The 144179-nt window shown below is 40.0% G+C and overlaps 1 protein-coding gene across 2 annotated transcripts; it reads right to left on the reverse strand.

Moving 5' to 3' along the window:
- Positions 1–17494: 17494 nt before the first annotated feature.
- On the reverse strand, positions 17495–113160 carry LOC133454930 (potassium/sodium hyperpolarization-activated cyclic nucleotide-gated channel 1). Of its 2 annotated transcripts, XM_061733670.1 has the most exons (9): positions 112579–113160; positions 105261–105684; positions 74611–74772; positions 48910–49128; positions 42276–42422; positions 37184–37424; positions 29829–29993; positions 20305–20335; positions 18588–18907 (listed from the first exon to the last, which is right to left on the reverse strand). In XM_061733670.1, the coding sequence occupies exons 1-9, from the start codon at positions 112926–112928 to the stop codon at positions 18721–18723; spliced, it is 1926 nt and encodes a 641-aa protein (XP_061589654.1). In that variant the 5' UTR covers positions 112929–113160; the 3' UTR covers positions 18588–18720. The 2 variants fall into 2 exon arrangements, with proteins under 2 accessions (XP_061589653.1, XP_061589654.1); XM_061733669.1 differs by lacking the exon at positions 20305–20335 and having other exon boundaries at positions 17495–18907.
- Positions 113161–144179: the final 31019 nt, after the last annotated feature.

Below are 144179 nucleotides of genomic sequence, written 5' to 3' on the forward strand. Positions count from 1 at the left end.
TCGCAGCATATCCGATAATATATTTATTCTACAAATCCATCGTTATTCCACAAATAGAGCAGTTTTTGACATTTTTTTAGTTTTCTAGAATGCATTTGCTGATTTTATTTCTTTGTAGACAGTCGTTTATTTTTATTAACTGACTACTATTATATATTTTCGCAGGAAAAAGATGATAGAAGATATTTATTCGGAGAATTTCAGTTTTGAATACGAGGATAGTGACAAAGTAAAACAGTTAAAGGAGAAGTGCTGACTTTTTTGGCACACTGGCGTAAATATCCGTGCCAATTTTTAAAAATAAATACACTTAATTTTACTGGAAAAATCTCTAAATCACAAAGAAACACTCTCGGATGTAATAAGAAAGATTTTGCTTTTAATTCAATTTCCTATGAAAAAGCGAAATATAAAAAAACATACTTGTTTCTGTTTATCTTTGTAAAATGATATTAAAAGTTTCTTACATAATTTGAAAAAAAACGAGAAATTTCAAGAAAAGATCCTTAAGAAATATATTTTACATAATTAGAGTGTAAACAAAGTGCATATTTCCTTTAAAATTAACTAAACTGATATTAAATTAGATAACAATAGTAAAAAGAAAAGAATTGGAGAAAAACATTTCTGCACCGTTTTTGTTATTTTGAGCGTGCAAGAAAAAAATTGGTCAAATTGGCCCGCCAAGCAAAATGAGTTTGACACCCCTGGCTTAAAGGGTTCATCTCCTGGACTCTTCCATAGCAACACAGAGCTTGTGTTTCTCTTTTACTACAATTTTAGCCTCCATCAAAAGTCCTTGGTTATGAACACAAAAGCAGCACAAAACAAAACTCTTCTCTCTCTTTGACACATCTAACTCTTCTTTCTCAAACTCTTCTCTTTCAAATATTTGCTGGACTGTGTGATCTTATTTATATTTATGCATCTTTGTCATTCTGCAATACTTGTACGCATTGATGCAGTCAACCAAGCACCACTGCGGTTCCCCACAAACTTTAATATCCTTACATGGTATTGCTCCGTCTATGCTCAGCTTGGGTGGTCTGCTTTGTTCTCTCTAGACCCAAACACTGATTATCCTCATCTATAAAACTATTTTTACTGTGTTCCCATCTCATTTACAGATTGCATTATTCCAGAAAGTACAGGAAGTTATTGTCATCTTCCCACAGAATTATTTCTTTGATCTTTCCCTTTTTGATTTTTTATCATTTTCAGATGCATTTGATCCAAATACAAGTGCACACAAAAACAGGAAGAGGCCAAACAGCAGTAGGAACGTGCTTATATTTAAAGCCATCGTGCTGGGATGTTGTACATCTCTGTGCTTGTGGAGACACTGAAACACAAATATTCACCAGTCAAACTGATGTAACCAGATGAATCAGATGTAAAATGAATGCTGTTTTGACTGAATACCTAGCCAAATTCATAGAAATCACAATACTGTATGTAATACTTTTTTTTCTAACCAGATTTTCAAGATAAGATTCTTGGTGAGCAAAGATATAAATATTGATTTCAATCTATAGGGCAGGGGTCAACTATATTTGTCAGAGGGCCAGAATTTTACTGAACAGTCACCTTGGGGGCCGGACCCTAAAAAAAAATCAAATTTTGCCATAACATTATTATTTGATGTTTAATGTTTATATTTTTTTCCATTTCATTACAAAACTGAAGGCATTTTTAGCCAATTGATGATCACTGGTATACTGTAAATATAATAATGACGAGATTGCCTCATCTAGGGATAATGGGAGACAATGACAAGTGTGTTGCTTGTGTCCATTCTACTCTGTAGTTTAGTTTTGGTTGTCATCACTGCAGAAAACCTCGCTTCACACAGATAGGATGTCAGAAATGGCAACAGGGTTTTCAGTGCTGTTGTGGCCATATTTATGATAACGGACATAAGCTGAATGGAGATTGGGGTTTAAGGCTAGACTGACCAGGAGGGACCATCAGCAACCGATTTCATCGCAAAGAGGGCAAAGTACCAACCTTTTCTGTTTTCACTAACTACAAAATGCAGAGATGCAAAGTAAAAATAAACAGTATTTGTAGCTCTCACTGATTTTGTTATAGAGACGACTTCCCGAGATGAGACTATCAGATGTTAAAGAGAATCATCAATGATCATTATATAGAGAGGCGACACGAGTGATTGTTTGCATTTCAAACGTTTTTCAAAATTCAGCCTGTTATTTACATAAGATATGTAAGATGTGCTTCTAGCAGATTTCCCTCCAGATGCAGCAGCTGCTTGGGGCGACTTTCCATTCAGACTCTTGAAGTCCCGTCAAAATCAAATTCAACTGGGATGCAAGTCACTGGACAGCAGAGCAGATTTCCTCGTTTGGTAAACTGAATGATGGTGAAGCAGAATGACTGGTATCAAAATACTCCATGTTGTAAATAATAATGTAAATGTATGAAAAATAGCCTGGAAATAAAATGTCACCAAAAAATTGCAAGTGCAAGTGCATTAGAAACCAAATATATTGTTGACATATATTGTACAGTATATATGTCTATGATTGTGGTGATCTCAGGGTATTCTGCCCTGACTTTAATCCAGAACACCAGCAGAGTTGTTGCCTCGAACATACTTTTAAGTCCGTCGTCATTTACAATCTCCAGCAGTTGATCTTCTTCTTGCACTGATATGCTGGATTCACCTGGTTTGTTGACAAATGGGTTGCGGATTCATTCCTTGGCAGTTCGGGGGTCTTTTAATGCAAGTGCTTGGTCTCCAAGTGACAAAGCAATTTTGAAGGCTTCATTGCCTCATTAGAGAGCCCGTTGCCGCATATTATGCAGAGTGGTCTTGGTGCGTGTGAATCACCTGTCGCCATAAATCCATATTTTAAGTAGAACTCGTGGTATTGTCTGTTAAATTTAGCTTTCTTTTTCTTTGAAGTCATTGGCTCTTCTTCTGTGTCATCACCGAAAGAAACTTTCCATAGTGAAGTAATCACACGCTTATCAGCTCACAGTTGTTATTAACGCTTTGTCGAGTGTTGTCTTGAGAGTTCTCAGGAGTTGCACAGGAGTTGAGAGCAGGAGGTACGGTGTTTGGACCGAGAGAGGAAGCTCCTGACCAGTCTGAGGAGGGAGGAGAGCATGCAGAAGAGGAGGCAGCTGGAGGTGAGACCCATGGAGAGCCTTGCAAATGTGGGATATTTATAATTACCTTTTACTTTTAGAATTTCCAACACAGCGTCGGTGCCCAATGCCCTTCTTCCTCTCCTTAGAAGAGAGCGCCCGCAGTGTTTACATTTGAAAATGTTTACCTCCAGGTCATAAAAAGTAACTTGAAAGGACTAGTTCTGATGTTATTAGATCTTCAAATGTAAAAGTTTAGCTGTCAGCCCCGGAGCCCCTGCCAGCTGGCTTGTACCCGTGCCCTCACCAGCGGTAACGGATTCCCCCGCAGCATCCCGACTCAGAGACCGGGACCCGGCCGGAAAGAGAAGCCGTGAGAGTTCGTCTGCGCCGGTAAACGGGAGTTCGCCCCCGGTCCTGCAACGCCGCCTGTGTTCTCTTTTTTTTCCCCCAGAGTCGGACGGTGAAGAAAGAGAAGACTGGAAGAACCAGTCCTGACTGATTTCTACTAACCCCTTTTACAGTGGCGGTCATCCCATTTTTAACACATCTAGCGTATTTCCTGTCCTTTTTGTGGTGCAGGGTGGCGTGTCCAGCTGGCCCCTCCGAGGTTACACTTAATCACATAGAATCACTCTGTGGTTCAAAAATGCGCATATATAATGACCAATTTGAGATTTATATTTAATTTATATTTAGATTTAACATAAATCAAGAAGCTTAAGTGCTTAAAATATGTGAAACTGTTGTGTAAAAGAGCAGAAAGAAAGAAACAGCCTGTGGGTTCTGTGTTGTTGTGTTGACAGTAAACTGCCCAGAGAAAGTCTCCCAGCCCTGCCAGAAGAATACTTTTATAGTTGTAAATCTGTTGATCCACTTGGGCTCCTGCCGAAAAAAACCTTACCAGGCAGAAAGCCAAAAGTGGCTCATCCCAGCGTCTATAAGATAAGTTAGACAAAATTGGATCTGAAAGAAGACGGGATGGATGGAAAATAGGAAACCCCTACAGACAAGACCAAACTGAATATCGGGTCAGAAAATACCTTGTGATTACTGCGATTGTAAGTGGTGGATATGACTTGAAAAGGCAAAACAAGGCGGGGGGGTTTCTATTAAACTGTCCATCCATCCATCGTCCGCCGCTTATCCGTTCCCGGGTCGCGGGGGCGGCAGTCTCAACAGAGATGCCCAGATTTCCTTCACCCCAGACACTTCCTCCAGCTCTTCCTCCAGCTCTTACGAGGGGAGTCCGAGACGTTCCCAGGCGGGCCGAGAGACATAGTCTCTCCAGCGTGTCCTGGGTCTTCCCCGGGGTCTCCTCCCGGAGGGACATGCCTGGAACACCTCCCTAGGGTGGCGTCCAGGAGGCATCCGGTACAGATGCCCAAGCCACCTCAGCTGACTCCTCTCAATGTGAAGGAACAGCGGCTCGACTCCGAGCTCCTCCCGGGTGACCGAACTCCTCACCCTATCTCTAAGGGAGCGTCCAGCCACCCTGCGGAGGAAACTCATCTCTAAGGGAGTGTCCAGCCACCCTGCGGAGGAAACTCATCTCTAAGGGAGCGTCCAGCCACCCTGTGGTGGAAACTCATCTCGGCCGCTTGTATCCGCGATCTTGTCCTTTCGGTCACTACCCAAAGTTCATGACCATAGGTGAGGGTAGGTGCGTAGATTCACCAGTAAATCGAGAGCTTTGCCTTTCGACTCAGCTCCTTCTTCACCACGGCGGTCCGGTACATCGACCGCATAACTGCGGACGCTGCACCGATCCGTCTGTCAATCTCACGCTCCATCGTTCCCTCACTCGTGAACAAGACCCCGAGATACTTGAACTCCTCCACCTGAGGCAGGACTTCTCCAGCCACCCGGAGAAGGCACGCCACCCTTTCCCGGTGGAGAACCATGGCCTGGGTTTTGGAGGTGCTGGTTCTCATCCCTGCCGCGTCACACTCGGCCGCAAACCGCCCCAGCACATGTTGAAGGTCCCGGTCCGATGAAGCCAACAGGACAACGTCATCCGCAAAAAGCAGAGAGGAAATCCTGTGGTTCGGTCCGTCTTATCGCCGAGGCGCGGGGCGTCACGGATCCAGGTGGATGAAGCTTCTGAAGCGGCTGAGGTTGGACACGCCGATCGGTCGTCCTCGAAACGCCATGGTTGATTATGCAAACAAAGAAAGCTCGAAGTGGGAGGAGGAGTTAGGGAGGCAGCACTCCGTGGTAACAGATCTTACGCCCGGTGGGTAATTCCTGGTCCAGGCGCCCCCCCCCCCCACCTCAGAATTAAAACGGAGAGACGTGGGTCCAAACGCGCTTGGAGGCAGAGAACGGTTTATCCAAGCGAGCTCGGGGCAAGAGAAGAGCAGAAGAGGGCGATTTTCAGGGTCCCATCGCTTTTATCCGCCGGGGCTGCGGTGACGTCATCGGCACCCGGCCAGTCACAGATCAGTGACTGTGAAGCGCCGCCTCAGGCACCGCCTTTTGTTCACCCCTCCTGGACTACAAACCCGCTGGCTTTGTAGTCTTTCCGTTCATTCCCCAAACAAAGCGGCCATTAGGTGAAACTCGACGCTGGTTTCAGACTGAGGGTTCAGACAGCTTTAAAGTCGAATTTCACATAATCACAAATGTTCACAAAAGTTTCATAATCACATGGCGGTGGCCCAACAACGCGCTGGGCTTCCTGCATGTGGGCCAGCGGTGAGATGTAAACACCGACCAGGATGAATGAGGTGAACTCACGGGGAGAGTAGAAGGGTTTACAGTTTATAATAAAAAATTCCAGATTGGGAGTGCTTGTTCTCCGTATCTCTTCCTGTGAAACGTCTCTGCGAAACAAAGAAGGATAAGACGATGATCTCAAAGAGGACGGACGAAAAACTCTTTAGTTTTGGACAAATTATTGCGATTGTCGCTACTGCTGTTGCGAAAATAGTCAACAGAAGAGGAAGGTGGATGATGTAATGCAATAATGCATAATGATTAAGTAGTGTCACAGCACAAACACATCGTATTAACAAGGCCAAAAACAGCTGGAAACTACCTGTTGATTATTTTGGATCTGCTGGATGCTGGAGACGTATGAATACGAAAAAAAGTATTTACATTACACGTTGTGCTATAAACTGGATGAGCGACACGTCTGGAAAAAACACCTGATGAAAGCATAAAAAAGGTTTTCGTCATATTTTTCGCTTTTTTTTCCAAATACAGGCCTTTCCATTACAGGTTTTTATTTGCAATATATAGGTTTTGTGCAGATCTGGGGATAATAGAAACACATCTATTTCTTAGAAAGTTAAGCTCAGACTAATTTGAAAATCAATCACAGAGACACACAAACTGAAAGTGACCTATTAGAAAACTTGAAGATTGGGGGGCCATTGCTAGGGGGGCATTGTATTTATATATATTAAAAAAAATGTTATATATTAAATTGATTATGTATTAAACCACATATATATGCTTTAGGTTTTTACCAACTTGGTATTAACCATTAAATTTATTCTATGCAACTTCTGAGAGCTAGCAAGATTTGAAAGTGGCGCCTCCTCTAAGCCCCGCCCAGGAAGACCCGTGGGAAGTGGACACGGGGGCTGGAAGCGAGTGCGCGCATGGGACAGGGTGGGGGGGGCGTGGTTTAAAATGAAGGCATCTGATTGGTTCTTTCCCTTCCTGGACCTGGACCAATCTGTTTCATTCGGACCGAATGGGCGGGGCTTAGAGGTGCCTCTTTCAAAATTCTTGCTAGCTCTTCCACATCAGGGAGAATACCTTTAATATGTATGCAGACAAAAAATAAATTAAAAAAATAAACTAAAAATAAAAAAAGAAAGCATGAAGACTGCAAGATGAGCAGGTATTGGCTGTAATAGGATATTAGCTATACTGTTAACAGGCTGCAGCTGCCCAGTTCAACGCAGGGATAGAGAATGGATGGATGATATGAAAATAATCTGGCATTACATAGCAGACTGTGCTTTAGAGATGAAGAAAACAGAAGACAGTGGCCTAAGTTGCAAGCAAGACCACATTATTTAAGATATCGCACAATCTGAAAAACAATTATGTTTCCTGAAAGATCACACACACTTTAAGACTATAATAATATCTAACATCTTTTTCCAAATATTATTCAATTGAAAGTGATTTTCTATATGACTGTCAGGTTTATTCTCAGTCATATACATGTTGTATACAGTTGTCATAAAGTCAGTTTTCACTGGTTCTGGATTTTTAGGAATAGTGGTTTATTATTTATTTTGCGTCTTTAATGTCACGTCTTTCCCTGTTGACCGGGTTTTGCCTCGGCTTTTTCAAAAGTTCAAACTAAAAGATTTCTCAAATCTGGTCTCATGAGGCCTTTGGTGTCTCTTAAGTCTGAGTATCAGTCTTTATAGTCTTTGTGTTTACTCTGTACTATCTCGTACTGCCCTTGGCAGTTTTTGTGCACGCAAGTGCTGCAGGCTAAATAAAACTATTTAATGGATTATAATAAATTAAACCATAAGATAGCATCACTGTTAAGAGACAAATATATTCAGTTTTAGGTTGCATGTAATTTGATGGTCATATCAAGGACCTTCAGTGTAGTATTGAAAATGGAAGATCGTATGATTGCACCACACAAATGTATAATGCAGAGACCTCAAACACGACCTGAATAAATTCCAGATGTCAATTTAGAAAAAAAAAGAAAACATAAGTATTTTTGATGATTGAACAGATCTAAATACTCAATACTTCAGATAAGGATTTTTGTATTAGAGGAAAAATTGGCTAGTAAACACTGGTCAACTTTGACTCACAACTGGTTTAGGTAACTGAGTTTTGGATTAATCTATTTTTATTTTAAGGGAGGTAATGCCCACTAATCTTATTATAAACAGGCAGGTAGCACCCTATAATGTAATAATTTCCTGAAAATGTAATAACGCCTGAAAATGTAATAAAATTTGCACTTAACTCAATCGAAAATGTAATAAAACCCAATAATGTAATAACTTGACCAATAATGTAATAAAATATCCTGACTGATATTGTAATAACATTTTTACCGATAATGTAATATCTTATTACATTATTGGGAATTTATTACATTTTCAGGAGGGTCTTTTTTTTTCTTTCCAAAACTGATAATGTAATACTTGACAAATAATGTAATATATAAGTTCATTTTCAGTCCAGAGTTCTACATTTTGTGTTTTAAGTATCTAAGAATGTTTTATACGCTGGATTTGAAACACCAGAATGACTATTGGGTTAAATTGCAGACTTTGAGTACCATGTAATAAATTTCCAATAATGTAATAAGGTATTACATTATTGGTAAAAATGTTATTACAATATCCGTCAGGATATTTTATTACATTATTGGTCAAGTTATTACATTATTGGGTTTTATTACATTTTCGATTGAGTTAAGTGCAAATTTTATTACATTTTCAGGCGTTATTACATTTTCAGGGAATTATTACATTATAGGGTGCTACAAGGCATGCTCGGCAAAAAAAAGGTGAAAGATTGGCAAAAGGAGTCTCGTCTGGATGTTTTTTTTTGTTTTTTAGTCTCTGGCTGAAGGTGTAGTTTGACATCAATTTCCTATAAGGAACCTGAGACCCTTAGTGACTGCAAAGGTTGCAGAATTTACTTGAATTAAAAATGTAATCATGCAGAAAGCTTTTTCTTTTTCTTCGCTCTCTCCCGAACTCTCCCTCTGTGTGTGTGTGTGTGTGTGTGTGTGTGTGTGTATTTCAGTTTTAAAATGAAGGGCAGATCACCGAAGAATCATCCGTCAGTGACATAGACGTCCCGCCCTGGCAAGTTCCCATCTCACTTCCTCCTCTCCTTGAATTGGTTTGACAAGCTCATGTTGTTCATGAATCATACGGAGGAGCTGCTGACTCTCCACACTGCCTACATTTCAGAATGAGCAGGCTTTCTTGGAAATTGTATCACTTACAATGTCAGCAGTCAAGCAGCTCAAAATTTGTGGTTCTTTCAATGCATCATAAATAGTGTCTGTGTGTGTGTGTGTGTGTGTGTGTGTGTGTGTGTGTGTGTGTGTGTGTGTGTGTGTGTGTGTGTGTGTGTGTGTGTGTGTGTGTGTGTGTGTTTGCCTGCGTTCTAACACACCAAGAGTGTTAGGGTGCGTCCCAATACTCCCCCTCGCCCTCCTTTTCTTCCCTAACCCTAACTTTTGCGCGTTCCCGTGAAGGTAGTGGTGTCCCAATTCCTCTTTTCACCTAGGGGGAGGGGGCATAACGAGGGCTAGGGGCTGAGAATAGCCCCTTCAAATCGAGGGATTTCAGATGCTGACTTGGCGAGCGAGGGGGTATGAAAAAAAGAGGCTCTGCGTCGATTTGACTCGCCGACCGAAGGCAAACAGGCAGACTGGTCTCAGAGAAATAGAGAGAAATAATCCTGTGACTCGTCAGATTTGTTTTGGATGTTTCTGATATAATAGTCTTCAGAAACCACAAAGTAATCCAGCTGTTATCTGGGTAATTTACACACTTTCAGATAAAGTTGCGGATGATCACGCCAGAATAAAGGGATTTATGGTTCCGCGTTACACCAACGCAGATCCTACGGCGGAGGTTACGCAACCTACGCCGTAGGCTCTGCGTCGATTTAACGCGGACCCAAGCTCCGGACCTGGCAGACAGAAATCTAAATTTCGGAGCAAATTTTTTAACAGGCGTAGCTACAACTGTTAGATTTCATCTATTAAACCAACATATTCCTAAATGATTTATTTCAGCCGGCGTGATTCTCAACAGAGCTGCGTCCCGGGAGAGAGTGTCTCTCCCGGGGCTGACGGAGCAGCCTGACCCAGCGATCACGTCTGTTCTCGGGCTGTGAGCTGCTGCTGCTCCCCGGGGCCGGCGGCTCTTCTCATCTCCGAAAACATCGGGTCAAATTTCTTAACAGGCGTTATTTGGATAAACTGAGCCCCGGTTGGGGATCTTAAGGTTACCATTATACCTGAAAAAATATTAAAACTTAATAAAGTGCCATATTAACAGCGCTACAGCTGAAATTAAAACAGCTTTTGGCTCTCAGCTTCCTGATCAGGGTAGGGATGAAAACAAGGGGTAGGGGGAGAATTGGGACAGGCCCCTGGGCCAAGTGCCCTAGATCTCAAGTGCCCTAAAATCTCCCCCTTCTTTTTTAGGGCTTAGGGAAGAAAAGAAGTGCGAGTGGAGAAAAGAAGGGCGAGTGAAGGAGAATTGGGATTGGGCCTTAGACTACAAGAGAGCAGTCTGAGCCTTCAGTAATATAAATGTGATGTAACGGTAAAGGTTTAAAACAGGCGACGTTGTTTTTTATTGAAGCTGAAATTTCCTCTGATGTTGTGAATCTATATCTCAAATGATGCATTCTGCCTTTCATGATTTCTGATTAGAGGTGGGAGAGGTGGGAGGAATGTGCCTTTGTTGTTGTACAGGACTGTCTCAGAAAATGTGAATATTGTGATTTTCTGTAATGCAATTACAAAAACCAAAATGTCATACATTCTGGATTCATTACAAATCAACAGAAATATTGCAAGCCTTTTATTATTTGAATATTGCTGATCATGGCTTACAGCTTAAGAAAACTCAAATATCCTATCTAAAAAAATTAGAATATTCTGGGAATCTTAATCTTAAACTGTAAGCCATAATCAGCAATATTCAAATAATAAAAGGCTTGCAATATTTCAGTTGATTTGTAATTAATTCAGAATGTATGACATTTTTTATTTTTTTAATTGCATTACAGAAAATAAAGAACTTCATCACAATATTCTAATTTTCTGAGAGAGTCCTGTATGTGGACGTATGGAGGCAGGTTAGAGGGTTAAAGTTCCCCTCAGTGCCATGCACAAAAACTGCTCAATGATGGGTGGGTACCTGATGTTGGGAACCATTGTAAGAGCTGGCCAATATCATATGTGCCATTGGCCGGCCACTGAACTTACTTTTGTAAACTCAAACTATCTTTAACAAGGAAAGTGAGCCAACCGATTTCAGTTCAGCATTGCAATTCAGCTACCCCATTCAACGTTAATGGAAGGGGTAATGGTTGTGAATGTTGAGACCTGAAACACTTCGATGAAACCTCCCACACTTTGTGACACCGTTTTGATACGGGATACACTAATGCAGTGCTGTTTAATCAGTATGGCTTAATGAAGATGTATTTGTATAGCTCTTTGAATCGATGTGTGAAAATGGATATTGATTACCTGAACAGCTAATAATTTGATGAACTAGCTCCACCCAGGTCCTTGAAAGTATGAAAAGGATAATGGCAAAAATAACAGAAAAAACATACTTTTATCCTCCTGAGACCCTGCATTCTCATATGAGGACATTACATTTCTGCTCTTCTGCGCCATGATACTTCATTTGAACGAACATTGACCCATTGTCCTCATCCGGGACTCCCGCCTGCACCATCTAGTGGTCTCATAATGAAATTACACTAATTTGGGAAAAATCAAGATGGCTGGGATCTCAATGAAAGTCTTCTATGGCAGCTCCCGACAGAAATATGGACAAGCTAACCTGATTTTATGATTGAAACTAGTATATGTATGCACAATAACGTCTGCAGCTTCACATGGCATGCTTTTTTGATATATTTGAGTAATATTAGCAAGCTACAACGTCTGTAAACATGAAGTACTTGTTTGAGGACATCAGGTCTATCTTCACTGCATACACGTAAATTATTTCCAAGAACATTTGTCTTTATTTCTTGCCCAAATGTCCAATTTCTAGTCAAAATAAGTCTCATTACACTTAAAATACTTGTTTTTAGATTTCCATTTGTTTAACGCACATTTTCACTAGAAATAAGTAGAATAATCTGCCAGTGGAGCAAGTTTTTACTTCCTTGTAATAGGAAAGAAAACAATTGAAAATGATATATAAATATAAATGATATAGAGGTATAACCTAATACCCATGTTTTTACTCTGTAGCACTTTATTTCATTCAAAATGCTGAGTATATTGCAAATAAAATGTATCATATTTTTATTATTAGAACCTGACCAGGATGTGCAAGGATGCAGGGCAGGACCAAGAAAGGGAAATAGAGAGAAAATAAACCCATTGTCCTCATTTGAGGCCATTGGATTTGACATAGTTCAACAGCACATAGAAAGCAAAAATTTAATTTCAACAAAAATTAGGTCCTACTGATCCCAAATAGTAAGGAGACATAAACAATGCACATCAAACAAAAGCCCGGGTCTCAGGAGGCTAAATATCAAATATCTGGCTTTCCATCCACAGGGGATATTATAGCAGAGACAAAGAGCATCGTGGTCCTTTTGTTAGTTTTTGCTTATACTGTGCTCTTTAAAAAGAAGGAAATAAATAGCTGCTTTCAGGCTCTGCCTTCAGCCCATTAAGCGATAATTAAAGAGAGTTTGAACAAAGTTGCTGGCAGAATGGAAGATGAATAGATCGTCTTTGCTCTTGTTGGGTTTCAGAAAGACCCGTCATGTTTTATTGTACACCTGTCTGTGTACGTGTTCTCTGCCACTACTCCGGCAAACTGACAGATTTGACGTAAATTTGGTACTTGATTATTATAATTTGGCTTTAACTTGGCTAGAGACTTATGAGAGCAGTTACGAATAAAAGCAGCAAAAACAGGCTACTGTGATTGTTCTTCATCAATACTCATTGCATGGTTCACTTTTATGTGTAACAATACCAGGACACAGCTGTGTAAAAAATGTAGGAATTGTGGAGAGACATGCTTTACTGTGGTTTACTGTATTTACTGTAGTTATCTCAGCATGATATTGTCAGTCCTGAATGACTCAAAACAGTGCAACTTCATAGACAAAGAGTGAGTTCCAATCCGTCTCCAACTGATAATAAATGATTCGTTATATAGTTAATAAATACGGGCATACAAGTGGAGCAACACAAATCTTTTACTTGGTAAAAATGAACACAGCTTCATCTTGCAAAGCTGCAAAAAATGAAAACCTCATTCCTTGTTCAATTAAAAAGTACAATTCAAAGGAAGGATTATGTAACACAATGTCTCCCATCTCTCTAGATTTGTATTTACTAAATACAGTGAAATTAATCAGCACAGAACCAGAATATAATTTACTTTTGTACTTGTAACTGTTTTAGAAAAACTGACAACTTTTCTGAAAGTCCTCTTTATATGTCTCGACATACATCAGCAGCACTGTAAATAAATGTAATGTAAAAAATAGATCCTTTAAAAAAATGTGATGTTTGTTTTTAAAGGAGCATGAGGCTCCTTTAAGAAATGAGACTCTCTAGCGCCGCCCTTCACCACGACGGCCGTCGGGGGTACTGCAGCCAACAGTGAAGCCGGCACGGGAGAACGGGGAGAACGTGCATGCAGCGTCATGTGACGTCACATCCACAGCCCAGCGCGGGAAATTCGGAGTCCGAATTGCAGCACATTTTGCAGCACACAGCCTGTTCAAGGCAACAGAGAGATACACTAGAGGGCTCATTCGTTTTGGTTTGGAACGCTTCATCTGACATTATTACTAGAAAACTTAAAACGTATACTAATTTTTTTCATAAATCCTGCCTCAAGCTCCTTAAAGTTTTGCTTGAATAAATAAGCAAAACTTAAAAATACCAATGCCCTTTAAAATACCAATTACCGGTAGATCAAAAGAGTGGAATCACTTTGTTGAAAACACTTTTGTATACCAATAAAAGGCTATAATATTATTCAATTTCTTTCTTACCTCCAATGAATAAATACTGTCCAGTTCAAATTGAACTGGACAGTATTTAGACTTGGACAGACACCAGTAATCTTCATTTCACAGCTTCATCTCTGAAAATGAGTTTGAATTTCCCTCGCTCTTTGTTTAAACCAGTGAACAATTTGTCTCCGTTGAAATGAACTGTTTGAGAACAGAATGACACACTGCTGTTTTAAATGACAATGCCTTTTATTTTGTATGTTTTCAAGGTTTATTATTTACAAAGTAAACAAAAAAAAATCAAAAAGAGTTTATGACAAACATTGTTTGTCTGCATATTATTGTAAGAAAGTTAACATTTATCTTTCTTTCGTCCACATTAAGTAACCAACCGTTCATTTTGTCTGAGCCTTGGATAATGTGAATGAGCTGAACTATGACGGTGAGAGTGGGGTTTAGAGGACACAGCAGTCCCTCCCTCCACATCGCACATTACCAGTAAATATATGAAACCTTTGACCATCAAAACCAAATAGACATTTGGCTTGTCCTCTCTGGGCATAATCAATTCTTTTTGCACCCCCTCCCAAAAAAAAAAAAAAAAAAAAAAACGGACAAAACAAAACTGAAAACAAACTAAAAATATTCATGTGCTGGTTTGTGGACGGTGTCTAAACTGCTAATGTGTAAGCTCATTAATTTGTGTTATACATCACTGTTAATGCCCATTCCAGTGTGTTATAGTCGCAATTGGGATAGTGAAAAAAAAGCACGTAGTTGGGAAGCTCTCCCTCCAAAGGCAAGTATCAAAAACAGCACAAACCAACAGTGCTGCAACCCATCTAGACTGTGTACTAGTTCTTATAGACTATGGCATATTCACAATTAAGCGCTCTCTGTTTTAAGTGCAACATCTCCTCATTATTTAGAACCTTACACAAGCTCAGGGTAGCAGAAGCTCTCAGCGATGTTGCTCCCTTTCCAGTTCTTCCAACCTTTAATCTCGCTAAAGGAATATACCTTTTCATTAGTGAGTCAGAAAGTGCAAATTTAAAACAAAGACAATGACTTAAAGTGTTTTGCTTTGGCCAGTTTCGTTCCACACATCAGTATTCAACCTTCACTTAGCTACAAAGAAAGGTATAAAAGTGCTCCAAATTTGTACAATGTCTCATTCACTGTGATATTACTGCAAGTCTATTTTTTTCTTTCTTTTTTTTTTTTTTTTTTTTAAATCTACAAGACCTCATGACAAATTGTAAATAGCTCATCTGAGTGTTTGAAACAAAACTGCCGCTAGGTGTTTACATTGTGAGTGACGATACCAATTTAATAAACCAAGATATTTGGCCATGATCGTTGCTAACTCCTGTTCTGTCTAAAAACACTGAGACATAGAACACGTAGAGTATATTAAGGATGAATAAATGAGCATTTGTGTGCAGAAGTGACCCTCGTGTGCAGGAGCTCACGCTCATAACTAATGGTGAAAATGGCGGTTGTTTAGGCACAAATACTTCAGAATGTTCATGTGAAACGTCAATGCTTCTGTTTACACACAGATAACATCTAAGCAGACAGACGATGAACAAAACATAATCTAACATTACATTAAACGTCAACATTTTTTGAGATAGTAGCTTAAGTATTTGTGACGGCGCATGCTTTCATGACTTTGGTGGGTTGACTGTACTGATTCACTATGGACACAATCTGTGGTGAAGAGTTCTAATATTTTTCAACGGTTTTCAAAGGGCTTAGTCACTGTGAACTGATGGGATATTTGGTGCAATGTAAAGTGTGACTCCAAATAGAAATTCTGCATGACTGACAATTTGTCACATTTGATCAAGAAGTCAGCTGCAAGGCCATGAGCACAATGTCCTGTACGTACACGGAGAGAACCCGTAAGCCATGACATCCGGCTCTTGTTTCAGTTGAGTCATCAGATAATATTTTAAGATTAAAAAATCAAAATCCCTCTTATCCTTTTTTTATAGTCACTATATTCTTGCTTGACCTTATACTTGCATGCCTCAATGTCCTGTTCAGTTTAAAGTACCTAAGCCAACATGATGGAGTTACATGAGACGAAAACCTTAATGCAAACCAGCATTTCTTTTCCCTCACTTGGAGCAGCACAAAAACAGTGCTTGTTGTTGAACATGTCCGCCTGCAAACATGGGAGACTGGACACACCGACATCTTGATGTGAAAAACATACAATGGAAATGCTTTGCTAGCTCTTCAGCTACTTTACAAATGATTACGGCACACAGCACAGTTTTAAACATGGGGTAGTTGAGTAAGCATTGTGGTTAAATTGAGACTTTTAAAAATAATCTACCATCAACATGAATGGAAATGTCATTTCTACCCCTAAAGGTAAGCAGTACCATTCACAAAAATCATTCATGAAGTGATTACAGTTTTTGGAAGTGAGGTAATAGAAAAGGCTCATGCTGTGGTTTGTAGGTACATACCAGATACTACGTATTCAGTTGATGTGGAATTAGAAAGTATACCAGAAAAAAACAGTAGCATAGAGACAGAAAGGAGAAAAGGAATTTTAAATGTCTTTCAATCATATTTCTCAGCATTGGGTAGTGCTAGCTATTGCATTAAGGTTTATTAATCTCTTATGAAACACACGCATTTTGTCACTTAACCTTTGTAGCATATAGATGATATCCAGGTTCCTGATAAGAAGTAAGACATTGTTATGATAGAATGCACAACACAGTATCTGTAAATTCTAGATCTACAAAACTATTTACAGCACACATATAGGTAATCTTTATGTCACAGTCTATTGCATAATGGTGGTAATCTTTAGTTTATAAATATTATAAATATACACATGATTTTTAAGCAACATTACTTAACATTTCAGCCATCTGAAATCAGAAAATGGGAAGACAACAGCATCCATCCCAACAATTTTCATGAAAAATAAACAAAGACAGCAGCGTTTCCATTATCTATTCCCTTTGGACCTATAACACTGTCGTGGTTTGAATGTGAGCCTCCGTGTGGATACAGAGGCTCAGCAGACGGTACTCTCACTGACGCTACTTACTGTAACACTTGTTGTTTAAAGTATTCATGTTGATTCATCAATCAAGTTTCCAGCGAATTATTACAAGATCTGTTATGTGCACATGTGCTTTTTGAATATCTTTGTCTGAGTTGCTTGCATCTAGGATTCCACAGTGGTGCCTAAAGCTGCTTAGTGGGAGAAGGACGTTTCCCCCTTCTTTCGGGTAAAAAAGAAATGAAAAAACAAACAAACAAACAAACAAAAATCCACAATGCATTCCAGTTAAAAAAGAAATCAAAAAGGAGAAAATGATAAAAAAAAATTCATACATGATATATATTTCCTTATATTTGTCAGAAAGGAAGACTCATGTTTATACTACAGCTTTAAATTGCCATTGTCAATATTGTAGTTGAATTGAATATTTCTCATGTGGTCATGCACACACGCAGCCACACACACTCACACACACATTTGCACATCCATATACCCATATTATATATATATATATATATATATATATATATATATATATATATATATATATATATATATATATATATATATATATATATATATATACACACACACACATACATACACACACACACACACACACACACACACACACACACACACACACACACACACACACACACACACACACACACACACACGCACGCACACACACACATATATACTGTACACGTATATATCTGCAGGAAAGGAGATGTATCTGTATAATATACATTCTTAAGTTTAGGGAGACAAAATTGTCTAAAATATAATACAAGGGCTTATATGTACAGGATTTCTATGAGGTTAGTTTAGAGGAAAATTGGAGAGAGAAAACTGCTGAAATTCCTCATTTTTACCTCTTTTGTTCTTTCTCAATCTTTAAAAATGAATTGAAACACATTTACGTTTAAAAAAAGAAAGGGTTATGGGATATATGGGATCATAAATTTGATGCAAAACGCATTTTGTCTTGCTCAGTCTCTGCGCTGCTCCGGACAGAATCTCTTCTAGATCCAGGGGATTCCCTGTGCTGGATTGAAGATGATGACGCTGCCGCCGCCGCCGCTGCAGCCGCCGCCGCCGCAGCCGCAGCCGAGCGGACTGGGGGCAAAGCTCCTGACGACATCTGGCGGAACAAATTGACCCGCTGGGGCACTGTAGTGCGGATGCCGCTCTGTAGGTTGATTCCCTGGAGGGTCACCGCTGTCGGTGGTACTATGGAAGCCAGAGAGTCTCCCGAGGCCGGATGAGCTCTGGGCCCCAGAGATGTGTCATGTGGCAGTGACGGTTGGGAGGCCGATAAGTGTCGGACATCTCGACTCAAGCTGCCAGACTGCAGAGCCTGTGTGCTCTTGTGGATGTCTCCCCGCTGAGGTGAAGGGACCTGCTGCTGCTGCTGATGTGCCGGCTGCTGCTGCGTTGTTGCCAAGGCTGCAGAGACACCTGACGCAGGGGGCTGCTGACCGAGTTGCTGTGTGGGTAGAGATGGCTGGGCAATGGGCTGCTGGATAAGTGACAGCTGGGAGGCAGTGGGTGAGCCGTACTGGAAGCTTCGGCTTGCCAAGGGGGTCTGCACTGGTGGACTGCACATGGCAGCTGTAAAGGAGCAGGGTGACATGACTGCTCCCTGTTGTTGCAGAGGAGTCTGAGGGTTCGGTGAGGAAGAATTAAGGACATTGGGAGCTGGGTAAACCCCCTGCACTGCGGCGGCGGCGGCGGCAGCTGGCAGCATGCGGGCCACAGAAGCATTGGCAATAGCCGAAGCACTGTAAGTCATAGGTATGGAGGACTGCTGCAGCTGAGTGGTACCAAAGGCAGTGGAATACGGCGGCTGGGCTGGCGAGTTAATGATTGAGTTTCCAGACATTGGTGTGGAGTTCATCCCGGTGACCGACTGCTTGCGGTCCACCATCATCACCATCTCCCTGTCCTGACGAATTATCTGCTTCAATATCTCGTTCTCCTGCGTGTTGAAAACGCCGGCGTTCAGGTCCTTCTGGAACTTCTGCAGCAGCAAGGAGTTCTTCTTCCCTGTTGGGGCGCAATCAGAAGAGGTGAACACAGCCCTGCAGTGGCAAAGTTTGGTGACACTACACAAGAGGACAGGATTCGGGGTGACAAAGATGCAGCTTGTATGTCTAGACGGGTCTGATGCACAGGTGAGTTTTAGTTCATGTGCCAAGGTCCTTTCGCTTGTTTTGCATACCCTTAACTCTACAACATATTCAAATGAGTTCAACTGATTTTTATTCCTGCAAGCTGCATCTTTTTAGACCCACTAAGAACTCTTATGTTGACTAAAAAGTGTAAAGGACAGTTAATGGTTGTGACTATGAGCAATGAGTGTCGTGAGGAGTGAAGGACACAAAGAGACACTGGAGGTGTAACATGATCGCACAGATTCTGAAGGTGCTAATGTACTGTAGAAACACAGAGGAATACTGATGAGTTTTACCCACACACTAAAACACTGAGGACTATGTTTAAAGAACAAAGAACATGTAAGCTCTACGACTTAAATGAAAGTCATCTTATTTTATCACATTTACAACTCAGCTATGTAACAAATCACCAGCACATCTAGAAGGACCTTTTTTTGAAAAAAAAGATTTCCATAAAAAATAGAAATACACTAAAATACCTTACCTTAAAATATGTTTATTTATAGATGAGGTTATTGTAAATACATAATATAACTAAGATAAGCTAGATAAGTTAGGTAAACGTATCTTATCAGATAATTGTTATACTTGTTTTTCTCTGCAAAATGTCAATGATTCTGAAATTTTACAGTAAATATAATATTGCAGCTGTTTTTAAAAATAACTTTTTTTTTCTTAGTCCAAAAGAAAATCTCTTGCACCATTTTAGACAAAAAAGCATGTAAAATTGTCTTTTACACCTTTGTGGGTTTGCTAGGAAGCCTGCATTACTCAAGGCATAAAAATGTGTTTGCCAGGGGTATTTATAGCACATTTAACAGTAATAAAGATCTATTTCACATATTTTCTTTGAGTGACTATGTTGACTGCCTTTAGAGGATGTGTTTCCTGTAATCACTGTCGTGTATTGACAAGCCGTGAAGCGTTGTTGGTAAAGAAGACAGAGTGGACGTTTAGTGCGCTGAAGGCCTTAGCCACAGTCGATCAATCATTAACTCCTGTCCTTGAGGGCGAGACAATTCTCCACAGTTTACCATTTAGCAACCCTTGCTGCTATCAGGGCTACCACTAAACCATGCATTCAACCCTCAGAAAGGACTTTGCTGCTACAGCTTCTGTAAATGGATTGAACCCAAAGGCAGCATTATATCAGAATAAAAGTGGCTGTTTGACGTAAATCACTGACTGCAACATTAACTACAGGGTTGGGTATTAAAGAACTAAAACGAGCACCATGGGCTGAGTACTAGCCTACTATTAACTTACACTGCAGTTACCCAGGTGTTTTGATCAAACTCTGTAGGTGGGCAGGAAAGCACATATTCATTCTTGCAGAAATAAACATTTGAAAAAACTGAACAAAAAACATGGTGGAAAGAAGTCAACAGATTGTTAAATAGAAAAACCGTCTCAACTTAAATTGCTGTGTAATGTTTAAATCACTGGTTTTCAGATGTATAATACAATGTGCCATCTCTGCCTTATCCATTTACACCTGTACTTTTTGGACTCGAGTCATAGTTTAATAACTGGTCATCTTTATTATTCAATTATGAGTGCATAAAACAAACAATGGAAAGATTATTTCAAAAATGACATACTGTAGAATGCATTGTCTGTACTTTTAAATTATTTGAAGAAGTTGACAGAAGCTGCACTTTCATTTTCACACGACTGTTATTTAATTCTAATTAGCCCTTGAAATGAAATGCTACCGTGTAGCATCACAAGTTTCTGTACATGAACTTCTGTGGAGGTCTTCCATTTACTATAACTGTCAGCCCACATGTACAGTTTGATGGATATATTACAGGAACTGTGTCGTTAAAGTCCCCATATCATCACAACTAAAAAACTATGGAGCCAAATCAAGGCCAAAAGTTTTGCTAATTTGAAAATAAAATTTGAACCTGAATATTCTTTTTTACAGTTTCAAATTTTTTTTTCGGTTTCAGAACTTTTTATTTCAGTTTCAAATCTTTTTTTCAGTTTCAGATCTTTTTTTTTTTCAGTTTCACATCTTTTTTTTTCAGTTTCAAATCTTTTTTTTTCAGTTTCAGACTTTTGGCCCCGATGTGGCGTAGGGGGCGTGGCATCAACTGAGAGGGGCGTGGCATCATGAGTGACAGCAGAACAGAGAAGGCGGGGGACGTTCCTCAGTCATGTTGCCTTCAGGAAACGTAGGTTGCAGAAGTTATCAGTAGAAGTATGATTCAACACTGTATATACACTATATTCACGTGATTGGCAGTGGAGAAAACGGATACTAGTGACACATTTCTGTTTAAAAAGCTGTTTTAGACCGTACTTGGCACCAATCGCAGTATAAAAGCAATAAACTATGCCAGACTGTACAGTTCAACAGCCACACTTTAAAGTTTGACATTTCCCACTTCCACATACTACCAAGTACGGTCTAAAACAGCTTTTTAAACAGAAATGTGTCACTAATATCAGTTTTTTCCACTGCCAATCACGTGAATATGGTGTATATACAGTGTTGAATCATACTTCTACTGATAACTTCTGCAACCTACGTTTCCTGAAGGCAACATGACTGAGAAACGTCCCCCGTCTTCTCTGTTATGCTGTCACTCATGATGCCACGCCCCTCTCAGTTGATGCCACGCCCTCCATGCCAGATCGGGGCCAAAAGTCTGAAACTGTAAAAAAAATTTTAAACTGAAAAAAAAGAAGTGAAACTGAGAAAAAAAGATTTGAAACTGAAATAAAAAGTTCTGAAACTGAAAAAAAGATCTGATACCGAAAAAAAAAAATTGAAACTCTAAAAAAGAATTTTCAGGTTAAAATTTTATTTTCAAATTAGCAAAACTTTTGGCCTTGATTTGGCTCCATAAAAAACTCTCTAGGTTGTACAGCCCAAATGTTCTATTTTCTCTGTGATCCAGTAAGCAGCCGGTTTAGTGTCTCTCTCCATCTGCATCCCGCACAGTCTACTATTATTGGTTACCTCTGAAACCAGTAAGGCACGTTACTGCCAGTAATGTTCCACAGCCCTGGAGACAATTGGAGGATGGTTGTTTGAGTTGAATTGCTTCAAACGGGGGTAGGGCTCGCCACACAGATAAATGCATGAGCTGGGTATATCTATTCATGGAGTTAAGAAAGCCGCTCTGCAGATACAATTAATGCTTGTGCAAGCAGAAAGTCATTTTGAGACAACAAACATCTGGAAGGTCCTGGTATGAACACTCTTTCAAAACTTGTATTTATTGCTTAACCAGTCACTTAAACAACCTGAAAACTGGATATACAGCAGTTAAAGACAAATGTGAAGCTTTTAAGTCAGGACAACTATAATATGTCTCTTTTAAAACTAAATAAAACTATGTAGGAACAAATCATAACACTTGAAAGCCATCCAGGATTCCAACCCCGCAAATAAACATCTGAAACACATGATCTTTACAAGCTACGTTTAAATAATGAAAGGTCGTATCCTCAAATTCTGAAAGACAAGGGCAGATGCGTCCATGGCTTTGGAGAGAAATGACTCATTCTCCATTATATAACTCATAACAACAAATAATCTAATCCCTAAATAGTATAAATCCAACATGACTCGTAGCTGTAAGATTGTGTTGAATATTGACAATTATGCTCATTTCAAGAGGCAACATAGACACATAACAGAAATCAGGACAGAGGGGTTAAATTATGTGACAATTTAATAACAATATTTCCATATATTCAGTAAAAAAAAAGTAAATCTTTTCAGTGTTTCAAATTAAAAGTGAAAGGTTTTTTTAAATCAGGAGAAATCCCTGTGCGTCTGGGGAAAGGGTAAAGACAAATTTTGAATGGCTGTGATGTTGTAGTCTTAAAGGGAAAGTTCTGTTTTTTACAACCTGGACCTTATTTCTGGCATTTTTTATGGTCGTATACTCACCCAGAAAAGTTTGGTGTCATTTGGAGTCCTTCGGAAAATATTAGGAGTTTTGTGCGAGCCACTTCTCCATATAATGGCAGCGAATGGGGGCACAGCGGGACACAGACGATGCAGCGTTTAAATAACACATTATTGCTGCGAAACTCGTTCATTTCTTTTATGAATCACTAGATCTGCTTCTGTGCATCTTCCAGGACCTGTTGTCTACATCCGGGGCTGTCTGTGTAACAAATAAATCAGTTTGTAAACAAGACATCTGAACTCATGACGTCATCTCTGTGCGCGCATCCCAGACACAGCTCTGTGTACAGCTGGAGTTCGCTACTGTTAGTTTACTGTTAGTTATTTGAAACATGTCTGAATATTTGTCAAATTCTGAGGTTGTGGACGACGACTTTGAATATGATGGACGTCCTTACCGTTTTGAGCCAGAGTATACGTTAGCTAGGCCCTCCAGAAAAACGCGGGCAAAAATCCTTGATTTTGCGGGCTAAAATAATTGATTATGCAGGCTAAAATCATTGTTTATGCGATTAAATGTGCGGGTTTTTTATGTGCTTTCATGCGGTGAAATTGCGGAATATGCTGGAAGTTGCGGAATATGCGGAAAATTGCAAAATATGCAAAATATGCAGGAAGTTGTGGATTCGGCGCTGAGCTCTTCCCTCTTCGCTCGTCGCTACTCATCATCATCATCATCATCGTTTATTAGTCAGACTCGAGGTCCATGATAAAAACATACAACACTCAATACATAAGAACACAGATTAAAAGAATGCTGATTGTACTGAGAGAATCCTTGTTAGTTTCTTTTCCTCCGTTTAGTAACATGCTTAATCAGTGGGCTGTCTCGTCTTATCTGAGGTCGTAGACCAAAAAAAAAAGGAGAGCGCAGGTGGAGAGGAGAGGGGCCGAGGCGGCTCGGAGGCCGGTCCCCGCCTGGTCTCTCCCCTCCAGCCCGCGGCTCGGTGCTCGGGTGATTGCCGGGCGCACCAACGCGCTGAGGGGACGAGCCAGAGCTTCGTCACCCCACGCCTCCGCCGCCAAGGTCCCCAAGTGAATGAGAGCGTGCGCAGCGGGCGCAGCGGGCGCAGTGGTGCGCGGTCAGCGCGGATCCTGAGTCCACCGGCAGCCGCGCCCTCCGCGCAAGCGGGGGGCTGGACGGAGACGGCACTCCCTGTACCTCTCACCCCCGCGGGTGAAAGCTGCTGTTTGGGGAGGTGGCGGCTTCTGCGAGGGGTGCGGAGGTCCCCAGGCGGGTCCCGCACGTCGCGACCGGGCGTCCCGACATGTCACTGACTCACAACACTTCCCCCTTTTTCCAAACTTTATGCGAAAATGTGCGGCGATGATGCGGTGAAATCAAGCGAGCCCCGCATAATCCCCGCATAATCGCATATTTAGCGCGGACATATGCAATTATCGCGGGAAATATGCGCCCTTTTAGGAATAAATCCCTGCGTAATCTGCGCCATTTGGCTGATTATGCAATGAATTATGCGATCGCGTAATCGCGTTTTTCTGGAGGGCCTAGTTAGCAAAGTCTAGCTTTACCTGTCCGGGATGCGCGCACAGAGATGACGTCATGCAGGTCAGAGGTCTTGTTTACAAACTGATTTATTTGTTACATACACAGCCCCGGATGTAGACAACAGGTCCTGGAAGATGCACAGAAGCAGATCTAGTGATTCATAAAAGAAATGAACGAGTTTCGCGGCAATCATGTGTTATTTAGACGCTGCATCGTCTGTGTCCCGCTGTGCCCCCATTCGCTGCCATTATATGGAGAAGCGGCTCGCACAAAACTCCTAATATTGTCCGAAGGACTCCAAATGACACCAAACTTTTCTGGGTGAGTATACGACCATAAAAAATGCCAGAAATAAGGTCCAGGTTGTAAAAAACTGAACTTTCCCTTTAAGGCAGCACTGCAATAAATCCCTGCAGAAAAAAAACATCTTTATTTAAGAATCTTTAGCACAACCTGTGATCCCAAGCTCATTTAAGATGGAGCAGGCAAAGTGGGAAACTGTCTTAAAAAAAAACCCATATGGTTTTTTTATTTTGCCTTTTCTAAAATCCAAAATCATAGACATTGTGTCGATCAGGCTCCAGAGGAGAGAAACACAGTTAAAAGACAACATTTGTGAGAAGACTGTGTTTATGCACATGTCGTGGATTTGTGAACGCATCATCTGTGTTGAATGAAACGTAGACAGATGCCAGAGCAACACATCCTGCCATACAGATGATGCATTTGCATGACGCCTTGCTCACCTCAGCAAGACAATGACGTTTCACATTCTGCAGCAGCAAGAGTCCACAATAGAAGAACTTGTGTGCTAAACTTTTGTAAATAAGGTCCTCACAGTGATTGAAATTTAGTAAAGTTTAACCATCGCCAAGTGTTTATATCTTAAATTTTATTATTTCAGTTTTACTCAGATACTATAGCCACCTGGTGGTTGAAATAGATGCAGAGGTATTTTAGCTATTTATTCCACAACGATGCCTATCCACTATTTATGATTTGCATGGAATTATGTTTCATTCACTGTTTATAAAGAAACCAGTTTCTTTTTGGAACACATTTGTTTTCACCTAGTGATTTATATTAATAAAACTACTATAACTGAAAATGTTAAAAATTAAATGTAAAAGTCAAAGTTTGAACCAAACATTTAGGCTGGTGTTCTTAATTATTTTCTTTCTTTCTTTTTTCTTGAATTCTTTACACAAGACAAACTTCATAGTTAAAGACAGGTAAAGCAACTTGCGGATGATGTCATATTTGTGGATATTTGAACAGAACATCAACTAAAGACAGGGATCAGCTTCATTTAACACACCCCATCACCGCTTATCCTTCCTTTTAAATCAGACAACAGAAACAAACGTCTTTTTTTTACAAGTGAAAACATGAATAGATAATGTAATGGGATCTGCACGAAAACTATATGTGACATTGCAAATTAGTAAGGGTATTACTAATTTGCAGATGTGATTTTATTTTGTAAACAGACTTTCAGCAAAGAATTCATAGATCAAATAAAATGTTACACAAGTAGGACTGAGTATTTGTTCATAACCCGTCTGATTATTCAGTGAAGATTATGCTGTTAATACAAAAAAATGGCAGGTTATAGTAAATGAGATTTCTTTGTTTTCTTGATTGCCAGTAGTTGGATTATTAAGTATAATCAAATTATCTGGAGGCCGAATGTGGGTGACTTGAGTTATGTCATATGTAGAAATTAAACAGGTAATGTAACCTTCAGCAACAATTCAAACTACTAGGGATGAATTTGAGACTGGATCCATTTTGCAAGCCTCAAAAGGGCAGTTTGCCCCCTTTCGGATATCAGAATTGGAATAAAGTGTTTACCTGGTGCCTACTCGTCGGCCAGGACACTCTTGAAAACGAGATGTGCTCGTCTCAAGACGGACTCCTGGTCAAATAATTTTTAGATAGATAAAAAATAATGTCAAATGTGATACATGTTATTCTTTCTCAAGCACGGTTACTTTCTTCTTTCCTTTTTAGAGCAAGACAAGCATGTAACCAAATGCAGTCCATATGTAGAAACGATACAACCAGCACGGACCATGACAAAATATCTTCCATCGTATGAGACAAAACCCCTTTCATGTTTAGAGTGAAAGGATGGATCTAATCTGGAAAGATAATCTAATCTTAGAATATGCAACTTTTACTTTATCAATAATTAGTTCAACGCTAACTGAGCTGGCAGTTCTTATAAAAAAGGGCAAATGTAAATCAGAACAATTGAAAAAGAGATTTCGATTTGTTGTGAAGGGCACGGTGTAAAATAACCCTCTTAAGGAAATGTATATATTTTTGTTGTTGTTACTCAAAATAAAATGCAGCTTTTTCTCCTTTGAATTATGTTCATATACAACGACATTAGAATTGTCTGTTAGTGTTGCAATGCTATAAATAGAGTAACATGAAGGAGTGCATGTTGATGTCTGGGGAGATTAAAGTCAAAGATGACAGTTTTGTACATTACTTTATAAATGTGTTTTGTTAATTTTACATAACTACCACTTCTTCATAAGCTTTTCCTAACTCATACAGATGCAATGTTTTTTTGAGAATAGAACCACTGAATAATACTACGACCAAGACTAATACTGATACAAAATGTATTTAAATTTAGCAATATTGCTTATCATTAACTCCTGTGCAGATTGTTGGTATCAACATTTTCCAGATGAGTATTGATTTTTCTCTGTTGTTTCTGTATGACCCAGCCATCAAGACAACATTGTGTCATTCAAAGTTGTATATGAACATAATTCACTGGGGAACTTTTTAACAAGTCTGCTTTTACTTTTTTTCTTTTTTTTTTGCTGCACGGGTTGTATGCAAACACTTAAACCACCATGTGCAGATGTTAGTACCCCCCTCCTTTAATCATTGGTTCATTTGTGTAAAAAAAATATCATAAAAATCCTCTGAGCGTAGTGGGTCTTAGCACTAGGTAAACGATACCTTAGACCATCAATTATATCTGTTTTTTGTTTTGTTTTTCCTCCACTCCATAACTAATTTAACTAAAAAGAAGAAACCAAAAAGAAAATTTGGGAAATCTGAAGCAGCCCCACTATTCAGTAATTTGTAGATCCATCTTCAGCATCAATTTGAAGGCCCATTTCTTTTTTTATCAAATTAATTCATTTCATTGAGGTTTTGGGGCACTGGTTGGTGCGCAGCTCTATCGAGGTACCGGTACAACATTTCAGTCGGGTTCAGTCAGGTCTGGACTAGGTGAATTTCAAATACTTGATTTGTTTATTTTTCAGCCATTTTTTCTGGTGTGCTCCAGACCACTGCTCTGTAAAGCCAGTTTTGACAAAGCTTTGGCAGTCAGTTTGAAGGCCTTTCATCTGCCTCTAAAATACTGTGATACCCAGGCCCTGTGGCTGCAGAACAACACCACATCACCCCCTCCTATATATGTATATATATATGTATATATATATATATATATATATATATATATATATATATATATATATATATATATATTTCTTGTATCTTTCTTGTTGATATTTTGAAACGTCTTTTCTACCGGGACCTCAGAAACTCTTTTTTTCTTGTGCTTGTATAGATTTATATTAAAGTCTTCTTAACCCTTAATCTTTGATTTGTAGTCGGAGTCTGATTGATTGATATGAACTCTACAGGAGGTCAGCTTTAATTCAACTTTGCTTTGATACGAACACTGATGCGCCTATCTCTGGCAAAATAATTCCCATTTACCAAACTACAACAAAGTAAGGCCCCGTTTACGCGGAGCAAAAACGGAGGCGTTTTCATGCGTTTTGGCCGTTGGTTTACACGAAAACGGAGCTCAAAGTCACCAAAAACGATCATTTCTGAAAACTCCAGCCAAAGTGGAGATTTTCAAAAACTCAGTTTTCACGTTTGCGTCTAAACAGAGGAAAACGGAGGAAAACGGAGGAAAACAGAGATTTAAGCTTCAGAACGTCACATTATGCACCAGAAACTCACCAGCGTCATGTGTGCGACCTGTGTTTACAATTAGTTTGGCCACCGTCAATATTTTCTTGTATTTTACCTGTTTTATATTCTAAAGTCACACTTAAAAGTAACTCCACTTCTCTGTCACTCCAAACGAAAGACTCTCGTAGCGTCTTGGAAGTAAAGCCTGAATTATGGTCCCGCGTTAAATCAACGCAGAGCCTACGGCGTAGGGTACGCGGCGATGCGCGCCGTACGGTGTGCGTCGCCGCGTACCCTACGCCGTAGGCTCTGCGTTGGTGTAACACGGAACCACAAATCAGCCTTAACTGGAAGTTACACGTGTCATTTGTTGATGTTTTTTCCAGGATTCTGATTGGCTGGCATGACGTTAACAGCGTTTTCATGCGGGTCCGTGTAAACAAGGATATTTTTGAAAACGTATAGGGGAAAATATCAGTTTTTGTAAATACCCGGCTACGTGTAAACGTGGCCTAAAACAACCAGAACTGATGGAGAATACAACTCTTTAAAGTCTTCATTACAACATTCATGAAGAATTGTCAGTAAATGTTTCAGAACTTAAATCGGACTTGCCTGGAAAGTATTTATGCTAAACTTTCCTGAAGAAACTGAGCAGATTGATCCATTTACAAAAAGGAGCGGGTTAATGTGCGACATTATAGGAACGAAGGGAACCAATTATTGCCCTGTTTGTGTTATATACATGTGCCCCTTTTTTTAACTGTAAAAACTTTGTGTGGGTCATTATGATCACTTAACCCAACTATAATCTGTCATGGCCAAGTTCCTCCTCTGTAAACGTTTCTCTGGTAGGCAGTAAAAATAACATTTTTAATCATGGGATAATTGCTGAGTGAAACTGATCAGGGCCTGATCAGTTCATTATTTGTCTTTGTGCGGCCTGTGACGGCTTGATTTCGCGGGGTGCTGCTCATACCCAGGAGTGCAGATGAGAGAGGGTCAGACACACATGCATATGAGGTTAGCTTCCATCCACTCGTTGGCTTCCAGCGGGGGGGTCAACACCAAACCAACGAGGGGGCGACCTGACTCCCTCCCGGACAGCGACATGCACTGCCTTCCAATTAATCCAACCACAAAAACGCCACTTTGGTTTAGACGGATTAATGCCGATCTCCAACAACATTATCTTTAGTTATTTAAGACAAAAGACATAAGAAAAAGAAAAACACAAGGTAGCATACCCGTCATGCAGCACAAGATGGCACACACAATGCTTCTATGAGGAAAGTGGGCAAACAAACGCTGATAAAGACAAGACAACAAGGCACAATGACAGGCAAGAGATTCGACCAGTCAGACAGGACAGGTGGTTGTAGCTCTTACCAATGCGGTCCAATCGGTCAATAGCCACAGTTTCAAAAGCACGTCGCATCATGGGGTACTCTTCCAGCACCTCATTAAAGTGGTCAACAGAGAGGGAGAAGAGTCGACAGTAGGTGTCGGCGCGCACACTTGCCGTTCGCCTGCCCTTGGTGAGCAGACAGATCTCTGCAGGGCAGGAACACAAAGAGACAAAAGGAAAACACATCAAGAAACAGTATCAGCAGTGGAGTCCATAAAGGCAATCATCCTAGTAATTACCCGCCGTATTATCATAAACATGAACTGAGAGCAGAGAAGGATTCTGGAGAAGTTGAGTTAATGTGAATGTAAATAAAATGAGAAGCCCATAATCAGTGCTGCTGCTCACATTATGATGAAAGAAATCATCATCCTGCAGAGGGGCTAACAGTCACCCATTATGATACAGTAAATGGTTTCATCGGCAGGCATCAGTGCATCTCTGCATTCATGCACTGCATCAGGTCTAAAGTATAATGCGTAAGCAAACAGAGGTATTGTTTCACAGTTTCCCTGTTTTCCTGTTGTGACATGATGAGATGTGAAGCTGGCGGCAGAACAATGCATCAGCAAAAGCATCTAAACAGACGCTCTGCTGCCTATTCACATCTGCCAAGACACAATGCACTGTTATCTCCGCATTTACATCTGAAATGAGATGCACACAAAAATACGTTGTCAGCTGTTTGATAGGTCTTGACTGCAAATAACACGAAGTAAATCATAGCTTTAACAAAAAAGTAAATAAAAACATGTATTTGGAGGTCCACTTTTATATCTAGCCTCAGCAGTGAAAGGAGTCGGTTGCATTATATCTGACTGCTCCTGACTTTCTGAAGGCTTTCTGCCAGTTTCATCTTTGGCTTCAAGCCCTGAAGGCATTTTTCTTCTCTTCAAATATTTTCTGACTTGATAATAGCGTGTCACATTCATGATTTTATTTTTCTAATCCACCTGTTTTTATATATCGATTCACTTAACGGTCTCTTTATTTGGAATAGCATTGTTTTGGATATGTTTTATGCAATTATTTCATAAATAAAATTAAATTAAAAATGCATTTAATCAAGGACCTAGTTTTGATGAATATATTTAAACTATTACATTATTTATAAATCACATGAACAAATAATCTTTTTAAGGGAATGTAATTTAAAATTGAATTTAACCTCAGTCCTGCATCTAAAATATCAGGATAATTGCTCTAAAGGCCTGAAAAAAGCTCTGTTTGAGCTGCAGGGTGTCGTATACAGTAACATGGACAATGATTGTTCATAGGTCTCCCAGTTCCATCTGCCCTCCTGCTCATTTTATCCCTCCTCCAGTGTTTCTCCTCGTTATCTTAACACTGCTTAACCTCCCTCCATGTCTGCAGTTGCATTCACCCTACTGCCCGATGTCCCCCTGCATGGTTAAATGTCAACTTGTTATGGTGCCATCTTAACTCGGCTCTGCCGCGAGCGCGGCATCTGCAAGACGTGCGAGCGTTGCTCTTAAGCTGTGGGTGTGAAGAAGGTGTTAGTGCTGCTGTAACGGAAAAGCAACCGCTATACAGGGCATGCAGTACCTCTGTTAACAAAGAAGGACAAACAAGGGGGAAAAAAAAGACGACGGAGACGGAAAAAAAGTGTGACACATCGCAGGTCACTTGAGAAATGAGGGGAAGAGGCAAGGGCCAATAGAAAGACGGAGAGGGAGTGGTTGGTCTGTATTAATATCAACACACTGTTGTGCCGAGAAGCTTGTATGACACACCCTGTGGCAACGTCCTCAGGTAAATGTGTTACTTGACACTGAGGAGCCAGCTCAGGTCTAGAGAGGTGGTGTAAGCAGCAGTGCTAAGCTGAAAATACTTCATATGATCTGACGTTGCACTCATTTGGACAATATCATAAATTGCGCTGCTTTAAATATATATATATATATATATATATATATATATACATATAATATATGTATATACATGTATATATTAAGAAAATAATATATATAACTTAAGAAAATGTTTAAAAAAGAAAAGATAAGTGCCTACAAAAAAAAGAAGGAGAAAGAGAAAAAAATAGATAGAAGAGTGGTATTTTTGTTTGTTTTCTTGTTATAAATATATGTATAGATAGATTGGTGTTCAGTAAGTCAATGTAATTGTATTAACAGAGGTAGCATAAGTTATCATAAGCAGGTATCATAAGTTTTCTTCTTCCTGCTCCTTTTCTTTCATGGTGATAATGTGTACTTTATGGAATTTTTTACAACATTATTAAGAAGATATACCATGGATGGAATAAATGAAATGAAATGAAATGAAATCATTATATATGTATTTACATGTATATAAGTATATAAGTTCATTTTTGTACATTCATCTGGCCTACATTCATCTGGCTAATAACAAATACATCTAATACATGTTAAACCAAATACAAACATTTAAATATCTACATGTAAGTATCTAACAAACTTTAGTGGATTTTTCTGCAGTTTTCAACCACAGGGATTTTATTCTCACAGAGACTGGATAGGAACGATTGCTCCAGAATGTGAGTGTTAAAATGTCTTTTGTCACATATCTTTAAAGACAATACGCGTGTGACAGAATTAATAAATGCAACTACACTCAGATAAAATAATCTGGTAGGTACAGTAAATATAAATAATCTGGAAGCTGCAGACATACTGTTTTACATCTGCAGCTTCAAGGTTTTTTCTTCTTATTTTGCAAAAATGAATGATTTAAATGCTACATTTCACATAAATTTTGGTCATCAACAGTCTTCTTAAGATATATGAAAGTTGCTGTGTAAAAAAGGAGGAAAGATAATGAGGTGAAACTCTCCCCAGCTGATACTTTTGGATCATAAGTGTTCTGACATTTCTGATATGCAAATTGATCATTATCCAAACATGTCTGCGCAGATGTTTAAAGTCCAGGGATTTTGATTTTGGGTTTATTTGATTCTCTTTTGTGTTTCTGCTGCTTTTCTTTTGCTATGTTGGACTTATGTTTTGTATCTTCATTTCAACTTTTATCTTGTGTTAGTGCTTCTAGGTGAGGATCTTTTACATGCTACATCATGCAGCTGGGCTGGTTTATGTGCACCGTTCTAACACTAAAAACTATCTTCAGATGCTTGTTTTTCTTTATTAGCCTGACTTGGAGGTTAAGATGCAGGAGAAACTTCATACTCAACCAACTCAAGGTTAAAGCTAAGAAATGAATGTATATTTTAACAGTTAAAACACTTGAGAAAGCTCAGTCACCTGGAAAACCTGTGTGTATTTTAAGGTGTTTTTGTGCATGAGAAAGTCAGTATGCTGTTATCACTCCCCATGATGCAGTTTGACACGTGTCTGTTGCCTTGTCACAAAGCATCACTGTTGACCCCCAGAGCACTGAGAATAATCTGCCATCACGTCATGTGTCACGTACTCTCGTGGCAACTAGCTCCCTTTCCTCCTGCCTCCTCTTGAATGGGTTTGAGAGGAGTTGGTCGCTATGACTAAGAGATTCAAGTCCAAAAGGGATTCTCATCTGCAGTCAGTCATCGTCCAAGCATTGCTGCAAACTCTTTTAGTCCTGAAGCCTCATGGTGACTTCACAAGGCTGTGTGATATTAATATGTAATCCCATCCAATCATCCAATTTTAGCATGCAGGTGTTGTACGGACTGTGGCTAAAGGTGCTTTGTGACCTACTGTCCTCACAGATGTCCTGCTCATTATGCTAATAGTTTGCTATGGCTTGACTCAGTGTCGTAGCTCCCCTCCCTCCTTCTGTTTCTGTATGTGTGCCTCTCGCTGATTTTGTATTCTAGCCACGCTTTGGCTCGGTTGTAAGGGGAGAGTGAATCTTCTGAGGGGGGAGAAAGACTGATCATCGACTAATGTCATGCGAAAGGGTAAGAATATCAGCAGGGCAGAAGGCAAACAGCAGGTACACGCACGGACAGAATGTACAATCATGAGCTCTGCACTTTTTAATTGTTTTCGCTGATAAAGTGCATGGGAACTTTTCTTTTTTTTAAAGATTTCTTTGTGTTCTTCAATTTATTTACACATTTTTACCTTTTTCTGTGAATTAATTTTTTTCATTGCTGCTGATTGCAAAATATCCATCTTACACTTCTAATTTCACTTACGAGCTCCTTAAGGCATTTCAGAAGGACTACAGACTGAATCGACTGTTAATCTCTGCACAGACTGAGAGCATTAGCAAGATAAAAAATGTAAAGGATGTGACATAACTATGGAGGTGTTTCAGATGACTACTGAAAAGATTAGGTCTTTAATTCATTTCCTGGATTAATGAAATAGTCCACTTTTCTGGGGACTAGTAACGATCAGAAATGAGTGAGTGGGCTGCAGAGCATCTTATTTATCTGTTTTTAATGACACACTTTTAAAAAAAAAAATGTTGTGGCTCTAGTGGACTTTATTCAAGTTTTAGACATTAAGGGGGTAGAGAGAGAGACCGACGACATGGAGCAAAGGTCCACAGGCTGGGACTCAAACCTGCGACCGCTGCACGACTGTAGCCTCAGTAAATGGGCCACTTGCTTTAACCACTGGGCCACCCAGCGGCTCAATGACATGCTTTTTAAGCAAAAATGATTTATCAATTAAATGGTTACTTCTTAATCAGTTCAACTAGGGCTGGGCAATATGGACCAAAAGTCATATCTGGATATTTTCTAGCTGAATGGCGATACTCGATATATATCGATATTTTTTCTGTGCCATAATTGGGGTTTCCCCCAAAGCATTATAGCATAGCATCTCTGTTAGTCTCATTTTTTTCTGAGGCAAACCCTTAAAAAAACAATCAGTTTTAATACAAAGCCTCGTGCCAAATGTCACACAGGTACCTTTATTAACAGAGGTCTGCACAATATCAAAATGTATAAAACAAATGAAATAAAATAAACTGCCTGCATATATAGAATAAAAATGCTTCTTGAATACAATAAAACAAATATCCCTTTCCTGCATAACAATTAAATTAAAATACACTGTGCAATTAATACAATGTAGACAGTAACAGGCAGACTTTTCCACTGAGGTTGACAGTTGTGCAAATAACAAAACATTTGTGCAAATCTCAAATAAAACATTCAAGTCAATTCGTCAAAAAAAAGCTATATAAAAATCATAATTATTTTTTTTTAATTGATATAAACAATATTGTCTCGTACCATATCGCGTTTGAAAATATATCGATATATATTAAAATCTCGATATATCGCCCAGCCCTAAGTTCAACCCATTTTCCAGCATGTATTTCCAGAACTTTAACTGTGACAATTAGTTCAGCCTGCTCATTTATAACTTACCCGTTTACAAGCATGGATTAGTAATCAACAGTATAGTAATGTTTTCAAATAGCTTGCAAATAGTTTTTTTTACATTTATAATGATGACAAACTCAAAGTATATTTCTCCTGTCATTATTCTGCTGACTAAATCAAGAACAATCTAAATATTTAGCAACTGTTCACCATGTTTGTTTCTTTTCAACAGCTGCCCACTGAGGTGACCGCTATTCATGAAAGGATTACATTCCGACCAGGGCTCCCGAAGCATTGGCAGAGTGTGTTTGACACAAGTCGTGTGGTTTGAAGGTGCAGGAGAGAAGACGCCACTTCTTTTTTGATTCACTGCCTTCTATAGCTCGCCTGCGAGACGCGCACTGCAGTCAGAAGACACACCAAAGCGAAGGTATTCTTAGACTCCTTCAGTCTCCTCCCATAGTGAGGAGGAACTCAAAAGATAAAATATGCAAGAAGCCCAAAAATAGGAAACTTCACTCTCTAACAGACAACATTGTCTGCCCGTGGATTTTTTGCAGGAGTAAACAACGTGCAATGAAATTACATTTGACATATAAAACATTCATGGCATCTGTGACGTCTCAGAGAGGGAACGTGAAGCGAGAGAGAGAGAGAGAGAGAGAGAGCGAAAGTTCAGCAAAGAACAGAACGAGGGAATCGCTCCTGACTTCACACAGCAGATAAATCCACAGAGGCTGTTCATGATGAGTGCCAAGTAAGCTCCAGCAGAAACGTATGGACGGAGCGGAGAATTCATGCATCTGCATGTGTTCAAGGGGGAGAGTGGAAGTGAAAGTGGGGGAGGGACTTGTGTGTGTCCTAAGGGATGCCTGATCCGTGCCTTGGCCCACTCCAGCTACCAGATGAGAGGTTACGTAACAACGGAAGCTGACTAACGTCCAACGCTGGTTAATGAGAATCTACAATAACTTCCAACAGCATCAAACGCAGGGCGCCAGCCCTGGAATATTACTGTGTAAGCATATCCACATGACTGCCAGGAGCATGTTCTCCGTGGCCTGAAAGTTTTTTTTATAGGGCCTGATTTACTAAAGGTTTGCGTGCGTAAAAACGTGTGCAAACTTGACATCACCCGCAAACCAATGTGCAAGCTGATCTACTAACAGCGTGCAAAGAGGACTGCGCCTCTCAAATGAGCAAAATAGCACACGCTGTTCATTTAGTACTTTTGCCCTGATGAATAATCAATATGGGGCGTACCCGCCAGAAAGCGCTAAATACTGGGAGGGGAAAATGCAAATAGGTTCATTTACCACACGCAATGAGATTTACCAAGCCCGAAAGTAATTGCGGGGATTGTGATTGCGTCTGTATTTAATACGTTCGAAAGGAAGGTGCTAATCTGCCCGGCATTACGCACCGATGGCTGCTGTTATTGTGGCAAGGAGGCGACATCGCCAAAATCAAAGAATACGCAGAGAGAGAGTCTTTATTCTGCTGCATGCTATTTTAAAAATGGTTGCACAAGTTTTATTAAAGGCCACTTTTTCTTTAGTTCTTCGCCTTATATCTTGCCACCTTCTTTTAACCTCATCTGCCGTTCTTTTTGTCTTACCAACTGCATTTATTCTATCGCAGATTTTCTCCCATATTGCGTTTCTTTTGGTAATGTTTAAATTTCTTTGCTGTAGTTCATGAATGTGTTTATTTGCCTCTTCCACTAATATTTCTAACTCCAACTCGTCAAATTTCATTTTGCGCTTGCGACTATCCTGCTTTCCATCCAGACTCTCCATGGCGCAAACCGTAAGACACGCAACACCTCATTTAAATACTGAGGTTTGCACCTGTTATCAATTGCGCAAGCATTCTTAGTTGATCACCCGCAAAACACACAACAGCACGTGCAAACTTTTTCAGTGCACACGCAATTTAGTACTCTTTATTTAGGATCTTAGTAAATCAGGCCCATAATCTGCTCTTGAATTTTTTGCATGAAAGATATGAAAGGTAAGTCAAATCTGCAGGTTAAAGATGTGCTCAGGATCTTACCTCCAAAGTACGACCCATCAGTCAACTTCATCTCCTTGTTGAACTTGGTGATGACGCTTGCAACGCCGTGCTGAATGAAGTACATCTTCTTCCCGACGGTGCCTTCCCTGATGATGTAGTCGTTGGGCTGAAAGACCTCAAACTTCAACTTGCTCAGCATCCCCGTCACGAAGTTGGGGTCAGCATTGGCAAATAGAGGCATGGTGGCGACGAGCTTACGGCAGTTGAAGTTGACGATTTCCTGGTGTTGGATGAAATGGATTACACCATGCCAAACATTATTCAATTATTTCCATCAAAAATCTGGAAAAACAAGCAGATGGTAGGCGGTCTGACACTAAATGCCCTCTCATATATTTTTTTCTCTGCTGCTGATATCTGAAAGCATAAATGAACATGGTGCTGATTTAGTCCTAATGCTTCTAAAGCACTTCCCACGTCTTTCCTGACAGGAAACTTTTTGGCACACGAATCACACCCTGATGAGTTTGCCCCCTGGTGCCGGCTGCAGGCCATCTTTCTTGTCTCATCCTGTCCCCTCAGCCTCAGCAGGAGATTAGGAGCTTGTTGTCTGTTTGTCCAGCATCTCTGTTGCTGTGCAGATGGGAAAGCCGGGGCACTTGGCATCTGCAGTGGCGTGTTGTTGACCCCACATGAGAGATAATTCTCCTCCAGTGACAACAGGACATTAACAGAAAGGATAACCAATCTCTGCGATGTTTGCTGTCTACATGAGGGCAACGCAAGGAATTTTATCTCAACCTCAGATGCGTTTGTCAGCTCATGCCATGGGGCTCTGACCTCAATCACGCACCGGAAATAATGAATTAGATGCTGAGCAGTTTTTCTAGCCAACTAGAATTCCTCATGGGGAAACAATCTTAGGCTATGCACATTTAAACATTTGTCATATGGTTGAGAATAAGGAACATTGAGACAAAGACAAGCAAAGGGGAAGAGAGAGCAGCAAATCTGTCCTGCTTTTAGGTTATATGGAGTCGACTGGTTGCATATTTGATCTTAACTGCAAACCTCATAAACTATTCCAACTCTATCTATATTTTAGATGTGTGATTCATTACAAAGACACAAGATTCAACACAGAGATGCAACCCATCACAGTGTTTCAAATTATTTGCTATTTTTGTCACTTTGCTGTGATAAACTTGTAAGCAGGTGCAGCTTAGAGAGTTCTCTGTTTTGGTGCATTTACCCACGAAGGCCGAAGGCCCCATTTAAGGAAAAGATGTAAAAACCTTAACAGAGTCTCGTCCAGAATTTTAAGGATTCATATTTCGAAACCTTTAGTTTTCATTGTAAATTATTGCCTTTCCCCTTCTTTTTACAATGTCTAAAACTTTTTTTATGCACTCAAATAGGGCTGGCCAATATATTGAGATTTTAATATGTATCGATATATTGTCAAACGCGATATGGTACGAGACAATATCGTTTATATCGATTATTTAATTTTTTTTTTTTTTTTTTTAGGATTTTGATATAGCTTATTTTGTGACAAATTGAATGTTTTATTTGAGATTTGCACAAAAGTTTTGTTATTTGCACAACTGTCAACCTCAGTGGAAAAGTCTGCCTGTTACTGTCTACATTGTATTAATTGCACAGTGTATTTTAATGTAATTGTTATGCAGGAAAGGGATATTTGTTTTATTTTATTCAAGAAGCATTTTTATTCTATATATGCAGGCAGTTTATTTTTATTTCATTTGTTTTATACATTTTGATATTGTGCAGACCTCTGTTAATAAAGGAACCTGTGTGACATTTGGCACGAGGCTTTGTATTAAAACTGACTGTTTTTTTAATGGTTTGCCTCAGAAAAAAATGAAGCTAACAGAGATGCTATGCTATAATGCTTTGGGGGAAACCCCAATTATGTCACAGAAAAAATATCGATATATACCGAGTATCGCCATTCAGCTAGAAAATATCGAGATATGACTTTTGGTCCATATCGCCCAGCCGTACACTCAAATAACTCAAAGTATTTTATTTCAGTGCTAAAATGATTTGGCTTTAGTATAAATTATCAGCATGTGAACATACTAAAGGGTAACTCGTTGTTTTTGTTGTTTTTCCCTTTTCGGAAGCCTCAAGAATGTCATGGCCTCTATCGACTAACAATCAACTGCTGTATGTTGTGTTGTCGTGTCCTTGAATTTAACAGCAAAGGTGAGTTTTTTTAAATTATGTTGTGCCAACAGCTGCATCGAAGTGTTTAATGTGATGGATCACCTGTCTGAGAGAAGTTGACTTTCAAAATGCACCTCTGAAACGTCTGAAGAGTTTACAAGTACATAAAATGTTTATTTTTTTTTTTCTTTTACTGAGAAAATACTGTAATTGTCATATAACATCACAGTTTGATATTGGGCATTTGTTTGAACATTATTCTGCCTTTATAATCTGGATAGTTAATAAAGGAGCACCCCACCAAATCTAAAGCTCTTTTATGCCCAGAGAGAGAGGGTTTTTATGTAAATCGCGGGTGGTCTTGTAAGCTTATGGCAGCACCAGCCCAATGTGTGTATCTGTATGAGGAAAGTCTACAAGAGCTTTAATAAAAGAAATGCCAGAATGCATTATAAGTATGATTGTACTGGCTCGGCCTGGTTGTTGTAAAGGAAAGCCGATTAAACCGATCCCGGGCTGCACCTACTGCACGTATCGGAACAAGTCAACTCTTAACGACAACAGATATTAGATTTCCTTTAGTGCACATTCATCTAATTTAGCTGTTTTGGATGATCTTTTTCGTTCTCTGTTCAAGTTAAAATTTACGACTACTTTACAGTAGAGCTTAAGCGTAACCAAGCCTCACAAAGCAATGTTTACGATGCATAAAATACGTACTCTGATTCCATGGAAGAAGCCATTAGCGGCAACATGCTTGCAAATCAAGTTGTGTCTAGTTGATTAAAGTGGAATTTATTACTGTTTATGAAGTGCACGGTTGCTTTTAGTCTAATAAGATTCAAATAAAGGTTGACGATGGGAAGTTTTTTAAGAAAGCTGTTACATGAAGCCTGGTACCAGTTGTGTTGCTTTTTGAAGAGGATTTCTGAAGGAGAGGAGAAGACGCGAGGGAGAAGTTAAAACTATTCAGGGACACGGGGGTCTGCTGGAGCCAGCACATACTCTTTGGCCCAAAGGCCTTTTGTTTTACACATCGCTCCATTTAGAGTGCATCCTACTGTGGCCAAAAAATTGTTTTTGTTATACTGCTAGTTGCAAACACATTTGTCCCTGATGTGACTGGAAAGGAGCTTGAACGAGGAGCACAGACCCGAAAGTGAAGTCATTTAGTCTGTCAAGGATAGAGTGGGCAATGAGTTTACGTAAACAAAACAATTCTTCTGTTAGCATGCACAGATGAAAATACTAGAGGTGGGTGCAATTCATCGATGTGTTGATGCATCGCGATGCGTCACGTGGCGATTTGGAATCGATTAATTAAAAAAAATAAATAAATAAAAAATCTTTTTTTTTTTTTTAACTTATCCTATCCAGATTCCAGACTGAATAAGCTGAATCATTTCATTTCCAAGAATGCACATTTCTTATTGTTCACTTGAAATATGGCAGATATGTTTACACTAAATAAATTTGATGGAAGTAAATATCTTGTTTATTTGAATTAATGAACTCATTAAATCCAGGGCTTGACCGTTTTCAGTGTTTTCCGCCAATAGAGGGCGCTCTCATGCAAGTGCAGCTTTCCCTGGTCAAAGTTAAGTAAGTCAAAGAGCAAATGTTTACATAGTCATAAAATAAATTATTTTGTGTCTTTGAAAAATACATGTCAAATGTTCAAAAAACCTTGTTATTTACTTAATGAGTGTTGTTAGAGGAACTGAGTTAATTGATTGGCTATTTATTTACAAATGTAGCCACAGATGAAGACAAAATCAATCTTGTATGGAAAAAAGCATTAAATTTCACAATAATCGAAGAATCGTGGCACCAACAATCGAATCGAATCGACAATCGTTATAATCGAAGAATCGCAGAATCGAAGAATCGAAGAATCGAAGCTCCAATAATCAAAATCGAATCGAATCGTGAGGTACCCTTGTTTGCACACCCCTAGAAAATACAGTCCCGAATTTTTGATGTTCAACTTGCATTATTAAAGTCTCAAATTAATTTCCTTTAAAGATTTGAAAGAAATCTTTGTATTTAAATCATTTATTTATCCCCTTTTGGTGTTGCGGTCATTCCTTTGTGAACGCAGCTTGGTCTTAATGCAGATTTGAATGCTGCTTTCTACACACAGTGAGCCTGTAAAGGCTCACTGTTTTAAACCTTAAAATCAATTTTCTTTGCTTGTGAGTGTCACACACCCACTGTAGCATTGCACTCTGCAAGGTGAATGAATGGGGCTACATAAAAGATGGTTGTGAGCCTTTATGCTTGCTTATTTCGCTCCTTTAAGGTAGCCCTTTGCATAATTACCCGTGCAATGTGCTGATACGAAGAACTCATCTGTGAACTGATCCCTCACCTGCAAAAAACACTTCAATATTCCGATTCATTGCTTCTCTTTGTGAAATGTATAGTGCACGGAGTCGATCCTGAGCCCGTATCTCCTTGTTTGTGTGTAACGCTTTGGTCTAGTTGGTATTACAAAATAAAACAACACTTGTGAAGCAGCTCTGGAGCTCAAAGTGTTTACCACGCATAAAAGTGAGACACAGGTAATGTTTCTCTGGAGAATCTCTACTTATCTTGACAGCCGACTGGCGCGGGTTCTACCCCGACGCTGAGGATCTGAATCTGCGTTTCTGCTTTTCTACTCGACCTCCCAAGACGGAATGACAGGTGTTGGTATTCCAGTTTCATGTATTTCACTTTCAATCTTGCCAAACATAGAGTCACCCCTCATCCTCACGGGGAGAAAAACAAACCCGATTCATGCTTTAAAGCTAAAGCCGTCCGACACCGCTCGTTCAGGAACCTTTTTGGTGTGTATTTTTTCCTTTTACCAGTTCTAAAAATAACGCTAGAGCCTTCAAAATGAAAAATGAGAGGAGCTGATGTTTGATGTTGAAGAAAGGAGCTGTCTGTCTACCTCTTTGAGAGGGTCGTTGAGTTCGCTCAGGATGTTGTCCTCATCGAAGATCTTGCCTTGGTAGCGGTGCTCGTAGTAGTCGTGGATTTTCTGCCGCAAGTCTGCAGGAAGTTTGTGGAAGGACATGTATTGCTCCACTTGTTTGTACTGGAAAAGACACAAGAACAGATTTGTCATTACTTCTATAATTTTGCATTAAAATGTAGACAGGTATTTCACAGGAGACCCACGTGTAGGAAAATACTGTTCTCAAGATACACATTAAACTAACTGCAAAACAGAACACAGTATTTATTTATTTATTTATTTCGATCTTGTGCTCAGTATGGTACACTCATTCATAACATGTCGTGTAATCATTTAGATCGAAAAGGAATAGGCTGAAGCTCTGAGCTTATAAACGCCTACCCTTTAACATTCACATTATTATTATTTACACTTTCTATAACAAATGCTTTCTAGCTTTTCCACCCAAAAAAGAAGCAAACACAAAACACAAAATATATATATATATATATATATATATATATATATATATATATATATATATATATATATATACATATATGTAACAACAAAGAACCAGTAAGAAAAGAAAAAAAGGAAAAAAAATAATAAATAGTCCTGATTAAAACAAGGACATAAATATCAGTAATTATTACCTGCATAATTCCATAATTCTCTCCCTTGCGTCTTATCCTTCAATCTTGTTGGTATTTACTAATCATGATCTGTTTTAAACTATTTTTAAACTGTATGATGTTTTTACTTTGTTTAAGATTATCTGGCAAGCTATTCCACAACTTAACCCCAGTAACTGAAATACACATACTTCTAAGTGTTGTTTTAACTGTTGGTTGTTTGAGATTATGTTCCCCCCTTAACTCATATTCATCTCTATCCTTAAACAGTTTTTGTATGTTGCAGGGGAGTGAATTATTCTTTGCTTTGTATATTATCTGTGCCGTTTTAAATTCAACTAAGTCAGTCAATTTTAGTGCGTTTAATTTCCAGAACAAAACATTTGTGTGATGATAAAATCCTACATTATTTACGATTCTTATTGCTTTTTTTTGCATTAGATAAATGGGTTGAAGATTGGTTTTTAAAGTATTTCCCCAAATCTCCACACAGTACGTCAGATACCGTAAAATTAATGAATTATAAAGTATGTATAATGTTTTTAGGTTTGATATGTGTCTAGTTTTTCCTAGAATGCCGATACTTTTAGCCAACTTTGATCTAATATATTTCATGTGCATTGAGGACAAGTCATGCTCTCACAGTCAAATCTCCATGTCCTGGTTCTGTGCACAGAGAGGGGAGAGGCGGGTGGTGAAGGAAAGTTAGAGCAGAACCAGGATCAGGACTATGTCAGACCAAGGTACCTGTTGTGGTTATCCCACCCATGCAGGGAGTCCAACCATAACGCAAAGTAGCAAGGCTTACCCAGCACATTAAAAAAGTGATGAAGATCATTCGGTAATTGCCCAGTTGGCATCGACCGCAACCTCCAGTGATAACCTCTGGTAATGAATTCAAGCTGTTCAGGAATGTAAAAATCTGGGCACATTAAGCTGAAGGCAAGTATTGACCCAAAAGAGAAGGAAAGAGAGAATAACAAAAGGCTTTTAAAGATACTCCATCTTGATCAGTCTCTGATTCCTCATGGGTTTGCCACAGACAAGGAGGTGCATACAATCTTCTCAATGCTTCCCGGAGCTTGACATCTGAAAGATAAACACTTTCTCTCAAGCTCTCTCTGGTAATCATAGTCCCCCAGCAGGGACACTGTGAGGTTGGTATCTCAGGCCGGTGGCGAGTTATTTGACCAGTGAGATGCAACCGGCCCCACAGAATGAAATTTGTCAGTGAAAGAGAAAGAGAAGACGCTGGAGTCCTTGATTCCCCTCCCGGCTGCAGCAAGGTGATAAGGGACCGGAGTTTTGTTTGTGGCAAATTGATTAATTTGGAGTTCGCACAGCTCAAGCCGGGCTGTCCACATTGGCCCAGCCAGGCCGTTATGACTCAGGTGGTCAAGGCAGGGCACAGAGTCAGGCAAATGCGTCACATTTGGATATCAAACTCAAATGTGACGCCTCGAGTTCCAGTAAGCTTCCATAATGACTTATTTCCATTCTAGCATAATCCCTAAATTGCATAAATTCTCACATAAATCCCAATTTGTATTTTTTCTTGGTTGATTAATTACATTCTAATGGAGTCATTTAAATCACTGCTGACTACCCTTCTCATTTCCCTACCTCATCCATTTTTCCATATGTCCATCTCTATCTCAGTCTAAAAATAGTCGCGGCCAAGTCAGACCTCCCTTTGTGCTTGCCAGCTGGAGATTTTTCAATATTTCTTTAGTGACTTTCTATATTTCCGCTCAAACATGACTTAAAACATCCTCATATTTTTATGCAAAAGATAAAAATATAAATCAAAAATGATATTTGTGCAGAAATATAGAAAGCAGCCACAGGCAGTAGCTCTTCCCCTGCTGAATGACAAACAGCTGTCCCCTGGTTTGCAGTAGTTCAGCACCATGGCATCACAGCAGGGGTGTCTTAATATCATGCATACTTTAGTCCCTCATTTCCTTTTCTCCCCTTCAATTATTTCTCTGATTCTGCTCTTTAGAAGCTTCATTTTTGTTTTTCCTTTCTACCTTTTAACATGGTGATTTTTCTGTCTTTAATCATAGCTTTATCTTACAATTTCTGCTTTCTATTAAAGCAAACATGAAAATTATATTCAAACAAGTAAGATAAAAGTTTGCAACGTGACTCAGAACTATTGACAGAATCAGTTACCTGCGTCATATTTTCTCATCACCAGCACCCTCCTTCCTCAAATAGCTTGCAAGCACACTCCCACATCCATCTTTCCATCCATGTTTCTAACCCCCCCAGCTGTGGCAGAGATAGATGTAATGACTGGAGGCTCAGCACCCTGAACTCATCCCTGCTGCTCCTCAGCCTGCTCCAGTCATATGCACAGCCATGCAGCAAATCAGCCCTGGATGAACCTGGCTACACACTGGGGCACTTTTCCCACGAACACGGCATCGGGGGCCTCAAAGCTGTCAGTTCGATGCCTGCAGGGCCCGTTGAAGGGGTGGGGGAAATAGTTGATGTAGATTGAGCATATTTTCTGTGAAGCAGATGTAGATCACATACTGAGCAAGAGACATGTCACTAATTCAGACTGCAATTTCAAACTGCTCACTTGTTTGTTTTGGGCAACCGGCTGTCATTAACTTTTTTGGAATATGCTAGAAAGTGCCTGAAGGTTATGATATAGATATATGTACATATATCATGAATCTGAACTGATCATAGTGAGTATTAGTATAAGACAACATTTATTTACCGAAAATTAAGCCGATACATTTTGTTATGTTTTTAAACAAAAGCACCGGGTTAGAGGAGAGGTTACAAACTTTTTCAAATGAGTTTAACCAATGGCTATCTTTCTATCTAGTTCAATCTTTATCCAGTATGCTCTCAGATTAGTGTGAACCAACACATGAACTAATGAGCTGACCTGCCCCTGATTAATGTGGGGATGAAAAAAGATCAAATTTAATGATTATCATCATAGGAATCACCATGAAATGAATTTCTTTAGTCGTCTTTTTACATTTGCATTTTACCACAATCAAAACAGCCTTTTTTAAAGGTTGTAAATTGGGTGGCTTTGTATAATCATGCTTTCTTTTTTCATTAAATAGCTTACAATAATGACAAGTTTTAAGTGCATATTAAACAGCCCTGCAAAGCTATGGCTAAAACATGGAGGAAGTGGTTTTTCTAGATGGTCATGACCATGAGCAGAGGGCAAGGTCAGGCCATAGTACTTGAATAAATTGAATCCATCTCCGTGCTTTTATAAGTAGGGTGTAAACTAATGAACTGATATCTTAACATGTCCTGTTTGCATCGGCCAAGGTGACTCTGCTGATTCCTTGAAAAGAATTATGGCAACAAGCTCCCAGAGGATAATATGTCCTTTGTATATTTGTTATGCTTCTGTGCACGTGCTCAGTTTGTGTATCTACATGAATGCACACAACCAGACTGCAACTGATTGTGTTCTAATTTGCTAATTGCTGTTTGCTGACAGCAAAGTAATAAACACAGTCAACATGCTCTTGTCCCAGCTACTCAAATATTAGCATTTATTATGGGCATGTAGTGCAAGTAGTGGCATGACCATATTGCAATCGTCCAGAATGGCCCAAAGGGCAATGTTGCTAGCATTTTGCTAACAAGCTAAAGTCGCAAAAGTCCCACTGTGCACCAGCGGGATGTGGAAAAAAAAATCCCCAAAAAATAAAACATGCCCGAAAAAACGAGAAAAAAACATGAAAATGAAGGCGATATAATAGTATACAGAAACGGTTTCCCTTTTCTTATTATTCTTATTCTGTACGCTGTTTTCCTCCGTTAATGCGGCCCGAACCACAATGTTCACCCATGCATGGCATACATCGGTAGACGCGTCTCCATCGTGCCTCGATGGGCATTACTTTTCTCAGTCAAAAGTGTTACCGTGGCAACGCTAGATGCCAAAAAGCAAAAAAAAAAAAAAGGCGAAAATTCGGACGCTTATTGCTCGGCCGAACTTTATCGTAGAGACATAGTTCAAATTTACAAACACTCAGCCCGATTGGCACTAAAGGACCGTACAACCTCATCATGCTAATTATTACGGTTTTTGCGATATTTAACTTTCAATTAAAAAAAAAAATCAATTTAATTTGGGACGCTTGTTGCTAGGCACATTGAGATAAGACATTGTCTCGCTATTAGCTTCAGAGTTCAGAATCTCACTGGACAAAACCCCTACATACGTGGGAAATAAACCGCAATTATTTTCATGCAACTCTTTCAAACAAAACTGAGATGCTTTAATGGTGATATTTGAATTTTCTTATTTTCATTTAATTTAAGGGGACATATTATTAAAACTCTGACAGATCCCATAATAAGCAAGACTCAAAGGTTCAAATAGCCTAAACTTTAAATCTTTAACTGATTATAAACTTATAGGTTCACTTTCTGTATTTCACTCATTTTTGTTGCCATATTTTGGTTTGCTATCATATTCGGCTAAGAAACAAATGCACAAAGCAGTAATCAGAAAATAATTTTAGTTTTGTTTTAGTTGAGTACACATTTTCAGAGGTTACAAAGCTTAACACGTACAGGGGAGAGAGGTGACTACGTGTTACTACTCATGAAATGGTTCAGGCCTTGGTGCAACATATTACATAGAGATGGAGTTGGAACTCTTAAACCTTCTTAACAAGATTTAAAAGTTTTGATCAGGTGTAATTGAAAAATACCTTTTGAGTTTTCCAAACCTTAATGGTCTTGAGCCTTCTTATTTGTCTGCACTACTTTTACCCTATCGAACCTCGCGGACCCCGAGGTCCTCCGGTGCCTTTTAACCATACCAAGAGTCAGAACCAGGACACACGGGGAGGCGGCATTCAGTTATTATGGTCCCCGATTGTGGAACAGCCTCCCGGAGAACCTCAGGCTGCAGAGACTGTTGATGTTTTTAAAAAGAAGCTCAAGACCCATCTCTTTAATCAGGCTTTTAACTGACTCATTTAACTCTTTTAAATTTTTTATGCTCACCCTTATTTTTATTGGATCTTACTACTCTGTTTTATATTAATCTTTAGTTTATCCTGTTTTATCATTTTATTTTCATTGTCTTATCTCAATGTTTTATGTTTATTTGTTTTATAGTAAAGCACTTTGTGTTGCATTTTATGTATGAAAGGTGGTTTATAAATAAAGTTTGATTTGATTTGATTTGATTTGATATGAACCTTCAGAAAACTTCTAATAATTCACAATTTTCACCATTGTTAATATCCATCTACTGTAAGTCAAGGCTACACAGTTTTAGAAAATACCTGTATTTTTGGTAAATCAGCCAATCACCTTTAGTTAAATTTCAGCTCTTTTTTTTTTTTTTTTAAATCACAGGGATGTTCGTGTATGACATGTCAGTGATGGTTTGAATTCCCTGTACTACAGTGTTTTCCGTATGGCACAAGGAATGGTGCAACATAAAGTAAATAAAGTTTGGGAGTTGAACTTGGCTTCATGTGTGCAAAATGCACAGCACATTACTCATGGCTGGCTGTTCTGGCAAATGCCCAGGCCTGTCAGCGGGATCACAGATGGTGGCCAAGTGAAATGCTGGATAATCACTCTCCATGTAAAAAAAAAAAAATGCAATTATGTAATCGGAAATAAAATGAATAGAAGAAAAAAAAAATCCATCCACTGGAGGCACATTGACAGGGAAGCGCATGGTCATGTCACAAGACCTCTTCACCCTCATCCTGATGTGATCCGCTTGGAAGAAGGAGAAAATCCTCTTTTCAACTCATACGTCTGTGATTTTATGATCTCTTGCAACTCAAATCATTGGTACACAAAGCAACCAAGAGATGAGCTAATTTAAGTCTTCCTCCAGTGATGGGTGTCAATGATCATGGCATTGTACCATCTAGTTCATTTTCTAAAAACAGCATCCACGATCAAGTAAATCATGCAAAAAATAAATAAATTAGATTTTCTGAATCCTGTTGCATGATTCTTACCTTCTCTTGGTATTGCCTGCGCGAGGAGTCCAGTGACTGGATTAGAGCAGTAGCGTGGCCCACAAACATAGCATAGCACGTGGCACCTACGATCATACTGAGCATGGTGATCCACAGGTCAGACATGCTGACAGGTGCCCGTGCACCATACCCGATGCACAGCATGTGGCTCATGGCTTTGAAGAGGGCATAAGAGTACTGCTTACCCCAGGAAACGTTCTGCAAGGACACAAAGAAAAAGAAAGGAAGAGAGAGAGAACCATAAAGAGTGGTTGGCAGGAGTTACTGCGACACAGTGAGGAATGACGGGCTTCCCTTTGATGGATCACTGAACCTCCACTAAACATCCAGCCAATAGAAGTCTTCATGACTCAGAGCTTAATGCCCTTATTCTTATCTGTTTACTTTCCTTCACAACTCTCACTTTGCTGGAACTACCTGGCCTTATTTATTTGCAGTTTACTACTGAAAATTCGCTGACATGATGGGTTTGTCTTCTGCACCTGTCCTTAAAAACCCAATAACATCTGGAGCTGGGTTCTCTCAGTTTCTATTATTTATCCAGCTGGGTTTTAGAGCAACTATATCATTGTCATGTATTATGCTGGTGTGAAATAGCACAGCCAATTGCTTTTATAAATGTACAACACTGACCAGATGTTTCTAAAGTTAGCTGCGCACTAATGTGGCCACTGAGGGGCCACAATCTGGCGATCTAATACTGTTGGAAATTAAAACTCATATCAAATCAATAAATGGAACATGACGTTCTGCTGTGGTGAACCGTAGATTAGGAAAGCTGAAATGAGAAGCATGCAGCTGCCAGCCAGGCCTGTAGTCCTTGTGGTCTTCTTTCTCTTACTCTAATAATGTCAAAAAACAGCAGCGTGGAAAGTGGAACAAATGCTATCTTGTTAAAATGTGCAGTTTGACAATATTTTGATTGCAAAAAAAAGAAGAATTAAACCTTGAAGCAGTGATGAACGGGCCTTTGCGCGTGCAATTTCCACCAATAAAGGTCAAGGACTCAAAACAAAGTCCGATGACACCACCCATGACTCTTTATGTGAAACCATTTAAAAGTTATGGCAGAAAATAGGAATTATCACATATTGACCAATCAGAAGAAGGGGCGGGGCTACTTTTTTCACCAATTATGTTCAAAGACTCAAACCGAGTCCGATGACACCACCCACGACTCTTTATGCCAAACCATTCAAAAGTTATGGCAGAAAATAGGAACTATCAAATATCAGATGAAGGGGGGGCAAACTTTTTGGCGTTTTTTTGTCGCCATGGTAACGCTTTTGACTGAGAAAAGTAATGCCCATCGTCGCAGGATCGAGACGCACATTTTGATGTATAACACTGGGTGCACGTTACGGTAAAGGCCGAAGAAATGGCATAAATTGCGCCAAAATTACACGATTAATTCAAAATGGCCGACTTCCTGTTCGGTTTCGGCTATGGCGCCAAGAGACTTTTCTTTAAGTTGCGACATGATACAAGTATATACTGAATTTCGTGCATGTACGTCAAACTGTATTGTGGGGCTTGAGGCACAAAGTTTTCTAGGGGGCGCTTTTGAGCCATTAATGCAAACCATTAAATATCAAATTTTTCGCCAGCCTGGCTTGCGTGCAAAATTTGGTGACTTTTGGGGCACGTTTAGGGGGGCAAAAAGGCCCTCATTTCGTCGGAAGAAAAACGAGGATAAAAACAAAAACAATTCCTACAGATACAATAGGGCCTTCGCACTGTCAGTGCTCGGGCCCTTATAAAACAAGGCTATGTGTTTGCTACAGTAGAGTACACTGGCTTAAGCCCCGCCAAACAAGGGGAATGCACAGCACATACTAATCTGCACTGACCCACAGACCTTCATACTGCTAGTTTACATATACGTTTCTCCATATTTGAGGAATTAACACTTAGTTAAATTTGGCTACATTCACCAGCATTGTATATTTGCACATATTGTATCCAGTGCGCTCAAATGTGCCACTAAAAGGAGCTCAAATCTCTGGTCACTCACAGTTCTTCCTGATTGCAGACGAGACAGGAGTCATGTCACTTTGGAGGTTGATAAGGCCCTTGTGTGATTTGTCATATTCTAATGAGATGACACCCACTCTGACCTCTCTGGACTGTGATTGACTGTCTGGGAAGTTAAGGAGCTGGACCTGGCAACCATTCGAAGGCCTCTGCTTTTTGTTGAAATGCCGGTAAGTTACAGGTTTCCGTCATCTTGGAGGAAGTCTGAACATTTGGGCCTTATCATATCATATACTATTGGAACTCACCTTCCTTGTTTAATTAGCTGCTGATGTTAATTTGTGTAAATTTAAATACGGCCAGTTACTTAACGTTCGCAGCTGGTAGCACATTCCACCATCGTGACAACAGGGATGTGAACAGTGTGGATTGCATCGTATGTAGGGATGCCAGCGCCAGATGGCATGCCATAGAGGGACATAATATCCGGACAGCAGTAAAAGCCTTTAAGGACAGAGCTGGGTGAAGACCCAGAAGTCACTTACAGCTTAAGTACTTACAGTTTAAGTACTTAAGCTGAAAGTATTTAAGTGTCTAATTTAACGAACTTTAACATCTATAAGGTTTTGAATGCAAGACTTTTACTCATAGTGAAGTATTATTACATTGTTTTATTGGCATGGAAAGAGACCACTGGTTTACAAGTGTAGATAAGAAGTATTAATCTGTGTTAAAATAAAACTAACAACTAACTTCTTTCACTTCAGAAGTGTTCATGTTAATCACAGTGTTTGGTTTGATCATTTGTGTGCATTAAAGATATCTATATCTATCTATGCTTATTATGAATTAAACATTAACCCTGTCGTTCAAATTAAGCTCAACATTTCCGAAAAAAAAATGTAGTCTGGCACAGTTTAAGTATTTATTTTTCTCCATCAGATAGGTATGGTGCTATAGTGAAGTTGGTGGTGTGTTATGCTGCCAGAAAACCTTGACCTCTCAAGGTGAAACCACAAAGATTTCGTCATTTTATCGACCTCAAAGTTTTTACTCAGGGCTAAAATAGCAGAAGCTGGGCGAGATCCCTCAGGCCAGATTTGAACATAATCCATTTAACTGGAAGTGCATTCGAGGTTTCGGGTAGTTTCCGTTTGAAAACCATGTGTTCCACCACTCAATCTTAAAAGTGTTTTTTTTTCTTCCATAAAGCTGACTCCAACTGTGCCGTAACTGTAAAGACAGTTCTGTACTTAATGCATTTGTGATTTGGAGTCACATCTTATGTTGTCATTTTAATAAAGTCAAAAGTCTTTAACTGGTGGAAATAATTTTTGAAGTGACTTGTGTCTTTTTACTTAAAGAACTGGCCCCTGATGGGATCTTATTTGCTTTTTAACGTTTATATTAAACTGGATGATTTTATTTTATGTTTTATAGAAGCAGAGCAGAAGGCTGCAGTTTCACAGAAGAAAATGTGGAGTCCACCGTGGAAGAGGTTCGGTTACTGGCATCCGTCTCAGATACTATTATTACAGCAATTCATGTGTAGAAAGAAAGATGTCTTTTTTTCTCCCTTTCCCCTCTTTTGTGCAGGTAATCCGACAATCTTCTGGTAATCCGGCTGCATTCTTCATGATTTTAAAGAAGGACAAAAGTAGTTGAAACAAAAATCTAATTTGTTTCCAGCACAGGTAGAACCTCCCTCAACATTGACAAACTGGAGCACAATCCCAGTGCGATCCAATTACAGTTGGCCCACACCTCACCTGTGCCGAGGAGCTTTAAGGCCAATAATGACAACACTGAACCCTCTGGAAGGGGTTACCTACCCCTCTCTGAACAGATAACAATGCTAGTGTCTTTTTTCATGAAAAAATAAATAATTCATTATTTACTGTGTATTGAATGACAAGAATTTTTGGGAAAGACGAGAATACATGTTTAAACATTTGGTGCTTAAACCTTTTTTCTAAATGTATATTGTTTTGATGCAATTATTTGCTGTATTTAATAATAACAATAACAATAACAATTAAAGCTGCAAGCAGCGATGAACGGGCCCTCGTGCGTGCAATTTTCACCAATAAAAGTCAAGGACTCAAAACTAACTCTGATGATACCACCCACGAGACTTTATGTCAAACCATTCAAAAGTTATTGCAGAAAATAGGAACTATCACATATCGACCAATCAGAAGAAGGGGCGGGGATAATTTGCACCAATTAAGGTGAAGGAGCCAAAACCAAGTCCGATGACACCACCCACGAGCCTCTATGTCATACCATTCAAAAGTTATGGCAGAAAATGCGATCTATAAAATATCGACCAATCAGAAGAAGGGGCGGGGCTAATTCATGCCAATTATGTTCAAGGACTCAAAACCGAGTCCGATGACACCACCGACGACTCTTTATGTCAAACCATTCAAAAGTTATAGCAGAAAGTAGGAACTATCAAATATGGGAAGATGAAGATGAAGGGGGGGGGGGGCGCGCTTTTTGGCGTCTATCGTCGCCACGCTAACGCTTTTGACTGAAAAAAGTAATGCCCATCTTCGCAGGATCGAGACGCACATTTTGATGTATAACCCACCTGGGTGCACATTACGGTTTGGGCGAAGAAGCGGCCGAAGAAATGGCATAAATTGCGCCAAAATTACACGATTAATTCAAAATGGCCAACTTCCTGTTCGGTTTTGGCCATTGCGCCGAGAGACTTTTCTTTAAGTTGCGACATGATACAGGTTTGTACCGATTTTCGTGCATGTACGTCAAACCGTATTGTGAGGCTTGAGGCACAAAGTTTTCTAGGGGGCGCTGTTGAGCCATTAGGCCACGCCCATTATGTTTGTTCACGGGGGCAAAAAGGCCCCTAGAAAATTTCAGGAAATTTTTATATGGGCATGCCCTACTGCCCATTCGTCCCCTCTCGCTGCTTTGGTTTGGGGCTGTAGTGGTTGAGTTTAAGGTTGTGTCGGAGGTGGTTCTTGCCATGTTTAGGGTTATTAATAATGGCCAATAAACCAAACCAAGGCCGTTAGCTTGAAAATTAGAATAGTTAAATATCTCAAAAGCGTAATAGCTAGCATGATGAGACTAAAATATGTTGCAGTACAACGCGTCCCGGGTTTTTCATTGTTGTAATGTTGTCTGTACGATAAACCGTTGCCTAGCAACAAGCCAACATAAAATGGAATTTTTTTTTAAATTGAAAGTTAAAGGAGCTTGAGGCAGGATTGAGGCAGGATTTATGAAAAAAATTCGTAAACGTTTTAAGTTTTCTAGTAATAAGGTCAGATGAAGCATTCCAAACCAAAACGAATGAGCCCTCTAGCGTATCTCTCCGTTGCCTTGAACAGGCTGTGTGCTGCAAAATGTGCTGCAATTCCGGGCCGGAATTTCCCGCGCTGTCCTGCGGATGTGACGTCACATGACGCTGCATGCGCGTTCTCCCCGTTCTCCCGTGCCGGCTTCGCTGTTGGCTGCAGTGCCCCCGACGGCCGTCGTGGTGAAAGGTGGCGCTATAGAGTCTCATTTCTTAAAGAGAGCCTCATGCTCCTTTAAATATCGCAAAAATCGCAATAATTAGCATGATGAGGTTGTACGGTCGTTTAGTGCCCATTGGGCCGAGTGTTTGTAAATTTGAACGATGTCTCTATGATAAAGTTCGGCCGAGCAATAAGCGTCCAAATTTTCGCCTATTTTTTTGCTTTTTGGCATCTAGCGTTGCCACGGTAACACTTTTGACTGAGAAAAGTAATGCCCATCGAGGCATTACTTGGCATGGAGACGCATCTAACGATGTATGCCATGCATGGGTGCACGTTGTGGTTCGTGCCGTATTAACAGAGCGGGGTCATGCTGTACACCCGCTGATGTGCGGTGGGACTTTTGCAACTTTAGCTTGTTAGCAAAATGCTAGCAACATTGCCCTTTGGGCCATTCAGGACAATTGCAATATGCTCATGCCACTACTTTGCATGCCCATAATAATACATTTTATTTATAGAGCGCTTTTAAAAGATCTAAAAGACGTTTTAAACAAAAAAAAATTTATATCACACATATAAGGTGAATTTGTTTTGTGGAGGTTGCACGTTATGGCAGTGAATGGAATGGCTACCAACCGTTTCAGACAAAGATGTGTTTTGAAAGCTTTGTGGGTCGCTGAGAGTTAATACAGTTCAGTGAAACAGATTCATAGTGAACACTGCAGAAATATCCTTCAACCAAACTTAAGAGAAGAACAAATTGTATTTGTTTTTTTGGCATAGCTCAAAGGAAAATTTTTATGGGTAGTAATGCTTCAGAAAAAATTGAGGACTATCATCGGAAACTGATATAATTCTCTCGACTGCAATCAGAATCTGGTCAGTTTCGCTTGGCCGAAAAACCTTCAGGATTTGAACCTCTTTCAGAAACACTAGTTTTATTTATCACATTTATGTGCACAAATGAGTACAGAACTAACCCCAGGGAGAAACAGTCAAATGTGCATCATTTTGAGCTCTATTTACATGATTATTGCTTTACACCCCTCTCTATGATATCAGGCATTCCTTTCTGTCCTGAATGTTCCTGCAAGGTCAGCGTCATACCTCGGCCGGTAGGCAACTTTCTATTTTGAAAAAACAAAACAAAGCATTTGACCCTTTTACCATGACAAATTTCATTACAACTGACTCCCTGTAGAGACTAATTTAGAGTCCATTCAAATTCATTAATGCAGCCTATCCACAACATTATCGTGACACTCTGCAGTTGGAAGGTTTTCCAGTTGCATTTCAGAGTTCAGAAATCTTTTTTCACTCTTTTTTGTCAGCCTCAGCTCTAAAAGTGATGTCTGGAAGTAAGTGCTGCAGAATTCAGTCTCCTTATTGCTACAGCACATGTCAAACCTGAAAGTGTGGTTTTTCCCAAAGGACATACGAAACCTTCAGAGGGCAACTGAACAAGCCCTTGAACGCTCTGAAACCCAGCAAGTCACTATATGGAAACACCTTCCCAGTCAAAGCCAAACTGCTCACCCCTCCGGAAGAGAGAAGATGCTGAGGATGAGCCCCACCCTATCTCTCCCACAATTGTGTAAAACGTACATAAAGCTGAGTACTGAAGTCACGGTTCTTGACAGTTTTGGTATGGCAAACAAGAAACACAGGAAACCTATTTGGAAAACACATAGAAAGAAATCAGCTTGGCAGCCATCTGGTATTTTAACATTATTGTATACAAAGGCTTTATCGTGACTTGAAAGCTGCTTCTCTCCTTGACTGTGATCAGTAACCATGACTGTTACATAAAAGGGACTGAGCAAACACAACAAGACAGCTCTGGATAAAGAATTAAGTGAAGAGACTTGGATTTGGACTTGGATCACCTATATCGCCGTGAAGACTAAGATAAAGACCCATACCTCACCGTATGATTCGTTAGAGACGTTAAACCCACATCTTATTACTTTTGAAACAAGCTTTCACATTACTAGTATTCCGGTTCTCGTGGCATAACACTAGTATCTTGACCGGCCGCTCTAATCATTTTCCTCTGCTTTACAAAGAATTTCTCTAGTTAACCAGGATTTGACTTTAATTTTCAGGAGGCAGTACGAATGGATGCAGAAGAAACAGCCTCTGAATTGCTTGGCGGGATGGGTCTTGGATGTTTTTGTTTTGTGGCTCTCGGAGGCTCTTGTCTGAATCATTGGATAAACCTCAACCCTGCACAGTTGTGATGGGTTAGATACAGTCCGTACTGTGGGAAATGACTGTTAATGGACACAAGAGAAGTGAACAGGTTTGGCGGCTGAGGCTAATTCACTACAACCACGCGTGCCACATTATCATACAAAAGTGTCTTATTTTAGAAGGTAAAAAAGATATATAATAGATGATGAATGAGGTGCACTCAACATTGCCTTTTTAACCTTGCCTTGGTTCCACAAATTGATTTACAAAGTGCATTCACATTACGATGGCACTTCGACGAGCATAATGCGTTTTATGTCTTGCCCAAAGACACTTTTACACATGCTGTGAAAGGAGAATGATCCCCCGACTATTCAGTTGGAGGATTTCTCAATGACTCTACTCATGGGGCCGCCATGGATTGCAGTCATTTTACTGAGATTAGTCAGTAAAATAGTCCACAGCACAAACCATGTAGGTTTAACACTAACTTCTAAACCCATTAATAAATAGTGAAGTGCCAACAATTTTCAGACCCCAAAAGTAATGAACATAATAACAATGGTAAAAACTAGTGATGCACCGATTGTTCGGTAACCGAAATTGTTCGGTAACCGAAATTGTTCGGCCAAAAATGGCAAAAAAACACTTTCGGTGTTCGGTGGAATAAGTGGGGAAAAAAAACGAACAATTAATAACGGCGTTGTAAAATAAGGAAATAGACCGCTCCGTCCCGTAACGTTGCGCACTACATAAATCGTTGGCCAACCAAAAACTAACCCCATAAGAATTTTACCTAACATTCACCAACATTACCTTGTAATTTTGAAAAAGACTTTTTTCTTTGAACAGCATGCCATCAAATTTATTTGATTTATGCAATGGTGAAAAAATTGGCAAAATAAATGAAAAACTGCTGAAGAACCATGTTCGGTATTGTTCGGTATTCGGCCAAGTGTTTATTATTATTTTCGGTTTCGGTTTCGGCCACAAATTTTCATTTCGGTGCATCACTAGTAAAAACATATTTTGTTTGCTTTTGATTGTAAATAGCTGATGTATAAAATTAAATTTTTCCACTTTGACGTCAGCAAAGACACTTGTAAGGTGGAAGAGGGGATGGGTGGTGTTAATTTGTTAAATCGTCACACAGATCAAGCTCGATGTGTCCCAACATGTTAACAAATTGTTTCATTGTTCAGCTTCCTTGTCTCCCGTGATTGCTTATCATTATAAATCTATGGTTAAAAATGCAAAATACATTCTTAGGGTTAGGCATTCGACATCAGTACATAAACTGGTTTGTAAATGAAACCATGCAATACTTGAATGAAAATATGGTTGAGATTGAGTCACATGTCTGCAGCTCTATAAAAACACCAGGCAACATCTCACACTTTGTAAGATTTTATTGTGGCACCATGGCATTTTTGCGTGGAGACAAGCCGGCAACTGTCTCTGTTTGCTCTGCTTGACTCCACACTTTTTAATCAAGTAAAATTTAGTAATTGAATAAATTACCAAGCTAATCTCTCTCCCGAATGCCTCGCCAGCTTTAATCTCCATGCTGATTAATTATTCCTTCCACAAACTGAAAAGATTCCTGATGATTCCAGTTCAATAACAAGTGAGGCCCAGTTTTTCATGTAATTCTCTTTAAAAAGTAAATATTTCAGGTTCAAATAAACACCTTTTTTTGTTACCTTTTCTGCGGAAATTGCATTGTACCTAATGTACGCTGGGAATGGTGTTTTCTCCAACATGGTTTAAGGAGAGAAGGCAAGATTTGAACCAGAAACCTGGCTGTGAGGCAACACAGCTAACCACCACATGTACTGTATCTGGAGTATTCTCAATAACATGTTTACATAATATACTATTCAAAAGTCATAAAGTTATCTTGTTGCATTGTTGGTTCAAGTAATGATGACAAACAGAGGGTAGTCCCATTTTAAAAGGGGTTTAGTGTTACAACGTTTACAAGCTTTTTTTATTAAAGCTTTCTGTTTTGTGCAGCTCACATACTTACATATTCCAAAATTTTAGGATTACGGTCTTTAGGACTTTTTTAAGCCCCTGAGGTGAGTGACCCTCTATAGATTTTCAGCTTTTTTTTAATCTTAATGACTCTAATAGTATTTGTTCAACTGCGAGCAACATCAATGTTTTTGCTTTTATGACAAGACAGAAAAGCTGCCCTGGTAAAAGGTTAATGCAGCTTTAATTGAGAATTATATATTAATTCTCTATAAGGTTTTAAACACTGGAGAACTGAATTACATAACAGAAAAAACTTGTATCACTTCCAGCAGCCCAGTAAAGAGGAAGCAGCTGCTTGTTTGACTTCACATCAGACACAACTGATACTTTAATTTTCTCAAGAAATGGAGCAATTCATTTTGTTGTTTTTATTGTTACATTACTGTTCTTCAATTGGTGTTGTTGAAAGTGTTGTTAAGATGTCTTTAAAATGCTCTTTATGGGAGAATCAGCTACTGATGTTAAGACAATAGATTTTTGTCATGATTGCGACACCAAAACTACTCTCTCAGAAAGGCAAGGTGAAGATTAAAGCAATCCTGATTACCTGTGAGGTGGGACTACATTTGCATGTTGAGTGAGGAAGCAATGAAATGAACAGAAGACAGGCCTGACATGCTCTGTTTATGACTGTGATAGCACAAAATCAACTTCTGTATGCGTTTATGTCTGACCTAAAGATGTTCAACTGTGACAGCAGTTGATTTAGTCTATCAGGCTACATCACAGCATGAAATTAGATCATTTTATTTTGAAACACATTGGGATTTTTTGAAAGACATGAAGCAGCATCAAGAATAGGGGTGGGTTAAAAATATCAATATATAGATATTTTATCGATATGCATGTGTAGGAACGATTATCGATACATAAATCCAAGTATCGATTTGAAAAAAAAAAAAATCATTTTTTTTTTTTTTATCCCGATTTTTTCCCCCCTCCTACCTAAGTCAGTCCTGGGCATTGCTCCATCTACCAACCCTGGGAGGCCCTGCACTGAGCTCCAGTCTCCTCCTTACTTGAGGAGTGAGCAGGCTGCTTCTTTTCACCAGGCAGGGTGGGGTTTCTCTGGCCGGACGTGGCGCATGGAAGGATCATGTTATTCCCTTATTGTAACCAGAATATCGATATCGAATCATATCGTATCGGAAATCGTATCGTCTTGGGACCTAGTGTATCGGAATCGTATCGTATCGGGAGGTCAGTGATGATACCCAGCTCTAATCAAGAAGCTAACTTTCCGACCGACAGTGGTCACAACATCCCATCATTCCGTGGTTAAAATGTACCTGAACAAATAACGAAAGCTTAATTTTATTTTTAATGAAATAAAATGATAACAGCGCATGCTAAACTTTAACAAAACACACTACAAAAAACAAACATGTTTAATTTTAAATACCTATGTTTCTGAGAGCTTAAACATGAAAAATAAAAAAATAAAAAATTGGTTTATTAATTAAGCTGCTGTGTTTTGACTCTAAATGCCTCTTAAGTTTTATTGGCTTCAAGTTCTCGTGTGCCAGCATCTAGGAGCAAATGACACATTGTGGGTAGTCAACACTGTTTTTTGTTGTGCAGGAAAAAAACATATTTCCGCTTGTCGTCCTTCTAACGTTCAGTCGAAAGCTACATTATTTTGTGCATTTATATTTTCCAAACTGATTTGGCGACCACCAGAAATCATCTCGTGACCCCAAGTTTGAGAACGGCTGCTTTATAGGATACTGTAGCAACTCATAATGTAATAACGGCTCATAATGTAATAACAGCTCATAATGTAATAACTTAAATGTAATAAAAGTAAATAATGTAATAATCGGCTCATAATGTAATAAAATCACGAGTGCATAACGTCATAACGGCTTTGCGCATAATGTAATAATGTAATAACTTACTACATTATGAGCCTTACTGGCGCCACTCATAATGTAATAACAGGTCATAAAGTAATAATGGCTCATATTGTGAGAAAAGTGATGCATTATCATCATTTTTACCTCTGCCATTCCTGCAGGGGTGGAAGGAAATGCTTTCACCTCTGTGTGTGTCTTTCTGTCTGTCAGCAGGATCACACAATTTCTGCGACACGTGGTGGCGTACTGGCCAAATTAAATGCCATATAACTCCACCCCCAATACGCGGCCACATTAACAGGAAGAGAAGACTTATTGTTTAACACATCATCCCCTATAGGTCAAGTCCATGGAATAAAGGTCACAATATAGCACACACTGACAACAAGAATGGACTAATGGGCAGAAGGAAAAGAATTGTCACGCAACTATTATTACCCATTTTAGATTATGCTGATGTTGTTTAACAGAACACTTATGAATCACATCTTCAACCTCTCAATGTCATTTACAAAAGTCTCTGTAGATTTGTGTTAAGGTGCCCATATCGAACTCACCACTGCTCCATGTATCATTCATTAAACTGGTCACCCCTCAGCTCAAGAAGACAATACCACTGGCTCCAACTCATATTCAAATGTATCCACTTTAGTTATCCTTCTTACTTAAAACAATATCTGATTCCATATACATCCTCATATTCTCTCAGAAACACTCAGCAACCCTTCTTTTGCGTTCCTTTCCTTTTGGAGTTCACAAATAGCACTGCTTACCTGCAACAATCAGACAGTGGAAGTTAGCGTGGCATTCGCAAAAGGACCAAAATAACTAACATGGGTCCCACCTAGTGGCTCAACTTTATACATCTTACATAATAAAATGTGAGAATGCAATTACTATTAAATAATACTTGGTTTCATTAATTTAGTTTACTAATGCGCTGAAACCCATGCTGTTTGCTTTATTTGCACCTTTAAGAGGTAATAATTATGATAATGCAGCTGTTTTCTCACAATATGAGCCATTATTACATTATGAGCTGTTATTACTTTATGAGCGGCGCCAGTAAGGCTCATAATGTAATAAGTTATTACATTATTACATTATATGCAAAGCCGTTATTACGTTATGCGCTCATGAATTTATTACATTATGAGCCGATTATTACATTATTAACTTTTATTACATTTAAGTTATTACATTATGATCCGTTATTACATTATGAGTTGCTACAGATACTCTTCCCAACAAATTAATTAGAATTACCATTTGATGCTGTTCCAACCATTAACATCAGACACTCTTTCAGCACCTTTGCAGAAGCTGTAGAGGTTTCTTTACAAAAATCATATATAGTTTCACACTATAACTCAAATATTACCTATTAATTCGATGGAGAAAGTATTTAGAGCTGTGCTTGGATACCAAAACTAACAGAATTTCAAATAATTATTCTCGTATCTGACTGTTTCCTCACACATCGTGTTGCTGGTTACATTGCTATAAGCATGTCGCTGATTCACCATTGTCCGAGTGTCCAGTGTCACCCAGAGGCAATGCTTGTTGTTCTATTCACGAACGAATATGAGCCTAAGAGAATGTAAAGCACTGCTGTGGAGAACATGGTTCGACCTCTCAACAACATTGTGCTCAGAGCGAAAATAACTTTTAAGTCTCACTGCAACATACACTTTTTAATGTGTAGGTGTTTGAGTAAGTCTTGGATTAAATCCTTCGTGTTTGCTTTTTGATCAGTCATGTAACTCTCCGAAATCTGAAAAGCTGTCCATATTTTTTTTTTAAATGATGCGATGCATGCCTTCACTGCCATGGAAAATACTCACAATATATGTAGCTGTGAAGTTTGTGGTTCTTATTAGATCATCATCATAATAATAATAATAATAATAATAATAATGACTTGGATTTATATAGCGCCCTTCAAGGCACCCAGAGCGCTTTACAGAGATCATTATTCATTCATACACATTCTCTCCGGTGGTGGTAGCTACATTTTGTAGCCACAGCTGCCCTGGGGCAGACTGACAGAAGCGTGGCTGCCATATCGCGCCAAACGGCCCCTCCGACCACCACCAACATTCATACACATTCATACACATTCACACGGGGCAAGGTGGGTAAGGTGTCTTGCCCAAGGACACTACGACAGCAAACTGGGACAGAGCGGGATTCGAACCGCCGACCTTCCGATCATTGGACGACCCGCTCTGCCACCTGAGCTACTGCCGCCCCAATCATCATCATCATCATCATCATCATCATTATTATTAGGGCCCGAGCACTTGCAGTGCGAAGGCCCTATTGTATTTGCAGGAATTCTTCTTCTTCTTCTTCTTCTTCTTCTTCTTCTTCTTCTTCTTATTGTTCTGACAAAAGGAAGGCCTTTTTGCCTCCCTAAACGTGCCTAAAAAGTCACCAAATTTGGCATGCAAGCCAGGCCTGGCGAAAAATTTGATATTTAATGGTTTGCATTAATGGGCGTGGTAAAATGGCTCAACAGCGCCCCCTTGAAAACTTTGTGCCTCAAGCCCCACGATACGGTTTGACGTACATGCACGAAAATCGGTACACACCTGTATCATGTCACAACTTAAAGAAAAGTCTCTTGGCGTCATGCCCGAAACCGAACAGGAAGTCGGCCATTTTGAATTAATTGTGTAATTTTGGCGCAATTTATGCCATTCCTTCGGCAGTTAATACGGCCCGAACTGTAACGTACACCCAGGTGTGTTATACATCAAAATATGCGTCTCCATCCTCCGACACCACGCATTACTTTTCTCTTTCAAAAGCGTTACCGTGGCGATGCTAGACGCCAAAAAGCGCGCCCACCCTTCATCTGATTGGTACAGACCGAAAAAACTTTGCGCCTCAAGCCCCATAATACGGTTTGACGTACATGAACGAAAATCGGTAGACACCTGTATCATGTCGCAACTTAAAGAAAAGTCTCTTGGCGCCATGGCCGAAACCGAACAGGAAGTCGGCCATTTTGAACATTCTGAATTAATCGCGTAATTTTGGAGCAATATATGCCATTCCTTCGAGAATTAATACGGCCCGAACCGTATCGTGAACCCAGATGTGTTATACATCAAAATGTGGGTCTCCATCCTGCGACTACACGCATTACTTTTCTCTTTCAAAAGTGTTACCGTGGCGACGCTAGACGCCAACAAGCGCACCCCCCCTTCATCTGATTGGTCCATATTTGATAGTTCCCCAAAAGGCACCAAATTTGGCATGCAAGCCAGGCCTGGCGATAAATTTGATATTTCATGGTTTGCATTAATGGGCGTGGCCTAATGGCTCAACAGCGCCCCCCGGAAAACTTTGTGCCTCAAGCCCCACAATACGGTTTGACGTACATGCACGAAAATCGCTACACACCTGTATCATGGCACAACTTAAAGAAAAGTCTCTTGGTGCCATGGCCGAAACCGAACAGGAAGTCGGCCATTTTGAATTAATTGTTAAATTTTGGCGCAATTTATGCCATTCCTTCGGCAATTAATACGGCCCGAACTGTAACGTGCACCCAGGTGTGTTATACATCAAAATGTGCATCTCCATCCTGGGACTATGCGCATTACTTTTCTCTTTCAAAAGTGTTTCCGTGGCGACGCTAGACGCCAAAAGGCGCGCCCCCCCTTCATGTGATTGGTCCATATTTGATAGTTCTCCAAAAGTCACCAAATTTTGCATGCAAGCCAGACTTGGTGATAAATTTGATATTTCATGGCTTTCATTAATGGGCGTGGCCTAACGGCTCAACAGCGCCCCCTAGAATACTTTTATCTGCCATAACTTTTGAATGGTTTGACATAGAGAGTCGTGGGTGGTGTCATGGGACTCTGTAATGAGTCCTCAAGCTTCGTTGGCCTTAATTAGCCCCGCCCCTTCTTCTGATTGGTTGTCCCGATTTTCTGCTATAACTTTGGAATGGTTTGACATAGAGAGTCGTGGGTGGTGTCATCAGATTCTGTATGGAGTCCTTGACCTTCATTGGCCTTAATTAGCCCCGCCCCTTCTTCTGATTGGTTGTCCCTTTTTTCTGCTATAACTTTTGAATGGTTTGACATAGGAAGTCGTGGGTGGTGTCATTTCTGATATGCTTATGGGGGGCGGTGGGCGTGAGTGCGAGGGCCCGTTCATCGCTGCTTGCAGCTTTAATTATTATTATTATTATTAATAATAATAATATTAATATTATGGTTGTTGTTGTTATTGTTATTATTACATAATTTCCTGCAGTTTAAATTAAACATTTTCTGCCCCTTCAAGGTCCCCTTGCTTTCATTGAAACAATTTGTTCATACTATTTTAAGTATTTCAAGAGTCAATATTTCAACAATGGGTTACACAAAAGGTTCAAAAAGTTGCATTGTTTGAAAATGAATGTTTTTGCCTAACAATACCAAAGATACTCTATACAGAAGATAGCGCATTACCGTTACTGCCAATGGTATGAAATGGTATACACTTCCGGTCTCCTAAGTGGGCGTGGGCGCCCCTCTGACCTCACTTCCTGTCTCCTAATTGAGCGTGGTCGCCCCTCTCCCCACGTCGTTTTGGAACATACAACACTAGATAAAGTATACTTTCTTCCAAAAAGACTTAAATAATAAAAATAACAGTATTATTAAGCAAAGAAGCAAGTTTTAATTTCGTTTTAAACTTCATTTTATCCGATGGGAAAACGATGAGAGCCAAATCTGGCGAGAGTGTGTTGCTCAGACAGAGTCAGGTCTCAAACAAAGTTCATTTTCTCCTAATCTGTCGGTCTGAAAATTGCCATTTTGGTGTCAGAATGTTCAGAAGGTTTGTGGCTTTTGAAAAATGGGTGCCATATTTACTTAGGTTACTATGGGGCGAAGGAATTGGTAATAATCTGTGCTCACGTTCACTTTTCCCATAGGACTCAATAGACTCAGGACCTACTTCCTGTCTCCTAAAGGGGCAGGGCAGTCACGTGAAACAGATACAGGAAACCGAACCGTAGTGGGCTGTCTCGTTTATTGAACGTCTCTGATAATACCGAAGCCAAAAGTAGGTATCTGGAATATGTGACTAGTTGAGTATTTGAACTTAAAAATTAAGAAAAAATTAAGTGTTCATACACTTTTCCCATGGTAAATCGCAAATTCCTTGAGCTTTAATCAATACCAACAACATACCGGTATGTGGTGAAGTCACTTTTTTAAAGCACCCTGTTTATGTTTGGAAATGGGACTCTGCTCGCTATAAGTTCTCGTTATAGTTCTCAAGATTATAACGGCCACCATGTATATCAAAGGTCTAAAAGGTGACGCCAGTTTGTGTTCTTGTCAAAGGAAGAGAAAAAATGGTGGGAAGAGAAGTCTGATTACTTCATAAGCTCTAGACTGAGATTGGGTGCTGGAAGTGACTCATTCAGGGGGTTTGGAAGAAAAGGAAGGATCTCTAGTGGGTGGTCTAGGAATAAAAGAAGCCAGGAGAGGTGACTGACGGACGGTTATGCATGGGTAGCCAAGCTTTTCTGGGCTTGCGTGTGCACGTCTGCCCACTGTGTCTGTCTGTTTGTCTGTCTCTGACTCTCTAATATCCCTTCTACACAAACACTATATTAGCAAATACAGTTATATGATGTTGCACCCTCCTTTAATACAAAGGTATTAAGATCGGGACATGATAGACAATCGTTGGATCCTAAAATGGTTTCAAAATTAGCTAATTACAAATTCAACAGAACAACCGCACATTATATGTTACTCCGTGGCATTATTTCGTTAAAACTGAGCAAAATGCAGAACAATGCTCCAGAAATGCCAACTAATGCAACAGCCCATCATCCTCCAACCAGAGCCAACACAGTGACAGCAGCATTATCTTGTCTGGTGATTAAGTAAATGCAGCCTCTAAAGAGTAAGAAGCTACTCTCGGGCCATTAGTCAAGAAGATAACAGGCCTACACGCTGTACTGCACCACTCAGCAGTATCTGCAGACCACAGCTTCACTCTTCTAGCAGGAAACAAAATGCAAGCCAGGGCCCGGATTAAAACTAATATCCTGAATTTAAAGTCATCAGTTTTGAGCAGATTCTGCTCAAAGATACAGTGTTAATATTGGGTTTATATAGTGAGAAAGTATTGAATAATATTCATAAGAAAATGCTAAAGTGGCTGTAAGAGAATCACATTAAATATCTAAGTCTGTGGGGCGGGGCTTATCATTTTGGATTTGCTGGTAACAGTCAACAGTTAAAAATGGATTTTGAAAGAAGTCCTCTTCACATTAAAAAGATTTTTTGGTGTTCAGTCTTTCAACTTTTTACATCCTCCACTGAAACAAACATATGTTGTGTTTCCGGTAATTTCAGATTTTTTTACTGCCATTTAGATTAAAATCATTTTATAATTGTTTGTATGTCTACAAAGGCTTGGGCATACCTGGTTAAATGTTCCAGCAAACCCCTGTGACCCTGCAAAGGATGAAACAGGTATAGAAAATGGATGGATGGATGGATAGTTCAATATTATGGTACTGTGAGTGGATAAGTGACTAGAAGAACTAATTATATCCAATTCAAAAAAAACGTCATAACATTAAACATTAAACTTAGTCTTTTAAACATATATTTTTATTCTTTTCTGTTTTGCACAATTTTTAAGGGAAGATTCTAAAGTCTCTTAATTAGCTCTTTTTAAAAAAAAAAAACATGGTCAGTAAAGGCCACGTCATGTAAATTCTGACTTTACAGTGTTCCAGTAATGGCAGCTATTGTCTACCTCCAGATGATGCCGACTACAACTGAAATAGTTTTCATCAGGTTTCCTCTATTGGGAATGTAATTTAAAAACAAAATGGCACTGAAAAGAAATGGTGGTAGTCAAGTTAAAGGTATAGTCTGTAATCGTATTCAAAAACATTTATTGTTATACTGGGTGAAATGGTCCTTCCATCCTGAGAGTAGCCAGTGAATAATGTGTTCAGAAAAAGGACAGAAAAAAATCCGACCTCTCTGACAGCTTTAATCTTGTAAAAACTCTGACCAATCTGTTTTTTGCGCACCGAGTGGCACGGATTGGTCAGAGGACCAGAGGATTGGCAGGGGGGAAGAACCAATCAGATGCCTTCATTTTAAGTCCCGCCCATGCCCCCCTCTGTCCAATGTGCGCACTCGTCACGTCGAAAATCATGCCGGAAAACTTCACACACTCGAGTCACGTTTGCTGAAGAATGGCGCAGAAAACGAGAAAACAAAGCCAAAAATACCACCTCACCAGTATGGGGGTCTGTGGGGATGGAGGCGTCTCCATCCCGGCGAGGGCGGAGAGCACCGGTGCGGGTGGCGGTGCGCTGCGGTGCCGTGCAGGCTCTGTTGCCATGGCTACGCCGTAGGGTGCACCGTAGCCTACGGTGTAGGGTACGCGGCGACACGCACCATTCTGCGTTGGTGTAACACGGAACCATAAATCAGCCTTCAGTGTGTGCTCTGTGTGCTGTTCTAAACACTTCTCTGTTCTGAACTCATTTTGCTGGGACGTCGGGTCCCTCCGCCGAGACACAACTTTTGCGGTATGCGTTTATTGTTGTGTCTAAAAATGATGCGCAGTGCCCACCCAATCAGAAACGGTACAGATATTCTGTGATTTTTTTATATTTATAAAAAAATTATATTATAAAAAAATAAAGGATCCCCATAACTTTGATTGGGTGGGCAGGACGCATGTTTGGGTGGGCACAGCCCCCCCCCTGCCCCCCACTAAAACCGGCCTTGCTTACAGGTGAATGAGACATGGGGTAGTTTTGTTGAAAATGTGCTGTCCAAAATGTCCTGGAAAACTCGACTCCTGCAAATGCGCGTTCCCCAAAGTTTGTGGGGGCGTGGCTTTGGACGGAGCGCTGACGGGAGGGGGAGGAGATGGTGGGGCTTAGAGGAGGTGCCACTTTCAAATCTTGCTAGCTCTCCAACATTACTGACTATACCTTTAAGGTCTGGAGGAAATTGCTAATTTTCTACATCCAGAGTAGTTGGAATAGCTGAACGACACCTTCAAGAAGAATAGTGACAGCACATCATCCACTGCGCAGCGAAACTTGCACAAAGGTGACTTTCATGGAAGAATAATACTGAGGGAGTTGAAATAGGACAACCTCTCCAAATGTTATATGTCTTCTATATATACACACGTAGTCAAAGTTAGCGATGAAAAATATTTGCTGGCTCCAGGCAACTAGACGCCAATAGCATTTAATTTACAGTGAGATTTTTACCTTTAAAGTAATTGGCTTATGCTGAACCAAAAAAAAATCTAAAATACTGTTCAGATTTATAAAATCTTTTTCATGCAAATACTAACCCAGTATTAAACGAGTTTGTAAGGCTGCTGTGATTCAAGATCCCTTAACATTCTATACAAACAAACAATGTTTTTGTTTGTCAGCTGCGTGCGAGTCTGCAGACAAGCAGCAAAACCAAAACGTGTCCTTGGAAACCTGATATGCATGTAGTGTTGGGCAACAGCCCTGTGTTGAACATGGGAAGACTTAATTCCAATTCTGAGGCCCAACTCTGGGCAGAGAAACTTAGTTAACACATTTAATTAGTTTAGTTTTACAATGTGAGCCGCACTGCTGTTCAGCTGTGTTTATTAGCTTAAGTGTTTTTGTTTATCTTATTGTTTGTCTACTGCTGCATCCACGTTGCTGGATCTTGATGACATATTCTTCCACAACAGAAAACAAAGCCCTTCCTCATTTCCTAGTTGAATGACCAGAGCGCAGATGTGAAGTTAGTTTCACATTGATCTCTATGTGGGAAACATCAGAAGAACTTGGTTTTCTGGTGGTGAGAAGTTATTCTAGTGTGTTGACTCTTATCTTGGTCATAAAGCCTCCGAGTTTGTTTTTCACTGGATGAGACGAAATCTCGTCCGCCATTTTTAATCACGTGAAACTCAGTCACAACATGACTTTGTCAGTCAGTGTTTTTCATGTTTAGTTAGTTGCTTATTGGTAGTTTGGGTATTGGAATTTATCTCAAGTATTGTTTCATCATCTTTATTACTTGTCTAAAAAAATTCTGATTCCTTTAAATGAGAGAAGTTAAAGAGTTATTGTGTCTGTTTGTGGAGCAGGTTAGAGAGAGCAGCCTGCTGCTGAACATGCTACTCTGTCCCAACCAGCTGGAACGCATAGAATAACAGCTACTTTGAGACTGACTGTGCTGTTTAGTTATTATTTCCTGATAAGTCAGGTGGTGCCCCGTTTTGATTTATTCATTTTGATAAGTCTCTTCATTATTAATTAGGGCCCGATCACTGACAGTGCGAAGGCCCTATTGTATCTGAGTTTTTCTCGTTTTTATCCTCGTTTTTCTTCTGACGAAATGAGGGCCTTTTTGCCCCCCTAAACGTGCCCCAAAAGTCACCAAATTTTGCACGCAAGCCAGGCCTGGCGAAAAATTTGATATTTAATGGTTTGCATTAATGGACGTGGCCTCATGGCTCAACAGCGCCCCCTAGAAAACTTTGTGCCTCAAGCCCCACAACGTGCACCCAGGTGTGTTATACATCAAAATGTGCGTCACTGGTTTGTTCACCTGCATGCTTGCTCTGTAGTTTTTGGGGTTAGTTAGTCGCGGTAGCTTTGCTCAGAATGTGATTAGATCTCAAGATTTGGGTCGTGTTTTGGTCGGCTCCGTGTCGGTTTCATGTTTCGTTTGTGGTTTTTGTTGCAGATTTCCAGTGCTCGACGTGTGCCTCCGTGTGTTCTTGATTCCTGGTTTAGCAGTGGATGTCACCCCCCCCCCCCCGCAAAAATCGTGCATGTACGATGTACACACCTGTATCATGTCGCAACTTAAAGAAAAGTCTCTTGGCGCCATGGCCGACACCGAACAGGAAGTCGGCCATTTTGAATTAATCGTGTAATTTTGGGCAAGATTTATGCCATTCCTTCGGCAGTTAATGAGGCCCGAACCGTAACGTGCACCCAGGTGTGTTATACATTCAAAAATGTGCGTCTCCATCGTGCGAAGACGCACATTACTTTTCTCAGTCAAAAGCGTTACCGTGGCGACGATAGACACCAAAAAGCGCACCCACCCTTCATCTGATATGTCCATATTTGATAGTTCCTGCTTTCTGCCATAACTTTTGAATGGTTTGATATAGAAAGTCGTGGCTGGTGTCATCCTCTAAATTTCCAGGCCTGAAGACATCTATATGCAAGTCATACAAGCGCTTCTACTGCAGCACGCCTGAACGTGCACAAGGGTGCGAGGGCCCGTTCATCGCTGCTTGCAGCTTTAATCATTAATAACTATTGTAGTGTATTGTATTATCAATAACGCCCTAATAACTGAACTAGCCCCTTTGTCGTACAAGAGTAGCCTTCATGGTGTTCAGGAGACTGAATTTAAAGTTAACGATCCAAGTCTCCATCACATATTTCTGCCGTCTGTGTTGCAGCTCTGGTCTTACGCAGGGGAAATGATCGTACCACGCCTTGTACACGAGTATGTACCTCACTATTGATTTGCATTCAAGAAGGTTAATGTATTTGATTCATACTGAGCAAGGGATACAGCATGCTACACAAATCAGGAGTTGCTTTTCATTAACTAGAGGGTTGTTTATGGAAATAAAATCTAAAGTCTGGGTGACTGAAGAAATTGTTTTCCCCCCATTTTGTGTACACAACCATTAGTACGGTTGAATTGTGAAATTTATGTGGAAAAACCCTGTTAGAGAAAGATCTTTCGGTGCAAACTGAGATGGATAATGTCTGTTTGCATGAATAACACATGGTAGATGGTACTGAACTCACTAGGGCAATTCATAGCCTCAACGTATAGATAGGAGTGGGAAACAGAGTTGTGATGTTGAGGAAAGCTGACAATTGCACCTCCAGCCTGATGCCTCTGAGCATCCAGCGTGCATGTGGGCAAATAAAATAGAAAAAAAATGTTTGTAGCATAGAGGAAGATGAGAAGGTTGAAAGGTTCCACAGGCAGGCATTTACGATCAGTGTTGCCCAGTAGGCACATACATACACACGTTACCCTACCACCTTGCTCTGTGAGGAGCAGCCATGCTTAACCCCAAACTTAAAAGAGATAAAGGAAAGGTGAAAGTCATACAGAATACTGCACGCATACACAGAGGGGAGGCAGACCCCTAAGACCTCCAACAAAAGCCATATTGACGCGGAAAGATTCTTTTTTTTCAGCAGCCCATCTCATGCGTGTAATGGAGCAGTTATACCTCTCCTTCTATCAATGGACACACATCTTCCTCCACACAGGGGCCTGAGTGTTGCACGCAAGCAACTGCATGAACCACTTCAAAGTTTAATGTAAAAGCTGAGACAGGAGATATCAGATAACATACATTGCATAATAGGCAATTTCTAATCATTTGGCTTGGATATATATTTTCTTAAACGACACTGCGTTAATTATTCTATAGAAAAATCAATACTCTGACAAACTATTTTATCTGTAGACACACTGTCAACAAGGAAAACCCAAAGTCTTTAGCGATGCAGACGTGACATATGTTTTATTTCCATATATGTCTTTAAAAATATTAATCTTCTTATCTCTACAGTATTATTCTTTTCCGTAGCGTTGTTATTTATGAGACGTACTATATTTCCAATAGTCTATGGCTATTCGCATTGTATTGCAGCTCATTCTGAGCAGTCGCCCACAGAGTGAACAACTACAGTTTCCAACATGTCAGATTTCATCTTTTACAAGACTCCAGCCCAGTAACACAGTACAGCATGTAATTGGTCTGGTGATTCACTGCAGGATAATGTGTCAGTGTCACATTTTGTTTAACAAAGATCCATAGGGAGTAAAAGCCACACCCCTGCCTGACAACATGAGACAGGGCTTTAATGGTTGATTAAAATGACTGACTGGTTAAAATGAAAGATGCTTGCCTAAAATATGGGCACATCTATGTTAAATTGAGCTATGATGTTTTCCAAAACATAGTTCCGATGCTTTTGCATCATCTAACAGCAAAGGAAAACTGAACGTATGAAGTGAAAGTTTCTTAAAAGTCAACAATGTACTATAGGCTCTGAACGTCAGTCTTATATGTGTAAGTTAACCATCAAATTCCCGGTTTCAAACCTTAAACCCATATGACCGAACACATGTTCATCTCTTTCAGATCAGGAAACAAGGCCGATAGTCGCTGAGATGAAAGAATAATCACAAACTGCTCTATTTAAAATATACATTACATTTATTTTAGTGATGCACAACCTAAAATAACCTTTACTGCCACTAGGGATGGGCGGTACGGACTAAAAAATGTATCATGATCATTTCTGGCATTTATCCCGATAACGATAAAAATGACGATAAAAAAAATACCAATACAAAAAGTGTCATCAAAGGGAATCTTTCTTTCTTTCTTTCTTTCTTTCTTTCTTTCTTTCTTTCTTTCTTTCTTTCAGGCTCATTTCTTTCTTTCTTTCTTTCTTTCAGGCTCATTTCTTTCTTTCTTTCTTTCTTTCTTTCTTTCTTTCTTTCTTTCTTTCTTTCTTTCTTTCTTTCTTTCTTTCTTTCTTTCTTTCTTTCTTTCTTTCCTTTTTCTTTCTTTCAGGCTCATTTATTTCTTTTTTTCATTCAGGCTCATTTCTTTCTTTCTTTCTTTCTTTCTTTCTTTCTTTCTTTCTTTCAGGCTCATTTCTTTCTTTCTGTCTTTTTTTCTCATTTCCTCAATTTATCGTTTTTATCGTGAGATGACAAATTCTTACCGTGGGGAATTTTTATGACGGTTTATCGTGAACGGTAAAATATCGCCCATTCCTAACTGCCACATTCTGGCAACACTATACAGCCTATAATCTAAAACAGTTAGTGGAAATATCCCTAATTTCCTTTCTTTTCTTCCGCCCCAATTGTGAAGTTTGCATTGTATGCTGGTAAAGGAAACCGAAATCTTCCTTAAAAAAATGGGGACGTCGTGTTCTGAAGGTCAAAACACATATACATACACAACTAAACATCTCACCTTCTCCTGCATGTGTCAGGACGTGTTGGTATGACTCATACTAGCATTTCACCCCACTGTCCTTCCAAACAACACAAAAATACATTTTTACCAGACTTGATTTGTGCCTGACTGTACATCCCAGCAACCATAGCAGTTCCCTCTCCTCACCTCTGCTTATTGCTGTCTCTAAAGTGTGTGCACGGGTAGAGATTAGATGCTGAGGAAGAGTATACCCTGAGCTTTATGACCTCAAGTGCTATTAATAAAAAGATTGTCAGAAAACTTGACATACACCATATTAGGGATGTGTGTTTTCAGCTTTAGTCTATAAATACTGGGAGAGACTTACAACCACTAAAACGTTTGTGGACCAGAATCCAACACAGAGAGCAGATAATCTGTCTTCATACTAGGTTTACTATATCCAGCCAAATATATAACCATTGTGCCTTGAATAACTTTGTTTTTCTTTTTTCTACATATATAATTGACTCAGAATGATGCTGCTGATTTACCAGGGGCTTCTATCTGGTCTTTTCTACAATAACTTCCAGACCCAGTGTCTTTACTGACATGTTGGCCACTTTGCTCTTTGTGCTTCCAGTTTAAAACCTCTTTAGGAAGATATTTCCACTGGGGCATCTTTGCTGGCATCGATGTTTATAGGCAGAAATGTTTTCTATGTAGAAATGGTTCAGGTTGCACGGTGGGTATTCTGATTTGCAAACATAGGATATGCCACATGGAAATTACAACAATATGGTCAGAAAAACACATTTGAGCTCTAGCCAACATGTAGATGGTGATTTTCCTAATTCAATTCTCCCTGCTTTTCACACAGGCAACAATAAAAATTGAGTCAAACTGGCAGTTTTTAATTAACTCCTTAAGCAACTTAAACCAAAAGTAAGAAAATCTGCCATTCACAGTTATATTTTAACCATCTAAAATTGGCAAGTGTTTTCCACCTCTGCCAAAGACTGAGAACCCACTCCTTCCAAAAATGTTTCACAGGTGCAGAGAGCTTCAACAGCCATGAGTACTATACTCTGAATCCCCCAAAAAATAATAAACAAAAGAGAAGAGAGTGTAATACTTACAACCATACCATTTAGGGACACCCAGCAGTCAGGAGGGAAGTCTTGGAGGAGCGGCACCAGATACTGGAGACAGCCATCCCAGTGACACAGAAGCAGCATCATCCCTATCAAATTAAATATTCTTACCACTGCACTAGCCAGATCATAGGTCATATGGAAAATCTGCCAAAGAGAGACAGAGGGAGGGAGAGAAAAGACAGCCAAGTTAGACCTCATCAAAATTCTGACTTTCATTCATTAGATGCAATCATCCAAAACAGACATCAATATCATAAGATTAAAAAAAACAGAAATACTTAAAGACATACTTTAAATGCCGGAGTGTATAATGTAATCTTTGAAGATGAGGACATGGTGTGCCTTTTTGGCCATCAATGAGGTTGGCTGCTTCTGTGTGTGTGTGTGTGTGTGTGTGTGTGTGTGTGTGTGTGTGTGTGTGTGTGTGTGTGTGTGTGTGTGTGTGTGTGTGTGTGTGTGTGTGTGTGTGTGTGTGTGTGTGTGTGTGTGTGTGTGTGTGTGTGTGTGTGTGTGTGTGTGCGTGTGTGTGTGTGTGCACGCGCATGTGGGCGTGTAATCCCTAATGTTCATAATTCAACATGGCTTCTTTCCAAAACAAACACACAACAGAGGAAACACGATGAAGAGCGCTCAGACCGCTGGAACTGTCATGAGTCATATACATGTCCTATAACCGTCACGAGGCGGGAAAGGTGTTACTGCTGGTGTGGCTGTTTAATCAGAGAAGGAAAGTTTCGGAATAACAAGTCATCAGTGGGGAGAGTAAGCACATCTGCAGCGAGAGGCCGTTTCATTTACATCGAATCTGGCTGAAGCAAATGGACTCACGCCTGGATGGCTGCGGCGCTCATTCACAGTTCCTCATTAGCATGAGAAACCATCATTAGCATGAGAAACCCATTACTTATTTCCAGGTTAGTTATTCCACAATCTTCCTCACACCGATGCTCGATTTGCCTTTTCTAAAAAAAGCTTAGATAAAGAGAAAGATGGCTGCTGATTGGTCCGTGTTGCATAATAAACCTGCCCTATTTTTCAGTTTGCTGAATTGAAAGAATGATTTATGATTTGCAGGTAATTATTATCTATTTTAAGTTGATGGTTTCCCATTGCACATAAAATAACCATTCTGCTGATAATAAATGAAATGACAATTTAAGTGGCTCCCCACATTACAATTGGATGAAGTACTGTAGCTCAGGTGGGGGTTTTCTACGGGACTCTTAACAGCATGAACCTTATCAGATGGATTTTGATGTGGGGAGCAATATTTCACTTGCTATTTAAAAAGAAACTTGAGTAGAAGGGAATTTAACTTATTTTATTTCTTTCGATAAATGTTTGGACTGTCATCTGTATTGTACAAGCAGTCCAGTACTAAATAGACATTCACATAGAGGAAACTAAACTCCACAAACACAACATGACACAGCTCCTCCAGTCAAGACTCAGAAGTCCTTTTGCATCGCAAGGATAAAGGAATCGACATCAGCTTAAATGTGGCCTCTGAGCAGTGCTGATATATATTCTGTGGTAATTCTGAACCAGTTTTTCCTTCTGTAGTAAAAATCTTCCCCTGACTAAAATCCCAGGTGCAATCAAAACTCTTTAAATCTCCTTCACTCCACCCTTGTCTATTGTGAGTGTCCTGTAACCTTCCTGAACAAAGGACAGGGTCCACACAGAGGAAAGAGGAGAGAACAAGAGCCTGAGCTGGTACTCAGATCCCTCTGTGGTTCATCTCATCCACAGGGAGATACAGTGCACTGCCCTGAAAGGCTAAAATTAGCCACCAGCTTGCAGGATGGCTGTCTCTGTGCACCCAGTATCGTCTCAGCTCCTTACATGTCTACCCTTCATTCCCTTTGTTACAGTATGTGTATGTTTACATCAATTCGTTTGATGACATAAGAAGGACAGCAGACAATGGAGAGGGGGAGAGACATAAAGAGTCTACATCTAAATGTACATTTTCCTGGACTGCACCAAGATGAAAAACATGAAATGTGGCACTTCTCATTTGAATTGCAAATAATTTACAACAGGCAGAAGCAGAAAAGGGTGGATTGCCTGCATGCTCTTTGCTGTTTCTGCTAAAAGCAACAAAACACTGATAAAACGAAGGAGGTGGGTTTTTTTTTTTTCATCATTTGCAAGTGGTGGGTTGCGGTGCAACAAAGCAAACAATTTTTTTTTAAACAAATAAAAAAGGGGGGGATGCATTTGAATGTTGCAGAGAGGTCTTCCATATTCCCAAGGACCATCTCACTTTGCTGGAAAGCCTCTGTGGAAACTTTGGGTCATGCTGAGTCACAAAAGCTTGAGGGGAAATTATGTAGAAACTCATTAACAGAGTGTGGAGTTTGTTTGGGTTTATATTTCAGGGGCATTACTTTGAGTCTTGCTTGTGGCAGCAGGTAGCCAAAGGATAGCATTTTATAGAGAAGTGAAAGAAGAGTATGCAGGTATCTGGTTAGACAATTCTACAATACGACCTTTGGTGTCATACATAAAAACAGGATGAATTTTAGCCCTTTCTAAGAAAAAAAAACAGAGATTTGGATTTTTCATTCACATATAGCAGACAAAAGGCAGTAAAACCACCAGTTCTCTGGTTTGATTGATGCAGACAAAGCAGAAGTTCAGCGGGGACTCCGGGTGGGGGGGGGGTTCCGGGGGACAGACCTCCCCTGGCCGGGGGGTGCGCAGGCAGGCGTGGCGGTTGGTGGAGTCATTCCCAGGTGTCTATGTTTTATGTCGTCAGTGTGAATGGAAGGATGTTGTGCCATTTCCCCCTCCACTCGGGGGCACTCCTGGAGGTGCGGTGGGGCCCTGGCCCGGCTCGGAGGGCCAGCCCCCGTCGACCTGGACAGCCGGCGGGGGAGCGTGGGCACCTACCGGGGCCAGCAATCTCATCCAAGACAATGCTTGCTTTAACAGCTCGCTGGTTTGAAATGTCCTGTGGCCATGTTTGTGTTGGTCTGTAAAAAAATACTTTGTTTCCTGGATATCTCGATAAGGACTGTATAAAGGTATTTTAAAGTACCTTGTGAAACACGTATCACTTCTATCATTGGCCCAGTGTAAACAGAAATCATGTATTTGTGCCATCATCCATTTTTAGAAATAGTGACATTGTACAAATTATCCAAGCTGCTGTCTTTATTGATCAGCATTCACATGATAGGAGAAGATTCATGACCATGAGTACCAAAATGCATAAGCCATAATGGATGTATTTCATTTATCCCCTTACTATTTATTTAAAATGTCTAAATGTAACCAAGTATTTTTTTAAACACATGATTAGGGCTAAAATTAGCACTTGGCATTTAAAAGTGTCAAGAAATGTGAAAAGGTTGGTGCGTAACTTGCAGGATGAGTTTCTCTGTAGGGAACCCGGCAAGGAAAACCGTATTTTTACGGTTTTTAGATCTTCTGTTGTAAAATTGCACCATGGACTGTAATTATTTTAGCTTTAGCCATTATATTGTATGCTGCTGTTCATTTAAACACAACAGAAAGCTTCTCAATGGAGTGCTGAATCGGCATGCAGGAACCGAAGCGTACAGCTTCCTTTTTTTTTGGTAAGTTTTTTTATCTATGCTGAAATGGCCCACACGCAAGCATGTAGAAAACTGCAGTACAGCATAGCTGGCAATCTTCCTACAAAGCTTGTGCTGCATAATCCATAATATATTTGCCTTTTCCTGACATTGTCACAAATAAAAACCAACAATAAAAAAACATCTATAACATGTTTAACCTAATCTTTGAGAAGGTTGCTGAAGGTATCAAATCTGAACTTGTGTCATGTGGTACTCAACTAACACCCACATGACAAAAAGGAAGGCTTTCATGAGAAATTTGCATTAATTTGAATTTGTGCGTGAAAAGGACAAGGGAAATATCATATGCAAATGATACATGGGTGAGAGTAAAAACTGTCTGGCAGCTGGCAAGAGCACCTGCAAGCAAAGCACATGTCCACAACCCTGCATGAGAACGATGATGGTGTTTTTGACTAAGCACACGCCCTTTCCATTACAGATGCTTCCACTGTGTCCCAGCATGCAGCAGAAATCGTTCAGAAGAAGGTTCATGCAAAAAGAGGGCATCGACTGCATCTCACGGTGAGAAGGCAGACAGCAGACTTTTGGTGGGGAGTTTGCATGTTAGGCTACATGGTTAGAATTAGGTATGAACTATAGAAAGTTAGGTTCTGATAATAATTCAAAAATGATATGGTCGCAGTTTCTCATTTCTTTTTTTACTGATTTTTTTTCCCATTTTATCACCTAGTGCTCCTACCTAAGTCAGTCTTTAAATCAGACTTAACCTGAGCGTCTTTTCACCCAACAGGGTGGGGCTTAGAGTATGATACAGGGACATGTACATTTCCCAGCCTTACAAGTATGAACATGTTTACATACACAAATGCGCTCCCAGAAAGAGGATTTACACTACTTAAATTAATGGCACCTTAATAAGCGGTAAGGAGAATCCACGTCCATCAATTATAATCTTGTATCGGGTCCATCGTGCGTGTCCTCTTAATCTTTACAGTTTACTTGCCTATAGTCAGTTGGTTGTTTGCACTGTAGGCTGAACTTTTTCAAACTGATGTGCTGACAGAAGAGCATATATGAGAATTAGTTACTATGAAGCAGTGGGCCTTTAACACACATTTACAAAGTGGTCTTTATTGTGTCTTTAAATTGGACATGAGTGACCTCTGTCTGAGGTTAGTGGGGATTAGCATGGGACTAATTTGAAGGGATTAAATCCACCACTGGCTATTACATTGAGGGATAACAAAACTGCTTCCAGGAAAATCTGGAATTCTCCGGCTTAACATCATCTTTTAAATCTCCTTTTGGATCTCTCTTACTTTTGCTTAATCTCAAAATTACACATGAACTTGGCTTTATTTAAAAGGAAACCACGTGTAACTCAATGAGAATCCACAAGAATTTACCAGGCCTTGCGTTGTGTTCATCAGTGTTTCTCCGCACATCCAAAAAGCTACTCTGTTTGATCAGTTTATGCAAGGGCTGCATATAAAGCTGTACATTTAAATACAGTACAGATACATTTCCTATTCACTCCTTCAAGGAAAAGCAGCTCGCCGAAAGTAATTATAATTCATTTGACTGTTGTGCACAGTGCGTAATCATGTTGATGTAAGTATAGTTGAGCAATAAATAGACATAAATGGAGTTGGCATTACTTCAGAGCTTCAGGCGATATACTGTATGCTCTGGGAACCTCATCAGTTTGCAGATCTGTTTATAACACAGTTTAAAATAGGCTAGACTGCACAGAAGGAGAAGAGAAGAAGCGTTGCCAGTGATAATATAGCATGTTTCTTTGCAGTAAAGGTCTCAGTCAGGAAAATATTGCCAGAGACTCAATTAAAGCTAATTGGTGATCAATGGGGATATTTATTAGGGGAAAAACAGGTAGTGTTTACCTATTATAGCAAACAAAAGTTTTTTTTTTTTCTTATCTACAGGGAGTGCAACATGGTTATGGATTCAAGTTAAAGTATGCCCAACGATTTACGTACCTGCTTCAGTCCTATTCAGGGTCTTAGGGGTCTGCTGGAATGTATTAAAGCTATGTAAAGGCCAAAGGCCGAGACATACTGTGTGCAGGTCACCAGTCCATCACAGGCCACACAATCACTCACACTCACTCCTGAGGTCAATTTACAATCATCTATCAGCCTAACAAACATGTCATTGGGACATTAGTTGGAGGACACAGGGAAACCCCCTTGCAAGCATGTGGAAAACAAGCAAACTCCACACAGAAAGGCCCCCGGTGGCATTTGAATGAGAACCTTCCAGCTTTGATGTAACACCACAAAACCCTGCTGCATCGCTGCAACTCTCTTGAAAGCACTTTGAGATTGTCTCTTCCAAGATATCTCTTCCAAATAATAAAAACAAAAAGAAGTGAAATGTTTAATTAAATCTAAATGTTTCCAAAAAGGTGCATGAACACTCTTAGTTACCACCCCGTATTGCATGAAGAATGTAAACGAAAGATAAGTAAACTTCCCTTATATTCCATGCAAAGCATAAGAAGAATTAATCCCGAGAGCTTGCAGTTTTCTTGGTACTGGATGTATAACTTTGAGGAACATTAGTGGTGTTTTAAAGGGTTGATAGCTCCTGACAGCTACTACCTAATATTGCTTTAATTGTCAGAGAAAAAACACTTCTATATCCTAGAGAAAGCTCTTTGAAACCACAGTCAGTGTTAACAGCAAAACTGTGAAGCAAGTGCACATGAAGGAATTTGCAGAAGTTCAGGTCCCACCAGAGGCCTGGGAGTCAATCACCACTGCTCTCTTCTGGAGTTTGTCAACCACCACTATGCCTGGTTGGTTGGCCATCACCAGTTTATCGGTCTGGATCTTTGCTTTTTCATTCTCCACCACCCATGGAGCTATCTCTGCCCTTGTATTTGGGACTCTCAACCCTTAATCAGTGCAGATGTTTCTAAACACTGACAGCTTTATATGTACATGTATATGTAGTGTTACACATTAGGGGTGTAACGGTACACAAAAATCTTGGTTCGGTACGTACCTCGGTTTGGAGGTCACGGTTCGGTTCATTTTCGGTACAGTAAGAAAACAAAATGCAAAATATAAACGTGCTAGTTGTTTATTACACACACACAAAATAACATTGGCTCTACGTGTGTCGGCGCTAGGACCCCGCGGACGCATGGTGTGTCGTCGGGCGGTTTTTTCCTTCATGCTTCCCTGCAGCGTCACATGCAAACACAAACACACGTACCTGGCAAAAACATTTCTTTATATAATGTTGTCTGTCGCCCGCAATATTTTTTCTTTTTTTGGCCGGCGCCATAGTTGGCTGGCTACAAACTCTATACATCCCATAATGTATAATAATATGCCCGCGCTCTCAGCAGCGGTACTCGCATTGTTAAGGCTGAATTATGGTCCCGCGTTACACCAACGCAGAGCCTACGGCGTAGGGTACGCGGCCAGCGGCCGTACGGGCACGTCGCTGCGTACCCTACGGCGTAGCTCTACTTCGATTTAACGCCGAACCATAATTCAGGCTTTTTTTTTAGGCCTGGCCAGGGCCCGCCAGGCCTAAACAATGGTAGGGGAAACACTGGACTTGTCACAATTATATGCTTAGCTCTTTAGTTCTTCATTAGTTAGTGCTTTTTTATTTAATCTTAATACTTTCTCGGTGTGAGCGCAGCTGCAGCAGCGCTCTGCTCCACAACGTGCGGTCCTCTAATTAATATGTCCGGGTGGAAACTCGTTCGGTACGCCTCCGTTCCGAACCGAACACGCTATACTGAACGGTTCGATACAAATACGTGTACCGTTACACCCCTATTACACATTCAATCTATAAATAATAATAGTAGCCTCAGGTTGCATGTTCTTCAAAGTTGCATCAATCAATCAATGTAAATGTAAATGCTAAAACTGTTTGTGATGTGCTGAGTAGTTTTTCCCACTTTCCTTCCCTTCACCAACAAATCAATGCTTTTGTTAAAGAAGAAAGTGCATCCCTCAGTCTTTATCATGAGAAGATGCATTTTCCTGCGGGAATATCACCATTCCTCTGCTCTGTTCCCCATCATTTCTATGTCTGTCAGCTCTACTCTCTTGTTCTTCTGCTAATCACATCACACTGTGCGGCAAGCCTGGCTGCTGTGCCCGCCGTTTCACCCGCTCTGCATCTATTTCGGTCGTGTGAGCATGATAACCTCAACACTCCTGCTCTGCCTTAATCAGCGCTCTCCCATTCAGAGTCGCATTGGCAGGAGCAGCATCATCTGGAGCACGAGCTCCAACAGCCACAGGGATCACATTTCCAAGATTGTCTTGTGGACTTAATAACTGGATTGTAGCGGGACCACTTGGTTTATGGCTGAAAACATTCTTTTGAAATGCTATTTATAGATCTTTGAGTTCCTCTATCACTATGTCAATATGCTGGTACTCGGACATTGTGCTCAGCTCTCTTTTGTTCTCTACATATACAGGGAATAATGTACACGGACGCACTTTTCGATGATTTATGCATGTTCGTCTGGATATTTCTTTTATGGCTTATGAAAGTCTGTTCAGTGCAGGGAAGGTTCAGTACATCAGGGGAACAAGTCTGAGTACGTATGCGTGGATGTTGTATTGATTTATACCTGCAACCTAAGCAGGGGTGGGAAAAAAAGCAAAGCAACAACAATCAGCTCAACTTCAATAAAACATCTACATCCAACTTGCTAAACACAGGCAATGCCTCAGTAAGCATTGTCTGTAAACTTAAGGTAGTCAGCACGATGAGTAAAATGACTCAGATATGATATATGCGGATGTATTTTTCTGAAAAAAAAAAAAAAAAAAACATGCTCAATCCTTCTAGAGTAAACATGTTCCCAAATGACCCATGTTTTATTTATTTATATAGTTATGCAACTATGTTTACAGTTTTGAGGCATTAAATCACTGTTCTCTGTTGGTCAATCTGTCGATGATGGCAACCTGCCAGAAGTAGGAGGAATAAAGACAAGCTGAGAAGCAAATTAATTCTCTAAAATGCTTTTTTATTTGGTTTTACTGGATGTAGACATGAACTAGTCACATAAAATATTCCTCGTATCCTATTTTCACATAATATTATTCATTACTTGTACTTCTGACCTCAAGGCTTCTAACATTTTGAAAAATCCTACAATCATTGAGTTTTTTTTGTAAACCTTTGTTCATATTTTTTTTCTGTTTTTCAACATCCAACATCCGAATCCAAGTAATTATGAATGATGCCTTTTACAACTAGCATGCTGTTTTTGCACAGCATATTTGCTATTGCGCATAAATCCTATGAGACAGTTGTTGACATCAAAAGAGGGAATGAAATAAATGAGGGACATAAAACAACATAAAAGGAAAGATGAAAGAAAGAAGGCTAATTGGAAGGACAAGACAAAATGAGAGATACAGGGCAAAAAGCATCAAAACAAAATGGAGACTAAAAAGGAGAAGATATACAAATGAACAACACAAAGATGATGGGTGGGTGAAAGAGGATGGAATCATGTAGCCTTGTAGGCTGAGTTACAGCGGTGCTAAGAAGGCAGTCATGGAAGATTAGTGTCCATGTGAGAGCAGAAGGGATTTGACTGGATTGCACAGGGTGACCTGCTGTGCTCATGCAAACATCAGCAAGATGGACCCTTCCTACCGCAGTGTTGAAGTGAGGACCTTTCCTGTTTGTTGAGGGGGGCTGGAGAAAACTCCCAGTGTGACTTCAGACTTCTGCATCCCTATTCAAAGCTGCAATTGATCCTTCCAGTGCAGCTCCAGCACCGTTAATGATAGTTCTAACAGTAGCCACTCGTCTTCTTAGCACGATGCGTACCATTGTGCAAACAGCAAAGCTCTACACAACCAGAAGGTGCAACAGTAAACGCTTAGCCCAATAAGAACTACCTAGTATTATGAGTCACAAGGGAGCACGAGAACATAATCCAGTCTCACATATCCCTTCCTACAGTATGCTAGCGCTTGCATCATGACTACAGCTGATATGCAACCTAATCCTGTCTGTACTATAGCCACACATCCACGATAATACATTTCCACGGTGTTCTCGTAGTCTACTGCTCTAATGATGCCTCTATAGAGGGTATGCACAAGTTTGAGCCTACTCACAAAAGCAGCTGGATTTCAATAGATGACAACTGTTGTCATCATAACAGATGGACAAAGGGTCCTTCACCAAATTCATCCACTGCAACATTAACTGAAGTGAAGAGGAAGAGCTGTAAATGCTTCGCTAGTTACTAATTAATTCATTTGCACAAGGCATCATTACAGGCTGTTTGCGATGAGTGTTCGTAATGAGGGGATCGTTACAGTATGGGGCTCATGCAGAATTAGTCAGTCAGGCCGGCAATGATTGGTCCATAATTCAATTTGCTGATGGACAGAATATTACTCTGCAGCAAGTCAAGCACTGAAGATAGTTTTCAGAAAAAAATATAGAGTCTTAACTATAGCCACTGTTAAGTAGTGTTCAATAGGGAAGTGGCGGATGCTTGATGTCAAAATAGAAGGACTTTAATATAATATATACACAAGATAAAGGATACCGCGGTGTCAGGTGATTCAAAAATGCAGGCAGGAAGTGTAGATGGGAAAAGAGAGTAAAGAGGAAAGGAAATTTATGGATATAAATATAAAATTAAAGCTGCAAGCAGCGATGAACGGGCCCTCGCTCGTACAATTTTCACCAATAACGGTTAAGGACTCAAAACTAAGTCAGATGACACCACCCATGACTCTTTATGTCAAACCATTCAAAAGTTATGGCAGAAAATAGGAATTATCAAATATCGACCTATCAGAAGAAGGGGTGGGACTAATTTGCGCCAATTATGGTCAAGGACTCAAAACCATGTCCGATGACACCACCCACGAGTATTTATGTCAAACCATTCAAAAGTTATTGCAAAAAATAGGAACTATCACATATCGACCAATCAGAAGAAGGCGCGGTGCTAATTTGCCCCAATTACAGTGAAGGAGTCAAAACCGAGTCTGATGACACCACCCACGACTCTATGTCAAACCATTCAAAGGTTATGGCAGAAAATAGGGACTATCAAATATCGACCAATCAGAAGAAGGGGCGGGGCTAATTCATGCCAATGAAGGTCAAGTTCTCAATACTGAGTCCGATGACACCACCCACGACTCTATGTCAAACCAATCAAAGTTTATCTATCTAAACGGCCGAAGAAATGGCATAAATTGCGCCAAAATTACACAATTAATTGAAAATGGCCGACTTCCTGTTCGGTTTCGGCCATGGCGCCAAGAGACTTTTCTTTAAGTTGCGACATGATACAGGTGTGTATCGATTTTTGTGCATGTACGTCAAACCGTATTGTGGGGCTTGAGGCACGAAGTTTTCTAGGGGGCGCTGTTGGCTTGCGTGCAAAATTTGGTGACTTTTGGGGCACGTTTAAGGGGGCAGAAAGGCCCTCATTTTGTCGGAAGAAAAGGATAAAAGAAGAGGATAAAAACTATTCCTACAAATACAATAGGGCCTTCCCACTAGGGGTGGGTAAAAATATCGAAAAATCGATGCATCGCAATTATACCCGCCCTGATTCAATATCGATTAAGCAAAGCCTCTGAATCGATTCGCCTCCTGGCCAGTGGGGGGCGCTGTGTGCAACATTTTCTTATGATTCGCGTTTTGTGGACGGTGGCTGCACGCAACATAACAACAATTAAAAAAACGTAAAAATCTTTCAGATCAGACTTTAGGACTCTTTTAAATTCCCATTTAAAGAAGGAACACGAGAAACGGACAAAAGTAGGGTGGTGTGTAAAGCTCCTTTCACATAGAGCTCAAAACACAGACCGCCACCGGCGATCCTATTCATTGTCTAGTGCTGCCGCGGCACAAGAGCAGACCGCGCCTCCCTGCCCGAATTGAACATTTTTTTAATCTCACGTGCCGCGCTGTGACGACATCTAAAACCCTGCAAACCCCGCTCTATGTGAAAGCAGCTTAAGTTGTGCCAGGCAGAACTAAAATACAACAGCAACGGGACAAACCTGCGGATCATGTTGACACAGAACTGTCATGTGTCGTTTTTATTTTAACTTTTGTACTACAGTACAAATGCACAGGTGAGCCATTATGGTGCTGCTAAGTTTTATTGCTCAGTTCATTTTATATGTGAACTAACATGCCATGTGTTATAGGCATGAAAATAAAAATAATGAAAAATTGCCAAAAGGTATTTGTGTATTTCTAGGTCTTACTGAATCGATAACGAATCATTTAAATCAATATCGAATCGAAACCTAAAGAATCGAAATCGTATATATACCCAGCCCTACTTCACACTGTCAGTGCTGGGGCCCTAATAATACTTCAAATATGCCATAAGGGATGCAAATCACTGGATGGATGGATGGATGGATGGATGGATGGATGGATGGATGGATGGATGGATGGATGGATGGATGGATGGATGGATGGATGGATGGATGGATGGATGGATGGATGGATGGATGGATGGATGGATGGATGGATGGATGGATGGATGGATGGATGGATGGATGGATGGAGGGGAAGCAAGTTTTTCCAAATCAAAGTTATAAAATAAAAACATAAGTGAACAAATAGAAATTCAGACCAATGAACCAAAATCCCTACTGACTTAACACAGAATTAGAGATTTATAAATGTATTGAATGGGAGAAAACCAAGATTAAATAAATTAGAAAAACCAAAAAATTTCAACAAAACCAAACATTTTTTAGTTTTTTGTTATTTTTTTTTTTTTTCTAAAAGACTGCATGATGGAAAACTCTGGGATTTGGAATAAGCCTTTTTTTCCTCTTTAATCTTCTCTCAACCAAAAATGAACTGTCATAAGTATCAGCATCACCTCTATTACTGTGACCCCCAAACTTACCCCCCAACATGCCCCTCAGCAACCAGCAAACAACAGCCCAGCTAACAAAAATAACCATAGATAAGAATAATCTCCACACTTATCACTTCAGCCCCCTCCCAAGACTGTGTGTGTTATCTGCCCTCTGTCTGCCTGCTGTACTGCGCACAACAAGCCGAGGGAAGCGTGTCTTCACAGGAGGATATCCCATGGGGATGGACAGAAGATCAAAGCTGTTTCCACTGGCTGTCTTTTCTCAGAACTCTGGAGGGAGTTAATGAACATCAAGGAAAAATAAAAAACCGTGGTGCTAAATATTACATGAATTCAATAACAAAATTATGCAACTAGGCAGATGCCGATTTTATTGGATGTTGAGAAACGTTAACCTCCATATTTTGCACTGGGTAAGACTGAGCCTCTTGTGCAGATAAACTATCCACTCTCTTCTCTTTTTTTTTTCTTTTTTCCTCTTGATGTCACCACCTGTCTAAGTCGCCTTCTGTCTTAGCAACTTTCCTGCGCAGACGTGTCTCTTTATATCTTACATCAAACAAAGGGCTGAAGGATGAGGCCGACTGGCAGAAAGAGAAGACGAGAGTGAGGCAGACAGAGCAATAAATGGAGGTCCCACCCAGCCCAGGGGGGATAGCACACAACACTGGCTTAGAGTGACAGTGTGATACAAAGTGACCTGTACATCAGAGCAGCAGCTGTGGGTACAGGCATCAAAGATCAATTTATATGATAATGTGTCTTTGTTTTGCAACCAGTGGATCAACAGAATTTAACAATGCAGCATGCTCGCCATCTGTAAACTTTTAAATGCTATCAACTACGTTGTGTCTCATTAATGACAAGATAAATGATCTATGTTCGAATTGAAGCGTCGCTTACAAAATCGCTGAGTAAGAACATGTGAGGTATGCATATCTTTGAATTAATATTAATGATTAATAAAAGTATCAATTGATGATTGTAATTCAAATAAGGGAAGGATAACTCAAAGTTAAATGAATAATGTTTAAACACTTGAATATTCCTTGAGGTAAAAATTGGGTAGGATTTAAATTGTTCTGAGTTGCAATGGAGGTTTGCAGGTATAAAATGTCATCATAATCTCATTCTGAGTGAAAAGTTGCCTCAATAAGCCTTCTCTTACAGAGCACAGGAGAACATGAGTTATTTCTCTGGGGAAACCTTTTTCTAATATGCTCATCAGTTTAGACACATAAAAATTACTTTTCATCTAATTCTAAGCTCCTTCTACATGATGGCTTATTCAAAATTTTGGACCAGGGGTTTTTCTCAGTTCTCTTTTTCTCCTGTCATGTCACCAGTATGTAAAAAAGTCATGAGAACTTAACTCTTCTCCTCTTTACTAAAGATTTAATCATAACCGCTTTTCTAATTAGAGTGGGAATCCCACTCACTGTGCATTTCCACGGAAAAATGAATGGAGGGCATGTGGAAAAACCTCTGAAGTTAAACTTAGGGTCAGTCTTCCCGATTAAGCCATGTTTACCTTCTAATAACTGTGTCTTTCATAAATTATATTATACTTCTTTAGAAGGTGTCAGGTTGGTATCCTTATCGAAATGTTCAAACCACCTCTACCAGCTGCTTTTGATGTGAATCAATCCTGAATAAGATTTTCAACTTTCAGCAATATTTATTAAAAGCTTTTTTGTATTTGCTTATGACCTTTATGGCAGGTTGGTAGCATTTTAAACTAACTAAAGACAAATGTCAGAAGTATAATAACTAAAAACATTATGGAAATTGCCATGAAAACACTTTAAAGGGATTGTGACATGAAAAATTAATTTTTCTTGATTTTTTGTGTTTAGTTGGGTGTCTTGACATCAATTACACCCAAAAAAAAGGAAAGGGGGGAAAGGGGGAAAAGGACGCGTTTTTTCACTGCGCAAAAAACACCGTCATAAAAAAAGCCAGGCATGGAGTACTGGAGTGAAGTTTTTCTTGTTACACCCTTTTAGACACATTTGAGGGATATTGGCCAAGACTTTTAATAGTGTTAAAAGCATGTTAAAAATTATGTCACAATACCTTTAATTCAGTTAAGCCAGGTTTATACTAAGACCACTTTCTATGTACATTCCCTCCCTGTGACATCTGCCTGAAGTTACTCTGCACAACAAAAATTCTGCTTCTTAATAACTAAATTTTTAGAGAGGAAATTAAAGTAAAAGTGTTTTATGAGAAATTAAATACTGACTTTTTTTAGATTAAGTGAAACATCCAGCCTATTTTTATCTCACTTCACAGCTTTCTAGCCTGCCTTTAACACCTCCTATTCTCTTTCTGATGATATTTTTGAGATACACTTCAGCTGGCTTTTTAAACAATTGAAAAAGTAAGAGTTAAGTCTGCTCACTTTCACTTTTAGACCCACATTTGTAGTACTCTGCAAGCACTTTTATAATAGTTAATTATTAGTATTGTAGTGATATATATAAGTCTCCAATTCAATAAACAACTTGACAACACGGATATGACTCTACTCTAAACCATATGGTCAAGCAATTAACACTCTCTACAGCAGTTAACAAGACCAAGCAGCAACAGAAGGATCGTTGAGGGTCTTGGCAAAGGAAAATTAGTTAAATCAGCAGGGGAACAAGAATGACTTGTTCTTTCAGGCAGTAAGGTCCGGGATTTTCTTCCCTTCAGGGCAACAGTGAGGTTCCTTCAGTGAGCTGAGCAAGAAGACAGTTCATGGCACATTATGCTCATCGTCTGTAAGCCTCGTCTTGAAGCAGAAAAGACAGGAACACAGAGGGCATGAAAGGGAAAACCCATGTTCTTCATTTTTTTTTTGCTTGCATGACATAATTGGGCTGAAAGAGTCCATTAGGTTACGGCGGGTGACTCTGCAAGTTTGTTTGTGATGAGTTTTCTTTGTTTTTTGAAAAGGATTAACAGCCGAGAGTTGCACTAAAAGAAAGAACGGTGTCAGCTCTCAAAAAAAAAGAAAAGCTAGCTGCAGAAATGGTTATAAGTAAATTCTAAAAAGAGAAAGATAGTTTGCAAAGAGAACCTTGTTTGTAAATATCTAAAGTAGAAAAAAAGCAGGGGCCCGTTTCACAAAGCAGGTTTAGTGAAAACTCTGAGTCTGTTAACCCTGAAATGAGGGAAACTCTGAGTTTTCCGTTTCACAAAGGGAGGTAACTCAAACCAGAGAAAGAGGAGTAACTCTAGCCTGTTTCACAAAGAGAGGTAACTTAAGCTCTGGGTCAGTTACCGTAGTAACAGACGCTCTGAACCTAACCTGGTCGGGACCAGGTTTATTTCAGCGAACCTGGAGTTTCTCTCCGTCTCCTCCCTCAATGGCGTCAATTCAGCCAATGGGTCTTTACGCAATACACATCCGTTTTCTGCACCACGGACAGCAAGCGGCAGAGTTAGAGAGCAGAAAAGGCGTATCTGACAAACGCAACGTATTTTATTCACTATGTCAGTGCAACAATATCACAGGGACATCCCAGTTTAACTTCAAACAGTTAAAGTCCAAATGCAAAAAGGAGAGGGAGAGTAAAAAAAAGTCAAATATTTCCCTTAAACAGATGTATAAGAGGATTTATATCTTACTTTGAGATGAACTTGCATAATTAATCCATCAGTGGCTAACAGCCTCGTTAATATCTTCTGGACCCATCACTTGCCTTCTTTCTTTTTTTTTATTGCGTGGTTGTCTGCTTCATTTTAATTTTTGTAAGTTAGTAACACTGCAGAGCGCACTTTTTTTTAACTTTATTTAAAACTTTATTTAAAAGTTCCAATTACAGTCAGAACATTGACCGTGGACAGTCAGGCATCAAGGAATTAAATAAACAAATACAGCATGAGACATAAAGTGGATGAAGTGCATAAGTCATTACATAAGTAACATAAATATAATAAAATAAATCAATTTAAATAAAAAGAAAGAAAATGGCAGGACATATATTATATCTGCAGAGCGCACTAAAAACGAGATTGATCGACCACTGTCGTCAGGGACGCTGGGACATTTCAACATATGAGGGGGGGTACAAGTGTTGGGATAGATAATACCTACTGAAATCCATCATGTTGTTCTGATATGCATTTGTAGTTATTTTATATGTATGAAGTAATATAATACATCAATACAAATAGATACAGAGTAATTCCATAAATGTATTTAAAAAAAAAACATTTACATTCTCCCCTGAAGCCGAGGTGTGGCAGTTGCCGTACCCAATTGACGGCCCTGATCTAATTGACAATAAAATTTCATTTTTTTTTTCAAAATATGCTCTCATACTCGCCATATGCACGTATTAACGCTTCTAACTCCAGTGGCGTGAAGTATGTGGATATTCAGATGCAAACTAACGTTTCCTCAAAGGAACTTTGTAAATTGAAAAGATAAATAAAGTTAAAAAGAAAAAAAAGAAAATGTATGTGGCTCTTTTGTGTCGCCGGTTGCCATGGTGAATCCTTGTATCAGCGATCTACTGATGCTGGCTTTTTATTTCCCTCACGCTCGCGCTTAACTCCCGGTGAAACTACTTAGAGTTGAGTAAATTACCTCAAATCCGCTGTTCTGGAACCGAAAACTCAGAGTTTACGATCTCAGAGTAGATCAACTAAGAGTTCAGGATTAAACTCAGTGTTTGTTGAACCTGCTTTGTGAAACGGACCCCAGGTCTACAGTTACATAAATATCTAAAAGTGATTTAGGAAGCTCGTTTTCTGAAATGTGTTTTTGGTGACAGTAACGACCGCCGTTATTCAAACAGCGAAGGCGCTCGACCCTTGCAAAATGTCATCTGTATGACAGTCAGCTTGTCACACACAGCAACACGTGACCAAGCTCTTTATCTGCCTGCAGGCTGCAACTCCGACACACAAGAGGAGAAACGTCTGGCTTGCCTTCAGCGATCTGCTCGGCCATGCTCTGCAGGCTCTGCAGGCTCATTATATGAAGAGGGTGGGGTTCCCAAACCCACTCCACCGTGGACCACCAAGGTTTTAAACTTGTTTATCGGAACATCTATCCATTTGAAGTAAGCTCAATGATCTGGATGTAAAATTAAGAATTCATAAGCTTTTGGTCAGAAAGTCAAATCTGGTTAAGACTGCAATGAGGATGTTAATCTTTTCCTAAAAGGAGGGGTTGCTGAAGCAAATGCAACAAAGCATACAGAAGCACCAGTGCGCAGCCTGATCACTGATATAAAATGCAAACGTAAAGGAGACGGAACAGTGGTCTTTTACAGCTTCGCCGCTGAAGGCTTAGCGGCAGAAACAGCTTTAGTGGTCTTTTATTTAAAGATGCAGTTGTAAGTCACGATCAACACTTGTACGTTGTGAGGGCAGCTCGAATCCTAGCTTAATTTGTTTGTTTTAAGCTGCTCTAATATTTCACACTAGATTTATGTTCATGGTAGAGAAGTTAATTAGTTGCTTTTCAACATTCGACCCAACAGTGTCTCAAGGCAGAATGTCAAGACAGCTGTGACAAAATGCCTGCCGCTACTGACGCAAGTTCTCGGGCGAAACTTGCTCATTTTGCATGCGCATAAGCATAAATAAATATAAATATAAATACATTTGGTTTTTAAGTATTTACTCGACAAATATCCATAATTAGAGGCTGTAAAATGTGTTGGAGAAACATGCACGCTCCATAAGTCATATAAGTTTGTCTCACAACCATACCCAGTCAGTTTTTATATTTATTTAGTTTCAAACTTCAGCCTTTTTCTTGTGAATTACTTATACTATAAACCACTATTTATTCAGGTTTGGGCATTAAGAAGTCCTTTGTTGGTACGTAAAACATCCTGGGTTGGCTTAATCTCCCATCTGCCAAATGTTAGACATCTAATTCTTCCCGTAGTCGTGGGGCCCTGCCCACGGGTCTCCTCGGCTGCCGCTGGGGGGGGCGGGCCTCGCTGGCGGTGGGTTTCCTCCCGCCCTCTTCTCGCCCTCTGTGGGGTTGCTGGTGGCCTGGGTTCCGGGTTCTTCCTCGTCGGCCTCTGGTCTCGCGGGTGGCAGGGTTGCCCCCCCCCTTCCCCCACTATAGATACACTTCAGGTGGAGCTTTGATAGGATTATTACACACGCACGCACGCACGCACGCACGCACGCACGCACGCACGCACGCACGCACGCACGCACGCACGCACGCACGCACGCACGCACGCACGCACGCACGCACGCACGCACATATACATACACACACACATAGACATAAACATCGGCTCGTTCACCTGCATGCTGGCTCTGTATTTTTTGGGGTTTAGTTAATTGCGGTAGCTTAGCTTAGTTGTGATTGGATCTCGAGACCTGGGATGGTTGCTGCTCGTGTTTCTGCTGGTTCCGTGCCTGTTTCGTGTCGGTTCTGTTTTTTTTTTTTTTTTTCAGATTTCCAGTGCTCGACGTGCGCCTCCATGTGTGTTAAAAAAATAAAAAATAAAAAAGACATTTTTTTTAATTTTTCCACTTGCACTGAGTACCATCCCATTGGAAAAAGACTGAATGTTGTGGGAAAAAGAAATGTGTTGCATCAGTTTGAAATGTTTGCTGGGTACTAAGAAAGAAAATGCATAATTCATCTCCATCTGGATTTTCACTGCAAGCCTTTTCAGGTTCAAAGGTGAGACCAGGCTCACTAAGTTTACATGAAATGTGGAGGCATAGTTTGAACACAATTCACATGCACCTGCAAAATCTAAAGGTCACTTTTACCCAGTGGTTCCCGAGAGCTGCTGTCCTGCATTTTTTAGATGGAATGAAGACCACCACTTTAACCCATGAAGCCATAGTATGACAGAATTATAGTTATAAAATTCAGTTGAAATATTTCAAAACGTCAACATATTTTGCTATGACATAGAGGTAATTTGAACGAAAAACAGTCACTTGACAAAGAGGAGATGCATCAAAGCACGGACAGGTGACTCAGACTTACATCTTCTCTGTTACTTTACTTATGACACACAGTCTGCTTCCATGCCGTCTGATAAATACCAAAGATGTCTTAAGGCAAACGTTTTGTTGTCCCTCAGTATCCGCTACATATCCTTAAGCGAAACTGAATTCCTGTGGGTTCTGTTCTTGTTGGTGGGACATTAAATACAACAATTGAGCTGTGCAGCCTTATGTAATTGTGCTTTGTTATGCTTTATTGTATCACTGTTTTCTTTTGAGATGTCTTGAAAAAGTTGAGTTGTGCTATTTATGCATCATCTGAGCCCCAAGATATGATATGCCCAAATGCACGCATCAACGCATGGGGACAATCCTCAGCCTCTCGCATCACATCTCACCAAACGGATTCACAACACATAACAGGAAACAGTTGTTCACAGTCATTAGCCAACAGCTTTGCTCCGACAGCATCTTCACAGAGGAGAGTCCTTCTGTTTGTCGTACAGCTAAATGCCATTTGAGAGACTGTGGTAATTACATCAACGCGGTCTTGTTAAAGGTGAGGATGAATAACGTGCAGCATCAGCATGTCTTTACAGGCAATGTGAACTCACCAGGAGTGGGGCATGTCTACAACACACGGATCAAATTTGTTTCTGCAAACGGGTGAAACCCATCTCTGATTCAAGGGCTCTGATGTGAGCAGCTTTACCCCTGAAGTGCCGGTACACTGATCAGGCAGTTGGAACGAAGTACAAGTACTTCCGGTTTTGAGTGTGTAGGATTACTGAGCACTGCGAGTGCTCGTCAGTTTAGTCGGAGCAGACATCTGACACAACCTTTGAACCCGCTGTTAGCAGAGCTGATTTAGACAGAGCAAGCTGCTTCCAACAATCATCACTGTATCCATGATTATCACAGTAACAAGACAAAAGAGATAAATGGACTGTGCATTTACGTTAATGTGTTAAAGGTAGCATCAAATTCACGGATTAATTAATGCAATGGAGCAAATGTTCTGAGATACAAACAGCTTGCTTCAATGAGCACAAACTAAACTGTGATCACAGAAGAAGAAAAAAAGGCCTTTCTGTCTTCCTATCTCCTCTTTCTGCTCTCGCTTGCAGCCTAACACATGATTTAGCGTGTCATGACTCAATGTAACTTCTCTCTGTGTGTGGGTGTGTGTGTTTGTGTGTGTGCGTGCGTGTGTGCATCTATGTGTGTGATTATGCACCTGTGTCTCTGCAGGACTCTGGGGCGGTGGCCTCGCTGCTCCCAGCTCTTGGCATTGCCTTTTCAGAGACAGGTGAATGGAAGCCACAGGACACTTCAAAGCCCTCTAATCTGCTGTGGCACCAAACTATCTGTTGCTACGGAGCCGAAGGCTTCGTCATGATGCCTCATTTCACTTTCATGAGCCTAACTTCATTTTACTTCTTCTCTTAAAGGACAAAATGTTCAATTTCACATATAACTATTAAATTAAGTTGACTAATTTACACAATTTAAATATGTTATATATATATATATATATATATATATATATATATATATATATATATATATATATATATATATATATATATATATAGACTGTTTTTGATGAGACAGGTGTGTAGACTTGAAGATACCCCCTTCGACTGATGAATTGTTAATTTCCTGTTATTTATTTTAAAAACATTCAAGTAAATAATCTATAGAAAACTGAATATTTAGGGGTACCTAATGATACATTTTGTTATGTGACATGTTCTGCGCACCATTTTGATGAATATGTAACTTTTTTTGTCTTTTTTCATCTTATGACACTTTGTAGAGTTACTCTACTACATTTACTTCACAGCTTTAGTCGCTCTTTACTTTTAAGATGACCATTTGAGAGGAGTAATAATTCATAATAATTAAAGCTGCAAGCAGCGATGAACTGGCCCTCGTGAGTGCAATTTTCACCAATAAAGGTCAAGGACTCAAAACTAAGTCCGATGACACCACCCATGACTCTTTATGTCAAACCATTAAAAAAATATGGCAGAAAATAGGAACTATCAAATATCGACCAATCAGAAGAAGTGGCGGGGCTAATTTGCACCAATTATGGTCAAGGACTCAAAACCGAGTCCGATGACACCACCCACGACTCTCTATGTTAAACCATTCAAAAGTTATGGCAGAAAATAGGGACTATCAAATATTGCCCAATCAGATGAAGGGGGGGTGCGCATCGTCGCAGGATCGAAATGCACATATTGATGTATAACACACGTTACGGTTCGGGCAAAGAAACGCCCGAAGAAACGGCATAAATTGCACGATTAATTCAAAATGGCCAACTTCCTGTTCGGTTTCGGCCATGCCGCCAAGACACTTTTCTTTAAGTTGCGACATGATACAGGTGTGTACCGATTTTCGTGCATGTACGTCAAACCGTATTGTGGGGCTTGAGGCACAAAGTTTTCTAGGAGGCGCTGTTGAGCCATAAAGCCACGCCCATTAATGCAAACCATTAAATATCAAATTTTTCGCCAGACCTGGCTTCATTTGGTGACTTTTGGGGCACATTTAGGGGAGCAAAAAGGCCCTAATTTCGTCGGGGGAAAAAAACAAAAAAATCCTACAGATACAATAGGGCCTTCGCACTGTCAGTGATCGAGCCCTAATAATAAAATAAACTTTCAAATTACAATCATTCTCAATCATATCTACTGTATAGCAATGGCCTGGCTTCAGCCTAAACATGTTTTTAACAGCTTTTCAAGTTTTTGTCAACACAAGAAACAAAGGAACAACTTTTAGCTCAGTGGTGCCTCATAAAGGTGTGGAGGTTGAGTCACTTTTAAAACCGTGTCCACAATTTATCTATTTGGTCTCCTGGTCGTTATCACACTTTCATTTGGTATTCATCCATTACTTTTTTTTAGTCCCTTTGTCGCATTTTTCAATTTCAATTCAATTATTTATATAGCATCAACAGAAGTTGTCTCTAGGCGGCGGCGCTTGCCTTTATGTCTACTGTATCTCTGTGAGCTCATGTCATTGTTAATGTTGCATGGTTCCATCAAACTAGGGCTGTGTACCGAACTTCAATTATTTTATGGCACCGACCTGCCTGTGATTGGCTGTGACACATGCGTTAGTTACTTACTTCCAAAGACAGGGTTTACATGTGAGTTGTGTTGTTGTTGAGGCCATTGATGTCACTAGTGGGCAATGTAATATTTGCAAGAAAAGCGTAATTTCTAAGGATGGAAACACCTTAGGTGCACAGGATCAATTTACGAGCTGTTGTTCCGCATTTAAATCCAAGAAGACCGAACTCAAACAATCTTCCTCTGAACATGCAGTTATTTTATGCGAAAAAGTTTTTTGTTATTTTTTTAAAACATTTTTACGGGCCACTGGGTGGCACAGTGGTTAAAAACAAGCAGCCCATATGCTGAGGCTACAGTCCTCCTGCAGTGGCTACATATTCGAGTCCCGGCCTGTGGCCCTTTGCTGCATGTCGTCTTCATTCTCTCGCTCTACCCCCTTCCTATCTACACCTTGAATAAAGGCCACTAGAGCTGAAAAAAAAATTGTTTTTTTACATTACAGTTCTCTAATATTATTTTATTTATGTTGGTTTGCAACCGTTTGTTTGCACTAAAATTATTTATTTGTTTGAAACTTCTTACAGTCAAATTACCAAAGCTGAAAAATAAGTCAACATTAGTATGTAGTAGTTATTTCTTAAAATTGGCATAAAAAAGTACCGTTCAGGAACTGGTATCGAAGTGAAAATTTTTAAAAGGTACCCATCCCTAAACGGGATTGGAGTCCAAAAGTTACTTTGAATATTTTTTGCCGACAGTAGGGACTTCACATTTCAAGAAACACAAGAAAAACAAACATCGGGCACACAAACCTTTGGAAACTGCAAGAGAGGAAAAACAAAAAAACAAAAATGGAAACAGGCAGAGACGCAAACAGCCTCCATTCCAGGTCTCTAAAACTAAATCAGAACTAGGCTACTGCCATTATCTGTCCCCAAAAGTGTGGGATGAGCATGTAGGTGAGTGAGCAGGTGTGTATATCTGTGTAAACGTGCGTGTGCAAAGTGAAAACAAGGCTTTACCTGAACTGCAACAAGAGTGGAGGAGGGAGGGCACAACCACGCCACCCGAGACACCAGAAGCCCACAAGGAAGAAACCCGAACCCAGGCCATCAGTAGCCATACGGAGGACCAGAAGAGGGTGGGAGGAAATCCCCTTGTCAGCAAGCCCCGCCCCGCCCCGTCCCAGCACGGGACACAGGACAGAGCCCCTATGACTACGGGAAGAGGCAGCAAGGAAACCCCGGTGACGGACCAGGAACCAGCCGAGCACCATCTGCCCTGCATAGGCCGATCGCGCGGCTAAGAGGCCCATGCCCTAAGGCCGAAAAGGCCAGCCCACCCGAAAAAGACAGGACCAACCCCCCCGACAGCTGACGCCAGCAGGCCGGCACCCACCCCGATGAAAGCGGGAACCCCACAGCCAAAGGTGCGCCCAGCTGCAAGGGCAGCGGGGGGAAGCGGAGACAGGAACGGAGCAGCCGAACCCCCCAACAAGGAGCCACCCAGATAAGCTCAACAGCAAAGAGTCCCAAACCCAGGCTAGACAACGGACACCCATTCACACAGATACACTAACATACACTTACTGACAAAGACATGGACAACCATTCTCTCACCACTGCCATCTCCCCCTGGAGGCACAGCCCAGCAGCCCAGCAGCCACCCCCCACTCCCATTTAGACATAAATGACATAACATAAGCCCTACCAGCACTCACTGGTGACTTTAATGTGATCAAAAGGCTTTAATGTGATCAAACGGCTTTAAAAGTGCAACAAACACTGAATTGACCAGCTGAAAATGTCCCTTTATATGTCATATACTGTAGAAACAGTAGTTTCTGCTGCTGTCAGCTGTACACCATCCCATCCCCACCAACCTCCCTCCCCAACCCCCCCGCCAACCATTGGGCTGGTATCCTGCCACAAGCCCAACCTGAGCCCTGCAGGCTGAGCCGGACTCTGGAGGGAGATCCTGGTGGCAGTAATGAGCCAGATGTGGCACTGGGAGCTCTGGGGATTTTCTACAGCAGTTAAAAATGTTATCCCCTTAGTCTGCTTTTGCATTTTTTATTAAATACAATGAACCAAAATCAGCACTGAACAGGCCAGTGTATTAATCTACTGCTGAGACTCTTCACAGACGGATCTATTCATGGCAACAAAAATCATTAGGACGTTTCCAGCGCTCACTTGTATCCACAGGTAATGGCATTAGACAAAGAGACTAAAAAACGGTATTATAACTCTAAGGTCATTGGAACAGACGGACTGGAATGTTTTCAATAACCAGGACCTGGTAGTATACACACAAACTGTTCTGTCCTACATCTCCTTCTGCATTGACACTGCCACCTGAACAAAACGCATCCGGGTTTACCACAACCAGAGTTGGGTAGTAACGAGTTACATTTACTCCGTTACATTTACTTGAGTAAGTTTTGGGAAATGTTGTACTTTTAGGAGTAGTTTTAAATCACTATACTTTTTACTTTTACTTGAGTAGATCTGTGAAGGAGAAACTGTTACTCTTACTCCGCTACATTAGGCTACGTTGAGCTGTTACTTTTCTTTTATCCCTTTTATCCACGTACGCGTCAATCTCATGACATCACTGAGTGATTCTTTGGGAAAAAATTTTGTTTTTGCATGTTTTGTCACATTTACACAGACTCAAAAACACACAGAGTTTCTATGAGTTCATGTTTGTTCTAGTTCTGCCTGGTTAAAAAAGAAAAGTACAAAGGCTTGAAATTTTGTGCTACTTGTGCTTAATTTATTTTTTTATTCTGTTATTATTTTATTTATTTTATTATTTATTAAAGTACTTGAATTTAATTATTATTTTAATTTAAGCTATTTTTTATCAATTTTAATTAATTTTATTGATTTAATTTGCCTGAAGATGATTATTTTGTACTTTTGTCTGTTTGAATGGTTGTGTTAAAAAAATAAATCAGACGTTACTCAACAGTTACTCAGTACTTGAGTAGTTTTTTCACCAAGTACTTTTTTACTTTTACTCAAGTAATTATTTGGATGACTACTCTTTACTTCTACTTGAGTCATATTATTCTGAAGTAACAGTACTTTTACTTGAGTACAATTTTTGGCTACTCTACCCAGCTCTGACCACAACCAAAAGCCCTGGATGTCAAAGAAGGTTCATACCCTCCTCAAAGCCTTGTATGAACGGGAAAACCGATCCACAGAGCACGGTACGGTTGCTTTTTGTTGATTATAGCTCCGCCTTCAACATAATCATCCCGGACATACTCATCAGAAAGCCGCTCCACCTTGGTCTCACCCCCCCACCTCTGCTCTTGGATTATGGACTTTCTCACCAGCCCTCCCCAGTCTGTCAGGCTGGGCCCCCACCTCTTCCCATCCATCACACTCAGCACTGGCTCCTCACAGGGCTGTGTGTTAAGCCACTTATTATATTCTTTATACACATACGACTGCTCACCCTCCCATCCCACCCACTGTATTATTAAATTTGCAGACGACACCACAGTGGTCGGTCTCATCTCAGGAGGAGATAAGTCGGCCTACAGAGACTAAATCTGCAAACTGACACTGTGGTGCTCATCAAACAACTTGTCACTCAACACAAAGAAGACAAAAGAATTGATCCTGGACTTCAGAAAGAACAGAACTGTTCGTATCATAAAAGACTCCTCTCACCCCGGCCATCACCTCGTTGAACTGCTGCCTGCTTTTCCCCACAGCCATTCAGTCTCTCAACAAACGTGACTCCAGACATCCAGTGGAATATACTCCCTATAAGTGCAAATTCAAACTTAACTAATTTAGGGTTAGGGTTAGGGTTAGGGTTAGTTAACCCTAACCAAAACACATTAGCTAACCCTAACCCTAACTGTCACTTAAAACTTTATCTTGCTCTCTTTAAACTCTCACTAAATGAATCACTAAATGCTCAGCCATTATAAACGGTTCTCTGGTTGGGTATTTCTTTCCTTGTGTTATACTGGCAGTAGGAATGGGCGATATTTTACCGTTCACGATATACCGTCAAAAAATTCCCCACGGTAAGAATTTGTCATCTCGCTGTCAAAATGATAAATTCCCGTTAATGACGTTTTTGTGTAAAGCTGATTTATGGTTCTGCGTTAAATCGACGCGCAACATACAGTACACTGCGTGTCGCTGCGTAACCTACGCCGTAGGCTCTGCATGGATTTAACGCAGAACCATAAATCAGCCTTAACAAACATGGTGGAAGGCAGATCTGAGAGCGAGGAGCTCATTGTTAAACGAGGCTCCAGCTCCGTTATCTGGAACTGGTTTGGATTTAAAAAGAGTGACGAGGAGCAAACATCATCTATTATATGCAGAGTCTGCAAAAAAACAGTGAGTGCAAAGGATGGCAATACAAGTAATTTATTATATATTTTACATTATATATTATATATTATTATATATAACATACGATTATATATAACAGCTGCTGCTGAGGTCTCCACCAGAGTGGTGTAATAATTGGTGTAGTTTAGCAGCATTTAGTATCTTTTAGAGCAGTGTTTTGGGGGTTCCAAAGACTGAATGTGGTGATAGATTTATAGTTACAAAGGTGGAGTTGAATTGATATTTTTTTTATCGTCATTTTCATCGTTATCGGGATAAATGCCAGAAATTATTGTGATACATTTTTTAGTCCGTACCGCCCATCCCTAACTGGCAGTACTGGTATCTTGCTATCATGCAGACTTGGATGAATATTTTGAAAATTTTTAAGTGTCTCTATTAAATGAACCAATATTTTTTTCAGAAAGGGTGCAATACATTAACTGTAGATAAAGTTTTAAGTAAAAATAAAAAATTGTGACTTATCTCACTAAGAGTGAGATGAATGTCGTTGTTCTGTAACTTTGTCAGACTGAATTTAAAATATTTTGGATATTTAAAGTAAAACCTTTTTGATACTCAACTGAACCAAATTTATTCTGCTTGCACACTCGCAGGAATATCAGAAAAGACATGTGTAAACAGCGCACCAGCTTCCATTTGGTTGGTGCTTGTTTGAAATGTCGTGTTTGAGCACCCACCATATTTACAGCTCTGCATGACCTTCAAACTGTGTGCTATAGTTTCCCAAAGCTCTGCACATGGCAGTAATTATACGAGGACAAATACGCAAATGAATGATTGAACAAACACACGGAGAACCGAGCATAAACAGCAGCTCCTAAAACATGGACAGCAAATCAGGTGGAGTGTGAATGTGAACCGGTAACGCAACTAGGAGCAGTTGTCAAAAACGTAGACTTTTAATCAAAGTAACATTTGCCACATAAATATCCCACTATAACACTCTAACACTGTACCCTGGCCCAGCATGTACTCTGAGCAGCTACAAAAAAGAAAAAGATGAGCACTTATTTGGACTAATTTTGACATACAACTAAATAATTGATATACTTAACAAGAAAATTCTGCATTTGCAGTGTAAGAGAAAAACAAACAAAACAAGACAACCATTTATAAGCTCCTGTTATCCATCACAAGTCTTTGATTTGTCCGACAAAATATATGAAAAAACTAAAGTTAAAATATATTGACTCTGCCGGTTCTGACCGTGCAGCCTGTGATGTCTTTGTTGCTTCACAGATGGAGGAGAGGAGTGTGACAAAGTGAGGAAGGAGGCAGTCGGCACACGACAGATGAAGGAACTGTAAATGCACATACAAGCTGGAGAATGACTTATCGTAGAAAATGACCGCTCAAATAACTAGTCCAGGCCTGAGCTTACGTAATGTCGGTTCACTGTTTAAAGCCCATTATGATGGCTGAAACCACATTTGTCCCTCCATTAAAGCTCTAATCCTACTTCCTACACCTAACATGTTAAGACAGCTTTTATTCATTTATTTTTTCACCGTGGGCCTTTTCTTTCCCCTCATGTCTCCTGTGGAGGTGTCTGAATGGCCATTGTTTTATCATTCATAACATTTATCATCAATCTGTCTATGGTTACAAAAGGATTTTCAATCTATATCCCTGAAAACCTGTTTTTTAAGACTGCCATACCATGAAGGTGAGATATTTTCAGAAGGGGAAGGGGAAGAAAAGAGGGCAACCAAAAGGGTCGAAAGACGCAGTGAGGAATGACGGGACTGAGATGAACTGAGAGTAGCTCTGCTGTTGTGTCCAAGCGTTATGAAACATCGTCATACACTGCACTGCCCATGTGGATGCTCTCTGCAGACTTTCATTAACCTTACAGCTCCAAATATTTGTGTTTCTGACCTCATCTATAAACTGTCTCCTCCTCGTATTGCTAGCAGCTCCTCCAACACACCAACAGAATTAAGCAACAACTATATACATCGTTCTCTTTTTCAATATATGATTTGGGATGAATTGCTCCTGTGTATGCATCATAAACTAAACACAGCACTTTGACAAAGCTTTAAAATCTGTTTAATGTTACGAAGCATAGCTAATGGCAGCCCGCGCTCCTAAGTCCAACTCGTGATGGGTTAAAAGCAGACGACTAATTTTACTGTGTTTCCTGAGATGTACAGTGTACTGACAAATAGGGCTGTTCGATTTTGCCCAAAAATAAAATCTCGATTTTTTTCTCTCAAAATCCGATTTTCGATTACGATTACGATTATTTTGTGAATTGACAAAAGGCAAAGAAATGATTTCAAATATGCTGTTTTTTTATTGAACATTTGCCCCATTGGGCTTTAAGTGCAAACTTTGCTCTTATTAAACCAAAAATGAATGAATAAAGTGCAAAACTCTGTTAAATAAGTTGAAAAAAAGTTTTAAAAAATATAATAAAATATAAAGTTTTATCTCTGAAAACAAAATCAGCAAATCAGCACTTGCAAACATACAGTAAGTTATATTTCCAATTAAATAAAACAAGACATTTTCTAATTAAACTAAACTGGGTCTTTGCATGCTAAATAATAATCAACCCATGAAGGAGGTAGAGGTGTGTAATGTCAGTCATTACATTTGCTATTCACATTTGCAAGTTTGTTGCTGGAACACGAGCGGGACTACCCGGTGGCATGTTAGTATATCACCATGGTTACAACGCCCCCTCCTACACTAAAGAGCCTCTCCCATGGGGCACTTGTCGCAGGTATTGAGAGGTATTTCCATCAATCATTAATATGTGTGCAGACAAAGTTAAAAAAAAAAAAAAAAAGTGAAAAATCGATTTTACGATTTTCACGTTTTAACATTGTTCTAATTACATAATCGCGATTACGATTTAAAATCGATTAATCGAACAGCCCTACTGACAAATAAAGATAAAGATTAATGCTTTTGTTTTTCAAATGCCACTTTTGGCAACAAGGACAGGCTAAAACTATACCATTATATTTCAAACTCTTCTAGGGACTGGGAACTGAACTGGTTTCATTCCACAAACCCATAGTTTCCCAACAAATTGGGATACTCTACAAAAAATTCCCAGCTAACGTGCACAAGTTTTGCATTTGTGTTGTTAAAAACATACTTTAAAAAAAGCACTTTGTGTACTCAGACATAATAGTATGGCTTTAGTCAGTGTCAAAAAGAGCACGGATAACTGCAAGGGAGCGTGAAAGGATCTTTCAGAAAAACTAATTAAAAACAGTGGCATTTTGTTCACCTATTCACATTTTAAGTGAACTACACTTCAAACCAGACAATGATGTGAGCGCTGAGGTTATAATATCTTAAACGTACTGACTGAAATGCTTCAGTTATTTTATAGAGCGGAACAATCATTCAGTCAACATAATGAAATCCTTACCAGGAGAAGGAGAGCACAGCAGCCTGGATAAATAGTCTGAGTCAGGAAGTGCAATGACTCAGTTGTGGATACTAATTTATCGCTTCTGGTTTTTCTCCGGAGGGATTTAACCTTGTGATATTCACACCAAACCCACAAGAGCAACCTCAATTAAAATATTACGAATCAGGTTCAGTCAGCATACAAATGCACTGGAGTACTTGTGATTTAATCAGCTTAAATATGATATTCTTTAATTATTTTATATTGTGTTCTGAGTAAGATACAGCATATAAAGACGATGTATTAAAAAATATTTACTGAAACTTTAAAAAAAAAAAAATTCTGTTAATGTGCAGGAAAGCATATACACACCTCCTCCCACTGGTGGATGTATCTGATGAGCCGGGACAATCTCAACAGACGCAGAAGACTGAGGATCTTGGTGAAGCGGACGATTCGCAGAGCACGGGCTGTTTTATAGACTTCAGAGTCAAAGCCTTTCTCCACTATTAAAAAGATATAATCCACTGGGATGGAGGAGAGGAAGTCCACGACAAACCAGCTCTTCAGGTAATTCATCTTGATGACCTTGGGATCGAGGATGATCTCTGAGCTCTCCTCGTTGACAATCCCCGTCCTGAAGTTCATTACCAGGTCCACCAGGAAGATGGTGTCTGAAGCCACGTTGAAGACTAGCCAGGTGGTGGTAGTTTGCTCTGAGAAGAAGGTTATTCCCACAGGAATGATGATTAGATTCCCCATCATCATGATGAGCATAATCAAGTCCCAGTAGAACCTGCAGAGCAACAAGGACAGGTCAGGGAAAAAAAGTATAGCTACTTAATCAGAACAGAAAAAGTCAATGAAAAGCAAAAAATAAACTCTCAATTCAGATACTTTAGTCAAATTAAGTCCAACATACAGTGCAATTTAAGGCTCAGGTTTTTTAAAAGCTGTTCTGAGCAGCATGATACACTGAACATAAAGGCCAAATTTACTCAAATTTTCCAGAATTTATACTTCAGGAATGTCTGAAACAATTTTCATGACAACTCAGATATAACAGTTAGTTCTGAAGGAAAACCCAGTGGATGGCCACTAGGGCTGGGCGATATGGACCAAAAGTCATATCTTGATATTTTCTAGCTGAATGGCGATCGATTTATATCGATATTTTTTCTGTGCCATAATTGGGGTTTCCCCCAAAGCATTATAGCATAGCATCTCTGTTAGCTTCATTTTTTTCTGAGGCAAACCCTTAACCCTTAAAAAAGGTTTTAATAAAATGCCTCGTGCCAAATGTCACACAGGTACCTTTATTAACAGAGGTCTGCACAATATCAAAATGTATAAAACAAATGAAATAAAAATAAACTGCCTGCATATATAGAATAAAAATGCTTCTTGAATAAAATAAAACAAATATCCCTTTCCTGCATAACAATTACATTAAAATACACTGTGCAATTAATACAATGTAGACAGTAACAGGCAGACTTTTCCACTGAGGTTGACAGTTGTGCAAATAACAAAACATTTGTGCAAATTTCAAATAAAACATTCAAGTCAATTTGTCACAAAATAAGCTATATCAAAATCATAAAAAAAAAAATATTTATTTTTTTTTTATTTTTTTTTTTAAATCGATATAAACGATATAAACGATCTCGTACCATATCGAGTTTGAAAATATATCGATATATATATATTAAAATCTCGATATATCGCCCAGGCCTAATGGCCAGAGTCATGAAGTTGACTAAAACTGCAATGTTTCAAGCTATAGTCACCGCAGTCAGCTCCTTTCATATAAAACAATGTGTCTTAATACCAGACAAAAAGTAGCAGAAAATGTGGAGAGGCTTTTATAGTGAAGGGAATAGAAAAGTAAACATGCTAGTGCATACTTGAGTTACGTTATGCAAGTGTCTAAGGTTTAAACTTCACCATGAGTTAAGGACACCAAGTTATCTAACGCAACCGCTTCCTGTATGCATTCAAGGTCCCCTAGATTTAGACCCTCCCATCCTTCACAGCTGTGTTAATGTCCCTGCCCTCAACCTTGCCATGAACAAAGGCAGAAGTGATCCATCAGCCCCTTGCTCTTTTCACCATGCATCCCAGGCCTCACTAAAGGCCAAGCAACCACGAATGAAAATAGATGCTTTCAGGAATCCTATCTCATTCTAAAAACTCTCCACTGACGCCATCCCTGCTCTGCCTTCCTGCCCAATCACTGATGTTACTGAAGGTGGAAATGGACTTGCTGGCTGGCAGGCTGCCCGACCGGCTGGAAGACCGGCCACCCAGTAATGGATCTGTGTGAATAAATTAAGCCGAGGCCCCGGCTTTATAAATATCCACAGATCATGTGTCCGATAATTGTCTTCACTTTGGCTAAACAGCGGCCTTGTAGGTGCCTCGTAAAACCCACTGAAGGTATTTTTACACGACAGGCATTGGACTGTAAAGTGGACACTTAAACACAGTGCATGATGATCTTTTTTTTATGTTTTTTTCATTCCTCCCAGAAGGTAGTTATTTCAATTAGCTTAAAAAACATTGTATTTTTTGGCTATTATATTATTTACATTTTTAAAAAGAAATTGCAGTCAAATCATCTGCTATGATTTCCCTTTCCAGTCATTTAAGATAAAGTGAAAAACACAGTTCATGATGGATCAAGAATGAAGATAAACATTAAAATCATTTCTATAGAGATATCCCTTTCCTGTCATTTAAAAACAGCAGATTATTAGAGTAAAAGTTCTTTTCACACAAAAAATAACTTAGATTAACTTAGAAGTTTCACGTCAAAGAAAAGTTGCATGTTTTCCTATAACATTCATGTAGGATTGTATTGACACCATTTATATCTTGATCACGAGATGTCGTATTACAAACTCACAAGTATTTAATAGCTATGTTGGTCCAAAGCACGTAACATTTCAGTTGGACATGGCTCAGGAATTGTAAAGTAATTGTGTTTTCCTTATTTCTTTCCTTACAGAGATACAGTTAATTCAACAGTGATATCTTATATGGAGTAAAGAGGGTAGTCAAAACCGGTTAGAGTTAAACGTCAAAAACATATTGGATGGGTGGGGTTTATAATAAATGGTTTAATCTAGAGGTTACAGCCGCTGTTAAACCAGCAGCAGTGTAAAGTCCACGCAACTGCATCTGCAAACTCAAACACCAGAATTTTTCAGTTTATTTAAACTTCAGGTTCAACCCACCCACCCACTGCTTGCTTCTAGTGATGCACCGAAATGAAAATTTGTGGCCGAAACCGAAACCGAAAATAATAATAAACACTTGGCCGAATACCGAACATGGTTCTTCAGCAGTTTTTCATTTATTTTGCCAATTTTTTCACCATTGCATAAATCAAATACATTTGATTTAGGCATGCTTTTCAAAGAAAAAAATCTTTTACAAAATTACAAGGTAGAAAATATTTATTGACCATAAAAAAATGAAAATGTTTTATTTTCCCAGCATTATGTTTTTTTGGTTCCACCTCCTGGTGAATGTTGGTAAAATTCTTATGGGGTTAGTTTTTGGTTGGCCAACGATTTATGTTTGTGGTGCGCAACGTTACGGGACAGAGCGGCCAGTCTATTTCCTTATTTTACAACCCCGTTATTAATTGTTCTGTTTTTTTCTCCACTTATTCCACCGAACACCGAAAGCGTTTGTTTGCCATTTTCGGCCGAACAATTTCGGTTACCGAACAATCGGTGCATCACTACTTGCTTCATCTATGGCTCTAGCAGTTCACTCCTGTGCTGCAGTGGTTACATACAGTCTAAATGAGCTGTGCAGTTTTCCAGTCATACGTCAGCCCAAACTTCAATTTGTAAACTCACTCTGAACACACAAACAAACAGCTGTCCTCATTGATTGAGAGACTGCAGCCAAACACAATAGACTGCAGCAACACTGCAAAGACAGCATTTGTTCTTCTGCCAAATGAATGTACCCTGTGAGCACAGAGATAAAATGTACAATTGTTACCTCCATATATCAGGGTAAAAATAATAAAATAAAAACACTATAAAAAAAAGAAAAGGAACAATTTTGAGACAATTGTTCCTCATAAAACCCCAGGTGGAAATAAGAAAAAGAATTTGGAAAAAATAAAAAAACAATTTCAAGTCAACAAAGTGGTAAATCATTAGCACCATCGTCAAAAGTTTACTAAATGTCATGAAATCCAAAATTATTCATTTATTTAACCCTCGAAGCACACGAAGGGTCACAAAGACACTGCAGTACACTGTGAAGATTAATTCATCTAAAGTTTCCCAAACTGACTATTCCATGTAAAATTAAGTGTTGTGCACACTCACTAAAAAAACTACTTTTAAAAAAAAAATTATAACTAAAATAAAGCAGAATTCTAACAAGAAAACCATTCCAAGCAGCTCATATTCTATGTTACAGCCTCTGTATTATTTTAGGAAATGGTAGTTGGAAATGACTGAAACAAGACTTCCTTGGTCGACAGTCTCTTTAAAACAGAAAACATTTCAGAGTCTTCAAGAATATGACAAAGGCCTCGCTTTAGCATAACCATAGGTGTCCACGGACATGCAGGAGGCCTCTCTAAAAATCTATGAATAATGAATATTACTAACCTGCCATTAATATTTAAGATGCCACTGTGTACAAAGAATATGTTGGCTATTGAGTTTCAAACACTCTCGTGAAGCAATCTAGAGCTAATGTGGACAGTAGTGTCATTCATGTCCTTTACCTTATATAACACTTCTTAAAGATCATACAATGCCCAGCCACACAAGTAGGTAGAACCCTGACACTTTCAGACATCTGTTTGTATTTCAACTTCCATGGAAGAAAACATAAAGTGCTGTAATGCATTCTCCACTATTCATCACTTTCAAACCAGGAGGTAATCTCTGCAAAATAGCAGTGAGGTGTCTTAACAATGGCTACAAGAGAAGAACTCCTTCTGAAAGACCCCCCCCTGGAAAATGTCATGAAGAGAAAACCTGAGGGGAGTCTCTACCAGAAACATTTTCTGATAATGTAGAAGTAAAAAGGCTTGTCTGCTGAAGCAGACACACACCATTGTTTCTCCCAGTAGTGCAGGGTTCCAACAACTGCTAAATATTTGCTCTGATTATGGGGTTGAATTTGATGTAAAATACAATGCCAAGAAGAGTGTTGTGTTGATATGCAGGACTAAGGAGGACAAGCAACTAAACTTTCCCCTTTTTTATTTGCCAGGTCAAATTATTTCTGTATGTAACTCTACTAAATACTTGGGCCACATTATTAATGATGAGCTGTTAGATGACGCTGACATGTGCAGGCAACGGCGGATGCTGTATGCTCAAGCCAACATGCTTGTCAGGAGGTTTCACTACTGCTCTTCAGAGGTTAAGGTCAATCTGTTTAGAGCATACTGCACCCCTGTATATACAGCCCCCTTATGGGTGAAATACACTAAAGAGAGTATGCGAAAGCTCCAGGTGGCCTACAATGATGCACTCAGGATCCTGATGAAAGTTCCTAGGGGTGGCAGCGCTAGTGAGCTTTTTAAGGACCTGCGCCTTCCCTCCTTTCAAGCCTTGCTGCGAATGCACATGTATAAGTTCAAGGGTCGCTTACATGCATCACAGAATGGTATTTTAATAGCACTGACCAACCCTCGCTACAGCTCGGTTCGCTACCAATCGCACATGTGGAAACATTGGTACGCATGCCTTTTATAGTTTTTATTGCTTTTATTTATTTTAATGGTGTTTTTATTTGTTAGCTTGATGTGTATTTATATTATCATGTATGTTTTGTGTTTGTTGTATTGTACGTTTTCCTTTACCCTCTTTCCCTGCTGACTACGGTCGATAATAATAAAGAAGACACATGTTCCCATTATGAAGCTTCCCCTTGCTCGTTTTTTTTCTGAACTCTTCTGCTTTAGCAAAATACTCAAATCCAGTCCACTTACACAATTCAGTTTCTTGAAAACACATAAGGAAAAAATATGAATTTTCTCTTCAATCTTCTGGCACTACCCTCTGGTCATCTTTTGAAGGGATCAATCTTCTTACATAATGTCGTCAAGAGTTTACTAAGCTCATTGACGATTGTGTTGTGGTAATTCTTGCCCACCATCAATGTAAATCTGCATGCCTTCATCTGTGGCTGAGTTCAGGTAAGCCCAGTTCATTCATTTATGTTTTAAAGAGAAATTGTTAAGAATATGTGAGGGAGGTAAAGAACAAAAGATCTGGAAATGATGCATTCACAGAGCTGCTCTGAGTTCAGGACCATGGACAGAGCTTGTGTTCAGGACCTGAGACAGCTCCATAACAGAGGAGGAGAGACATCGGTGGGGAAGACTGGGCCACATGTGATGCTTAAGTGGTCAATAGCTGACGTGTAGGCTACTAAACAAGCCGCTGGGCCATGAACTAGTCCTTCTTTAACATGAGCTAATCTGTGTACTATACAATGCCATGCCACGAAAATGTGAAGCAAATTAGGGGGAGTTTGTCCAAACCCAGTCTAACTTGATGAAATGAACCAATCTATAATAGCGAGCAGTTTTAATAATCTAATAATAATAATTATTAGTAATTAATAATCTACATTTTCACTTCACAATCTCACACTTTGAGCCAACAAGCTTGTGAAGCTTGGAGCACAGCAGTTCCAGCTAATCAAGAAAATAATAATAATGATGTTGCAATGAGTGAATGCCAATGAATGAAGTGTGACATTCTGCAGATCTTTTTAAACCAACAGTCCATCACATTTTTTCCAGTAGCTTAAAAAATATATTTTTTAAGCTACTGGAAAAAATGTGATGTATGTGATATATGTATATATATATATATATATATATATATTCCCCTCTTCCATCTTCTCTCACAATGTCATGATGGGTTAAAAGCAGAGGACTGATTTATGTGTCTTTTCTGTGTATATATATATATATATATATATATATATATATATATATATATATATATATATATATATATATATACATATATATATATATATATATATATATATATATGTATGTGATATATGTACGAGAAATGTATACATTTCTCGTACAATAGCCCTCTGAGTGTTTAAAAGGCTATTATTAAATTCAAGGATCGTATTTTAATGAATTCACAACACACTATTTTTCCCTCTTTTTTTCCCCTTTAACTGTCCCCTGCACGATTTTACCGCATTCTGTGCATTTTTCTGCTCACGGGCCCGTCGTCTCACCACCTACAATGTTTACTACCAGGATGCTGCAGTGGCATTGTCACGTTGTGCTCAGGTACCGTCGCTCCGACACGAGCCGAATATGTCATGAGGAGCTGACACTGCGCTGATCGTGTGAAACAACCACACACAATTGGCGTTGGATGTGTTTCCACATACATGACATTCACCATCCCTCGTCCAAGGACATCCCACTGGCGGACTTTACCCTCGAAACTTCAATTTCGTGTCGTGATTTTTAACAAAATGCTGCAATGAGACGCACACAAACCGGAGGAGGCACAATTGCTTAAATGCAGAGGTAGATTAAGGGGCAGGTTGCGTGCGCGCTATATGTGTGAAAGTGGAGGCTCTAGCTTGCAGACCTGAGTGTGACGGGAGGGGTGCATAGAAAAGGGAGGGGTGAGCAGGTGTCTATTCCAGCCCTTACCTAAAATCGCTATATGGGTGAATGATCCAGTATCCGGCCGTCTGGACTCTCTCTTGCTCTTTCTCCACGGCTTTCTGACTGCCGAACATACGCAATGAGAACTTATTGACTCCGGGCTGCATCATGGCCCCAAATTGCCTCTGCATAAAACCATGTTGCCTGGACGCTCCCTCCAGATCGTCAAAGCCGACCATGGCCTCTTCCCGCTCCCCCTTGAAGCCCACTGAGTTGCCATGGTCCTTCTGGCTCCCCGTGTTATTTTTCTGTATCGAGTCTTGCCTCTGAAAAACATTATTCCCATCAGCCTTCTCCTCCTTGTTGCTGGAAAGCGAATTGGATTTTTCTTCCATGGTGTTCCTTAGTTTCCCCCCTCCTTGAATCTTCCTATGTTACAACGCGTTCCGTCTCCTGCTCGCAAGAGCTGCGCGCAAAACTGGAGAGGACCCGCTGTGAGCTCTCCTGTTTCTTTTGATGCCCTTCAAACTGTTCCGCTCCTCTATCTACAATGCGAGTGCTGCAAACTGAGACAGAGTGCACGAGAGCCCGGTGGATCGGGTTTCTTGGGTTACCGCCATCTACCGACGGCACCGGCTTCTGCCGTGCAAAGCCTAAGCCCCGTCTCACTTCGCACGGCACTGCGGTTTAACTGGCACATGCTCCTGCACAGTATTTACATAATATGAAGGAGGCTCATGAAACCCCCCTGCTCTTCCTCTGTCGCCCTGTATCAACTGTTTCAGTCAAGGCAAATAAGGGGAAAGTGAAGCAGATCATATTTAGGAGGGTTTTTTTTTTTTTCAATCAGTTGCTACAGCATGTAGTCCTTGTTCTGGCCAGTAGCTGGTTTGACTCCTGTCGAGAAGTTATAAGGGAAGCCAACACAGCACCAGAGGTGGAAAAAGTACTGAAAAATTGTAATTGAGTAAAAGTATCTTTACTTTGCTTAAATCCTACTCAAAGTAAAAGTAAAAGTACTCATCTAAAAATGTACTCGAGTAAAAGTACAAAAGTACTTCATTTAAAAGGTAATTTGAGTAAAAGTTACTTTCAGTTATTTAAAGGAGCTGTATGTAAGAGCAATAATAAAACGAATCATAAAATGACCCCGATATGTCAACAGACATTTAAAAATCATGTTCATTTCAAATACTTATGTCACTGACAAAAGCACTCAAGTCAGGATATTCCAGTTTAAAAAGAGGAGTTGCAGCCCTCAACTGATGTTTATGTTGTCATTTTTTGTTTTGGCCTGAAGCTCCACCCTCCACCTATCTCCCAATCACCAAGTCAGTATTGTTTCTGAAGCTCCACCCTCCACCTATCTCCCAATCACCAAGTCAGTATTGTTTCTGAAGCTCCACCCTCCACCTATCTCCCAATCACCAAGTCAGTATTGTTTCTGAAGCTCCACCCTCCACCTATCTCCCAATCACCAAGTCAGTATTGTTTCGGCATCCGGGTTGCCAGCTCGGCTCTAATTATCTCAGCCATGGCAGCCTACGTTCCTGCTGAATTCTGCAGCCTACCTGGCAACCTCTGGTCGGGGGGAGGAGGGGGAGGGTACACGCCGCTCAACAATATTTTGAAAGTGACTGCAGTACCAGTTTTGGCCATTTCTTACAGACGGCTCCTTTAATGCAAAAAAAGGATGAGTCACGAATCAAATCCAGCACAAGATGTTTTAATTAACTTCGAGGCATATTAAAGTACACATCAACACTTGTAAAAGCTCAGCTCAGCTCAGTAACATGATGCTTTTACTTCCGCAGAACAGGACAAAAAGGACAGTCACAACCTGTACTGTAAAGTGCAAACTATTTTCAGTCATATTGTCCAACCGACAACACTAAAACCAGAATCAAATTATTCAAACACAAAATAAAGTGCCCAATGCCCGCAGGATCCTGCTATTCACAATAAACCAAAATAAAAGCCCACAAGATTTTCACCATAAATGTTGTACTCAGTAACGTGAGGGGCTTCAAATGTAGCGAAGTAAAATACTTGGGTCAAAATGTACTCGAGTAAAAGTAAAAATTACATATTTCAAAAACTACTTAGAAAATTACAAATTACTCATAAAAAGTACTCAATTACAGTAACGTGAGTAAATGTAATTTGTTACTTTCCACCCCTGCACAGCACAACATAATACAATGTGGGTGTGAACATATTTTCTGCTAATGGTCATAAGAAAAACTATCTGAACATTATGCGGATATCACACATTTTAAGGTGTTACAGATAAGGTCCAACACTCAGTATGAAGGCTATGACTACTGTATTCTATTCTTATTTTAGTTGTGAAGTTTACTTGTTAATTGGTCCATTGGGTCTTTTGAAATGCAATATTATCTATTCCTATTTTACAGCCACCTCTTCCTATTGAGGGTCTCGGTGGTCTGCTAGAGCCCATTCAGGTATATATTTAGGCAAAAAGTTGAGTAGACCTCAGACGGGTTACCACTCCACACACACTATATGGTCAATTTAGAGTCCCCCAAAAACCCTTAAATGACATGTCTTAGAATTTGGGAGGAAACCAAAGAGTAAAAAAATCACACAAGCAAGAGGGGCAAATATAAACTCCTGAAATTAATTCCCCTGTTAGGATTCTTACCATGGACTTTAAAGCTGGGAGGAACAGTGTTAACCATGCAGAAGACAAAAAAAGAAGAAAAATCAAGTGGTGTTCCACTTAAAGTTAGGCAATGTTGGATGTAGCAGTGTGGCAAAGCTACCCCATAACATTGTGGATCTTGTCTTTTTTACAAGCTTTATCCAAACTAGTGCAAACGTTACACTAACAATGCCGAACACTGCCTAAAATGAGCAATATTCCATGTTTTTAGGTGTAGAGAAAACATTATTAGCAACAGGTAGGGAATGTTTTTAGTGTCAGGGCAAAGTAAAACAAATTATATCTGGTAGGGCTGGGCGATTTTGGACAAAAATAAAATCCCGATTTTTTTCTCTGAAAACCCGATTTTCGATTTCGATTTTTTTGGTAAAACTACAAAAGACAATGGAATAAATTGTTTAAAATATTGTATCTTTATTTTTAAAGAAAAATAGCAAACAAATTTCCCTATTGGGAATGAAGTGCAATTGAAAGATACTGTAAATCCTCCTTGAGTTTAGTAAAGTGACAACATTTACAATTTTCTTGACCAAACAAAGATGACTAGACGAGCTCTGTCTGTAATGCAGCCAGCTGCAAAAAAGGAAATTTCCTTTTTTAACATCGATTTTGATTAATAAATCCGATTTAGATTTAAAATCGATTAATCGCACAGCCCTAATATCTGGTATTTACCAGGTCTTAAAAGTGAATTAATTACAAACTCAGATGAACAAAAAAACACACCATAGGAGAACTGTATGATGTATTATTGTAAATTCTCCTTGCCTGGTTCAATCTCACTCAGGGTAAGGGGGGACTGGACTTTACTCAGGCCATCACCAGGCAAATCATCCATCCATCCATTGAAATCAGATCCATCCTACATAGAATCGTCAACCAAACATTCAGGTCGTTGAACTGTAGGAGAAAATCTAAGTACCTGAAGGAAACCCACACAAGCACAGAAATAACATGCAAATGATCAAAACAGAAAGGCCTCAACTGATGCAGGAAGCCATCTACCCATTGGGCTGTCTTCTTTTCCTTTTGGTAATATCCTCATATATTACACTTTTGAATGAAAATTAGTTTAGAGTTTTCTTTTGAAAATGACAGCATTTATTTTAGAGTACTGTACAGATAAGGTAGCTATGTAATGGACTGGGGACCTGCCAAAGAAAAACCCCTTCTTTTCTGCTAAAGACAATTGGGATGGGTTCCAGCAGACCGCAATGACCTTGAATAGGAAGAAGGAGGGAGGGAGGGATGGTATCTGCCATAAACACTAAACGCTTTTTTTGTTGCTGATTTTATTATTAAATATAGAGTGCGTTACACTGTCAACACACTGGTGACGGTACAGTGTTGATATTCCTCAACAAGATGTAAGGTGGAGAGGCTTTGAAATTGTATCACAATTTTTACTGTGTAAAGGTATCCATTCTCGCTTAAAAAAAAACAAAAGTGGAGGTCAGGTCTTGCTGTTGTTTTACTTTCAACTTTTTATAATGTTACAGCTTGTTTTGGATTTATGTGAAGTTGTTTGAAAACTGTCATTTGGACTTGGGTTGATTGAGTTGAAACTGTGTCCATTTCTTCTTTGTTAAAGTCAATAAAATAACACATTCTAAGGCAGTAGTTCCCAACCTTTTTTCCATGGAGCCCCCCCTACTTGTGTCTAAGACCAGCCGGCCCCCCGACCCGTATAGCACCAAAAGAGTAAAGTGATTCGTTACAAATCTTTAATTGAAAAAATGAACATTAATTATGTTTTTGTGATACATTTCTCTTTGGTTTACCCTGTATACATATGACTTTGTCTTTCTCACCTTCATTTTGTGTCACCAATGTATAAAATACGCACAAAAAATGATTGCAAGGACATAAAATAATTTCTGAAAAATGTCTCTTAATATGAGAGCAAACATTTTTGTCATTTTTCCTTTAACAACCTGTTGGAGTAGTAGTATGATTAAATGTTGAATAATGATATAATAATACGTTTTTATCCTGCTAAATAACTCAGAAATATATTTTGGTCATTTTAAAATACTATGTGGGTTTATACAGACTTGGATTTCATATTACATATGAAAGGGACGAGTGTTGCAAATGAGCATTCGCTATAAACGCTATGATACAGGCATCAGATAGCCATTTATATATGTCTATGTTTTCTGTATCTGTCCCTTCCAAATAAACAAATGAAATGAAATTCCATTAGGTGTTATTATGATTTTTTATTTATTTAACATGAGCAAATGTAATTTTTACAACTGCATATCCTCAAAGCAGACAAAGTTTCACGCCCCCCCAGAGATCTCTGGCGCCCCCCCAGGGGGGGCCCGGACCCCAGGTTGGGAGACACTGTTCTAAGGGACTTCTTTGTGCAAATGTAAATGGACCTAAGCATTGGGCCTGGAATATCCATATGTTACATTGTGCCTAAAAGTGTTAAGTACGAATATACCCACATGATGGATGGAAGGATCAACAGTTCACAGTCGCCATGGAAACTGTAAGCCAGGTCCATACGCTTCTGAAGATCTGAACTACATCTGTTAATGGTAGAGATTTATCATCTCTGGCAGTGTTGGTCACATCTGAGAGGAAACTGTGCCCCAAAAACTTTTAAACCTTCTAATTAAATCCAAGATAGCGGCCACATTTATTTAGGTGACGACAAGCTCAAGTTTCTAAGCTTTGAGACATGTGACAGTGTGATCAAAAAACAGAGGAGCCGACGTAAGAGTTCCTTAATCTGCATTATATATTAACTAAGTGGCAGCCAGTGGCACCCTTTACTTCATTCCTCTGTTTGATTAAATAATGATTGAAGTGTGAGTTGTCTGACTGGAGAAATACAGCATATTGTGCAACTAACAACCATTTTTTATCAAATGTTTGTGGCAAAATAGTAAAAAAAGTAAAAAAAGTAAAAAAGTAAATTATTTTCAGTGGTCATCACAGTCAACCCTATTTTCCCCATGCTATATATTTCTACTGCTGCTGCTTTTTCCACAGTGGGGAATGGTATACCCATGCTAAACCAATGCAACTGGTCTTTTAATGGCCAAACAAAACCACAGCTGTCTGTGTACATCACTGGAGAGGGCATTATCTCCAATATTTTGTATGTTTGGATGTGGATTATGATGTAATGATCCAAATGTTATCTTAATTGAAACAGACATCCCTTTTTTTTAAATGTGTTCCCTCTCTCAGCTGGTATCGGTTGAGTTGGATTAGTTGGCATGCCAACTGTTTTCCCTACACAAAGCTTGTGTAACTTCAGTTACACTGTTAATGGGTCCGGGAGGGGCCCTGGGAGACAAAAATGTTGCATAACATTCATGGCTTAAAGTAATGCTGGTATTGAACAAGTACAAATCCCAGATGACTCGTTCATGTGTCAGAAAATAAATACTGCAGATGCAATTTTTCCTCTTATTTTTGGTTTTAGCTTTAATTCATTCATATATTTACAGATATTTATAAAGTTTGGAAATTGAAATGCTATGTTTTAAAGAATTGTTGTATGTCACAGATCAGAGTTGATCCCAGTTATGTTCAATGACATACACTTGATAAAATGCAGAAAATCAAGAATGTGGTGATCCTGCTCCCTGTATTGTAAAACATGTTCCTGATTGTTCCGATGGGCTTATTAGCCCTTTTTGAAATTGCTTTGTGTGTCTACTTACAGTCAATATCTGATCTGTACATTTAATATTACATCGCCCTGCACAAATAAAGGTTTTCTTATCTTATCTTATCTTATCTAATAGTCACCCTAAAACACCTGAAAAATGAGGCCCAGTGTCTGATCAACATGACTGCTGTTTCACTTGTCCTCTTTAGAGTTTTGTCCCATGATCAACTACTTTAATTAAACCAAGATTGGCACGGGGAAGATAGTAGTAGTGTAATAGGATTGCGGGTTTGGTCTGCTTCCAGCTGAGCCTATCAGGATATCATTGACCTGGGGCTATAAGGCTGGACGGAGACCAGCGGAAGCCAGTGTTCGACTAATCAGCAAATGAACTTGAATAAACAAAGAGCATTAACAGTCGATGAGACAACAATGATAAAATGGTTGTAGATTTACATATATCGCGATGAGCTGCCCAATTAGGATAGTAAACAGTACAATATAATACATTTCACTTAACTTGGATATTTAATGTGCAATGGAATACCAACTTGCTTTTGTTTTCAAATGTAGGTTATGTGATATTAAAATATAAATTATGCAACAACTTATCCAAAATGAAAATAACCAAACCTCTGCAGAGCATATCTTTGCATACGGTGTGCTGCAGGAGTTTGAGGTACTTGAGTTAAGACTGAATCAGACAGATAAACAAACAGGTTTAATCCCACTAGGGGCTAATGTGTCAATTGATATTGCCATATAAATACTTTAGCTGTTTTTTTAACCTCTACAGGTTCAGCAGCTACAAGGCTCCAGCTGCACTTAACCTTTAAGCTGATATCAAGAATGAATGGTTACCTACTGACAGAGGTGTCAAGTAACAAAGTACAAATACTTTGTTACCTTACTTAAGTAGAAATTTTGGTTATTTATACTTCACTGGAGTAATTATTTTTCAGACGACTTTTTACTTTTACTCCTTACATTTTCACACAATTATCTGTACTTTTTACTCCTTACATTTTAAAAACAGCCTCGTTACTCTATTTCATTTCTGCCTTTAAAAAAAAACTATCCAGTTAAATTGCACCATCCGGATAGAGATACTTTTACTTGAGTAAAAAACTTGATTTGATACTTCAACTTCTACAGGAGTATTTTTAAACTCTAGTATCGATACTTCTACCTGAGTAATGAATGTGAATACTTTCGACACCTCTGCCTACTGATTATCAACCCCACCGAAGACAGAAACCCAGTGAATCTGGAACTTAATGATGTCTTGTGACAATGTCCTTCAAGAGAAGGAAGAGAAGGAGAAGTCTTAGACGGCAGTAGGTTGCTGAGTCACAATTACGGTGAATATCTTTTCAGGCGGCAGTAATAGTCTGTATTTATCAGAAAGTTACTGTCTCGATTCAGATTTTAATTGTTCCATCTAGGGAACATCTTTTCATGAAAAAAATATAGGATAGGAAATAATTTAGAAGAAAAGGATAGAGGTATAAAAAGTAGGACTTTTTTCTTGATTATAATACAAGATAATCCAAATCACATGGGCCTTGCAGTCCCAGATAAAGGAAAGGATAGAATCTGGAGCACCTTTGCATTTAAGATTTGGCTAAAGATGGATGAGGTGCCCAAGACTGCACATATGAGGAAGAGATGGATAGAAGGGAGGACTGGCCAAAATCTGAAAGACAAAGAGACATGATTAATATGATATTTAACTTTTTAAAGCCAGGCATATTGGATAAAATCCTCTTTTGAAATAGTGATCATATATTGAAATTTAAAACACCCCCAATTTTGTCCTCAACAGTTTTTGAATAATTATTTTGTGTCATTATGAATACATTCATATAGATACAAAACCAAAAGCGCTGCTGAACAGGATAAAAAAAAACAGAACTTGAAACTTGAAACACAAATCAAAAACTCCATTGTTTAACTAAATAAAACTGAATAAAATCCCTTGCAAATGCAGGATTTTCAAAAAAGTCCAAATTCAAAAACTCTAATGGGTGGATAAATGAGCTATAAGCAACACAAGTAAGTACGGTGGAGAAAAATCAAAAGGAAAGCCAACAGACAGACTGATGAGGTGACCAGCAGAGAAAGAAGGAAAAGTAGGACATTAGACAGACACAAGAGCAAGGGAGACAATCACCTGACACAGGTGACAATAATCAAGGGAGACAACAGGAGGAAGAAGCAGCCAGAGAGAGAAGTAACTGAGCAGATAACAGGTCTAACACACAGAGCAAGACAACAGAAAATCCTCAAATTAAAAAAAAAAAATCAAGAAAACATTACCTTTAAAATACAACATGAAAAAAAACACACATATCAAAATGCTGGTATTTTATACAGTGCAAAGACAAGAGCATGCACTTGTTATTGTGTTAAAATGTTATGTTAAATACTGTAGTTTGATAGGACAGAACAGAGTGGAATGCTGCACAAAATAGGATAGGACTTGACGTCATCACACCTTTTCATGAGACGAGGCCTGATGTTTGATTAACACTGAACTCCCAAGTCTCAAGTTGACCGGGTTACAGCATTTTCTTTCTTTTTTTTCCCTTTTCTTTATTGCATATACAGAAGTATACATGGCACAGACTCCTAATACCATTATAGGCTGCCCAGCTGAGCTGGATTCCATCCAGCTTTTTCAGAGCAACCCAGGGTCATTAGCATGGGGTCTAATTTAGGATTGATAATTAAACACACACACACACACACACACACACACACACACACACACACACACACACACACACAAATCTGTTTCAAACACTCCAACAAACGTATATGCAAGGTTTATAAAACTAAAGAAAAAAAGTTATTTTGGTGAGATACGCTGACTGTGAAATCGGGCAACAGTTTCATACAATATGCGCATAAAGAACTTGATCCCCACACCCTCGTCTCTGAATCTCCACCTAACCAAATCTGTTGACTAAGGTCAAATTCTGCAGATTTTTATTACCACTCCATAAATTGAACATTCACTAATTATATTTTGTTCACTTAATATATGCCTGTCTGGTTCAATTATATCACATAGTACGACAAAAAGAACAAAACCTTCAAGCACCTGCATTGTTTGCTTCTTAACATCTTTAAACAGTCCTAACAAAACAAAAGTTAAACAAAAGTTGACAGGCTTCAGCGTGAAACATGGTGCTTGTCGGATGAAGTGACAGTTACCTTTAGCCTGTGAAAACATATTTCTAAACAGATGATCAGGTGTTCATGCACCATTGACAGCCTTTCACTGCCTAATTCCAGATTTGTGGTATGCGCAGTGTTCACTTGCTAAGCATAGTAATCCCAAAGGATTGGCAAGTATTTTTAGTAATGGATTTACTGACGTCCGTTGATCCCTTGATGGGAGGTGTCTTTCAGGATAGTCATGGAGAAGTGAACCACTCAAGCCTTGTAGGTCAAAATGTTTGTCAGTGTGTTTTAATGGACGTGGTTTTAGCCATCAACTGTACTCACTGGGCCAGCGAGACAAGATCACCTGAACATTCCTTGCATGCTATGTTATGTGGCGTTTGCCAAAGTGGAGCAAACATGTGGTAGATGGTGTGAGAAGCACAAAGTTTCATTTTCACGTGATGAAATATTGGGTTACTCTCAGAGCCGGATTAACGCAAAGGCAAACTAGGCATGTGCCTAGGGCCCGATTGACAGGGGGGGGGCCCAGACAGAGGGACAAAAAAAAAAAAAAAATTGTATTTTTTTTGTCTGCACACATATTAATGGTTGATACCATGCCGGTAAAAACCTAAGGCATATATATATATATATATATATATATATATATATATATATACGCATACATGATACGCATACACATACATACACATACACATACAGACATACATACTACAGCACACTTTGTCTCACTGCAAATTTTATTGGTCTTTGTAGATTTTACTTCTTATTTAACTATTCAATTTAATCAACACATTTAATTAAGATTTTCTGCAAAATGCAATAGCTTAAAACATTTATCTTATTTTACTCTGTTTACTTAGCAATGCTGACACCTATTGGTGATTTACTGGTACTAATACCTTAACAATGATACTCGCAATCGATAATATAAAGATCATTTAAAAGCATTTAATAGAGCGGTGTAATAACGTATAAATAATAAAAATCAAAAAATAGTCTGATAGATTGTTTAATATACAACACATGACTTATTTTGGAATACAAAGAACCAACTTGACTATGACTTTGCTATGTAAAATGTGAATTAACTTTTATTAGTAACTTTGGTAAGTTTAAGATTTCATTTCATAAATAACATCGATGGAGGGGGGCCCAAAAAATACTGTCTGCCTAGTGTAGTCCATTTATTTAATCCGGCTTTGGTTACTCTTAGGTGTCAGTCTTCTGTCCCAAATATCGACAAAACCAGCCAAAGTAACTTTGAAGTCCTGTCTTCTGTTGTGTCAACTGCCTTAACGCAAGAAAGTAATGTGCCAGAGAGAGAGACCAAAACAAGAGTGAATCTTGAACAGTCATAAGGGTCATTGGCACATTTACTCTCCCAGAGGAACAATTTGTTGTACAGCCAGCAGACACACATACAAACCACATGGACACAACACACAAAAAGCAGTTAAAACCACACATGAAAGAGACTTGATTTTTTTGCAAGAAGTCTCTATTTTAGCAAACCGCATCTGCGACAAGGTGGCAGCAACATAAAGCACTTAAAGAGGGTGGCAGGGGTCAGCCAAGATGAACCTAGCCTTCTTTAAACTTTTAACCTCGTACACTTCGCTAACATCATTAAGGTTCACACCTGTGATCTTTCCACATACCCTTGGAACTCCCATCAGTCCGTCCTTATTACACAGAGCATGATCCAAGCCAAACAAAAAAACAATGTGAGAACAGATTCAATAAAAGATGAGTAAAACGTCTTTGCAACAGTGCTGTCAACATTAAAACTTCACAGCTTACGATAAAAACGCATACTTTGATTAGCTTTTTCATTAACGGCACTGAAATTTTGCTTAAAGGGGACCTATTATGGCATCTAATACCTATCTTAAACAGGCCTTGAATGTCTTAAAAACAAGCGTTTGATTGTTTTTGCTAAATAAATTAGAAATTCAGCCTCTGAGCCATGTCTGCAGCTTCCCAGTGTCTAACCTCACTATCTATGCAGGATTCTGAGTGGGCGGGGAGGCTATGATAATGAGGCTCTGTGCTGATCGGCTGCCTGAATGACGCGATACACCGCTACCAAAAAATGGCAGAAGCTCCCGCCGGCGGAGTTAGTTGTGGGCGTGGTTTCACGCATTGGAGGCCAACCTATGTAAATCGCATTTTCGTTACATAACGAAAGAGAGCAGAATCTGAACGGCTCGTAGAAGTCACATCACACTGGATGGCTCATCCGGGCGGCTGTACAGACACTGCAGAATTTGGTTGCTTTCCTCCTTCTCTGAGTTGGCAGGCTGAGGGGAGACCACTTTATTATGTTAAAGCAGCACAATGTAACTTTCAGCTTTTGTTGAGTTTGGCGGCTCCTTTGGACAAAAGCGGTAGTGCTATACCAGAAAGAACTACATTTCCCATGAGCACCAGCGCGTACTGCTGGAAAGATCCTGTCCCCGTCGCGTGCATTTGTTTTTGATAATGAATGCGAGAAGACGGGACGGTCTTTCAAAACTACTTTTCTGTTTTCAGCGGTCGTTTGCAGAATGGATAGCGAAGAGGTAATGTATCTATTTTTGGCTAAACAATATAATATGACGATGTTGAAAATCACTAAGTTCAACTTGGTTTTATTAGTGAAGTCATTTTTCCTGTCACGTTTTTTAGAGGGACTTCGTCATAAATTAGTAGTCCAACATACTTACTGACAAAATAAAAAAAATACTTTATAACCTGTGAATAACTGAATGCCCATTCCTTATATTTTGCAGATCAACCCTGCACAATTTTACACTTCTCAGGAAAAATACTAGAAATGTTCTATACATTTTCTTTGCATTGCATTATTTCCTCTAGTGCTGTAATTCTATTCAATTGTATTATTATTTTATAAAGCTTCCTCATTGCGAATTACACAATTTCATGATCACTATTATTATTCTATGTGTCTGTTGTTGATATTGTCAGTAATTTTAGAATTACCAAAACCCAAGACGAATCCCCTGTATGTGAAAACATTCTAATTTTGATTCTTATTGAACATAGAACTGTACATTTACATTTGTATCATAACAATTCTGTCTCTTGTTTTAAACAATATATGTGTGTATGCGTATGTATGTGTATGTATATATATATATATATATATATATATATATATATATATATATATATATATATATATTAATAAAATAAATATATGTGACATATTAAAAAAAATATATATCATATGTATTTTATATCAAAAATGCACATATGCTTTAGGTTCTTACCAGCATGGTATTAACCATTAATATATGTGCAGACAAGGTAAAAAAAAAAAAAGAGGAAGGGATTAGATGGTGTTGTGATGACCTGCAGTACTACTGTGTGAAACCTTGGTATTTTTTATCAAGATTTGTGATTTAAACAGCATATTAGTCAGGTTTGTAAAACAGTGTTTTTCTATCTCTGTAATATCACAAAGATTAGGAACATCCTCTCCCAGAAAGATGCAGAAAAAGTAATTCACCCATTTGTATCTTCTTGGCTAGATTACTGTAATGTATCATTGGCAGGATGTCCAAGTAATTCTCTGAATATCCTCCAGTTGATCCAAAATGCAGCAGCACAAGTGCTGACAGGAATCGTAAAGACAGACCACGTCTCTTGCTTAGCCTTCCTCCATTGGCTACCCTTAAAAATCAAAATCTAATTCTAAATTGTATTATTTGCACATAAATACCAAAACAGCCTAGCTCTGCAATATTTGTGAGACCTTATAGTACCTTATGTTCCTAATAGAGCTATCCGTTCTCAGAGTGCAGGTTTACTCGTAGTTCCTAGAGTATCAAAAATGTAGATTTGGAGGTCAGGTCTTCTGCTATCAGGCACCATTACTATGGAACCAACTTCCAATCTGGGTTAAGGAGGCTGACACCACCTCCACCTTTAAAACCAAACTTCAAACGTTAGTGTTTAGTAAAGCCTCTATATAGTGTAAACTATAGTGTGTTAGGGCCAGTAGTCATAGCTGCAGCTGCAGGACCAGACTAGAGCAGCTGGTCTTAAACAGGCAGGGGGACTCCAAAATGATCCACTGAGCGGTGCCCATCACCCTTGCTTCTCTTTCATTTCTCTGTTATTGATTTTAAGTATCTCGTAACCATCATTGTTCTCCATTGTTCTTGTAGTTTGTTGTGCTGGTCTGCCCCCTCATTTTCTCTTCTGTGCATGTTTTCAGGCCAAAGTTTCAGGAGCTGCATGCTGCCATGCAGTCCCCCCCTCTGATCATCCCACTGCTTGCTTCCACCTGTCTGTATAGATGTCTGTTGGATACCTACCAACATCCTGAACTGCAGTCCTGCCCTTTGACCACCTCACCTCTGCTGTCTAAATCTGTTCATATGGTCATTCCTGTAGTACACCAACTAAGCATTGTGTGTGGCTCTCCTTTCTCTGTTCTTCATTCTCTCTGTCTGTTCTCTCTTTTCCTGCTCTATACAGCTGGCCTTCAGCAGGAGGGTCCCCCCTTATGCTGCTGTTCAAGGTTTCTGCCGTCCTAAAGGGGAGTTTTTCTTGCCACTGTTTGGCCTAAGGATTTTCTCCCACTAGGGGAATTTCTATCTGCCATTGTTTATGTAATAATTACATTGTTTATGTAATAGTTGCTCATGATTAACAAGCTTGTGAATAACTTGTGTTGTAATAGACGAGTCCCAACATATCTTGAATTTGTGTACATCTACTAAGCTGATGTACACAAATTCTGACAAATGGCTGGCTGAGTGTGTCTAAATGTTGAAAGTGTGTGATTTTAGTGGCTGTTGGGAACATCCTATTCTTATCCATGGAGTTCTGAAGTACTTCAGTTACCAGCAAGCACATACCGCATCAGCCAGCTGCTGACAAACTGCAAATTCAACATGGTGTGTATTAGTAAAAAACAGACTGTCATGGTCAAGGAGGAGTCAAAGTTCAGTTCATAGTTATGTCTATTCATCTCTGAACCTCCATGTTTGCAGTGCAGTTTATAAGGCATTCAATCCCAAATGTGTCCGAACTAAGCTTTTCCAGTCAAATGATCATGTTTAGATTTGTTTTAAGTTACATTACTATGTATACATGTCAATTGCACTGCCGACTGCTCATTATGAACCAAATCTATGCACACTATGTCACAAGAAATGTTCATTCTGAAAGAGTTGGCCTCAAACACACAGTCATCAATTGTAGAATAAAAATGAAATATGAACATATTGTTATTTAACATAGGCATAAAATATTTTTGATTTTGATTTGAACATTTTACATTCTCTCTTCTGTCTACCATAAAATTCTAACTTCACATTTAAAAAATAATGTGGGAATTAAAGGAAGTGCACCAAAGTGGTTCCAGTCTTATTTGACAGATAGGCGTTTATGCTTACAGGTTGATTACTCCTGTGGGACAACTGCACTTGTGGTGTTCTACATGGTTCTGTCTTGGGCACCACCTTTTTTTGACTGTATATGTGTCCCCTGGGGATTTATTTTAAATGATCACAATGTTTTATGCCATGCTAATGATGAATGCATTTACATATCCTCAAATTTTAAAAGTAAGGGTTTATTGCAGCCCTGATTTGACTGGCTAAAAGATATTAAAACCCGGTTGTCTTTAAACGTATCAAAAAATGTATTACAAATATAATAAAAGTAAGATACAGGTCATTGTGTTTGGTTGCCCTGGATGTTGACACTCTTGGCTCTCTTTATTATCATGTGCATTCCTCAGTCAACTCTGCATATCAAATCAAATCAAACTTTATTTATAAAGCACCTTTCATACATAGAATGCAGCACAAAGTGATTTACATAGAACAAATACAAACATAAAACGTATTTAATTATAATTATAATAATTATACCCCCCCCCCCCCCAGCTGCCCACCATTTAACAGACAGGAGTTTAGGGTTGATTTTGAAATTTTATGATTAGCTTTTCAAGCTATGAACAGGTTGACACCACATTATCTGAATGAGCTGCCTCATGCTCATGCTCCAGCCAGGGCATTAAGGTCATCCAATCAGCTGCTTTTAGAGGTGGCCAGAACAAGATATAATCAGGCATTTGGGGTTACTGCACGTAACTTATGGAACAGCCTTCTATAAGATCTGTACCTACTTTAGGACGATTGTTTCTACATGGCTTTTAAACTTTATTTATTTATTTATTTATTTGTATAGCGCCAAATCATACAATATAAAATGCAACACATGGTGCTTTACATGCAGAATAAAATAACAATAAAAAACACAATTTAAAACATTCCATACGACCCCACCCCCCACGCGTACACACACACTCACTCACACTCATATACATGTGCACACACTCACACGCCCACACCCACACACACACACATGGTAAGTGGACTGGTGACATGGCTTAGCACTAACGATCCAGGTGAGGAAAACACTACCTATGGGTGGCCGTCCACACTGAGAAGCTCCACCGACCACGACCACCAGGAGCATCGCCACAGAGACCCCCCCAACCCGGACAGACCGGGGCAGACCCCACACAGAAGGTGGAGCCCCCCCCCCAGCCACCCAGGCCTGAGGGATCCCCATGACGACACCCCCATGGGCGGAGCAGGCACACCTCCCAGTGTGAACGACCCCCCTGAGGAAACACTGGAGCTAAAAACTAAAAGATTAAAAGAAAGTAAGAAATGCCTAAAAGTGTAAAATTTTAGAGAAATCTATATAAAACTTAAGATGAATAATAAATAACATAAAGTAAAAAGTCACTAAAATGGATTAAAGTTTTAGAGATGATAAAAGAGCTAAAGAAGTAGACACAATACATAGCTAAAAAGACTAGGTAAATGAGATCAGATAAAAGCCAAACTAAAAAGGTGTGTCTTGAGCCTCCTTTTAAAAATATCAACATTCTCTGCGGCCCTGAGGTTCTCTGGCAGGCTGTTCCATAAAGAGGGGCCATAATGGCTGAATGCAGCCTCACCGTGGGTTTTGGTCGCGGTTCGGGGAATGGTTAAAAGGCCGGTGCCAGAGGACCTCAGGGTCCGTGAGGGTTGATACAGTAAAAGCAGATCAGATAAATACGATGGCCCAAGACCGTTAAGACACTTAACAGACACTCAGACACTCAGGTTGATTGTTTTTTCCCAACCTTATTATGCATAATGCATTTCCCTATCTTTTATCTTTTAGTTTCCACACACGTAATCTCCCAATCTGTCAAGAAAAAGGTCCTGTGAAACACTTATGTGTAAAAAGTGCTTGAAATTTAACCCAGAAATGTAGAAATGAGCCTTTACTTCGCTAACCACTGTTTAAAGACTTTCATGTAATTTTGTTTTAATTCAGGCATATCATTTTTCATAACTCAGGAAGTTTAAAAGGTTAAATCTTCAAAGACTGAACCATTACTAATAGCATCAGTTACCATGGCTGATCCGGTTCCAGACCCCTGCTGCTCTACATGCAGGCTAATTGTTAAGACTTATTGGGACTGTTGAGTGGATCATTACTGCGAGTCACACCTGTGCTTTTCATGCTCCGACAGGACACATTTTCCAGTTTGAGAAAAGCCTCCTTAACTTATCTCATATTGGCAGAAACTGACAATGGACAGAGGGGTGGCACATTTACAGATCAGAAAGAATGATTTCCAGCTGTTATTGATATGGGCTATTTCTGTTCCTTAACAGCTATATCGTCAATTGTTCATTGACTTGATTTTCTGTTTAGACAATAAAATGCAACATTTTATGTTAATTTTCCCAGTAGCCTTGAAGCCCTGGAATGTTTAAAATAGTCAATAGTCTAAGAAATAATCACACGTGTGATCAAACAAGTGTCCATTCCAACTTGAATTTCACATGCCAGCATATGTTCTTTAATGTTCCTTATTGGCCCTTCCTTTCTGAGAGGCTACATTAACATGATTATTTCCCATCTTTACTGTGCCAGGTGACATAGTAACATTCCGACTTTTGTTACTGCAAATGTGTTTTCTGTTGGTCATTTTACTTCTGGACTGAGGCTCAGATTGCTTGAGCTGTCTAAACTAATGGAATATTTATTGCATTCTGTCTCTCAGAAAGGCAGATAAGAATCTCCTGGTTTCACAGCCATCCTGTCAGATCCCTTAATGATTAATTGATCTTAGAGAATCGGCTTTTTAAAGGGTTTGGTGTCCACTTTAAAAGAGTCACCCCTGATTAAACATTTAATTTCTTCCTGAGTATTTACTATATACTACTATCTTTTCCCCGATTTAATGAAACAGTTTAAGTCTTTGCTGATCACAAATTCTCACTCATAGAAATTAGTATGTGGCAAATAAATTGAGATTTTAATCTGTTGGAACAGGAGGAAAATAGAATAGAATAGAATAGAATAGAATAGAATAGAATAAGCTTTATTGACCAAGTATGAACATGCCAAACAGGGAATTCTTTTTTTTCACTCACTGAACCCAGTTTTAAATAGTTACAAACAGTAATATACAAATGGCTCTTATTAACATACGTACAATTTAAAAGTGAAAGGTGCAGCAGTATGAGGTAGACAGGGTTATTGGTTATCTTCCGACAAAATGAGGGCCTTTTTGCCCCCCTAAACGTGCCCCAAAAGTCACCAAATTTTACCTAGCTTTGCTAGAGGAAGTATCCAGCGATAGACTAGCGTCCTATCCTGGGGCTACAGAAACCGGAGATAAACACCGCCACAAGGCTCGAAAAGGACATACTATTAATTGGCGTGGCCCCCTAGAAAACTTCGTGCCTCAAGCCCCACAATAATTGACGTACATGCACGAAAATCGGTACGCACTTGTATCATGTTGCTGCATCTTGGCGCCGTGGCCAAAACTGAACAGGAAGTCGGCCATTTTGAATTAATTGTGTAATTTTGCCGCAATTTATGCCATTTCTTCGGCAGTTAATACAGCCCGAACCGTCACATACACCCAGGTGTGTTATACATCAAAATGTGCGTCTCGATCCTGCGACAATGCGCATTACTTTTCTCAGTCAAAAGCGTTACTGTGGTGACGATAGACGCCAAAAAGTGCATCCCCCCTCTTCATCTGGTTGGTCCATTTTTGATAGTTCCTATTTTCTTCCATAACTTTTGAATGGTTTGACATAAAAAGTCGTGGGTGGTGTCATCTGACTCGGTATTGAGTACTTGACCTTCATTGGCATGAAATAGCCCCGCTCCTTCTTCTGATTGGTCGATAATTGATAGATCCTATTTTCTGCCATAACTTTTGAATGGTTTGACATAAAGAGTCGTGGGTGGTGTCATCAGACACGGTTTTGAGTCATTGGGGGGGTGTTGCTGATTCCATTGAAAATTTGCTCATAGAAGCTGGCAGCGACGAGAGGGAAACAATTCTTCTTCTGGACAGGCAGGTTACATGCTGCTTTTGATGCACACGCTGCCACTCACTGATGATTTCCTGTACTGCACATTGTACTCAGACCAGTTCAGAAGCGAGATCCAGGACTCTTGAGAAAACCTCTGTGGCTGTAGCACGAGTAGCCACCCCCTCGATCTGCCACTGCCACTTACTCAACATTTGGACAAGATGGTTCAATACAGGGTCAGTCTGATATATCATTTATAAAGTGCCACAAACCTTTTGCCGTATGTGTGGTTCTTTACTTTGTCCTCAGTGTTTATTTATGGAAGCACAAAGGAACCTTTTTTTAATTTCTTTGCTCGGAGGGTCTTCCGTTTACTAAGTTTTATATACTGACATGAAACAACCCCTTTTTTGCTGCTTCAAATCCAGGTATTTAGATTCCAACAACCTTTGACTCAAAGTGATGATAACAACACAGAAGAACACAGTGAGGCTGTGCAGAGAGCAGGAGCAATAGCAGGAAAAGTAAACAGCCGGATGGGACATGTGACTGAGCGGCCATCACACAGGGAACGAACATGATTGATAAGCCCAAACATTGCCTTAATTGAAGACACTGTAATAATCAGCCACAGCAACTTGACATAAACAGGCATGCACACACTGGCTCATACTTTATGCATGAATAAACACCGTAAGCAGGAGGCATATGCACCGGCACACACAAACACACACTTTTCTCAAAATGTCCCTATCCAACTGCGCTCTTTCTGTCTCCTGTCTCTACACATTTCCCGTCCTTTTGTGTCAAACTGAAATCCCTTATACAACGACACCGGATGCCTGTCATGATACTTTATCCGACTTCATCATCATACTAATAACAGAGGCAGTGTAACACATGGTGAACAGCTGCTACAGCTACCATCCAATCCCCTGTCAGTCTGCCAGCAACCTTACCCTGGAAGGACAACCGCGTACCGTTCATCTTATTTTATCTGATTATGCAATGTAGCTTTTTTGTGTTTTGGTTCAAAAATCTTTTCCTATAAATAGGTTTCATGGTGATGCAGGGTCTTTCCAAGAGACACTTTTTGTGCTTGTTGGTGCTCATGATTAATGGCATTTTCAAAATTAATTTTAAATTAGTGACTAAGTAAATGTATTTTTTTTCAAAGATGCAATTATGTTTGCTTTATAAAGTGACCCAGGCCCACTGCTCCGTGGGGGCCCACGCCGAAGAGGAAAAAAAAAAAGTGTTCTGAATAAAATAAGGAAAGTTGGACTATATAACAATTGCGTTCATAAGGATAAAGTTGTTTAAAAAATAAAAATGAAAGAAACAGTCCTTTCTCCCCTTGTGTGTCTGCCTGTCATGCACGGGTACGTGCGCGCGCATGTTGTCTGTTTACTTTTAAGCCTGAATTATGGTTCTGCGTTACACTAACGCAGAGCCTACGCCGTAGGGTACGGCGTGTAACGTGGAACCATAAATCAGCCTTTAGTCAGTTGTCGCATCAGAAGGAGCCTTAAAGCAGGAAATATGTTTTGATGTGGATGGAAATATATTTTGTTGTGGTTCTCTGCTCACCGCTGGATGAAACCATCATTGGTAAGCTGTCATAATATTAATTATTTCTGATAACATTGTCATGACGCTGAATATATGGCCTTTCCTATATTGTTTGTTGCTGTTTGACCGCCGTGTCGCTCGGCCAGTGTTAAATACATGTCGTTGCACGTTGTAAACTGTCGTGTAGGTTGAACACGTGTGTCTGAATTATGCTACTCGGCGAATCCGACATCTATGGCTAAGATGAAAACTTAGCCTTAAAAATAAAAATATCCCCACGATAAGTCATAATTATGAGATAGAAAGTCGAAATTATTAGATAGAAAGTCGAAAGTATGAGATAAAAAGTTGAAATTTATGACTTTTTATGTCATAATTATGACTTACCATGGGGATATTTTTATTTTTAAGGCTAAGATTTCATCTTGTTTTTTTTCTTTTACTGGCGGAAATGAGCTTCCATAGACATCACTGGATGTCATTTGATTTTTATCTCCAGTTTTGATACTTATATCTTAAAGTCTGCATTAGGCTTATAATTAGGTTTGACATAATGACTGTCAAATCTCCATGGTGCTGAAACATCATGTGAATGGTTCTGACCGTGTCGCCTGCGTGGGGTGATTGTGTGTCAGAGGCGCTGATCTGTGGCATTTTTTTTAGCGATTATGTTTTAACGGGGATGTTTAGGCCACAAGGGCCCATCTAGAATGCTTCGCGCCCCCTAGGCTGGGACCCCTGCTCCGCCCCTGTGTACCACCCACGACTTTCTATGTCAAACCATTCAAAAGTTATGCCAGAAAATAGGGACTATCAAATATTGACCAATCAGAAGAAGGAGCGGGGCTAATTCAGGCCAAAGAAGGTCAAGTACTCAATACCGAGTCCAATGACACCACCCACAAGTCTTTATCAAACCATTCAAAAGTTAAGGCAGAGAAAAGTATTCTAGGGGGCGCTATTGAGCCATCTTGCCATGCCCATTAATGCAAACCATGAAATATCAAATTTATCGCCAGGCCTGGCTTGCGTGCAAAATTTGGTGACTTTTGGGGAACTATCAAATATGGACCAATCAGATGAAGGGGGGACGCGCTTTTTGGCGTCTAGCGTCGCCACGGTAATGCTATTGACTGAGAAAAGTAATGCACGTCGTTGCAGGATGGAGACGCACATTTTGATGCATAACACACCTGGGTGCACGTTACGGTTCGGGCCGTATTAACTTCCGAAGGAATGCCATAAATTTCCCCAATATTACACGATTAATTCAAAATGGCAAACTTCCTGTTCGGTTTCGGCCATGGCACCAGGAGACTTTTCTTTAAAGAGCATATTGCAGGTTAGAAATTTTTCAAAAATGATACCTGACCTTATGTGAAAATGACTATGTGAGAAGTTAATGTAGGATTTAATATGTTTTACAAGACATAAGGGCACTTATTCAGAGGAAAAAGTGCCTGATTTTAGCCAAGCGCCTACAAACGCTTTTTTTTTCGAACACCGCGTCATATGACGTAGCACCAGGGAGACGTCTCCACAGCTCTGCCCCATCTGACTGCCCAGACCCCGTACACACGTAGCCGGGTATCTGCTAAACCGAAGATATTTTCCTACGTTTGGACCTGTCATCCACATGAAAACGCAAATAAATGAATGTTTAAAAAAACTCCAGGCAAAGGGAAGATTTTTGAAAACTCCGTTTATGTAGATGCGTGTAGACCTGGTGTAGACAGAGACAACGAGTTTTGCGTTTTCGAACGTCACATTATGCTCCAAAACAACAACAAATCTGCTCTGAGTCTGACGTCTAAACGTGCGACCCAGAACTACAGAGGATCCACCATCTGTCCTCCAAGCTATTTATTAAATAAATGGTCTCTGCTCTTGACACCGTTAAACCGACGTGGAGCCTACGCCGTAGGGTACGCGGCGACGCGCAGCAGGGCTGCGTCGATAACGCGGCAGCTCCGCGGCAGACACGGGGGAGACTGGAGCTCGTTACCCGAGAATGAGCGCCGCTCCCGGGGAAGCAGCGCAGCAAAGGCGGCCCGGAGGCTGGAAGACCAGATGATCTACAGGTTTGGAATGCTTATGAAAGTGGTCGAAAACGCATATCTTCGGTTCTGTGTGGAAGGTTTTTTTTTTTTTTTAACAACGATGTGGATACAAATTATTTTATAAACGAAGGGGGGGGAAGTATTCGGTTTTAAAAATACCCGGCTATTTCGGATGCTTTTAATCAGAAAAAAGAGAAGATAATAAGCCTGTTTTCTGTTTAGAAAGTACAAACGTAGACAGATTACAAGTACTCACCTATTTTTAAGGAGTTTCTGAGTTTCTTTCAGGAGCACGGGCGGGTGGTGCTGTAGTGAATAAAGGCGGATTTATGGTTCCGCGTAAAATCGACGGCGTAGCCTACGGTGTAGGTTACGCGGCGCACGCAGCGTTCTGTGCGTCGCCGCGTAACCTACGCCGTAGGGTCTGCGTTGGTGCAACGCGGACCCATAAATCAGCCTTTTAAAAAGCGAGTTTCAGCTGTCAATCAAAAGAACGTGTGGGGCCTAACGGGTAACGTAATTATAAGGCTGTGGCCCGTCATATTGGTGTGAATACACATTCACAACCTCTTCAGTGTCACAACTAACATTAAGATCCATTATTTTTCCTATCGTTGAATTCACCGCGCTCCCCAATGCAACGTCACTTCCGGTTCAACTTTTTCAGATGCGGAAGTAAAATACTCTCACAAAAACAACTCCGGAGGTCACTGTAGTACAGTGTTTCTCAATCCTGGTCCTCGTGGGTGGTGTTTTAGATAATACCCTGCTTCAGCACACCGTGATAAAAAGTACCTGTGTCATCAACAGAGCTGTGCAGAACTTGGTGACAAGCTAATGATGACCTTTAATTAGAATCAGCTGTGTTGGTGCAGGGAAACATCTAAAACATGCAGGACAGGGGCCCACGAGGACCAGGATTGAGAAGCACTGCTGTAGTATATATTTATGCGTATTTCAATGAATATTCAGTTCCTACATTATTTTCCTACACATTGATTCACAGGGGTCTCCAACCTGCAATATGCTCTTTAAGTTGCGACATGATACAGGTGTGTACCGATTTTCGTGGATGTACGTCAAACCGTATTGTGGGGCTTGAGGCACAAAGATTTTTCTGTATTGACCAATCAGATGAAGGGGGGGCGCGCTTTTTGGCGTCTAGTATAGCCACGGTAACGCTTTTGACTGAGAAAAGTAATACGCGTCGTCGCAGGATGGAGACACACATTTTGATGTATAACACACCTGGGTGCACGTTACAGTTCGGGCCGAATTAACTGCCGAACGAATGGCATAAACTGCGCCAAAATTACACGATAAATTCAAAATGGCCGACTTCAGTTTCGGCCGTCGTGCCAAGAGACTTTTCTTTAAGTTGCGACATTATACAGGTGTGTACCAATTTTCGTGCATGTACGTCAAACCGTATTGTGGGGCTTGAGGCACAAAGTTCTCAGGGGCGCTGTTGAGCCATTTTGCCACGCCCATTAAGACAAACCATTAAATATAAAATTTTTCACCAGGCCTGGCTTGCGTGCAAAATTTGGCGACTTTTGGGGCACGTTTAGGGGGGTAAAAAGGCCCTCATTTCATCGGAAGAAGGAAAATTCCTACAGATACAATAGGACCTTTGCACTGTCAGTGCTCGGGCCCTAATTATAGCCACAAGTGGCAAAAAGTGGGCCCTTGCAATTTCTACACACTGCCTCCCCAAAGCCATTGCAGCAATTTGCTAAAATCAAAAAAGTTAATTTTATTTTTCATTAATGTACACTCAGAACCCCATCTTGACAGAAAAAAACGAAATGTAGAAATTTTTGCAAATGTATTTAAAAGAAAACTGAAATATCACATGGTATATGTATTAAGACCCTTTGTTCATTATTGAGTAGAAGCACCCTGTTGAATGAGTACAGCCATGAGTCTTCTTGGGAGTGATGCAACAAGTTTTTCACACCTGGATTTGGGGATCCTATCCAGTTCTGTCAGGTTGGGTGGGTGAATGTTGGTAGACAGTCATTTTCAAATCTCTCCAGAGATACTCAATTGGGTTTAGGTCAAGGCTCTGGCTGGGCCAGTATAAAGTAGTCACAGAATTGTTCCGAAGCCACTCCTTTGTTATTTTAGCTGTGTGCTTAGGGTCATTGTCTTGTTGGAAGGTGAACCGTCGGCCCAGTCTGAGGTCCTGAGCACTCTGGAAGAGGTTTTCTGCCAGGATATCTCTGCACTTGGCCGCAATGATCTTTCCTTAAATTGCAACCAGTAAAACACCCCAATAGCATGATGCTGCCACCACCATGTTTCACTGTTGGGATTGTATTGTACTGATGAGCAGTGCCTGCTTTTCTCCACACATACCGCTTAAGCCGGGCATACACTGTGCGATTATCGGCTCGTTTTGAGCCGATTTTCCAATCGTGCAACTATTTTTTGGATCAGGCCGGATTTCGACCCAATCATTGGTCGTGCCTCGTGCAGTATACGTGGGGTAATGATGAGAGATTAACAACTCACGACAAGCTCCCGAACACGAGTCGTGTGCTCGCAAGAAAATCAAACTCGTTTGAAATCCTGGTCATGCTACGACCCGATTTGCCTCATCCATTCGCAGAGAGCATGCGCAATCTCTGATATCACGTCAAAAACTATTACTTGTAGTTTAAAGTGTTGCAAATTCACATTACAAATCATTTTTAATAGCAGAAAAAAAAGACTGCATTTCCCACGTCTGCCCAGCCAATCACGGTGTTGTCTAATCTTTTTTCATTGATCGCCACACAGAATGGCACAAATTGCTAAAGGCTGATTTATGGTTCTGCGTTATACCAACGCAGCGTACGGTGCACGTCGCCGCGTACCCTACGCCGTAGGCTCTGCGTTGGTGTAACACGGAACCATAAATCAGCCTTTAGTGTGCGCTCTGTGCGCTGTTCTGTTTGCTGGGACGTCAGGTCCCTCCGCCGAGACACAACTTTTGCGGTATACGTTCATTGTTGTGTCTAAAAATGATGCGCAGTGCCCTACCAATCAGAAACGATACAGATATTATATATATAACAAAAATAAAGGATCCCCATAACCTTTGATTGGGTGGGCAGGACGCACGTTTGGGTGGGCACAGCCCACCACTGCCCCAAAACCGGCCTCGAGTTCCAGTACACAGAAGTCCGACGTGAGGATTATGATCGTATAGTGTGAGCAGACGGGTCGCATCCGAGCATCGGGTCGTACAGTGTGAGACCATAAATCGTGGGCTGTGAACTTTTGAACTCAGCGATCTAGTCGTGCAGTGTGAGATGGGGCTGTCTCAAACGATTTAAAATATTGCACAGTGTATACCCAGCTTTAGAATTAACGCCAAAAAATTTAAATCTTGGTCTCATCAGACGAGAGAATCTTATATTTCATAGTCTGGGAGTCAATCATGTGTTTTTTGGCAAACTCTATGTATGTTTTCATATGTCTTGCAGTGAGGAAAGACTTCCGTCGGGCCACTCTGCCTTACAGCCCCGACTGGTGGAGGACTGCAGTGATAGTTGACTTTGTGGAACTTTCTCCCTTCTCCCTACTACATCTCTGGAGCTCAGCCACGGTGATCTTTGGGTTCTTCTTTACCTCTCTCACCAAGGCTCTTCTCCCACAATTGCTCAGTTTGTCTGGACGGCCAGGTCTAGGAAGAGTTCTGGTCGTCCCAAACTCCTTCCATTTAAGGATTCTGGAGGTCACTGTGCTCCTAGAAACCTTGAGTACTGTAGATATTCTTTTGTAACCTTGGCCAGATCTGTGCCTACCACAATTCTGCCTCTGAGCTCTTGGGCAGGTCCTTTGACCTCATGATTCTCATTTGCTCTGACATGCACAGTGAGCTGTGAGGTCTTGTATAGATAGATGTGTGCCTTTCCTTATCAAGTCCACACAGTTTATTCAAACGCTTCTGGACTGGAAGAACTGTCTTAAGGAAGATCAGAAGAAATTGATGGGATGTGAGTTAAACCTGAATATGAGTTAAATATATCACAGCAAAGGGTCTGAAAACTTATGACCATGTGATATTTCCGTTTTTTTTTTAATTAACTTAAAATTCTACATTTCTGTTTTTTTCTGTCAATTTGGTGTGCAGAGTGTACATTATTGAGAAATAAAATTAACTTTTTTTTTACTTTAGCAAATGGTACATGCAATTAAATGAAACAAAGAGGGGAAAATGTTAAGGAGTCTGTACCCACTATATATATATATATATATATAATAATGATTGGATTTATATAGCGCCCTTCTAGGCACCCAGAGCGCTTTACAGAAATCATTATTCATTCATACACATTCTCTCTGGTGGTGGTAAACTACATTGTAGCCACAGCTGCCCTGGGGCAGACTGACGGAAGCGTGGCTGCCATATCGCGCCTAACGGCCCCTCCGACCACCACCAACATTCATACACATTCATACACATTCACACGGGGCAAGGTGGGTAAGGTGTCTTGCCCAAGGACACTACGACAGCAAACTGGGACAGAGCGGGATTCGAACCGCCGACCTTCCGATCATTGGACGACCCGCTCTACCACCTGAGCTACTGCCGTCCCGTGCCGTTATATATATATATATATATATATATATATATATATATATATATATATATATATATATATATATATATATATATATATATATATATATATATATATATATATATATATATATATATATATATATATATATATATATAAACGTCTTGATAATATATAGACAGAATACAACTACACATTGTTCAGAACAGACTGTCGAAGCATAAAAGTGACTATTTAGTATAACTTTCCCTCAGAGTCAGAGACAGTTGACTCCTAAGAAGAATGTCCTATGTTTTGCAATGACATTTATTAGTAGTCCATAGGTGAAAAGGAGCCTTCATTCTTGAGTATTTTACTTGTATATTAAAGAAATTGAAAAATAAATACTGTCATTAAACTTTAATATCATAAGGAGGATAGGGATTTTGATGACTTGTGCACAGCACTTTAAATGCTAGCATTTGTGGTATGATTCTGCTGGCTAAACAGATAAAATGATAACATTTGGAACATAGGAGCTTGTTGGCAAAGCTATATTTGAATGCAGCTGGATTTACATACCACCGTCCATGCTACATCACTGCCGTCTGTCATAAGGTGCGGCAGTGTGTGAGTGAGTTAGAGAGGCGGTTGGAGACGGACAATGGAGGAAGAAGCATTATAGAGAAAGAGAAATTTAATTCAGTGAAGTCACTTAAAACAACGCCATTTGAGAGGAAGCTTGATGTGAAACACGTTTGACCTTATCAGTCAGACACCACTATCAATCAGCAGTCCCAAAGACAGAGGGAGGCCATTCTCCAGGACCTGGTTTAATAAGATGGCTAGGCTAGCGGCATACTAATGCTTTATTCTGCTTTCCCGGTTTCCTTTTTTGGACGCTCGGTTCAGACAGGTATGACTGATTTAAAGCAATTTTCAGAAAAAGCAATAAAGCACTAATAAACTGGGATACACATGCAAAATGCACTGCAACTGGCCATGTTTGGGAGAATTCACAATTCTGCTCAGATTGATGAAGGCTACAGGGTGGGGATCCGTAAGCATAATGAGGAGGTTGACAAAAACAGGCACATTCTGTCTAAAATATTAGACTGTGTCAAGTTCTGTAGTGCCTTTGAGCCAACCCTACGTGGACATGATGAGAGGGACATCTCTGAAAATCCTGGTGGCTTTAGAGGATTGGTGGATTTGGTAATGTCACTATATGCAGTTCTGCACAAGCACCTGCAGACAACTACTGTGTTTAAGGGAACATTTAAGACTGTACAGAATTAACTCCTTGACTACATGGTCTCAGTTTTAAGAGAGTGTATCATTGAAGAAATCAGGAGTGCAGATTTTGTCTCCATTCAATCTGATGAAACAATGGATTTTTCAACTCACTGTCAGTTGGTGCTTGTGATCCGTTACATTGACAAGCCTGTGATTTGCAAGAGAGGGTTTTTGAGTTAATTCCTCCCCAAGGGACCACAGCTGACTCCATTGTCACAGCACGTCTGGATAGATTGAGCTCTGTCTTCCCTGATGACCAGGAGAGCAAGTTAATTTCCCAACCATACAGTATGATGGTGCAAGTGTCATGAGAGGAGCCACGGGTGGTGTGCAGAAGAAGGTTCAAGATGTGTATATGAATGCACAATATGTGTACTGCTATGCTCACCAGCTCAACCTCATTATGCAGCAGGTCACATCTCATATACCAAAGGTTAGTCAGTTCTTCTCTGACCTGGCTGGATTCTCTGGATGCAGTGCTCTGGCAGTGCTCTCCCTGTTACTCCTTGTACAAAGGCGGAGGTAGCGGTCCCGCTGCTGTATTGTTGCCATCTTACAGCCTCCTCCACGTCTTGTGATGTATTGGCCTGTCTCCTGGTAGCACCCCCATGCTCTGGACACTGTGCTGACAGACACAGCAAACCTTCTTGCCACAGTTTCCATTGATGTGCCATCCTGGATGAGCTGCACTACATGAGCCACTTGTGTGGGTTGTAGACACTGTCTCATTCTAGCACTAGAGTGAAATCACTGCAAGCATTCAAAAGTGATCAAAACATCTGTCAGAAAGTATAGGTACTGAGACGTGCTCTGTGGTCACCACCTGTAGAACCACTCCTTTATTGGGGATGTCTTGCTAATTGCCTATAATTTCCACCGGTTGTCTATTCCATTTGCACAACAGCATGTGAAATTGATTGTCAATCAGTGTTGCTTCCTAATGGCACTTTTCCACTAGTACCTGCTCAGCCCGACTCGCCTCGCCTCGGGCTGCATCTGACATCATCACACTACAGGCCACCAATTGGTCGGGGGTTGGACTCAGACGTCTGAGTCCGGAGGCGGAAATCAGTGAAAGAACGACTTGCGGCTTCTTGTTCATTTTATTCGACAGGCAATGGCAGCGCAAAAGTCTGTTTGGTGATCCAACTCTGAGGTGCAGATGTTCATAAACCTGGTGGCTGAGGAGAGAATTGAAAAGGGATGTAGATGGGCGATAAGGAATGACAAGATCCAACAGGAGCTCTGTCACTTCTCAGCTGCTCGCAGCTCCCATCTGACTTTTCAGCAGCGCTGAGACAAACAAACAAAACAAAAAAGCGTTGCCGCTTAAAGCTTCTCTCACTCTCATTTTTTAACTTGATATCGAACACAAGCCACAGACTCAGCAGCACATATACCATCTCCTCCAGGTTCTACATCTTTAGTGTTGTTGTCTTCTTCGTTTAGATCACACAATCAAGTACGTCACAGCAGCTTCGCTCTAACATCACACCTACTTCTCCAGATGCTGAATTGTTATGGAAAAGAAACTTGGCCGAGTTGGGTCGAGCCGAGGTGAGTTGAGTAGAGCCGAGTAGGTACTAGTGTAAAAGCGCCATCAACTGCATGTTTTCCCTTCATGCAGTTAACGTTTCATTCTTGTTGTTTTTTTTGATAATTAGTGTTTTATGTTTTAACGTAGTGTGCCATCAGGATTTATTCAACGGTGTCGCTTTCACGATCTGCTTGACACTTGGATGGGAATAAATTCTGATTGATTTTAATGACCGGTTTAATGACCGGTTTTGTTCATTATTTTTATGGACAGAATTTCTAGGCGCAGCCTAGTGCCGGAGGGGGTACGGTTCGGGAGCCACTTGATTTCATCTCTGCTTTTTGCGGATGATGTGGTCTTGTTGGCTCCCTCGAGCCAGGACCTTCAGCATGCACTGGGGCGGTTTGCAGCCGAGTGTGAAACAGCTGGCATGAGAATCAGCACCTCTAAGTCTGAGGCCATGGTTCTCGACCGGAAAAAGGTGGCTTGCACCCTCCAGGTCGGGGGAGAGTTGGCGGGGCGCTCCCTTAGAGATAGGGTGAGGAGCTCCGTCACCCGGGAGGAGCTCGGAGTAGAGCCGCTGCTCCTCCACATCAAGAGGAGCCAGCTGAGGTGGCTCGGGCACCTGTATAGGATGCCTCCTGGACGCCTCCCTCGTGAGGTGTTTCGGGCATGTCCCACCGGGAGGAGGCCCCGAGGAAGACCCAGGACGACACGCTGGAGTGACTACGTCACTCGGCTGGCCTGGGAACGCCTTGGAGTCCCCCCGGAAGAGCTGGAGGAAGTGTCCGGGGAGAGGGAAGTCTGGGGATCCCTGCTCCGACTGCTGCCCCCGCGACCCGGACTCGGATAATGCGGTGGACAATGGATGGATGGATGGATGATTTTAATGAGAAGTTGTTTGTGATGTTTTACACATATTCTTGTCACAATGGCTGTCTGACAGAGCTAGTGCCGAACTTTGGCCTTCAACATTATTCTCCAGAAATAATAGCCCTTACTGTTATTCTGGTGGAATAATCCTTAATCTTTGAGACTGATTTCTGCTGTTAAGGTTATCATCTTTCCTGTCAAACTATTGATCTGTTCAGACCAGGAAAATAGGCAGACATGTCAATTTTTCTTCACAGTCATCAATCAATAGCTCTGCATATTTCAAGGCACAACAGACAATTTCTCTGGGAGGAGTATCTCTGAGAGGAGTATTGCACATTCAGATGTATGCTAAATTTCTACTTGTGCCATTTTTGGATGTTTGCCGCAAAATTGTAGACTTCTTGTACATTTTACATTAGGATCTCAAGAGACTGATTTTCTCATATTAAAGAGAGTAATCTGTGTGCCAATTTTCTTGCATGTAGGTTATACGCAGTCGTACATCTGTTGAGAGATTTTGCCACACCCATTCACGAATTCATTACCCCAAAAAATATTTAGGACTCAAAACTAAATCCGATGACACCACCCATGACTCTTTATGTCAAACCATTCAAAAGTTATGGGATAAAATACGAACTATCAAATATCGACCAATCAGAAGAAGGGGGGTGGCTAATTTGCACCAATTATGTTCAAGTACTCAAAACAGAGCCCGATGACACCACCCACGAGTCTTTATGTCAAACCATTCAAAAGTTATAGCAGAAAATAGGGACTATCAAATATTGACTGATCAGATGAAGGGGCCGGGCTATTTCAGGCCAATGAAGGTCAAGTACTCAATACCGAGTCCGATGACACCACCCACATGT

The sequence above is a fragment of the Cololabis saira genome, chromosome 11 (assembly GCF_033807715.1).
Source record: "Cololabis saira isolate AMF1-May2022 chromosome 11, fColSai1.1, whole genome shotgun sequence".
Classification (NCBI taxonomy): domain Eukaryota; kingdom Metazoa; phylum Chordata; class Actinopteri; order Beloniformes; family Belonidae; genus Cololabis; species Cololabis saira.

What these genes read in the sequence shown, in the direction of transcription:
- LOC133454930 (XM_061733669.1), bottom strand. Translation starts at nt 112,928, where the DNA reads ATGGAAGAAAAATCCAATTCGCTTTCCAGCAACAAGGAGGAGAAGGCT. An exon ending in ACATCCACCAGTGGGAGGAG is followed by an intron (nt 74,773 to 105,260) that starts GTGTGTATATGC and finishes TCTCTTTGGCAG; the next exon opens with ATTTTCCATATGACCTATGA. An exon ending in TGATGGGTCGTACTTTGGAG is followed by an intron (nt 29,994 to 37,183) that starts GTAAGATCCTGA and finishes CCTGCCCTGCAG; the next exon opens with AGATCTGTCTGCTCACCAAG.